General features: G+C 44.0%; 2 protein-coding genes across 5 annotated transcripts; one reads left to right on the forward strand and one right to left on the reverse strand.

Annotated features, from left to right (window-relative positions):
• Nucleotides 1-28850: 28850 nt before the first annotated feature.
• RREB1 (ras responsive element binding protein 1) lies at nt 28851-94438 on the forward strand. Of its 2 annotated transcripts, none has more exons than XM_074146164.1 (10): nt 28851-28962; nt 30308-30510; nt 35094-35183; nt 36527-36690; nt 55086-55230; nt 56412-56551; nt 70590-70779; nt 72210-74952; nt 89710-90456; nt 93460-94438. In XM_074146164.1, exons 2-10 carry the CDS (start codon nt 30397-30399, stop codon nt 93978-93980), a joined length of 4854 nt encoding a protein of 1617 aa, XP_074002265.1. In that variant the 5' UTR covers nt 28851-28962; nt 30308-30396; the 3' UTR covers nt 93981-94438. The 2 variants fall into 2 exon arrangements, with proteins under 2 accessions (XP_074002265.1, XP_074002266.1); XM_074146165.1 differs by lacking the exon at nt 28851-28962 and having other exon boundaries at nt 30346-30510; nt 93460-93788; nt 93843-93980.
• Nucleotides 94439-96440: 2002 nt separating this feature from the next.
• On the reverse strand, nt 96441-121420 carry SSR1 (signal sequence receptor subunit 1). Of its 3 annotated transcripts, XM_074146166.1 has the most exons (9): nt 121219-121412; nt 119138-119256; nt 117324-117411; nt 116885-117147; nt 115993-116069; nt 114304-114382; nt 113196-113289; nt 111235-111298; nt 96441-98059 (listed from the first exon to the last, which is right to left on the reverse strand). In XM_074146166.1, exons 1-9 carry the CDS (start codon nt 121301-121303, stop codon nt 98035-98037), a joined length of 894 nt encoding a protein of 297 aa, XP_074002267.1. In that variant the 5' UTR covers nt 121304-121412; the 3' UTR covers nt 96441-98034. The 3 variants fall into 3 exon arrangements, with proteins under 3 accessions (XP_074002267.1, XP_074002268.1, XP_074002269.1); XM_074146167.1 differs by lacking the exon at nt 96441-98059 and having other exon boundaries at nt 106898-111298; nt 121219-121420; XM_074146168.1 differs by lacking the exon at nt 96441-98059 and having other exon boundaries at nt 106904-111298; nt 116885-116941; nt 117313-117411; nt 121219-121303.
• Between the last annotated feature and the right edge of the window lie 7742 nt (nt 121421-129162).

Consider the following 129162-nt stretch of genomic DNA (forward strand, 5'->3'; position numbering starts at 1 on the left):
AGATGAACCATCCAGGTGGGCTACACGTGGGCTGGTGGCTGTGATCCAAGCATCCCTGGTGCAAGGTGGCAGGAGGCCTGGAGAGGTGGCCTAGCGCTTGCCGAAGTCACTGCTCTCCCCGGTTTAAAAGCCTGGATTGTTTCACTCCTCTTGTAGGGTCTTACATTCAAAGCACTAATGACTTCCTCGTTGGGACCCAGACTCTTTAAATTTTTATTAAAGGGATTGTCTGTGCTGACATTTAGCTAGCACCAGATGTTGGCTTTTAGTTACCAGTGTGGAGGTGGCATAGCTAATAAAGGCAAGGGTAAGAAACTTGTGAGAAACTGCCTGTCAGATGCGGCTTTGTGTACTGCAGCCTGCGTGATGTCTGTCTCTTCTTCATGGGCCAGTGTTCTACAAGAAAGCTTTTTTCTCTCCTCCTTCTTCTTTTTCTTCTATACTCTTGACTGGCCAAGTGTTTTCCAGGCGCATGTCTTTTTCAGGTGGCCTCGCTCTTTTGTTAGAGGCTAACTAACGCAGGGAGAGTGCACATGTAACTCAGTGGCGGATTTGGGGGGGTTTTCCATTATATTTTGGTATTTCTTCTGTACATAACTTCTCTGTAGATCGTACTTCTCCCCCTCAACCTCTTTTCGCCATACCCTCCCTCAGAAAATGTCAGCGAGCGATTGTTTCCTTTGCAGAGCTGCGAGCCCCTAGACAGAGGCTTTCCCAGTTTTATGAATGCACCATTTGTTGCTGAGGGCACAACTGTTCGATGTAACTGGCTGCATCCCACTCTGCTTGGGACCAGCATGCACTACAGCCGGGCTGTGCATAAACCAGATTTTTGTATTAAATGGCACCATTTTGTCCGCAGCAGCAGTCTGTCTGTCTGTCTTTTGTGTGTGCGCGTGTGAGACTTGCAGTTTTCAGATGCAAAATGTATAAAGAACAGCAGTTTTGCAGAAATCCATGTTATTCAGTGAGCGTACCGTGCTATTTTAAGGTTTATTTTTCTTAGGGAGTTCCTGATGAGTGATATTTCTTCATTATTTTGTGTAGGCGGACTGAGGCAAAAGCGCATTTTAAAATATTTTATGAAATGGATGCATGGTATAACATTACAAATGTAGTCGTTTTATTGGGGACATACTCAATTATAACTTCACTGAAAATACACGTAGCACTTTGGAAGTGTACGTGCTCGTTTATGTTTTATTGTATGTCATCAACCCTCTGTATTTCCCCCCCATCTCCCCTTGTTGAGTGCTGCAGGGCTGCAGACTGTATAGATATAACCACTTAAAGATGCTCTGAGCTTTACATTCTTAACTACGTCTAGGAAACGTCATCTGATGTTGAACCTAGCGCTCACCGCCTGCCCAGTTTAACCCCCCCTTCCTAAGGTCAGGGCAATTCACTGGTTTTGGCTGAAATGGAGCATGCGGCTCCTCTCCTAGTTGAGATGCAGTCTTTAATATTTCCCAGCGTGGGTTTCTACAGCGCACGCACACATCTGTGATGCTTGGTTTACACTTAAAATAATGCAAGACGGGCCTTCTGGCGGCCTGGGGGGGTGCGTGAGAAGGGGGTGGAGGCGCAGCTGGGGGTTCGTGGGTACCACGCTGTTCGCATGCCGTTTCTCTGTCGTTTCCCCCTCTCGGCCCTGAAAAGCGGCTTTTGGGAAGCGCCGTCCCCGCGCTCAGTTAGGCCAGCGCAGGCTGTAGAAGAGGGAGTTGCATGGGGCTCTGGTCCCAGCAGCTGAATCACAGCTTAGGCTTTTAGTCCACGCTGCCTGTCTCATTTGTCTCAACGCCAGGAGTTTCTCCTCGGAAGCACAGTGGGCTCTTTTCCCTCTCTCTCCTCTCTCATACCTGTTGAGTCCACCCCTGCTCCCAGCAAATAAGAACACCTCTAAAGCAACCTCACCAGCTTAGAAATAGCCCACTCATGCTTCAGTAAAAATACTTTCCATGCTCCATCATCATTGTGTTTAAGAAATGGGGAAAACTGGAAACGCCTCTAATTTTCCCTTCTTAAAGAAGGTGGTACTGAGTGGAGAAGATGAGGATTCCCCACCTCACCCTTCTTTGGGTACCCAAACGAGTCTAAGCATCGGATAGGCCTGCCTGAAACGTAATAATCCATCCATCAAAAAGAAATAATAAAAAAAAATGCAACTTTGCAGTCTTTCTGTGGAGGTTTCCACCCCCCCACCACTCCCCCCTTCCCCCCGCCATGTTCCTTCATATATTCACTGCCCACATAATGTTACCCGCGGGATGAGGGTGGGAAGGGGAAGCTTGTTCTCTTTCATGTGACTGCAGCACAGTTAATAATTGTACCAGACTTCAGGCACTCGCGTGACCAAAGGGATTGATCGGATTCATAGCCGGACAGACAGAAGTTTTTCAGGCACATCTTCGTGCCTCGGCATCCCAGCAGATTCGGAGAAGGAGCCAGATCTGCTTTCTCTGTGATTGCTCATTTGTTATGAGCTGGCTAGCGTATAGCACACAGAGACAAAGGCTGCCCTGGCCTGAAAAGCCCCTAAAGAAAAGCTGTATTGTAAACACATCTGTAAAACGGTGTTCAAGTTACAGACTGCATGCATCTCATGTGCTCTCGCTCGCTTGCTCCATCTCCCCCCCCACCCTTGCTGCCTTAAGAAAGGGATGGCAAAATAGTTGATAAAATGCATCAAGTGCTAAACTGTTGATGTGATTTTTAAAAAAAGAGTCTTCGCTCAAGCATATGTTTCCAACACTTTAATCTTTTATGGACTGCATACTTGCTGTGGGAGTGGAAGGGGATGTTGCAGGCTTACTTTCAGTGTACTTAGAAATCTTTCCCACAGCATGAAAACTTCCCCAGAAAACATGTGAAACAACGGCCTGGAAACCAGGAAGTTTCTGATGCCTAGCACTTACTGCTCTGAGGGATTTGCTGTGCTCTGGAGGTCATGTAATAATCTTTCTTCTTTGTTGGCTTCTCTAAGTCTATTTTACATACGACTGAGGGGTGCATGTGTGTTGCTGAGCTTTTAGGGGTCCCTGTTTCTGTACCACGTTTTTGCTCCTGGTTCTTTTGTTACTGCACTCCCATGATTAATATATCTGCTACTTAAAATGGCTACTGAACCACCACCAAGTTACCAACTGCTTAACCCCTGTCAGAAACCACTGAGCACAGCTTTGAGTTGATGCTTTTGTTGCTTAGCAGGTATATTTCTGATCTTCGGGCTGTCCATTAACCCTGTGAATACCGTACACAATGAAGACATAAATCTGCTGTGGTAATGAAGGTATGTCCTGATGCTGTGATCACTGCTGCTGCCCCTGCACTGCACTCTGGTTAGATTTGTGTGGTGTGCAGTCTTCTGGGTGTGTGGTTTTGGGGGGGGGGGTATTTACTTTGTTTCCCCACCCCTTTACCGCCTTGCATAGTTTTGGGGGTTTTTTGAGAAGCTGCAGAAGTTGCTAACATAGAAAAGCGGTGACAAAGGTGGGAAGTGTGGCACTTGAGGGCTGGTGGTCCTGGCAAGTCGATAAGGAAGATCCAGTTCCCTGCAGTAAAGAAACTGCACGTCCAGTTTCAGTCTGTAATGGACTCGGCATTTTGTTTTCTGGCGTCTCCGTGTGCCTGTGTTTGTGCTGGAGTGCGGTGGAGCTTGACAGGAGTTGGAGGAAAGAAGGGGCTGCAGCTTGGGTCTGGTTGCCAAAAACAGCCCACACCATCCCTCCTCCCGCCCCCCCTCAAAAAAAAACTCAACCAAAAGGAGGGTTAACCAGAACATACCACAAAACAGGTTAGACAGGACGCTGAAGCCAGATACGAACCTTCTCCCGTGCTTTAAGGCATCTTCAGTACACCCTCCTCCCTCAACCCTTCAGGATTTCCCCCCCCCCCTCCACCCCTCTCCTCCCCGTTATGAAATAGTCCTGTGCCGACTGGGTTTGAACGCGGGGCGGGCGGATGGGTTGCAGCGCCCGCTCGCCTGCTGCCAGCTGTTTCTTAAGAAATCAGAGGGTGCACTTGTCCGTGCCCGTCATCCCGTGGCAGAGGCAGCGCTCTGCCCGGCATGCAGCTGCCTGCGTGTGTGCCTTCCTGCCCTCCACCACCGCGTTGCCTTGCGAACAGTCCCGGCCGAAAAAGTAGCCGGGGAGGAAGAGCAGCGAGGAGACAGGGAACGCTGGCGGGTGGAGCTTGGAGGGCTGATCCTCCACGCAGTTAATCATTACTTGCAGCATAACCTGTTCCTGTTTTCTAGAGGTTTCACTGGCACCCGCAGCCAGAAGCACATGAGGAGTATGTGACAAACCCCATTCCCAGCAAAGATGGTTTGCTTTGCAGCGGCGACCCCAGCGTCTAATAGAAGACATCATTTCTTCTGTAACATGTTTATGGCTAATCGTTCAGTAAACATACCATATATAGTCCGGTTCGTGCTCGCTATAACACCCTGCTGCAAGGCGACTTTGCTAGTACCACACAGATTCCTTAGCTCCTGGTAACCGGCTGACAAATAGGAAGTTGCCGTATGTAACATAAATATTCCACACAACTGAGGTTTTTTACACTCCTGCTCATAGTGCATAAAGCACGTGTTTCTGATCATGACAGTCTTAAGTCTAGCACTTTGGAAAATGAAGAAGATTATACAAAACAAGGTGTCTTACCAAAGGGTGGACCGGGTCCCACATGTGCATTTTTGTTGCAGATGAAAGATGCCAGTCTTTCCATAAACATCAGATGAAGCTCATATTTATGAATCAGTGTTTCAGGGACTTTTTTAATTTCTTTTTTCTCCTCTCTCCACTTAAAAAGCCTATTGCCTCCTAGGTGATGGGTCCTAAGCTAGATCTATGACTCACTGAGAACTTTCTCTTCACTCTAGCATCTCCCCTTCCTCTTTCAATGTGCCCTCTTTTTGTCCCCTGTGCTAGCAGTGTACTGAGCACAGCAGAGGACATGAAGGGCAGCACTGTGGCTGGATTCACAGCTTTCTTAATCAGCTGTTACATATGGTTTGCCATGAGCTTTTTTTTTTCCTTTTTTTTTTTTTTTAACATTGTGGAATTACTTCAGCAACATTCTGACTCTGTCTAGCAGAAGTGGTTCAGGAAAAAGGAGATGAAGCCTGCCTACCTAGACTCCGGTGGGGTATTTTATTATTGCCTTTTTGCCTTCTACTTCTTGCCTCGTTCCATGATGTGTGAGAAGACGGCACAGTGCTGCAGACCCCAGATAACCTTGCACAGAGCTTTCTGTCTGCTTGGTGGTGGCTGTTACCGCCTGGGTCCAGCAGTTTAGCGACTGGTGATGTCTCCTGTACGACTGAGGTGGTTGCCTAATCAGAGAGGGTGCTGCTTAGATGCAGATCCATACAGGTAGATTTTCCTCTAGTGACTTTCTCCTTATTTAGGCAACACCTCCAGAAGGGTAGACTTTGCAGGGAGGAACGTTTGGGTGTTACATAAATGGACGACGGGGCATGCATTTCTCTGACTTGAGTCTCATTGGCCTCGTCGGAGTGAATTATGTCTGACTGCTTGGCAGTTAATTGGACCATCCTTCCCATTTCCTAAGCTGATAAGCCCCTCACTGTCTGCCTCAATCAGGCTGCTTTGTTTGAGAAGTTACTAATGCTGCAGAAGAGCAGAAGAACTACTTTCCTATGTACCGTGACCAAGTGAGGTGTTCTGGTCGATCAGTCTATGAAGATTTCACCATATTTCTTCAGCAAAATCCTTTCACAAGACTTACTTGTAACATCAGTAGCAGTTGACAGGCACTGAAAAGTAGGTAAAGCCAGTGTATTTATTACATACCTTGTCCCTTTTAGAAAGAATTGCATTCGTGTTTAGGTTATCCTGTGAGCAGCTTTATTCTGGCAGATCCCAGTAGCCGTGCGGAGTACCACGGGTGTCTGTAGTTGTCTGTCCATCAGGATTGGGTCTCAGAAATGGTTCCCTTTTACCACAAAGCCTTCAGACTGGGACTGTCTTTCCTGATGTGTCTGGACGGTGCCAAGCTTAAGGTGGGTGTTGCCAGAAGGTGAGTAACAAATGATGATTAATCGTCTCTGCGCTATGGATGAGTTCATATGAAAAAGCACTTGGCTAAAGGCTGTGCTTCAACAAGCTCATCAAAATTAACCATGCAGGAGACAGTAGCTTAGCATCCCAAAGGCCTGATTCTTCTGTCTCTTGGTTGGTTTTGTTTCGACTTCTGTGAATTTGCTACATCTGATTGATGGAGAAACATGGGTCCGTTTGCCTCCAATGTTAAATGACATCAGTATTACAGATTGCAAATGGGCTGCGTGATACAGAACCATACGCTCTAAAAGTAAACACCCTTTTGTTACATTGCTCAGTAATCTTTTTAAATGCAAAGGTGTGGTTATGAACCTTGCAGGTGTGCATCCTCATGTTTGTACCATTAAGTCTATGGTACGAATGCATAGGAAAGGTGCAAAGATACCAATTCCTGTGTTAATTGTATCTTGAAGTTGAAAAGTAGTTTTATTCTGTTGGAGAATGCTTGTCCTTTGCTGTCAAAACTGTAAATAAATAGAAGTAGAAAACCTAATGCCATAGTGATTTTTAGAATAGTTTCCATTCTGAGTTTACATATTGATTTGAGCAACTCATTGTCTCTGATCATACATTTATTTCTAAAACCTTTTGAAAAGTAGGATTCGTCACAGAAATCTTCCTTCTCCCCCCATTCTTCAACTATTTCTGGGAGCTTTCAGGGCCCTAAGCACACAAAACAAGTACTGGGGGATTCGCTCCTTGCACAAAAATTGGAAGGACTGGGCTTTTTTGTTCTTAAAAAGCTTTCCAAAATGGGTTTTCCCATTTTGAGCTAGGCACAGAGGATGTAAAGTACACAAATAAAACAGATGCGCATTGCATTGTGGGCCTGCATTTGTAGGTATACTCCGACCTCAGGAAGTGACCAGCGGTTTATTTTTCGTTGTACCTCCAAGTTGGTGGTGTTGAGCCCTAGGATGTCCGTGGCATCGCCAGGGGATGAGGAGGGGACGTAGACACTGTTGGGTCCAAGCAGCCGTTAGTGGTGTTCAGCCGTTATTTGTTCGTTATGTTTGAGAGACGCAGGAACTCGGGTGAGCTGAACACGAGGCCCGGTCAGTAGGGCAGGATCTGGTGGAGAGACTAAGGGAGGCAACCACCAACAGTGGCTGGATCGCCATCCCTTCCTCCCAAGGACTTGTCGGCAGTCATCAGACCCCAGCCAGACAGCCGATGACCTCCCGTACTGTCACTTCTTTTATTAGCATTTTTGTTGCTTGACATTCAAGGTGATGGGTGGAGAATTTGCATTTGGATTTTAAAGTTTCTGGAAGCGTGTTCATGCTCTGTATCTTGTCTGAACCTTACCCAAGCCAATTCAAGACCAGCCAGCAGCCATTGATTCAAAGGCCTTGCCATCTACCATGGGATCTCTGAGTTTCAGCCTTCCTGAGTGGAGGCGATGAGGAAGGAGGGGGAGGAGGCATCCGTGTCTTAAAAAAGAGTTGAAAAGGAAAAACTGGAAAATAAGCAACTACTCACTATGAAGTTCTTGGAAAGAAAGATGCTGCGTATGTAGTAATTAATGTGAATCGCAGTCTGCGTGCGTGGTAGCACACTTATGTGGCTTATGGGAGAGCAACTTGGTAGGCTGCAGTGGAGTCTTAGCAGCCGTGAATGGAGAGAAAGCAGGAGGCAGCCTGGCTTCCCTGGAAGAGCTAGGGGAACATCAGGGATGGAGAAGTTTAGGAAGTGCAGTTCGGGCAACTTGAAAATGAATTAAGTGCTGGGCCTGTAGTGATCTGTGCATTCATGTATGTATAGGACCTTAAGCACAGAAGGTTTGGGGTGAGTCTGGAAAGGGTCCATGTTTAAGGAATGTAGTTCTTCTGGCTTCTGAGATAGCTTTTTGTGTAGACAGCATGGAAAATGATTACAAAAACAAGTATTGCAAGACACTTAATGAGATGGGAAACTGGCAGTGCAAGGCTGTGGCTCTTGGACTCGAGTGATTGTGAGAGAATTGCAGTTTTTTTCTGCTTTCTTTTTCCAGGCAAAAATTTTCTGACTCGTGAACAATCACGAGTGGAGTTTATCCTATGGGCTTAAAGTCAGCAACCCCAAAATCCATTTAAAATCTCTCTTGACTTTTGGGATGAGGGGCTGTGACAGCAACTGGACTTGAGGAAAAAAAGATAACTTTTAGTGTTTGCTGGCAATTCCACCAGTGTAGTCTGAGACTTCATCTGCTGAGGTGTCAAACCATCTGCTTTCACCGTTTTGGAGTGGGGGTGATTGGGACTGACCAGACCAGTTTTTAGGGAGCTTAGTCAGCTTTGTAATTTCCAGGTATACTGAGAGAGTCATCAGGGACAGGAATGGAGAAAGGATGTCAGGAAGTTCCTCTGCATGAAAGAAGCTGGGCTGCCAGGAGGATTTTCAATTGGAGATCACCAGGCAGCTTTATTACAGGCCCCATCTTATCTTGCATGCGGCTCTACCAAGCTTTAACCATTTGTGCTACGTCAGGTGTTTAGCTTTAGGACACGTTTGTTTTGGTTGAAAGAAAAATAAGTAATAAAAAATATTCTTCAGCCATTTTTAAGAATGCAGCTAAGGGAAAAGTAACTTTAGGTTTTGAATTCTCTTTCATATCCACTGTTTTATTATTGGAAAGAAGAAAAAAATGCAACAAACCTAGAATCTCGAAAAAAGGCGGAAGAAAGTCTGACCTGTTCTTCTAGTCCTCAAAGCTGTAATGCAGGGGCATTGAGATTGGGAAGGGCGAAGCCGGTGGGAGGTTGCAGTTACAGCTATTGATTGAATAAGCTGGCTATTGATTATCATAGCTGATTATCATGGGCAGTGGTGATTTCCCCAGAGTGTTCTGTTCTTATTGTCTGTTGCAATCCGGATGGTAAAAAGGACTGTGCAGGACCCAGTGAAAGCCAAGCATCCTCGTGTCTGTCTGGTCTCCAGACCAGCGTAAGTCAGTTCAGCTCTGTGAATATTGAAGTTGGCAACCTAGTCCCACATCTTGAGTTAGCAATTTAGCGTTCTTGTATACCTATGTATTTGTCTGCTCTTTCACATGCAAAAAACACGTGGGGAATGTGTGACCATTTCTCTTGCAGTGTGATGAAGACATATAGGTATCGACTTTCTGGTTTAGGGGTTTGTTGGTGCAAGATGAAAACATTGTTCTCGTGATCGTGCTTTACTTTGTAGGCACTTCTGTTCCATATGGAGTAAGGGTAGCTTGAAAGTTGTCTGACAAGATTTGCACACCTTGCCAAACATCACTGGTCTCCTAAATAAAAACAGAGGCCCAGAAGTTGGAAATACCTGTGCATGTGATGTAAACAAACTTCCTGATGCAGGGGCCACGCAGCCCTTCCTTGCGAACCACAGCTGTCACTGGGACCTTTGTAGCTTCTGTTGAAGCTAATGGGTCTCTTGTATAGAATGGGCCTATTAGTATCAATTCATTAGCAGGACTGAGGCCTTGATTTGTAATGAGCCCTTAAGTGTAATTTGCAATACCCTGCTGACTATATCTTACTAAACTGCTGTGGCTGCAGGAGGGAAGCAGATTGAGGTTGGAGTAATATTTACCTTCACTTCCAGTCAGGAGGAGTATCTAGAGCAAAAAGGAATGTGCCACACCTAGGATCTCCGGAGTTGGCTTTTCTGGGAACTTCGGCCACAGAGAATGAGATATCCCCAATGCTGTATATGCAGGGGGAAGGCGGCTGCTATCTTTAAAAATATGCATATGAAAACGGAAGTGGAAGTTATTGCAAAGATGCATTTGCAGGTATCATAGCAAGGAAATTTTAGAAAACAGACCTGAAAGGTTTTACAACAGTGAGTATCTCAGGATACTCCCTGACATTTCTCATTTGTTTTGCTGAAGTGTTAACCCCTGGTTTCTGTAGTTATGGCTAGCAATTAATAAATTACTGTAGGACTGATTATATACAGTGTGTATGCATAATATGTATTTTAATGTGCATTTAAAATATCCTTTTTTGCTTGATTATGGAAGGGGAGACCATGGAAAGAGTATTTTAATTTTTTTGACAAGACACTTGATTGAAGTAATTTATTCACGTTAAGCACCCTGGAGCAATATTGAGTAGCTCTGACCTCCTCTGTTTTGAGAAACTCCTCAGAATGAAAGAAGAATCCCCTTTTTTGTTTGTTTTCCAAGAAAGAAAAAACTGAATTTCAAAATGGGTTAAGCAGTTTAGTGATACGTATTCCATTTCTTGCAAACTTCCCCCTCCCCTCTGGGCCCAACCACTCTTCCCCTCTGCTCTTGCCCACAGGATTACCATGCAACTAATTTTAGAGGTGGGTTTACAAGTTTGTTTTTTAAAATGCTGCGGTCTCCATCTCTGGTAATCCACCAGGTGGAAGCAGATGTGTAGAATATCTGTCCTTGTGTTTGTGAATCTGAGTTTGAGCAGAGGGGTTTCTAGGAGGGCGGTGTACATGGTGCAAAGGCAAGGGAACCCTCGGCAGTGTAATACCGTCAGTAAAGCAAAAATTTGCAGTTAACCACTAGCTGGATTCGTTGGTGGTTTTTGTTCATGTGGTGGGCCGGGTGACATTGTATTAGCCAATTCTCCTGATGGATGGTTAGAGATCAGTTGCCTGGCTGTTCTGAATTACCGTAGGGAGAAGGGGATGGGGAGAATAAGATAGGAAGTGGTTTCTTAGAGATGGGTGCTCTTCTTGTGCTAACAGAAGTTTTGGTCTATTTGCCTGGAGTGTGCTTTTCTGACCTACAGGAGCTCGTTCGTAGCTTACTGGTGTCTTCTTCCCCTCCGCCTGCCATCCTAGTAACCACCTGGAATCCCTGTACCACTCTGCTGCTGCAAAAAACGACGTCCTTGAAGCGTGTGGGGATGTCCTTTTGTATTCAGCCCTTAGAAAGATTTTGCTTTTGGTGCATCTTTGTCTGGAAATACGCTAAAAGTCCTAAAATGTTTATTTTGTTTGTTTGGGGGATGGGTGGGAGGGCAGGGGGAGTCCACATGGTGTCAAACAGGAAGCTTGAGGTAGCTCTGAGTGATCTCCTGAGAGCATCCCTCCGGTTCTGCGAACGCTCATGGGCTCCTAAAGGCAGTCATTTGGAAAGGGGCTGTGCTATCCGGATTTGTACTGCCTGCTACTTTTTGTGTAACAGAAACGCTTTGGCTGTGTACTGCTGCAGGGTTTTGTGCTGTCCTACAATTATTCTTGTTGCTTCTCGCTGACCTGTTGCACTAAAATTCATGTCGCTGCTTGACAAACTGTGCTTCTAATAACTGAAGTTTCACTTGTAGGGCAAAGCCCGGACAGTAAGATGTGTTGAATGCATATTGATTTAAATAGTTTCCTTACTGACTTGTTCTCTTTGAGCTTTGCTTAGTTCTTCAGCGTGTTACAGAAGCAATCAAATTGCCTAGAAGTGAAGTGTTCCTTCCCAGCTGTACCAGTGAAGATACTTGCATTTTAAGTCCCGAGTTGCAAAACCTAGTCCTCTACTTGTGCTCAGTGCGTGTTAGGACAAAAATAAAATGGAGGAAGAGCTGAAAGAAACCGTTTGCATCACTTGGGGCCCACTGGGAGCTGAGGGTCAGGATCGCTGAGAATTAATCAGTTCACTAGAGAATATGATAATACAAGGAAATGATGGTATTGCAATAAGGTTTTCATTTATTTTTTTTTTATTAGTAGCAGAAACTTTAAAAATAAAAAGAGACCGAGAGAAAGCCTGGGAGCAGAAGTGGCTTGAAAGGGAAATGACCAAGACCAGCTTAGAAGTGCAGAGAATGATGGTTCAGGAGTGCTGCTTCACTGAATCTTTGTGTGAAACTCCTTTCTGTCTTGCGGAGGTGGGGGAGAGAGAAAGAGATCACAGCCCTGTGAAATCTGACTTCCTAATACTGTTTTGAATAAAGTGAAATGGTTCTGGGCCTTCTGCTTTCCTTGCGGATTGAGGATTTTAAGCAGGGAGCGCCAGGCCTGCGGAAAAGCGACTGTAATCGCAGATCTGAAATCGGCATGCGGCCTTTTGTGCCATTTTTAACAAACCAAAACGTCGCAGAAATCTGCCCAGGCAAACTTTTGGTCCTGCTGTGCCCCAGTGCAATAATTATAATGCAGAAACAGCTGATGGGTCACGTCTCCAGCCCTGCGCAGTGTTGTGACTTGCTACCTACATTCCATGTTTAGCTTTGAGCGATCAGATGGTGCAAGCAACGTGAGCTAGCAGCGCCGGAGGACATGCAGCCAGGCAACACGTCCTTTCCCTCCCTCTGCAGCTTTGGTTTCTTTTCTCCACTTCTGTCCCATCCCATCCCCTTAAGGTGATGCATTTTACAATACCTACCGCTCTCTGGAGGGGGTCAGCTGCCAGTGCGGGGGCATGTGTGCCATTCCCACTGTGCTGTATTTCAAGTCCAAAGGCCCAAGGTTTGTAAATATTGTTTCTAAAGTACCTGAGGACTCCAGGTGAGCTGCTTGCCCTACTTACTGGGGACTGTGGAGTTGTGGCTGGAATATGTGGTGGCGCATGGTGGCAGACAGTTTCAGCATTGTTACTGATGTGACTTAATGAAGCATGAGTTGTATCGGAGAGGGTAAATTTTGTCTTTGTGTGTGGGGAAAGGGTAATTTACAAATGTTTACAAACAAACAAAAAAGTTGAAAATTATGCTTAATTTGGCTGCATAAAGACTGAGGGAGGTGGGGAGTGAGGCGGGTATTTTGGACTTGTGTTTGTTTTGTGCTTAGCACTGTGCAAAAGGTACACTCGGTCCTTGATCTAGGAAGAACTGGATAGGTAAGCAGAAAACTACTAACTCATTGCTTGCGACTGCTCTTGCCCTCTTGCTTCCCTCTTCCAGGGATGCCATGGGAGAGGTGCGGTGCAGACAGTTTAATTGTGGTCGTTTATTCTATTGTGAACTTACTTTCACTGGATTTAATTGGAGATCTGAACTTCAGGCAGACTTTTAAATGATAGGAGGTTTCTTTATGCCAGAGGGATTGCAAGCGAACTCTGAGCTGGAGAAGAGGGAGCGAGAGGTGGGAGTCTGGAGATGGAGTGGGCTGTGGGTTTGTTCCACTACATCTTTTCATCTTTTCCCGGTACTGCAGCACCGCGGGAGTAGAGTTACCGACAACATTCTTGCTCAGGTCTCTCATCCCTCACTCAAATAGAGGGTGTAATTTGACGATGCCTCAGCTCCCCTGTGTGAGTGCTGTTGATGAAGCTATATGTGCATACATTTTTAAGTGAAAACCAAAAAAAAGCCCCAAACACAAATCCCAAACCAGATCAACTCCACGATCCCAGATCACCGTGTGGTTGTTCAAACTGGCACGAGGCCAGAGGGAGAACGTGTGGCTGGAGCTGTGGGGTGAAGTGAGGACTGGCAGTCTGTCCTTCTGAATGACAGCCATGGCTTACATCAGGTTAAATCAGTCTGTACGCTGCAGGCTGACGCGAAGCAGAATGGATTAAAAACAGGTTTTCACTTCCAGCCTTGAGTTTCCTCACAACTGCATTTCTCCATCAGCCTGTGGGGGGTACATATATTCCTGCATCTTAGCTGCCGTGGAATACGAGAGACATCTTTTTACAGGACAGTTCTCACAAACTTTAGTATTCACTAAAGTTTTCTGGATTTGAACTGCTGTGTCCACAACTTTCACAAATAGATTTTGAATCTGGATTTTTGTCTCCTTCTCCTCCTTCTCCGTCTGTATCAGCTGTTATCGGCTGCAAACAGGTTAACAGTGGGGCCTGCTGGGCTGCTTAATGGGTGGCCGCCTGGCGCTGCCTTTGGGCTGATGCAGATCATTCCTATTGGCCAAGGTTATCTCCCTGCTGACCTTGTAGCCAGAACTCAGCCTCTCAGTGGCATGGTAATTGTGAAAAGGAGGGCTTCTGAAAGAATTCATACATGCTGGAGTATTCTTTCTGGTTTTGTAAAAGCCGTGTTTTATTTTCATCGCTGCTCTGAATAAGGAAAGGAAGTGTCTTAAGTTTGCGAATTCGAGCAGGCTGTGTTTGAAGATTCTTTTCTTCTAAAATCCACTGTGGAGACTCCCCAAATTTAGCATGACAAGAGGCTGCTGTACCACAGCTCGTCTTAAAAGCCCACTTTTGCTACTGTATTTTCTCGGTTGTTTGCTCACTGAGCATTGATAGCTTTCTGTATGTGATACAGGGCATCTCATTTCTTCCTAGCTGTAGCCTTTCATCCCAAAATGTCTTTTCCCTTGGCTGTAATTGGTTCGGTTTACTGGACTAAATATGTTTGCATGCTTTGGGGATGAAGAGGGACTTCTGTTAGCTGTGTAACGGAATGAGGCACGGGGATTAATGGGGGGACTGGGGAGAGAGGGAGGAGTCGGGTGGGTTTTCTTTTTTTTTTCCTAGAGGCATCAGGCTCCTCCTGTAGCGAGGGAGAGCATAGTACATCGAACCTAAAGACCTTTAAAGCACATGCTGAAATGGATGCTGGGAAGATACAGTACAGTGCTTGGGCACAACTCCAAGGCTCCCAAGGCAAGTAATATTTAAACAAGCTGAACAGCCCCTTTAGGCAAGCAGCAGGAAATCCAGCACTGAGCTTTGTGTTGTTGCATGGTCAGCAGAAGATAAAAGCTCAGGCTATGCAGCTGGGGTTCCCTCATATCACTGGATGGCAAACTGTTAAGAAAAGATAAAAGGACAGAAAAGAACAGGGGGTCGTCTTATTGAAAAGCATTCCTTCATATTTTAAGCCGTCAAAGTACTTTGAAATACATTGGGCCTGATGTAAGTCAGGAACGGCGTCATCGGCAGCTCTGGTGTGTGTTGGAGCTTTTACATCAGTTGGCAGGCAAAAGGTGAATTTGTCCCTCTGCTTCGCCAGAGATAAATGTTTAAGATGGGTAGGATTGTGGTACTGATAGGTGCCTCACTGCAAGCCTCACAGCGGGCAGGAGCTTCCCAGAACTTTTTTTAGGAGCAGGACTTGTAATGGTGGGGCTGCTGCTGACTGGGGGCGTCATTCTGAAATGCAGCCAGCCTTCCCAGGTCCCGCTTTCTGCAGCTGATACTTGGTTGGGGACTATTTTAACAATGAGGAAGAGAATTTAAATGAATGAGATTGCTATTTCAAGTCGTCTAATCATTATTTACTGTATTCCTCCCCTCTGTCCCTCCTCCTTTGTTCCTGCATCACAGCACTGGTGTCTTGGGAAAGAAAATGCTTCAGAGCATTTGTTACCAATTTAGCAGCAAGTACGTGCTCAAATTTGGGATTTCTGAGATCTGTGTGTGCCATATGTAGGCAAAATGTAATATTTGCTAGTTCCAGTAGAAGGGAACAAACACAAATTTGCTGTTCTTCAGACAGTGTTTCTTTAATCCAGTGAGACTTACATTTGTGCAGCCTTTTTGTTTTGGTAAGATGGTTAAGTGTCCTCCCCAGGGTGCCTAATTGCTTATCATGAACTAATCAGTCCCCTGGGTACATGAAGGGATGAAACACTGCCAAGATAGAGCCTGTGACTTCCCCCAGAGGTGTGATAACCCTCCCAATTGCCCCACCCATCGGGGAGCTTGCTTACTGCTATTTTAAAGACCTCGTTACTTCAGAAATTATCCATGTTTAGAGATTTTAGGAAGTTTTAGAGGAGTATATTTGCTGAGGAACCTTTGAACTTGTCAGCTTTCATATTTTTCATGTCAAATCTGTATTGAATAACGTTTCAAATTTGGTGTGAAATAGTGCTGAACATGTTGCTACTGCCACTTCTGTTTATGAAAGTGCCTACCTCCATAGCCTCCTTGGCATGCCAGACCCTAGCAGATGAGGAAAGGGTCAGTTTCTGTCTTCAGCTGTCAGTAAGAAGGGATGGCGAAATCTTCTAGCTTCAGAAACCCTGTTTGAAGTTTAGATGAGGGAAGAAGTGAAACAAATCTGGTGGTGACTCTCTTCTAATTTTTGGTAGAATGATAGTTGCACGTTAGCATGTGTGAAATGAGTGGGCAGATTAAGAAAAGTCTTTCACCTTACAGTGAAGAGTAATTTATTTAGCTGGTGGTTTTGCTTGCTTTCTCCTTTTAGTTTCTTGTTTTAACTCATTCAAATACACGTTTGTCTGCTCTACAGGTGAGATGGCTACCGGTTTCTTGAATTCTTCTCTGTATCTCTTTATATTGAACAGTTGAGCTCCATAAAACATGTAAAACTTACTACAGAACAATAATGCCTGAACTGGAAGTGGAAAATAGCTCCTGTTATTTAGTATCTGAGTGAAAGTATGAGTTCTGGTGTTGAGGTTTTCTTTGTCCTTTACTTTTGCTCTGAATGAAGATCATTTCCAGATGAAGTTTGGAGGATGGCATCTGTCAGTTGGGTAGAAATAGAGTTTGTTCCTTTAAAGAGTTGTAACCTAATCAAAGAACAATATCAGATTATTTTTTTCTTTTGTGACTCTTTTAAAACGCCTTAGGTCTTGTTCACCTCTGGTCGTAGAGTAGATTCTAAGTGACCTCAGCAAGAGTAATGTTTTATATAATATATATTGCCAAAGTATGTACTGGCTTAAAATTGTAAAGCAAGATGATTTCATTTTTAGAATTAAAAGAAAGTGACTGTGTGGGCGTGTATGTATATGCGACTGCGAAAATGTTCATGTGGGAATGTCACTCCTGAAAAGAAGTATGAATTTCAGTATCACAGGGCTAATAATGATATTTCAGTGTTGCTTTGCTATGTGTGCATATATGAAAGTGATTAGTCAAGGTTCCACTGGCAAACTCTTGCTGTCGTACTGCAGAAATTGGGGGTGGGTTGGGGCGTGCACAGGCCACTCGGTCGATTTTTTTTGTTGTTGTCATTCGTTTTTCTCTATGGTGAACACTTGCAACTACTACTTTATCCAGAATTGGGTTGAACCTATCCATAATTCATACTAGTTTGCTTCAGACTGACGTTGTGGTATATTATATGTCAATGGGAGTCAGCAGAAGGAAATGAGTTTCCCTTTTCATACGTGAATTGTGGGAAGAATTGTCTGTATCATCTGTTTGATGGCAATGTGTGAAGCACTAGCAGTGGAATTGGTTTTTTGGAAGAGGAGGGTGGTTTTGGACTAGCAGCAGACGTTTTTGGCTGGAGGAATAGCAACTTGAAACTTCACTTACTGAAGAAACCTGTTCACAATTTTGTCTGTTTTTTTTTTTTTTTTTTCCCCAGCGTTCCTGAAATAAACTTCCTGCAATTCTTTGCAGTGTGCAGGTGTCCAGACTACCCTTTACTCATGGTCGCCTGTGCAGCCCGTCAGGCGACTGAAGGCTGTACCTAAAATTCTGCCAGCAGTGCAGCGCACTGCAGTGATCTTGATACCGTTACGGTGGACACCTTGTACAGCTACAGGCTGTAGCATCCCCTCCTAGTCCGAACAACTGAGTGTTGCGTTCCAGGAGTCTACACGTGTGGAGGACTGCCTGGAATAGAAAAAGGAAAGCTGCAGAGATTGTGAGCTGCTGCTTGATCCGTGTGGCTGTTGTGCCGAGGAGCATCAAAACTTTGCTGGATGGATCCGTCAGCTCGTTGCAGAGTAGAGGGTCAGTCTCACTGGTTATTTGCGGTTATTAACCTTAGTGGATTTTATGGTTTTTTGTTTGCTTTATTTTGATATTTTTCTCTCTGTGCATAAGAGGATTGTGGCCTTGCCAGCAGAATGCTCATGTTCAGGAAACTTAAGGCTGTTCCTACTGAAGGGCTTTGAAGATCAGCAGGCATTTCCTTCAGGGTTTACAGCATTGTTGGAGGAGCCAGTCACTGCAGAAGTCTTCAGGCCTATCCACCCAACTTTGGTCATTCCTTACCTCACCAGCACGTGGATTATGCTGTTTGCAGACTGTCTAAGCTCCATGATGACCTCCGTGGATTCCTCATGAGCTTTTACAAGGCCGGGCCTGTGTACTTTGTAAAATCCTCTAGAAATGCCTGCTAGGCTTTTAAAGTCCCAGAGCAAAAGCTATACTACAAGGAACTTGAAAGGTCAGCAGCTGGATGTGCTTGTGGATGAAGGGGGATGTGTGTGTGTGTGTGTGTATGCAGTTCATGTTTTGAAAATACACCTTTTTCAAGTCAGATAGAGATACGTCCATTCTGAGGAGTCTTCTTGTACTCATCTGATGAAGCTGAGGCACTTTTGAATTCCATAAGAAATTGTTGAACTGATTCCCTGTGCCCTTTTTTTGTGCACGTGTTGCAGTCTATGAAAATTAACAGATGCTGTTTCATTTTGTCAGTGTGCAGGAAGCACCTCCCACAGGTTAGTTTCACTGTGTGTAGTTCAAAATAGAAAGAAAACTCATACTGAAGAATACCATTGGCAAGTAGCACTGCTGTTTAAAGTTTTCCTGGTGGCTTTCCTGTGAGGATCTCAACTCGGAGAGGCTTGCCAGCACCATCTACTGCTGTAATTAATTTACCTAACCAAAACATGAAAGAAAAGTTGTATTGCAGAATTTAGAGCTCTGCGAACAACCCTGACGGCTACCTGCCCAGCTGGTATAGGGCAAGCCAGTGGATGTGCTCACAAGACTCCGGCAACTTGTTCCTCAGTGATGGGAGAGAGATGTTTTTCTCATGGCTGGATTCTCCCTTCACCTGGGGGAAGCAATAAACCTCAGTTTGAGTGATTGTGGTACTCTGGCATCTATGGCAAATAAATATCTAGAATAACCCCAGGTAAAATTAAACAGCTCGCTTGCATCTCTTATCTCTGGTTCAGAATAACAGGAGAATGGCAACCGATGGTCATCTATGCTTAATATCACACGGAGATGATGTAGATGGTGTATATCTGTTCCCAGCCTTAGGAGATTATATGAGGTGGTTGACTTGAGACCTGTTCGTGCCTCATACAGTGCAGGGCAGGAGTGTGGTTTTGGCTACTGGGTCTGCTCAGGATCTGCCTGCTATGGAGGTATGAGCTAGGAAGGTTGTCTTGCTCATGGTTGCGCTACAGGTTATCTTGCTCATGAGAAAGCTGTGTAGCCACTTTGGGTATTGCAGTTGGAGGCTGACATTACACATGCCTCCTAGGGAGGATGGGAGAGCAAGGGTTGTACAGCACACTTCTGAATCCCTTTGCTCTAGCACATCACTCTTTCCTCTCTGTGGCATGTGGTTTCCCCTCTTAAAATTTCAAGCTACAGCTCTCTAATTAAAAAATCTATTTTGGGGGGCATGGCTGTTTTTGAACGTTTTAAATTGTTTTGATTATAGATTTTTTGTTGTTGTTGTTTGGAGAGCGTGATGGGGGGAATATTTCCTGTGCTGACCAGAAACAGAAGACAGGAAGATAATGATGTTAACAAGGTGGGGGAGAAAAGGAGGTGTTTGTTTAGAGAAAGCCTAGTCACTAAAGCCTGTGGAGCAGAGGAACCCTGCTGATAACACAGATGAAATAGTCTGCCTCTTTCCTAACTTTAGAGGAGTGGAGCTTTGTAATAAATGGCTGCCATGTGGCAGCTGTCTCCCAGCTTCGTGAGCCTGGCAGTAGTTAATCCTGTCAGCAAGTCATGCTCCCTGGAAAGGAGCAGCGAGAAGAGCTGCAAACTCTTGAATCATTCTCTCTGCAAAATATTTGCATGTTGAATCTCTTTCTGCTTAAAACGAGTTTGGTAATTTAGTGGAGGTTCTCATCTTTAAGTAGCATTAGAGTGCAGCTGTGTTGGCTTTTAAATGAAATGTTAGAAACGTGCTGAGATGTTGCAATTCTTTTCCCTCTTTAAAAAAGAAAAAAGCCATTTTAGTTTTGGAAGGTATATGTTCCAGGGTACAAAACGTGCTGTGTGAAGAAGGGATGCTCTGTGTTGCTATCCCTGTATGTTAAGAAATTACAGGTTGAGCATCTGAGATCATGATTGTCCTTGAAAGCTTGAGGCTTTAAAATCAATCTGTTCACTTTAATTTGCTTTTTGTATTTTACTGAGTATGTAATGTTTCTGTCCTTTCTCCACAACATGGAAAACTAGAACGTTGACATAAAAAAAAAAAAGTTATGATATTTTTCTGCAGTAATGTAACACCATCAGATTTTTACAGGGCTCATGATAAAATCATGATGATTGACAACACTACCACCAGGAAATGATTTTTATTCCTTGTAATTTCTACTATTTTCTCATGTAGTGCATCATTTTACTGTGTTGTCTTGCAAGGCATAAAGTGCTTTGGTGTGCTACCTGGTACGGTGCTCCAAGCAGAGAGTGCGCTGGCATCTCCTGCAAAGACAGCGCGGCTGGGCTGCACAGGATCTGTTGGGGGTTCTGCGGTAAGCAAACCAATGCTCTTCCCCCTTGGGCTTGCCTGTGCAAGGAAACTTGGTAGCATGTGGATGCAGTTACAGCGGTGGCCATGTGGGACATAGCTACTCCAAAAGGAAAGAGTCTTTTCCTGGTTTAGCTTAACGTATTTCCAGAACGCTTTTTGTAAAATTGCTTGTGCGTTAAGGCCCTCTGTGAAGCTCTCTAAATCTGGCCTGGAGGAAGAGGATCGCAACCAGGGTGCTGCATAAGAAACAGGGCACTAGTACAGGAGATTTTCTGTATCTTCCTCGGCGTGATTCGTCTTGCCCCTCTCTAATCCCTGCCAAACCCATCCTGCTGCGCACACACAACTCTGGCTATGTGTGAAGAGCAAGCATGAGGGGGTGAAACGTTTGCTTGTTTCTCTCTCCAGAGATTTGCTTTAAACCTTTTCTTCGAGTCCCAGGTCTGAAGCTGCCCTTGGCTGAGCTGTTGGCTGTCAGGACGAGGGATGGGGACGGGGACAGGCCCTCCCTCCCTTCCTTCCCCCGCCGACAGCTGCAGGCGCCAATTGCCAGCGAGCAGCCCAGCCGCATGGTTTTGTGGCTTTTCTTCCCCTCGTTATTACTGTTCCTTCTTGTTTCCGTGATGCTGTGTGGAGGAACAACCGGACGGATTGTCTCCTCCTGGGATGGGTGCCTGGGCATCTGCATGGCCAGTTGGTACAGCACAGGAGCCCCTGTTTTTTCAGTGACACCAGGGGCTATTGATGGCAGGCTGGGGCTGTGCTGCTGCTGCACAGATGCTTGCTCTTGGCCCACCTTAAAAGGACAAGATATCCCATGGTTTAGACTGGCCATATATTGTCGGGGATGTCAGCATCTCCGTCACAGCTACCCAGCCAAGCCCAGTGTCCCACTTCGCCCGCCCCACGTCCCTGCAGTCTCTCCTCAGTTGGAGCCGAAGGGTGCTGTAATTTGGGCTGTGTGGAGGGGAGGCTGCTTTTCTTGTCCATTACTCAGAAATACTTTCCATCTGGCTCTCCCAAATGCAATCCATCGTGCTCACCCCTCGGGCTCTTGGACAGGTATCCTGTTCCCTCAGCACAGTGCTTGCTTAGCAATGTAGGTGATACGACATCAACCTGTAGCTTCCCCCTCTCGCCCTCAGGGTTTTAAGATAACTAGGTTTGGCAGGGCAAAGCAAAAATGAAAAAAAAAAACCAAACCCCAAACCTACAGAGCTACATTTTAGATTGTTTCCTCATTTTGCATCCCTCATCCCCTCTCACTTGTCTGAGGCGGCATCAGCAGCAGACGAGGTTTTGTGTCCTAGGGCCGTGCGTCCCCCGGGGTCGCTGGGGGCTCCCCTCACCTCCCCTTCCTCGGGAGGCAGGCGCAATGGAGGTGCCCGCTGGACCTCACTCTGGCTTCCCCCTGCCGCCCTGCTCTCTTGCCTTGCCCTCGGCTCCTTCGGGGCCATGTAGGCAGCAGCAGTTTTGGCAGGCAGTGTGACCCGTTCCCGCCTTCGCGAGACACCTCCATCCCGCCTGCCGAGGGAAGAGCCTTCAGGGCCTGCTCCCTCCGGTCCCTGGCTCTGCTCCGGGCTCCCACCCTCTCCCGCGCCACATCCCAAGGCCGTCCCCTTGCCCAGTGGGACGTGAGCCAGCCCTGTCCCCAAGGAGACATGTGGCTGCTGGACTGGGGAAGGCTGATCGGTGTGGGGAAAGACCCCAGGCCGTGTCCCAAGGAGCGCCGCCTCGCTGCGGCCAGTGCCAGCCCGGGGCAGGGGGACTCGAAGGGACTTTCTCGGGTCGCCACTTCATCTAAGGCAAATAAATTGGAGTCAAAGCCAAGAAACACATCGACTTCCTGGAACTCTGCAAGCAGTCCGCACAGCTGTCCCCGCTCCCCCAACACATGCAAAGCAGAGCTTATAAGGACAGACAGTATTGCTTTTGTGTCCCTCCTCAGCCAGCGGGGAGGGCGCAGGGGAGGGGATGTGACGGGTAAGGCCCAAGGCCCGTCTTGTCCCGTGTTCCCCCAGCGTCGCCGTGGTTCCTGGTGACCGGAGGAAGCCGGGCCCCCTCCTCACCCGCCTCCTGACTGAGGATGAGGATGGAGGGGTGTTTGCAAGGAAGAAGTGGAGGGATGTCTGCTTACAGCCACTTGTTTTACTCTGCTGTTGCCCTGACGTTGTATTTTTTCCGTGTCTAAAAGTGGCGCTTGCGGCCCCGGGTTTGTTAAGCTGTCTTCAAATCTCAGTATCCTTTTTGCTTGAACAAGCCCTCAAGGCTGACTGCAGTTCAGTGACAAAGGCTTCCTGGAGGGCCAGGTGCTCACCCACAAGCCGATACGAACGGCGAGGATGAGGAACAGCTCATAGATACTTCTTTGGTCGGGAGGGGGAACAAAGGGGACTAAGGCGTTATAAAATCTCAAAATTCATCAGCAGCTGTTGAGCCGAAATGCGGCCGCAGGTTATTGCAGCTCTTGTGGTGCTGTGTGTTTTGTGCGGTGCTGCCGTCCCCAAAACTGGCAGTGCAGGTCGGGAGCTCGGTGCAGGCTTGGCTCAGACCCTCTGAGGTGGCTACTGAGGGTGCGGGTGGAGATCTGGGCTTTCCTGTCGGGATCCTGGGGCCGTTGGGTTTTGCTTTCGCTCTCGGTGCTGGAGTGAGCAGCGTGTGCCTTGGTTCTCCTTTCTAGCCTAGCAAGACCACAGGCTCCTCTGTGAGGGCTGTTCCCACAGCACACGCTTGCAAAAGAAGAAAACATGGGTGCCCTGTTCAAGTTAGCAAATGGAGTGCAGGGCCAAGAAGATAGTTATGAATGCATTTTATATTAAGGCTGCCTGGTGTCTCCGTGCATTGCCGTAAACCAGTTGGACCATATAGGTGAATTTCATCCAGGAAACCCCTGCTTTGCCAGTAAGGCATCTGAATCTGACTGTTACATTAGTGTAGCTTCCTTGTTTTCGGCGTATTACATCAATGTAATACCAGAGTATCACGGTGATTCAGAGTTGTCGTTTGCTTGAGGCATTAACTAAGTTCAAATTCTGGTATGCTTTACAGAGAGATGCTTTTGGTCATCTGAGCCAAAGTCCTGAGGACCATTAGTGGTCCATAAGTCATCAGAAGGTGACTTTTAAAACCTACATAAAAACTAAACACATATGCTTATCCCATCATGCACTCAAGGAAATAAAACACGAGAAGTAAATATGTCTGAATATTTAAAATTTAGCCTAACTGTTAGGTGTTGTAGCAACTGTATACAAAATAATCTGGAAATACGGGGATCATCTTGTTTTTGTTTGGTGCTTCTTTCCTTGCTCCGCCCCCATAAGAGAAGGTGGTCCCTAGCTCAGTTTTAAGGCCATGAGCATGTGCTTCACTTGTTTATTCTGTGTCTGAGTTCATCTGTCTGTGTACATGTTAGGTAAGAAAAGGCATATGGGTGTTGTGGATTTGTAGGGTTATTTTCGGAAGCAAAGTATTACGCCTGCTCTAACCCAGGTAAAACAATTGTATCGCTAATAGCTCAGAGAGCTCATAGCAGGGGGAGCAGTCTGTCATTTGGTGCTCAGAGAGTACCTTTCAAGAGATGTTGCTCCTTTTGGTTTTTGCCTTTTAGGGTTTGTTTTGATTTTGTTTTTCCTTAGCGGAAAACAGCAGTTACAGGTACAAGTTCAAAACCTTCAGGCTAACATTCTTAGTTTTTACCGAATGCTAACTGAAAGAACGAGCACCAGATACTCCCATGCCACTGTCTTTCTTTTTGTGCTTGTCTTCCTTTCCCTGAAGCCTGCTCTGTACTGGTGCTCCAGCAGTGGTGGCAGTGAGGTGACGCTATAATTCTGTACCGCTGGGGTGCCGAGTCAGCACCAACACTTCAGTAGCAAGGGCAGAGTCGGTATTAAAAAGGTCAGTCGGGAAAACTTTTTTTGTTTGGTTTTCCTTTGCCTTGAGGCAGCGCTTTGAATAGCATTAACCCTTTTTTCTTCCCACACGATGCCTTTTCACCTGCTTTCCTTCCTGCCAGCTCGGATGCAAAACTGCATTCAAAATGTAGTGCGGGTGATTGTACGCATCTCCTGGGGTGGGGGCAACCGTTTGTGCAGAGCAGTGTCACCATGTGCTCTGGCAGAAATAGCTGCTCCTCTGTGTAGAAGCTTAGTAGGAGACCACTGCATCAGAATCTGTTTGGAGCGCGGCGTAGCAATTCTTAGGTATTATAATCTCAAGGGTAAACGGTAAACTTTTGTTTATTCAAACATGATATCCCTCTTTGAAGTTCTGTTCTTGTCTAAATTTGTATACTAGAAGGTCTGGCCTTCATTTAAATGATCCTTGTGGTTTTTTCTACCACTTAGAAAAAAAGCAGTGGGAAAACCTTGAATAAGATAATAGCGTTGCTAAGTTGGAAATGATGAAGAAGGCTCAGGATTCCTGTTTGGGCCTCATGGGAAAAAGTGGTTTGAAATGCATGTGTGTGGGGGTGCACATTCCTAAAACTGTCATTTGTTTCCCCTGTTTCTCCTCCCTGCCGTGTTCTGCACTACGTACCACAGCATGTTTAATGAAACCAATAAAAGTATTTGGCTGAGAGTGTTAATCTTTCCCTGGCCCAATTAGTGCATGGCTTCTACTTTAACGTTAATGTGGATTTTTTTCGGAAGGCAGAACAATGAACAGCTTTGTGCTACACACCAGGTTTTTCCCCTGCTTGCCTGTATTGTGTGTTTCTTCCTATCTATTCCAAAGGGAGAGCTCATGTGCAAAGACAGCAGAGCAGTCTGGAGCAGAGACTTATACCAGCTCCCAGGGGCGACGTGCTGGTCAAGTGACTGTGACTCTAAAGACTCATCATTTCTTCTCCTTTCTTCTTCCTTCCCCTGTGGCCTCTGTTCTTCTTTTTGCTTCATCTGTGATGCTCTTCACCAGAAGGAGAAGCAGCTGTAACTGTTGAGAGTGGTCTTAAAACAAGAAAATTAAATACAAATACATACACATAAGCAAAGGGGGGAAGTAACTGTTGATGGGCACAGCTTTAACATACAGTGGAATCACACTTTATCCCAGAGGAGGAAATAGGTCTAGCAAGTGTCTTCCTGTACAGACTGAATGGGAAGCAACAAGCCTTTTTACTTTTTTTTTTTCAAGCTCTCTGCTTTCTCAGTGACTCTCCCATTAGCTGGTTATGTGGGGCATCAGGGGTGGGCCTCTGTCAGAAGCAGGAGCTAAAGGGCCCTCGGGTTTCTCTGTTGGATCAAAGTTGCCCCAGTTCCATGGTTTCAGCAGCATCATCAAGTGAAGGGGACACATTCCCACAGAAGAGCCAAGTCTCTTGGTGTGGTGGAGCAAAGAGAGCTGCTGCGTTGTCTTGTTTGGTTCCCCCCCGAACATATATGTGTGTTAGCGCTCTCACTCCGTCTCTTGCTCTCTGCTTTTCCTCCTTTTCACAGAGGATAACTGTGACACTGGGGGGTTTCTTCAAAGTAGAAGATGACTTGAATGCTTGTGACCACTTCCCTGTTTCCTAGAGGCTTTGGTCTGATATTGAATGCAACCTGAGGCTGCACTGTTTGCCAGCTTATTTCCTGTTTGTCCTCTTTCCTGGAGGTCTTTGTTTTCTTTTGGGGAGAGGGAGGAAGGAGCCTCCATCAGCACGACCTCCAAGCAGGGGCATTTGGTGTGAGCTGAGGCTTGCAGTCCTGAAGGCAGCATGGCATAGGGCATCCGTGCTGGTTGCCGTCTGTCTGATTCCCTGAGTTTCATAGGTGCTGTGGAAAAAACCCCACTTTCCCATCCTCAGTGATGCATTTATTTAAAGACAAAAAAAAAAAAAGGCAAAAAAAAAGCTGCAAGAGAAATCTCTCGATATGTTCCTGCCTAAAGGCGCTCTGCCATGGGTTTTCCCACAGGAAGGAGTGATTTGGCCCAGTATTCTTATTGTTTCTATATCCTATTGCAAAAAGAAAGTTATGCTTCTGAAATTGGTGTGTGCTGCTCATGCAGTTGTCTTTGTTTCAGTGGTGCATTTTTGCTTCATGCAAGAGAGTGGAAAATACATAGGTAAATAAAAGCATGCAACAATGATACCTATTTTTACAGAAATTAAGTTGTGATCTTTCAACTGCTTTCAAAATAGGAATTTTTTAATGTATGGAAAACGGCTTTAAAAACGGTATATGTGACTATACATCGTTGTTTGCGTTAGCAGGAAGATATTTAGATTCAGAAATAAAGTCACTGTTGGTTCATAGAAATTAGGGAAGGCTGTAATAGCACAATACATAGTTTTCCTCCTGAAAGAAGAACCGAGAGCAAGCTGGCGGGTTTTCTAAACCAGGAGATAGGTTTGTTAATGTATGTACGTATGCCTGCCTCTTCTCTTTGTGATGAACATTTCTCATTTTCTGAAGTTCCTAAAGGCAGGAAATCTCACTCTAGTTCTCTGGGAAGTTCCTCAGCTATCTTAAAGTTACCTTGGCCAACACGGGAGTCTTCAGAGTTACACAATAGATTGACTTTTTCCCAGATGAATCAGTGGTGACATTAATGTCCTAGGTATTGACTGAAAGAGGAATGAATGAATAGGCCTACTTTGGAAGGAAGAGTTGTTTTGTTTGCTTGGGTTTTTTTAAGGACTAAAGCACTTATTTGCATTGTTTTAACAGAAATCCCTCCAAATAATTTAAACTGGTCCTTATTTTTGGTGGTACTAAGCAGATACAGCAAGCAACTTAGAAGATTTAGGCTAGTCTCAAAAATAACTCTAGTGCTTATTCAAAATTAAGTCAGCTACCACATAAGTGGTTAAAAAAAGAAAGGGGAGGGGGGGAGGAAACAAAAAAGAAAAAAAAAAGATTGTTTTGCTTTTGAGACAGACCTTTTTTAAAAACAAACAAAATAACTGCAAAGTTGTAACAGTTAAGGACAAACAAAATAAACAAATAAACAACTCCCATAATCACTGGGGAAAATATGGAAGGATGGGTGCTTGGCCTCACCTGTGTCGCAGGGACCACTAGTGTTTTCTTAGCAGAAAAGTACAAAAATTACTAGGGAAGAGTTACCTTGAGTTGTTCAGGGTAGCATAAAAATAGTCTTTTAATCTGTTTTTGAAGATGCAAATTGAAAACAGTATTTGTTAAGAAGTTGTTATCCAGAGCCTTAGACACGGGATTTCGTCGGGTCCTAGGTTTTGTCTCTAGACTGCGCTGTCTCTCTATGTCACATCATCTGTGTGCTGCTCCTAAGAGGGTTGATGGATAAATGTAGGAAGCTTGAGTCTGCTGCGTTGTCTGGCACTGAGCGAAATGAGGAACTGCTTGACACGAGCTGGGCCCTTTTCTCATTGTCTGCCTTTTCTTGTGCGCTCTAAAACGTCAGTAGTTGGGATAACGTAGTCATTTATTGTTTGCAAATGCTGTTCAAACAGCATTTGAAGATGTGTTACGTGACTGATTTGCATGTCATCCTTGAGAATATTGGTTTTTTTAGAAGGAAGAAAACCTGTTGAGTTAACCACAGTTTGAGGCCCATGGTTTCTGCTTTCTGAAAAAAGGAAAACCTGTGTGAAGTTTGCTGGGTGCGATTTGTAAATCCGAGATGATGAAATGTCCACAGTGTTTGTTTCCATAATGAAATAAATATTTTGCTTGTAAGGTTAGAAAGGTGTATTTCTCTATTAAAAATGTGTTGGTAGTTTTCCGTGTTATAAATAACCTTTTCCAGACGGTATTGCCATGGGTGCCGCAGGCAGAGAACTCCTTTCTTTCTCATGCATCAGTCATTGCCTGTCACCTCTAAAAATGGTGTTTAACTGCCCTGTCATTCTCCAGCCAGAACAGGCATCCTTCCTGAAACCCCAACGATAGCAATGATAAGTTTGTGGTTTCAGAAAGGGGTGTGGAGAAGTTCTGTCGGTACATATGATGGTTGCTCATGTCTTCAACTCCTCTGGAAACCTTGGGCAGTGGGTGTGTGGAATGTGCCAAATGGTCCCAGAAACCTCAGCAGTCATTTCACTATTGCTAGAAGGAAGAAAAAGGTCATGTATTGGAGTAAATGCTAATCCTCCAAGAAGAGAAGGGGGGAGGAGTGTGTGTATGAAACTGAATCACTTAAATTCTCTAGCTGCAGAATATTCTTCCAGCTTCTTAGCCAAATGTCACAACTGTCAGTGATAGGCTAGCTTGCTCTCTCCTTCTCTCCCTCCTCCATTTTTTCTGGCTGAATACCGGGGACCAAACCAGTAAGGGTTTCCTCTCTTTGTTTGCCTGGCGGAGGCAACAGCATCTCCCAGCCCGGTGCCCAGCCACTCGTGGGAGCGGGTGCTTGGCTGTACTGGCAGTTTACATGCTTCTGTCATCAGACCCATGTACCAGTCAGCAGAACCCTCAAACTAAAGGGCTGTAGTTTTATTTTGCTCAAATGGCTTCCAGAAAAACTTAACTCCCTTTCTTTTTCCCTTCTCCCTCACGTAGTGCTAGAGGGTGCTGCTGAAGAAGAGGCCGAAGAGCCAGACGCTACTATACATACTACACTAAGTGAGGAGACCAGCAATCAAGACGAGAGCCACAGTCAATCAGGGGATAAAAATGAAGGTAACTGGTTTGACTAGCTCGGTGTGACTCTGTAAATCAGGACATTGATTAAGGCCTGTAGAAACATTTCTTACCCATCCATACCCATTATCTGTGTGAAGAGTGTAAGATACATTGAGCAGAAGCACTGGTGCATACATTTCTTTCCCCATCCCTAACCTTTATCTGTCTGTACAGTGTAAAATAGGTTGAGCACAAGCATGGGCACATAAATACTCAACTACCACTGCAGGTTTCCAAACTAAGATTTTCTTGGCTCCCAGTAACTTGGCACCACATTACTTAGTCTCAAAAAAACACCTGTTTATAATGCTCAAACTTATCTTCCAAAGACTTTATTATGCAGAGATCAAATGTTCACAGGGAAACATGTTCCTCCTTGTTCACGCTCACATCCTCTTGTGTTACAGTGACTTTCTCCAAATGCATATTAAGATTCTGTGCTCCCCACCAGAGGTGACAGAGCAATAGACTTGCAGTGTGTTCCTGTTTGTTTGGGAGACTTCTTTTTGGGGAGTGTTTAATTTGAAAGCATTTTCCTTTTCAAAGTTGTAAAGAGGAAGGTGGAAGGCCTTACCTGTGATTTTTGACATGTCTGTGTGTTGAGAAACCAGAGGTAGGATTTAAGGTGTTTTTGGAATTTGGTATCTGAGACAGGAGCATCCCTGCTACATACAGAATGTGATGGAGAAGTATGAATCTTAACATCTTTAGCTGTGGCATTAGTCATTGATGTAACACATATGCTCCATGGAATAATGTGGCTTGGTAGACCAAAAAGAAAAAAAACTACATAGATGCCAGCTGTGGCAGTAAAGAGGCATTTGGGGTTGGATTTTTGGTTGGATTTTTGCTAATTTAGCTTATTCCATATACAGAGCTGGCTTAAGCTATGCTAGAAAGAGAAGCCAGTACCCTACACTGTGTTACTAATGCCTTAATTGTGCGGTTCTGCTCAAAACACGTGCTTGCTTGAATGATTGTGCTTGCCAGAGCGTGCATTCATCAGTACTGCTCTACTAGTTCATGGTGATCACAAGGTACCATGAATAATACCATTTTACAGCAGGAGAGTTTAAGGTAAATCACCCTATAAGCCCAATACTGAATTAAGGTTGAAAATGAAGATAAATGTGAATGTCCTATGAGAAGAAATGTACACCTTGTCCACTGCATTCCAATATGAGAAACTTTTCCTGTTACAAGAGCTCCAGTTATTATGGGCTGTTGCCTGTGCTCCATGATGATCCAGCTGAGTGTGATGCAAGTGTGATGAAAATACTGTGGCATTTTATTGTTTAGATGGCCTAGCAACTCCTATATGTGTTTTTGTTTTCAATTCCAGAGAAGCAGCTGGAAAGTTTAAACAGCTACAAGGTATCACCAAGTTCACCAAACAGTTTGGACGGAGCGGACTTGTCCTCCATTGACGCCATGATGTCAGCAGTGATGAATGTGGGGAAGATTGCTGAAAATGGCGGGAACTCTCAAAATGTCAAATCCCCCTCAAAGTCTCCTGCACCAAATCGGATTGGCAGGAGGAACCAGGTGTGTAAACCCAGATGCAGGGAGGGTGAAAGGGAGATAAGCAGCTGCGTGGGAAGTGATAAGACATAATTATGTTTCTTTGATAGTTTGGCTTTTTTTCCCTCAGCGGGTATTTCTTGCTTCTGCCATTGCTTTTCCGTGTATGTTTTCTGGTGGCCCTCCAGAACATAATTTTAGAAAACTGGGAGTTGAAGGGGTCCTCTTGCTTGTAAAATGTAAAACATTTGAGCATGAGCTCTGATGTTATGCAATGGTGAGCTGCTCTCGCAGATGCCATTACCAGTGGCAAAGCCACCAAGAATTGCCACTTCTTCCCTACTGCATCCTTTCTGCAGGCTCTTGAGTTTGCATAATCTGTTGGGGCACAAGTTAATTTCATGAAACTTGGCGAAAAGAAAGATCTTAGAGAGGAGCAAGAGCAGTGTGGCAGAGGGCTTGGCTCGGCCATCATGTAGGACCCCTCATGGGGTGTGCAGCTGTCCCGGGGAAAGATTCAGGTAATTTAAGGTTACAGGTGGTGCTAGAATGAAGCATCCATGAGGATGCTCAGTTCACAGGTGTGTAGTGTAAGGTCCCCTTATTTCATTGTTAATAAAACTATGGAGAGCTATTTTTTTTTTTACAAATCTTGCAGAGCAAATTCATACAGCTTTTATGAGTTTTTTTCCATTTACCAGTTGATGGCACCGCTTGATAGAAATATCGACCTAAACAAGTGAAAAGAGAGAGTCCTGTCAGTTAAAGCTGCGAATATTTGTATCCGTGTTTTTCTCCTGCTGGGCCAAGGCCTACCAATGAAGGTGCTGCAGAACAGCAAGAAATCCCCCAAATCCCTGTGTCCATTTGACTTTAGAGCTTGTAGTGAAGCATGGAGAATTTGTAAGTGAATCAGGATGTAACAGGGACCAGAAAGGTTGAGAGGCATGTCTCATGTGATGTTCCTATAGTTGTTTATTAATAGCTTGCCGACTAGCTGCCCAGTTGACAGACTTATGACTTGTCTTGGATTTTTTTTCTTGAAAGGAGTTAGAAGCCATTAACTGTAAATGAACATTCTTAAATGAAGAGTCTGGACACTATACTGGCAACAGTGTTTGTGGGATCGTATCATGTAGCACCTGGCTTTAAGGTTTATTTGCAGTATTCCCACTTAGGGGCTGCCCTGGTTCCTTGATTTCATCATGTGAAGTAAGGGACTGGAGTTCAGACTAGTCTCAGTGGCAGTGCTATTACACAGCTGTCCGGCGGTACACCATGTGGTTTGGCTTCAGGGAAGTTTATTAGCGTTAGTGACCTTTATTCCACCTGATATTTCGATGGGCATCGAATCAAAGGAAGCTCGAGAGTAAATGTGACAGGATTAAGAAGGATTCTTACAGCATAAAAATAAACAAATACATTGAAAACATAGTAAATAGCCTGTTTGTTTTTAGGCTGAAAGATCGTTATCGCCAGAGGAGCAAATGGCTACATTAGTGAGAAAATAGAAGTGAGATGTGAAATATTAAGTGGCTATCAATCTAGTTAGCAGCCTCTAATACAGCAAATTTCCACTTCCAGCATAGCAGAATGAAAGCATGGAATTGTTTCAGTGTGTAGCAGCGCACAGATCTCAGATTCTGGTCAGAATGTGCCCGTTATTATAATTTCAAGGATAATAACAGTTAGCTAGTTTTCTGGGTCTGACTGTTGTTTCCCATGAGTTGGCAGCAAAACCTTTTGCCATGGACCTTTGTCCCAAAGTCTATGGTTCTCTTCATAATGCTGACTTTATCTTGGCTCTAGTCTACCCATAGTCTAATAAACATGTTCTCACATCAAGCAGCATCCATTTTAACTTCTCAGTTGCTTTGCTCTTGGAGAAAATAAAAAAGTGTGACAAAGGTGTTTCTTGAGCTGGAGGAAAACAAATAGACCTAATGCACAACTCGAAGAGCATTTGCCATCAGTTGAATGCAGAGCAGTGGTGCCAGGTTGACTTACTAAAGGGAGAGTAGCTAACAAATTAGCTGCTGCTTTTATCTTTCAGTTCAGGAAGTGTGTTTTCACCGACCTGGCTCCAGCGGGGTAGCTGAGTGCTATGTTTTAAATTTGTGAGTGGGAGTGCTTTGGTAGTAGGGATGCTAATGTTTTTTGGTCTGGATTGGGTCAGTCAACAGCATTCCTGTTGTAGCTACCCTGGATTTGCTTGAGCTGTGTTATGGTATTTGGCATGTACCGTGTGTGACCACTGGAGAAAGTTTGGGTTTTAGTTAATAATAAACCCCAGATTCAATACTAATCAGCTCTGTCTGAGCTATAGTGTGTTTCTGATCTTTGCTTCAAGGTGAACCAGTAATTACTCTGTCTTCTGTTCAGTTTACTGATTCAAAGAGCAGGCAGTCTAGAAAGCAGGCTTTGAAACAATCAAGTGCATCATGTAGAGCTGCAGCACTCTTGGGGGGGGGGGACACAAAAAAAAAAAGTAGTAGGTTGATAATTTCACAGAAATACCCTGGGGATTAAACACCATCTAAGTTGTCAGCACAGCTGCAGGGATTTTCCTCATGGCCCACTGTGTTTGTTCTCTGTCCTGAGCCAACTTTAACAGGGTTGCAGTATAATTGGAGCTGAACATTACTCCACAGACAGGTTGCATATAGTAAAATTAAAGTTGTATAAGCAGGATGGAATGCGTGTATATGATTGTATGTTTGTTTATAGAAAGAGGAGGCGCTGGGATAGCTCGTTTTTATTTTCTTGGGGTATTCAGACTTCAAATGGCAGCCTTTCTTGCTTGCTTTCTAGTGTTTTGTGAGTAACAGTACGTTAGGCCTTGGCCCGTGTGCATGGCCTACAGTGACTGGCTTTAGGATAGACAGCCCTGAAATACAGTTAGAAAAAGATGTACAAGACAAACAGTAGGGAGGAGTGGAAGAACCTAATCCTTGTAGTCCTGATACTTTTAGAAGTGAGGTCGCAAGCTTTGTTTACTTCAGGCAAAATAGGAAAGTAGCTTTTCATTCAAATCCACAGGTTTCTGAAGTTAATAGAAAATTATCATGGCCCTATTTTTGAAAAGACAATATTCAATTTTTAGTAGGGGGCTCTCCGGAATGGTTCCCCAAATCATGTGGGAGGGGATATTGCTTTTCTGAGACTTTAAAAAAAACTTCTTTCAACACTGTGTCAGCACCTTTCCTCCTAACATGCCAGGTGATTTGTCACAGAGGCTTGGGTTAGTCATTCTCGGTGTTCTACACAAATGTTTTTATTTGACAATCTGGAAATGTTTGCTTCCAAGTTGATGACTTTCGGGACAGCGATGGGGCAGAAGAGCTGTGTGGGGAGAGGAAATGCAGAGATACACTCATCAGCTCCCTCCCAACTAAAGACCTACTGAGGGTGGGCTTTCTTTTTTGCTTGTTTTCATGATTTTACTCATGATACTTAAAATAGCCAGCAAAGAAGTTCAGTAGAACATGTCCTTTTGGCATAAATATTATACTTTCCCATCAGTCATGCAGAGATGGTTTTTGTACTCTCTTGTCTTCAGAAGTGTGGGTAACAGGCGGTGGATCAATCTAGCTGGTAAAGATTTGCATCATTCTACAGAAAAATGAGGTTTAATTTTCAGTGCCAGACCGTCTTCCTTTTAATATACAGGTGTTGGTGCAGAAGCCACACCTGGGCTTCTTAGTGAGGTGGTGTGAAAATACTGTTTATGTCATGCAGCAGCCATCCTTGCGGACAATTCAGGCAAACGCCTTTGGTTTCTGTGAGAGTGGCATTTCATCCTTGGCCGAAAGAGTGGCGGCTTTGCTTGGTTTCTCAAGGGCATACTTAAATCAGGCTGAGCTCTCTGGTTGGCCTCATTATTTGTACTCATGGTTTGACCATGGTTACTCCTGATTCTCACCTGGGTGGAGAATAACTGGGTTCATAATGTGTTCTTTTTGAGTCACGTACACTCTTGCATTGTCACCTCTTTCTCGCTATGATCTCATCAGATCTTTCAGGCTTCAGAAGGGTTGGGCATAGCCGGTGTGCCTGGATGAGATGCTTCCAGGAGAAACACAGGATGCTAAGGGAAATGGTGTTGGTGATTCAGTAAATGCTGCTCTTCCTTCTGAGTCAGCCATGGAGCAGAACATACAGCCACTAGAAAAGGGCACCGAGCTAGTGCCTTTCCATAGAGATGGGGTGGAAAACCTGAAGTCCTGATGACTTGTGATTATTAAAGATCTTTTGGGAAGATAGTGGCGTTTGTCCACATATTCTGGCGGTTTTCCAATAATTACTTTCTGCTCACCTAAATTTCTTTTGGCAGTTTGAGCTAGTCACAGTAATTGCCTTCACTTCCTGTCCTAAACTGCTGCTGCTGAGTATCCGTGTGCTGTTAAAACAGCTGCTGTGCTTGGGTAGTTGAAATGGCTCCTCTTTATAAGTTCAGAAGTTTCTGAAACTTCCCTGAGGTATCTCTCAGGGTGATAAATTTTGTACTTAGGATGGATTATATTTTTTCCATCGCCAGCAGAAACAGCTTTCAAGTTCTTTTATACTGGTATTCCTTCTGATTTTGTTTTGTTTTGTTTTGTTCACAGGAAACAAAAGAAGAGAAGTCTTCCTATACCTGTCCTCTGTGTGAAAAGATTTGCACTACACAACACCAGCTAACTATGCACATTCGTCAGGTAGGCAGAGTACCTGCTCTTGATGAGTCTCTGGTTTGCCTGTGTCTGGTTTGCGATGGTGAAAAACATTTCCATGTGCAAACCAGAAATGCTTCATTATAACTTTACTCAATTGTTTTGCTTTTATTTTAGCCTTCCCCTTGTATATTCTTTTTAAAAAGAAACCCACAAACCCAACCCTGAGGTGGGTAATTTTCCTCCCTTCCTTCCCCAACACTCCCCCTGTCCCCCTCCCTGCAGTGGCTCAAACAAGGATGTATGTCCTGTTCTGCATAGCTTAAGGTATCCCCAGGATCCAGAAAACCACTTCCATCATGAGGCATAAGTCCTGTTTTCTTATCCTGTTTGAGTACAGATCCCTTTACCAGTCATGCAAATTAAGAAGCAGGAAGACACAATTTTTAAACCCTCTCAGTGTAGAAAAGCCTCTCAGTCCTTCACAGGATATAGTAGTTTTGGGAGGCAGAATTAAAAATACACTTTTTTAATGGATGGTGCATTTTTTTTTTTGTCAGCTGCAGGCCTCTTCTTGCTCCTCTTGAAATACATGCATACTTTATAAGGAGGTTTATTCTTTTCTATGTCAGAAGGTTCAGCTTTGGATGCTAAGGTTGTGGTTCACCACTGTGAGTCCACTGGATACTTACTACTTCAGTTTTCCCTCCTGTATTGTAACTGGAACTTTTTTTTTTTTCTTAATCTCCTGGGTTGTTTGGGGGTTTTTTTTGGTGTGTGAAGAAATCTTCAAGTCTCTGAATGCAAGTAAGAAAGAGTGGTACATATAGCACAGTAGATAGTGGCCACATTTTGGCCCTGTTATGCCTTCTTATGGCCATAGAAGTCTTCCTGTATACTCAGAAGCAGTTTACTTCTGTTTTCTTACTATGCAGTCAGTTTGAAATGAAAGTCTTTAAAGAATATTTGTTTTTCTTCTGCCATAAAGTTTGTAATTACGTACTTTTTCTGTTTTCCCCCTTAACCACTCACCCAACCCCAAACCACTGCACAGCTTAAGGTATCTCAGGGTGCCCTTTGTCTGATGGATTGTTGCTGGATCCCTTTCTGTCCCTTTCTGCTGCACACCCAGCAGAAATACTGTGTGTGACAGACTTTGCAGGCTGTATGAAACTTGTGCTGGTGCATTAAGGAGTTAAAAATGAAGGGTGGGGGTGGAGTTGGGGGGGAGGGCTAGGGAGGAGAGGTATACACGGGGCACACCTTAATATAAGGTGGTGTGCCGAGTGCTCTTTAAAGCTGCTTTTAAGATGTTTATAGTTCTCACTAATATTTTACTGGCACTTCAGAAGGGTCACTCAATGAAAAAAAATCATTGCTTTCTCTAGCATAACACTGACACTGGAGGGACAGACCATTCCTGCAGCATCTGTGGAAAGTCTCTGAGCTCAGCGAGCTCCCTTGATCGCCACATGCTGGTGCACTCAGGTGAAAGGCCTTATAAATGTTCAGTATGTGGACAGTCCTTCACCACCAATGGAAACATGCACAGGTGAGTGCTGATCGTGACCCAGGAGTTTGGAGAGGATTACAGGATAGGGGGCTGTTTTGTTTCCTTGGAAGGACTTGCAGGCTGACTAAAGACACTGACTTGGGCAGAAAATGTGGACTGTGATATACAAGAATTGCATGACACACTACAACCACTAAGATGCTTAAGTTGTGGAAGTCAGAATTCAGAAGGGTCTTCTAGCTCTCTTCACATATTATCAAGAGTTGTTAGGGATATCCAGAAGTATTGGGTTTTTGTTGTTGTTGTTATTTATTTATTTGTTACTATTATCATTATTATTATTTTGACAAATGGGATGCATTTTTCTCAGAGGACAAAAATACATAGCCAAGTTGTATAGGAGCTTTTAATTTGTAGCTTCAGAGTCGTGGATACGTATGGTTGTATTGGAACATCTGTGGTCGTGTTGTGTGTTACGTAGTTAGGTATCCAAGTGCCATCATGAAGATGCCTCTTCAGAATAATTGATCTTGTTTTTAAATATATACATCAGTACTTGCTTGTACTGTAGGCAACTTACTGCACTATAGATCTGGGAAATTCTCTGTAATCCAAGTAGCCAAATGTATTTTATGTAGTTTCCTTTGTAGGAATGTAGCAGTATGTACAGTTGTCAAACGGGGAAACAAAATGTTAAATCACATGGATGTTCCTTCCCCTCTCTCATGCCCCGATTCAGTATTCATTTATTTGCATGGGTGGAACACCTCAGAGCTGATTAAGACTTTGTGAATTCCCACATAGCTTTAGTCCCCATATCAAAGAGTTTACAACCTACAAAGAAACTGCAAGACAGGTGGGGGAAAGGAATATAGCTTATAAGCAAAACGACAAGATGTTGGTTACAGACTGGTTCTGTGTGGGAGGGAAGAACTCTTGTTTCCTTGATTCTTACCAGTCATTTTCCAAGCAGTGTGCTATAGGTGGAATGAAAGGGGTGATTTCAGTGACAATAGGAAAGATAACGAAATGCCGCACAAAGGAAGCAATAGCTGCTTGCAGCTTTGCCTTTTCTGTATCATAGTGTCCGGGTTAAACAGTTATGCGCAGGCAGAGGAGAAACAGGAGGGAATGCAGTTTTGCAATTGCATATTTATTTAACCTATACTTGATGGGAACTGGGGAGAGTTGGAGAGAGAGACATAAAATGAGAAGGGAAAGACACAAAGACGTCCAGAGGAGATACTGGCCTTGGGCATTGAATAAATCACACGTCTGACTCATCTGAACAGAGGTGTTGCAAGCCACATGTTTGCCAGACTGGGTCATTACTCTGTCTGCTGTGAGGAAAGCAGGGCAGCTGCTGAGTTGCAGCTGATGCCACTCTCAGCATCCAAGGGTGAATTCCAATGCTGGGACTCTGGGGTGGTCAGACACTTGTGTCCGGGTCCTCAGCTCAGGCTGCTTGCTGAAGGACTGCTTGCAGGGTTGGTTTGTCCTTTTGCTCACTCTGCATCACCTTGTCCTCTCTCAGAAGCAGGAAAGGGAGACTTCCCCTGAGACTTGACTCCAGGCCTATCAGATGTTGATGTAGTCACCTTTGCTTATGCGGGTTTCCTGTATAGCAACTCTTACTGCACTTTAGTAGCAAGTTTTTTAGAACTGCCAGGTTCAGTGACTTACCCAAAAGAAATAAGTACAGATCAGAACCTTCTGATGAGAAGATTGTTTGGCTTTAAATTTTTCTCTTAATGATGTTGCTTGAAGTTATCAGGCTGGAGTGCTGTATTTACTGACTGCACTAAGAAGGACCTAAGTTCATGCAAGGAAAATCTTCCTTTTGAAAGTTCTTTCCATCTGACAGGTTCCTGTCTGCTCTGTAGAACTCCTTCTTGTGTAGGCCCGCAGCACCGCAGCTTGGTGAGACACTGCAGAAACCTGTTACTGAGCTCAGTGGCACTGCAACAAGTGACCCCAGACCCATGAAAGGCAAGATCCTGAGCACACTGAAACAGGCTAGTTTTGCGAAAGGAGGGTTGTGGTTGGCAGGCCTGTGCTACTGAATTTTTGCAGTGAATAACCTTTCTTGTTGCTATAACAGACTATATTAGTGAATCCTGTTGCTGAAGTGGAAAGCATGAATGTGCAAGTAGGCAGATGAGGATAAATGCAAAGTGAAATGAAATTTGTTATCTGGTGCTATGACACGCTCACAAGACTTTCAATTTGCCCACTGGGTATCTCCTTCAGAAACAGGTATTTCTAGTCTAAGTTGGCGTGAAGTAAATTCTTTCATAGGCATCTCAAACTTAGCTGTAGCATCATGGCCAATGGCCTGCCAGTGCTGTGGCTGAATGCCTCTCACATCGCATTCAGAACTGCATCTGCTTCAGCACCCTGGAGCAAGGACCTGCTTGCCAGGTCCTGCCTTGTGTGTACCTCCTGCAGGCCTTGCTTGTGGTGGTGCCGTGTCTGTTCTTCGCGCCAGCTGGATGATCATACAAGTCCAGCTTTCTCTGCTTTTGCACACAGTTCCTTTATTGTTTGCTATTTTTGTGCCATGGTATCTAAGTACTGACAGATACATGCCCAAAACAGCAAAGAATTAAGATTTCTAACCTGATCCTGGTATAGTGGTGTCCCTGGAGCATTGCACAGTGTGGGACCAGAGAGAGAAGTTGTAGGCTTAGCAGAAATTGTGAATATGCTACTGAAGAATCAACATAGCTCGTGAAGGTCCTGCAGGAGCCTCCCCAAATATTACTGTACTTACACCAAATAAGCTCAGAGCGGGGGAGAGGAGTGAAGAAGTTAGTCTGCCAGTATCTGAACAGGGCGGGGGAAATGTGTAGGCACATACTACATAAATTATCTCTTCTGTTTCTTGCCCTCTGCCTTGTTCTGGCTCTTATTTAACTGACTGAACTATTTTTTAAATCCAGACTTTTAAAAGACCTTTTAGGGGAAAAAGTCCAATGAAGTGGTTTGGTCAAGGGAAATATTGTGCCATAAGAGTGCTTATTACTGTTCCAGCAGAGGATGAAATTTCTTATCCATTTTTCCACCTCATAGCAGCCAGGTCGTTAGACATTCAGCTGAGCAGAGGAGGGAAGGACTTTTGGTTGCATTTTTGAGTTAGAAAATATCAGTGTTGTTATGCTCTCAAGTGCCTGTCCTCTCCATAGAAAGTAATTTTTCTCATTATTTTTACTTCATTAAAGGAAGGGAGGAAAAAACCCTCCAGAGCTCTTATTTGTTGTTCTTTTGCATGTGGGCAAAACTTTTTTGCAATAGCCAGACCTTTTGTGAAGTAGGAACACTCTTTTCTGCTCATCTCTTCTCTGGGTAAGTCTGTCTGTATTGGGCTGTTGTGGTGTTGTCTTTACCTGTTAAATTGATGCTGCCCTTCCTGGCTCCCACAATACGTGCAACACTTCATTTGTAAATGAGTCATAGCCTCTCACATAAAGTCCAGTTTCTTTTTGTTGTGCTCCTTGGCTCCCTGTCAACAAGTCAAGTTGAATGGGCACAGCAGACAGGGGTGGAGGGGGAAGGTTCTCTTGGGCAGCACCATTCAGAAAAAGAGGTTAAAACCTGCTTCCTTTTCTGACCGGGGTGACTCTTGGCCAGAATTTTCAACAGAGAATTGTGAGCCCAGGGCATCTCACAGAACTCTCTTACAGCTGCCAGCCTGCTCAGGAATGGCCTGAGCCTCCTGTGGAAACAGTCACCATTGGAGAGAGCAAAGGTTTTTGGAGAGTGCTCAATGTCCAGTGAGAAAACCCGGTTTTCTCATTCATCTGAATGTGCTGCAAGCTAACTGCCTCCATATCTCTGCTGCTGCCACTGCTTAGGGAGGGTTGTTGCAATCTGGTATGATAACCGGGAGATCTACCAGTGTCTGGTATCAGGAACAGGAATTGCTCTGAAGGAGGAGAGCTGGAGACGATGCTCTCGCTCTGGAGTGTTTTAAAAAAATGGAGTGTTTTACAGAGATTTCTTTTTGACCAGTACTGGAAAGAGCAAGTCTTCTTGGAAATAGCAAGTCTTCTAGTATCAGGAACTGATTTGGAGGCTTGGGGGTTTGTTTTCTTGGGGCTTCATAGGAATTTGGAGGAAGGAGTTAGATCATAGTAATTTTGAGTTCAAAATTCATGTAACCGGAATGGCACTGCAATTATCAGTACATAAGTAAATCTGCAATTCAGGGTATGCTAATCCTCACACTTTCGTGCTAGAGGCACTGACACTATGGCCTTCTCTCAGTCACAGCAAATTAAAGTTGAATGTTCTCAGATCTCCAGCAGGAGCATAAACTAAATGGAAGGAGTGTGTGTATGTATAAAGAGTTTTCTGTAGCTCTGAAAGAGCTGGGGATTTCCAAAGCAGTGTCTCAAATCAATAGATTACAATCAGTAAAGGCTTTCTGAAGGCTTTCCATCTGCACTGTCATGGTAGCTCTCTAGGGAGTTTATCTACGAATAGTGCCTACTCTGAGGAGCCCTTTGGGGTCTAGACTCTGCCACCAAATACGAGGCTGCAAGCCTCTTATTCCATCTCCACCACTGCATCTCCCCGAAATGCAGACAGAGAAGTTGGGCTGCTGCTGCGGGCTTTAGTGGTGGTAGTGGTTTGTAAGCTTTAGCGAGGGACCTTGAGGTAGAGAGAAGACCTTGCTTGACTTACTGTGTTGCATTCCAGCAGAACATGGATCAGGCTTCAGGGGGAAGGGCGATGCCTCCACTTGCTCCAAAAGGGTTTCCTTTGGGGGTAGGAGACTTTGCCAACTACTTCTTTTCCGTTTCTATGACTGAGGATGGTCTGTGCCTATCACTTTAAAATCACATTTTCCTCCCTGCCAAAGACATGCTCTCCATGCAACTTGAAAATCTTAATAGGATATGAATGCCAGAAGGGAGGTGAGAAATTACCTTCCTACCAGTTTCCAGTGGGTAGCTATTAAAGGCTCTGTGGCAAGTCTGAAAAGAGTAAAGGGATAATATATGTATTTCGGCCACAACTTCCCCGGTTTGGTAAGCAGAGCCGCAGTGTCCATGGCTGATGTTCATCAGGCTGTCCATGTAAGTGTGGCAATGCAAACTCACTTGAAGTGTTTCATATGAAACCAAAACATCACAGGTATCTACCTTCTTCCTCTGCTTCCACTCCTTACTCCATACCTAGCAAAATTCTTCATAATGTTTTTATCTACATCCTACTTAGGTACTCATAGGCTGTTTATGCACCATCTCAGGAACAGGTCTCAAAGTTTAGGGATTTTTTTTTTGGCACATGCGAAACACCACATGCAACAACCACATGCAGAAGTCTTTGAAACTCAAATTGGAAGATCTGGATCGCAGAAGATATGCTTTGAAGCATGCTTACAAAGGGTCCTATCAAAGAAGGTATTTCTTCTTTTAATTAAGAAGGCACTTTCATTCTCAATCTTATTTTCAGTGCTAGATAATTTTCCCAAACTTCTCTTTTTAATGCGCTCTGGAGAGACAAACAGCTGCTTTTGCTATCAGGGTATGGTAGTATTCTGACGTTCAAATTACGTCTTTGGAAAACAACACTTTACGTGTATGTATATGTTGCTGAATGAGTTTTTTGAGAAAGATAGAAAACACACACGCTGGAGAATAACCTATGAATTTTGATGTTTTAGCTGGCCACCTTCACTGGCAAATGAAGAGCATACGCGTGGTGAAGATTGTAACATACTGGTTGGAAGATGAATGTTGGATCCTTATAAAGGCCAGAGATGCATATGCTTTAATGATTTCCCCACTCTCTTTAACATGGATCTGTGTTTCTTGGGCAGGCATGCGTACAGGACGCCTGTGACTTTGCAAATATCCAATAGGCAGAGTGTGTCCTCAAGATCTGGCTGAATCCATCCTCTCCTTGCATTCCACCTGTGAATTGCTCCTATGTTATTTATGGCATTGGCCCACTTCCCGTACGTGGTGTGTGCTTTGTAGGGTGCAGTGCAATAACAATGCCCAGCCCCTAAGTACAAATAGGATCTCTGCAGTCTAGCACATGCAGTCTGGCATTTGCTTAAGATGGCAGCTTTTGGAGGCAGAGCACAGCCAAATGTGATGATGAGCTTTTCTTACATTTTTTTTCCAGAAGAGGAGAGGAACTGCCTAATTACAACACGGTTTGGTTTCCGGTGGTTTGCAAAGATGACCAAGGTGAAATCTGGTGTTAAACGTTGGGTAGCTTTGAAAAACTGAACATACAAGATCTGGAAGCTAAAAACAAATAGCCAAGGAACTCACCATGCTGAAAATGATTGACACTTCACGCATGTGAAAAGGCCTTCTCTTATTGTCTTGCACAATAGAAATGTCTCTTTGGTCATCTCCTAAGGAGCTTTTATTTCAATGTAGTAATTGGTAGGCAGTGTTCTTAAATATGAAGAAGCAGGGTGCATTAGAGGCTTTCAAATCCATTCCTTATACTTGGGGGATGATTTAACCACTGTCAGCATGCTAGTGAAAGATGAGCTTCGGCAAATGCAAGTGCCCTAATTCTTGAGCAGGGATAACAAACACACTAATTTCTGCTTCTAGTGATTGATGACTGTAGTTGTAGGAGACAGGTGAGATGTGATAGCTGGTTTTGTTTTCTCTGCAATTAAAAAATGTTTCTTACATTTTCGCTAATACATTTTGTAAATAAGGATGGGGAAACAGGTGGAGAGAAGGTTTTTTTGTTCTCTCGCCTGTCAGCAGTTATATCCAGAGTAAATGTTTGGTATTCTGCTGGGATCCCTATGTTTTGAAGAAGATTAAAAAAGAAAGAAGGAAGGAAAAGGTCAGGGTTTTAAACAACAGTATCGCAATAAGAGTCTGGTTTTCTGTGTCTTCGATGAGAATTAGAAGACGACACTAAGTATTTTTAATGGTCCCAGGCAGAAACTTCCGTCTCTCTCACTGTTGCTGAGTAGATTGGTCATCTTTTGTAAAGACTTTATATAAACTTTCGTTTAATTCACGTGAGGCATAAACAGGGTACTCCAAAAAACCCTTCCTTGGATATCTTCAGCGGTAAGAGACTTTGAAGGAGCTCTTGTGCCACAGTACCTCTGTGAGCTGTTAGAGCCAAAAGGAGATGCCATGATTTCAGTCATGTTACACGCTGCTTGTAGCCTTGGACAGTATCCCCCTTCAGTTATCATTAAAGAACAGCAAAGGAAGTTAACACAAAAACACGAATGCCGAGTTCTGATTAGAATCAAGCGAAGCAAGGAAGTGCAGAGTTAAGATTTATACGCTGACCTTAATTAGCTCCATTGTTCTTGAGAACCGAAGCGTACACAATGAGGAACGTTGTACTTGCATCTCCAGAGCTCTTCAGTACCTAAACATAAGAAAGATTTCAGTGTGCTTATCAGTCCTAGATTTTCCGTGTTGCCTTTAAGTAATAGCTAAGTCTGATCTTGTGCTTTGTAAGGTTGTGGATTTTTGTGTTGTGGATTTTTATGTTTTGTTTTTCTGCAGGCAAACAAAGGGAACACGCTGCTCTCAGTAAGTTTAGGTTTCTGGTGTGGCTTGTGCCGAGGGGAAGGTGGTCTGACGTAGCAGAGAAATACCACCCGCCTCACGGGCAGTAACATAAATCTCCGTATAACAGAGTGTATTGAGCGTAGCTTAGTGCTGCTTTGTTACCCCTGTCACAGTTCAAATGAGCACAAGCCACTTGACAGATTAGACTCCAGTCGCAGAGCACATGGTAGCACAAGACCTTGATCTTTCCGCCTAAGTACCCTTTCAGGAACATCACCTCCTCTGAAGGTTTGGTGTTCTCAGGGATGTTACCTCCCCTTCTCACCTTGAAGAGCTACAAAATAAATACAAGCCTTAACTTAGGAAGCACTAGAAAATCCAGGTGATCTGTGTGGGGAGTTGAGGTGCTGTTAGTCCTTTGCCATAAGCCTGACATTAAGGTGATTCTTGCAGAGATGTTAGCTCTCAAGGTTAACAAGTAACATGTTGTTTTGTTGGCATTTTGGTTGGTGGTTCGTCTTCTAGCTTGTACTTGTACTTTGGTTGGATGATTCTGGGTAGAAAATGCTAGTGGTGAGAAAGTTTGCTGGGAGAGTTTGTATGTTAAGGTAATCTTTGCTCAGCCTGTTGTGTGTGCACGTCAGAAATACTTGCGTCGCTTCTCTAATGAGTGTGTGTTCACTCTCTTCCTCTTGTTGTCTGAAAAGACTTCTGGGCCAACTACCGATGAGAATGAGGAAAAAATCTATCTCAAACTGCATTTGTGGTTGCTGTCGTTCCACCTTTAATGTATGTCTTCCAGCTTTACCTTTTCTCTCCCCAGTATCTAACCTGCTCAACCTGTTCTAGTTCAGCATGCTGGAACCAGTAAACTGCAGGAGGTACCCCCTCTCAGGGTCAGCACGGTTTTTCCTCTTTCTTTTCTCCCCTTTTTTAAACATAGGCTACTTGATAGCAGCTGATTGTCAGCATTTGGGGAAACTAATCAAGCTGTAAAAAACAGTGAGGGGAATCTTGGTGTTTGTGTTTAGCCAGGGCCTTTCACTCATTTTTTTTGAGCCATGATGCTCACCTGCATGATGCACACAGCTTAGGCAAAGACACAGTCTTTAAAGTAGTAGTGCCATTATACAACTGGTAAATAGCACATAATATGCAAATGCTGCTTTCTTTTTCTTGAGGGCATCCATAGATATGCGGAGTTCTTCAGGCTGCTCTCTTAGCTGAAGTTTTCTAAACACTCTCAGGGTTTTTTAGGTAAATTCTCAGAGTCAGCTCTCCAGTGCTTCATGTGGAAAGATGTCTTGAAACAGAGGAGGCGTACAGCTTCTGTGTGGCTCATTTTTGACATCAAACCACCTCAATGTGTTGGTTTTCTTGACCGTTTCAAACTGAGGGTAAGGAGTATAAGGCAATCCGTATTGCTCATGGACTGCACCAAAATTAATTTCACTTGAGGGCAAAAGTTCCCAAACTCCTGTAAAATAGTACAAGTCATGCGGGGAATTCTGTTTCCAGCTACTGCACTTGAATAAACAGGCATGCAACAAGACATGAAACCTTTTCCTAGTGCTTCTCTGCTCGGCAGGGGAAAGCTGTGAGATCACTGCTGGTGAGGAAGGAGGACCACATGTTCAGGAACAGGAGAGGAAATGGGCTGAGCACGTGAAACCTCTTTTGCTAGGATGCGGTCTGCAGCGCTGGGAAAAGTTTGCACAACTTGTGTGTGCGCAGTGATAACCCCTTACTTCCTTGCCCCTCGAGTTACTTGGTGACTGCTGATACTGGGGTGATGTGGAGACCCTGGTTTAATGAAGATGTGCTTCTCTTATCTAGTGCAGCTTCCTTGCTTGCATGCATGTGTGTGTGTTTGTGCCAGGGGGAGGTATTCGGCTCCATCTGCGCAGTGTCCCCAGCATTGCTGTGACCATCTATTTTTTCCTCCTTGAGCTGTGTGACGCAGCAAGTTGTTCTGCACTGTGTGCCATCAGGATTGCTCAACAGTGGCGTGTGAGAGGGAGGCAACTGCATGAGGGCTTTGCTTGGTTCTAAGAAGTAGCTGGGGCTTATGTTTGCTTGGTTGGTAAAGGGGAGCAGTTTTTGGGAGGGGAGGGGGCAGGATGTACCTGGGACTTTTTCAATCATGGTTGCTCTTAAAGATAAAACTTTTCACCTTCTGTCCTTTCTCTAATTTTTTCTCTCTCTTTCTCTTCTTCTTTTTTCTGATGCTAAAATTTAAAACTGCTTTAATTGTTCTTACCATCTAATAATACTTCTTTAAACATGAAGTTTCCTAAAAAATCAACAATGAAGCCATTGACTAAAGTTATATGCTATGATAACTAGAGAACTTTCCTGAAAACCTCTAATTTCCAAAAAGATGGGAGAAAACAGTAGTTCAGAATGTCCCAGGCCAGGTTTTTGGAACATTTTAAAAAAATCTTATTCCTACTTAATTTTATTGTTGTTACTCCAAGCTTGAAGAACCACACAGGCCTCAGAGGGATCTTGTTTAATACTGTCCCTTATGAAAGAGTTTCTTACATCTTGGAAATCTTCTTGCAGTATTTGGCATTGTTCATTTAGGTCTGCTCTGAATTTAATGCAGACCGCGGGCAGGCAGTTTGGTGAAGTGATACTGGGAAGCTCACACTGCATTTTCTGCCTCTTCTGCCCTCCCTTACGCAAGGATTGATGCAAACTGCAAGTGAATGCTGTCTTTTGCTGTCCTTTGGGAAGCTTTGCTTAGGAAGCATGGTTTGAATCACTTCGTTGTCGCAGCATCATCAGGCAAATATTTGTCTCCTTTTTTTCCTTTGAGGTGTTCTGACAATGCTGCTGGTAGGGAACAGGAGTAACTTTGAGCCAAGCTTCTGAATGCAGTTGTATCAATCTCGGCCTGTTTGAACTTGCCGATTCTGTGTAGCAAGTAGTTGCTTAAATATCTGTGAATACAGCATAATTATTCAGAAATGGTATACCCCCCGCCCCTTTGGATTTGTAGATCAGTATCTTTCCTCGCACTCATGCTCACAACTTGCCTTTATTCACAGCAAAGCAAAATTTTGTTCTAGGTTAAAAATACAAAATCCTTTGTGTGCATGTGTGTGTATCGTATATCCTTAGGTATCATGTATTGGCAGCTGCATGGCACTGGTTAACTTTGCAGGCTGTCCTGGTAGCACTGAAAAGGGCTTTCTGATCTGTCCTTTGAACATAATCACAGGTGGTTTTGCAGCCTTAGCGCACCCAAGCTAGTCTTGGTGGATCTAAATAATAATGCTCATGTCATCCTGATGATGCTGTCTGCCGCCCTGCTGTAAGGCTATTTTTGCTTTGCCGGGAGAACCTCATTGTGCAGGGAGATAGACAGCACGGCAGCCCCCACTGAACTTGAGGGGATGCTTACGGCACGTCTGTGTGGCAAAGTGGGCTACAGCAATTCCCGGGGGGATGCCCAAGGGGGACTGCTACACCCACATGCCGCCACATGCTGCTGTGTGGGGGGGCTCGCCGGGACCGTGTTAGCCCTGATAGACAGAGCTAATAAGTGCTGGGGCCTCCATGAGGATAATGAGCCACTCCAGCAAGATTGCAGCGCCAGGGTGCCGTGGGGAGTGCTAGCTGGGGGATCTCCTGCTGCGCCTGGTTGCAGACATGTGGCTAAAATGAGTCAGTGCTTCCCAATCTGATCCTTCCCGGGACCCGTTCGCCCCACCCTGCTCTTTCATTGCATGCATTGCAATGGCTTTCTTACCAGCATAGCCATGGGATTCCTTGCTGTTCAGCTTTGTTTTGTTTATCCTATGCTAGTGTTCAACACTGGTTACCACTAGAATATTTGGTGGTACTTGAAATTTGTTTTGAGATTGCTCCGCAGTTGTAAGAGGACATTTACCAAATGGTTGGGTTTTAGGTATTTGAATGTCTCTTGACTTGTTGTGAAGTGTGCATGCGTGGCTGGGGGCTTTTTGGGTCATTTTGGGGTTTTTTTCAGGATACAAATACCAAACAACCCAAAAAGAGAAGACAAACAGAAACTGGTCCAAGTACAGATTGTGTCTGATTTGCAAAAATTACCTGCACCTTTCTGGTTCCTGTGATTACAACTGGCAAGGATTGAGTGGATTGCTCTCTTAAGTGGGTGATGTTGGTAATTAGCACTGGAAATACATTGTCAATACAGATTCTCTACATGTTTTAACAAACAAACAACTGACTAAACTCTTTAACCCAAGGGTATAATGTTACTGCACTTTTGACTTAAGTTCCAGTCATATTCACGAGACTTTTAAGGAGGAGGTTAGCAGCAGTATATTAAGTGACTGCTCCTAAAAATGCTGCTGCTTCACTTTCTGTTTGTTTAGGATATACTTCCCATGCATGTCAAATGGCAGAAGCTTTGAAGAGGAGTTCCCTGTGTTTTCCTACATTTCTAGACAATATACTTCCCATGCATGTCAAATGGCAGAAGCTTTGAAGAGGAGTTCCCTGTGTTTTCCTACATTTCTAGACAATTTGGGCTGAAGTTATTTGAAGGTAGCAATGTAAGTGAAAGATCTCAGGGAAGAAAACAGTGGAAGAAAATTGTACTTAGGGCATCTGACCAGCTCAGTCCTTCCCAGACTAGCTTGGTGGACTTGAGTAACTCTTTATGTTGGAGGGAAAAAAAACCTGTATTTTAAATACACTTGGTGAAGGTTGGAAACCACTGATTTTTATTCTTAGTCTCTGAATGGTTGAATGTGTGGCGCTCTTGTCTTTAGACAAGCATCAGCAGTATGAGGATCGTACCCTTGGTTTTGATACCAAACTGCTCAGAAATCATGAGGGAGATGAGAAACAGCCATGTGTAATACAGTAGAGTATAGGGTACATCTAGTGGTAAAGTGGAGAAACTTAGAATAATATGTGGGATATGAAGCCAGAACCTGAACTTGATACTGTCAGATGATCTCTCTGGACTGATAATGCCCGGATTCATTGGCCTCCTCACTGCGCTTCCACAGGCGTGAAGACGTGAGGGAGGAGGAGGGTGTTTATACATGCACTGGATCCTGCACTCAAGAATTAATCTTGATTTAAATGCTGGGACTTTCCCAACCAGGCCTCAGTGAAATTGCTTGCTGCTCCCCCTCTGGACATGCTGCTCCTTCTAATCAGACGTACCTGGCATAAACCTCTCTTGACTGAAAGCCAGCAATGCTTGTGCTACTATAGGGAGAGGCTTAACTCTGGACCCTGCTCAGAGGCTGCAGATACACCCTTTTGTTCCACACCTTCCTTTTGCCCAGGTGTCTGAGGCAGGCAAGCCCTTTCTCTTAGGGATGTGGAGCACATGAGCAGTCATGGAAACCCAGTGTGCAGCTACAGTGTGGTTTTACTCCCTAGAGTTAGAGGTGAAGAATTCCCACGCATGCTGAGGGATGCTTCCTTTCCAAGAGCCGAAGTGGCGCTGATCAGGTTATCTGCATGCAAAGCAGGAGCTCCTGGTTTTGTTCATAATCCAGTGGGACCCGGAGCTGGGAGCAGCTGCGTCTTGCAGTTGCCTCTTTCAGGATGCTTTGACTCCTCGTTCTAGCCTTGAGCCAGCCAGTCAAAACCTGCCCACGTTCTGGTTTTGGCATTGAAGCTGTAGGCTGCCCTGTTTCAAGACCTCCAGAAAGCTTATATGATAAACACGCAAATCCTCTCAGCATTAAGAAAATACAGCAGCCCTTTTTGGAGATGCGGTAAAGACAGGGATGTGACCAGCAGGATCTGCATGTCACTTCAGTAGGACACATGCTTTTTTTTTTATTTTTTTTTTTTCCCCCCCATCCTATGAGTCACCTCCCTTAGGCACTGATCCAGCACCATCCACGGGGAGAAAAAAGGAGTAAGGCACTTGAATTCTGCATTTGTCTGCATTTGTTTGTTTTTACAGAAGTCTCTTCTTCGATGAAAAGTAGCAAAGTATTCACTTGCTGCTGTTCCGGTGGAATATTCACCCTTCTGAAATCACACTCTGCATTACAGTGTGGGGCTGAAAACTTTTTCTGCCCATTTTTTTCAAAAAAAGAAAGAGGAAAGAACCTGGGGGAATTCTTGTGCAGTATCATTTTAGTCATCCTGTTCACGTGACTGTTAGAGGGGAGAGGAAACTTGTGGCAGAAGAGGGGAAGCGGAAGGTGATTCTCACGGGGAGGATGGAATGAAAGGCAGTCAAGCACTTGAAAAATGTGATTTTGTTGAGAGGGCTGACTGGCACACAGTCGGAGCACAGTTGGATCCTCTTGGCTCACCTGTGGAATTCCTTGCGCATGGGGGAGGGAAGAGATTACGAGGAGAGTTTTTTCACATACAGCTGTGCTGCGAAAAGCATAGTGTGTAGCAAGTTATCTGCGTTTTTGCGTAGCAGTTCTTAAACGTTAAGAGTTTAGTTCAGAGGTGCATCAGACCTTGTTTGGAAAAGTCCTAATTTCCTCTATCCATTTTGGGATTATTATTTGCAAATTCTTCTGGCTCTCTCTCTGGTCTCATTTTAAATAGAGTTCCACCACTTTCTCTGAGAGAGGAGAGGTTAATCAAGGCTAGCTAGCACTTGGTGCAAGGGAGTCCTCCCTAGTATTAAGCTCAAATTTTTGTCTCCTTCCTTTCATCCTGTGTGTCGTGGTTGCATTTTTGTGTTCCACCCTCAGTACTGTCCAAGTGTATGTGTGTTTGCAGGCATGCTGTGGAGACTAATAACCACCATATGAAGTGCAGGTTTCAGGGCTCTGTACCTTCCCAAGCTTGTCTGCTGTTCTTGGGTTGCTTGGTAGGATGGCTCAGAGCCACAATTCGTTGATTTAAATTAGAACAAAAAAGTCAAGTTTCATCCTCTGTGGCTCTGGCTCTCTTCTAAGCTGCAATAGTGGCCACTTCAGAGCTGCTGGCACATGTCACTGTAACCTGTATTTGTGGCTGAATATGAGCATTTCTGTGCATGTCCTTATTTTGCCCTTCTTTTTGGTGTGGGTTTTTTTTTTTCCTTTTTTTTTTTTTGCACTACATTCTCACTTGAAGTGTTGAATGTTTATCTTTATTTTTTGGAACTGATGAATGTCATATCATTTTTCTTTATCATTGTAAGATGCTGAAAGCCAGGCTGACTTATGAGCCTGGCTTTCGTATTCAAAGTATGCCAGTGTTGTCAGGCCAAAATATGTTGTTATAGTCACAATGGGAAAATAACTTCTAAGCACAGCTTTGTTCCTGTTCTCCTTGTATCTTGGCAGGCTAAACAGTGAGGTTGAGCATTTTCAGCGTTACATGTAAGATCTAATCAAGGCATACTCTTCTAGAGGAGAAGGCAACACAAATACTCTCTCCCCCCACACACTCCCCCTTAATTATAGTTAGGAAACTCTCTAAGTGAAAGCAGCCTTGGTGAAGGGAGTGTTTAACTTTGAAAGAAAGGTTGTGAATGTGGATGTGACTTGGCATCTGCTGAAGTTCAATCCAAGTTGGGTGATAAATGCTTTCTCGAGGCAGAATGACATCCATGTTGCAAAGTAAAAGAGAGAGATGAAGATTGTGTCTATCCTTTGTACTGCTCAGCTTTATCTTCCCGCTTATCTTGGGCTGTAGCTCTAGTAATCTTTTTCCTCTCCACCCTTGATGTAGTGAAACTTGCTTAACCTGCCAAAGGAACAGATCTCTTGGCTGTAATGCAGACAGGTTGCGACTCTCCTTGAGAACTCTGGAACCGGCTGCTTCGGTTTCAGATTTTTCTTTTTCCTTTAATGATCACATGCAGAGAGCTATCACAGCGGCTGTGATATTTGACCTACACGGTAAAAGTCAAAGGTGCAGTCAGGGTGTCTTCCTGTTTATAGCTCAATAGCTTGGGCTGCTTCCTTTCAAATATGCAAAACTAAAACATGAAGGGATTACTACATTCCTTACTGTGGGTACGGATTCTGCTCTCGCTTTTAGGGCATGGCAAAAGCACGCAAGTTGCAGGAAGGAGAACTGCAAGCTGGGGGCAGCCAATGACTTCATTAGCAAGCCCTGCGTTCCTAGCATACGTTATACTGCAAACACAGCTAGTCTCCTTTTGGGACGTGCAGGAACCAGTATGTTTGCATGCATTAGGTCATGCCAGGCAAGAGGTGCCAGGTTGGACTGGCACTAAACCTGGAGGTCTCAACGGTTTCTCATGTTGGTACGCCGTGGATGTGCCATCACACCCTTCTCAAGTAGGAGCAGCTCCATCGAAACAGGCAGAGTTCAACAGGTGGACAAATGGCAGGAGGAAAAAACTCAGGCCCGAGGAAGCTGTTTTGCATGGGTAGCTACTAAACAGGAGTTCTGCATACTTTTTACTGGCAGAAAGGAGACTTTAAAAGAAAATAGGAACAAAAGGTCCCACACCTTATGCATAGCATTTTTTTGTGTCGTTTGTTTGTTTTCTGGGTGAATGTGACTTAGCTTGGCTGCTTTTGCTCTCTAAAAAGTAACTGGCCAAGTAATACTAGCTATGCATCAGCCAAGCTGCCAGAAGGTTAAGCATGCAGGCCATGTGTGTGTGTCTGGGGTGGGGGGACAGACAGGCACATGCAAAAGCCTCTGTCTCACTTTCAAGACCTCATCGAAAGTGGAAAACAGCCTTTACCAAAAAGAAAAAAAAACCAAACCACCTTCCAGGTTTTTGCCTGTGCAGTTGAATACTACGCTTTGTTGTTCCAAGATGCTTTTCGAGTTTTATCTTCAACCACTGTGGACAGAAACCTTTTGAACAAATAATTGGTTTCTTCTCCCTTATTCTTGCATGAATACAGGCAACTGCTCCTCTTACCACCTGTAGGAAGCCCTGGGATTGACTTAGCTACATGAGAAGTTAGATCAGTGTCATAAGGGGGGGAAGAAATAAAAGACCAAACAAAGAACGAAGGCAATGAGGCAGTACAGTACCTGTAGATGCCTTCTCTGCAGATTTTGTGAAACAAGGTAGCGCTGGATTCATGCCGATAAATGTTAGCTTTGGTGCCTGTGGTGGCAGGGCTACAAAGGGCTGAAGCAGGGGAGTGCACTGCACTCCAGAGGATGTGTTAGTGCTCCAACTTCTCCCAGGGTCCTGTCGAACCTGGAGAGAGCCAAACCCTTGGAGCATCAACCTTCCTTCTGCTCCCAGTTGGGCAATTGGCAGGGAAAGAGGTCGGACAAATTTAGCGTTTCCATGATGCTGTCCCCAACCTGCTGGGCACATTTATACATGGATGCTCTCTCCTTCTTGAACCTGTCACAGTATAGCTGATGGGTATCACCAGTGTCTGTCCGCTGTTTGTGTGACCAGTGAGGGTTGCTTACTGGGGAGGCCACATTTTTCCTCATGTGGACCTGGTCCTCTGAGCAGTCCCAACCTTGCCAGGTGTGGAAAGCAGGCAGTAGCTGAACAGCCATTTTAATCTTGCATTGTTTCTGGTACGTGTGGTGCTTTTGGCTTAAGGCTGTTCCCGCATAACACCCTCAGAAGCCTGGCTGTAGTTTGAGATTTTTATTTTTTTTTTAAAGGTTCAGAGATTGTGAAAGGAAATGTTAAAAGTGTTGTGTGAGGAGACAGGTCCTCCCTGCAGCTCCAATGGAGTCTGCCCATGGGTCAGTTTGGTCCAGTGTGTTATCTTGAACCGTCATGCCCTTGGCATCCAAAACTAAAACGGATTTTATGTCATAACACCCAAGCAGTTATGAGGACATACGAGACTCGTCTGGGTTACAACATTCTCTCATGTTTGAACATGATAGCGTGCAGTCAAGTTAAATGGCACAGTCCTGAGCCGAGTTGGGGGTGTGATTTCTGAAGGATGTGCCCAGATGCCAGTAACATTGTCTCCCCTCTGCTGCCTTGAAGTCAGTCACATAGACAAAGGGTAGCTCTCTCCTGTGCTCCCATTTCTTTCTTTTAGAAGCAAAAATTCCCAGTGCATGTAAGAGCCCAAGTTTGATTTTTTTCAAAAGCAAGCAAACAAACAAAAAACCCAAAACAAACAAACAAACAAATTTAAAATTTGAGCTTTTAGTACTCAGAAAAAGAAGCATGGGAGCATTACCCCAGAACTAGACCACATTGTCTTCCTCAAGTTGCAGATACAGAAAACCAAAAGGCAAGCGGGTCAGATATACAGATATTCATGAGATTGCTTCCTGGGCCATTTTGTCCCTCTCCACTTTCCAGTGTCTTTGTGACAAGAAATAGTTGTTTTCCTGGGGAAGCAGGTTTGTGAACACACTTTGGCAATACGGAGTTTTGCAAGCCAAACCGGCTGCCACTTAGCGGTGTGACCAGATACATCTTGACTTCAAAGTTGCAGTTGAAACTCGATATTGGGGTGTTGAGGAAAAGTTAAGGATGAGAAAGAAACAAATGTATTTAAGAAGTGTTGCTCAGACCTTGGCATATACTGATTGGTTTGGGTTACTGTCTGAAACTAGAAAAGGAGAGCCAGCTGAAGACGGGACGCTTTTGTTGCCCTGAGGGAAGAGGATGCTCAGCTGCAGGCTTTTACTTACTAGGCTGCCACAAGACTGGGAGGCTGGGCTTGTAGATTACTGTGCAGTAGCAGGCAGGAGCAGGGCCTGTTGGATGATGGGGGACGGGCACGATGCCCATGGGGCCAGGCGGCAGTGGGGCAGGTGCTGTGCTGTGGGCTGGGGCATGGGGGAGAGCTGCTGGGCTCCCTGCTGCTGGCCCCGCATGGTCCTGGGTGCTGCAGAGGGCCTGTGCTGGATCGTGCGTGACCCAGCTGTCTTCCAGAAGTGCAGTCGGGTTTATGGGATCTCTGCTGGTATCCTTTAAAGGCAAACCTTAGACGTGGTGTTGGCATTAAAATTTACGTGGACTTTCAGCCCCGATTTGCGTGTTGACAGTGTCTTTTTTCTCCTCCTGCTCAGGCACATGAAGATTCACGAGAAGGATCCGAACAGCACAGCAAGCACAACTCCCCCATCGCCACTGAAGCGCAGGCGATTATCTTCGAAACGGAAGTTTAGTCATGATGCTGAGATGGACAGAGAGGAGAGGACACCTGCAAAAAAGGTTCTTTGTGGGGCATGAAGCAAAAGACTTTTCTAGCTATGTCCTAAACTGTCAGCTGTTGTGTTCATGCAGTCAGCACAGAAGTATTAAAAATGTGGTCTTGTTACATCCCTGTATATATTTTAAGATGCCATGCTTTTCCTGTGTAGCCAAAATTGTCTGAGATAGAAAATTAATTTCTAATTTCAGAGATTGAAAGAGTTCAATTTTTTTTTATTCTTTATTGTTTAATTTTCTGGGTTTGCTTATGATTTATATTAGATAATTGATGTTGAATGTCAAGTGGATAAACTATTCTTTTGCTACTGCAGCTTTTCCCCTAGGTTTTTTTTTTCTCCCATTTACTTCGTAGTAGTCTTGCAGGGTAGTGATTTGAACATCTAAAAAGACAGTGTTTACTTCAAAAGCTGCAACAGTTTAAGTCTTCTTTTGTCTTGATCTGGAGAAAAAAAATCTGTAGTACATTTCCCTTTCACAGTAGCATAATCCTGCATTATTGGAGTTGCAAGAGCAACCAGAAAATATTTATATGAAGGCTAGACATTTCCATTAGGGTTTTGTTTATGAAATAATTTAGTGCATTTCAGTTATTTATACAAAATGTATGGTGGTTGCCAAACTTAACTCAACCCTTTCCACTTACTATCTCTAAATGGCAAGCTAGTAGCAGTTCCATTTAGCTCAATATTGCTTGTTTCTGTGCATGCTTTCCTCCCTGTAATCAGAAGAGGGCTATAGAAAACATGCAGAAGTTCATTGCTTTTCCCTGGACCACTTGAGTTAGGAGTTGGCAGTATCTCAATGGCATAAATAATCAAGGCTGACAGCTCGCCTGGTTTTTTGAAGGGGGAGGAATGCTAGTTCAGTGGTATATAAACATACGGGTTTATAAGTTGTTCACATTGCAGTTTCTCATTAGAAGTGATGTATCCATGACTTAGTTGCACACTTTAGCTCCTACTAAGCCTCCTTTTCCGTCGTGCACGTTCTCACACGCGCGCGGAAGCTCTGTCTCTCACCCTCTCTCTATTGCCGAAATGAGTCATTTCTGGTTGCCTGCAGCAAAGCTATGGATGAAGCCCACTGCTTTATTTTTAAGAGAAGAATTTCAAATGGATTGCATGCTTGGTTTGTTGCTTAAAATTTGGTCTAGTGAGGTTTTTTTTTCCTTCTCTCTGAAGGTTGTCGAGGATGGTCACTCTTGTGAAGGGGATAAGAAGGCTGAGGAGGAAGTTTATCATTGTCCAGTGTGTTTCAAAGATTTTTTTTGCAAGTATGGGCTGGAGTCCCACATGGAGACACATCCAGATAATTCTCTGAGGTAAGAAATAATCCCGAGAGTGTTTCTGGTCACCAGATGGCCTGAGGGAGCCCGCTGGGGAGGGGCAGGAGCCATTGGGCCCCCTGCTCTGTTAACTGCCCCACTTTGTGATTTTGAACAGGTTTTTAAATGTTTCTGCCTCATCTTAGGTCACCAGGGTGCTGTAGGGCTTAATTTTATTATTTTTTGCAAATACAGGAAATCTGGCCAGTTAATAGCTGGGAATGTTTTTAGGAGAAATTAAAGCATCCTTTCCTCCCCTTCAAACCCATCACTGTTGTTACATAAAACTGTAAAATGCCGACATTGCAAAATTATAACAAGTTAAACTAAAGATCTTTAAAATATGAAGCAAAACTTGATTAAAGTATTCAGGTACTAACCTATGAGATGATTCTGCTTGGGGAGAAGGCGGCTGGATGTAAAGGTTTTGTTGTCTGTCGTGGGAGTGAGTGAAGATAGATGAAAGTCTGGAACCAGAAACTCAATAAAATGTGTTATGCTTTTCTGCCTGTTGGGGTTAGGGAATTATTTGGATTTTGGCTTAAATCAGCTTCTCTTAACAAGGAAAAATTACTTATTAATTGTTTGGGAAGGTGCTTGGGTGTTGTGTTTTGGTTCAAGTAGTTGCCCCTGGGACTCCTGATACTTTTTTTATTTCCTGTTTTTTACCACAGAAAAATGTAGAGCCAGATACATGAAGATATAAAAAAGATATTCCCGGTCTAGTTTAAACATGTAGAGAGGCTGCTATTTTTGAAAAGGAGACTGTCCATTTGCAGAAGCTTGTCAGTGTTTTAAGCTTATTTTGGGACATTGGACTCCAGTGATCTTTTTGGAAGGGTGCAAAATTCAGCATCTTGAAGTGTCAACATTCTCTCGTGAACACAGTTTCTTAATAGAATGGCATGGAGCAGAGCCATCCCATTCTATTAAATGAGATTAATTCAGTTAAAATTTCCTTTTTTTTAGTGAGAAAACCTTGGTAAATACATGTAAAACCCTTTTTAAAGGCATTGTTAAGTGCTGTAATTATTGGGGAAAGGAGTTCTTAAACTCGGTCCAGCAAATAGTAGTTAATGGAGTTTGCTGTTTCTGAAGTAAATGAAGTAAATGGTAATTAGAGAGCAAAACTGAAACAGTTGTTCTCTGGTAAGAGCTCTGCAACCCCTCCCCTCCCCCAAAATGGAGCCCGAGATAATTTTGCCATATACTTTACGCTTTAGAGAAAGCGGCTGTCATATTAGGCTTATCCTGGCATTAGCCTAATTTAGAAGCTTCTATGAAGATATGACCTCTTTGCAAAGTTATATGCTGTGGACCTGAGTGGAGAGGTGCATTCTCTTGCTTTGAATGATGGATGAAAGATAAGAGAATAGATACCCTTCTAGCTTGGCAACTTTGCAGTTTGCTGCAACAATGCAGAAAGACACACTGGCTGTGCAAACATGCTGATCCTCTTCATGCAACTCTTTCTGTAGCATTAGGAGACTTGCTTATGATTAATATTCTTCTGAAATGGATTTTACTGCTCTTGATTCTGTTGAGTGACAAAGACTAAAATGTGTCCCTAAATGAAAGCCACGATTATCAAGCTCTGTGGGCATGAGTTAAGGATAGTGCTGGGATGCCGGTCTTTATGGACTTGTCTAGACGATGGTAAGGGGGTTTTTGTCAAATATTTGCTTTAGCAATTTAAGACATGTCAGTGGAGATAGGGCAGGACAAGGAAGCTGTGGTTCTCCCTGGTCAGCTAACATACTCAAATGCAACTTGCCCTGCCTATCTGGTTTAAAACACACCTTTTGTCCTAGTCTAGACAAGTCAAATGGCGCTGTCTGCTTGGCCCAACCTAGCAGAAAATCCTCTGGTAAGCAGAGCAGTCTGGGCTGCTGTTAAGGTGACTCTTTCATCCCAAAGGAAATGGGTTAAAATCCTTGGCAGGCAGGGGCTGTAATCCTCTGGGTCCCAGGGTTCTGCAAGACTGTTTGTAGGATTTAACAAGATGTGCTGAATGTGGCACGCCATTCTCACTCCTGAGTTCATGAGACTGAAGTGATTCCTCTTGGTGAAGTTTAGGGGTGGTTTTTTGAGTGAAAGAGATGAAGAGAAGAATATTTTGCTAGAGTATTGGAGCAGGAGCCATGTGTGTATGGGTGCGCTCATGGCGGGAGAGCAAACTGCAGAACGTTGGAAGGTGTTCATCAAATCTGGTGTTTCCCTATTACAGAAGACAAGGAGGAAGAACTGCCCTTAAACAAAGTTCAAATAAAAAAACATAGCATCTGTGTTATGAGCAGGGAGCAGAACACTCTCAGTCTCTTTTTATTGCCAGTATTGTAAAAGTAGAGTCACTTGATCAGGAATTCTGTGAGGGAGGTATCAGATGCTGTGCATCCCAGAGCCAGATGCACAGTTGGTTTGCAGCTACTGCTTTAGGTAGCCCAGCCCAGACTGTTTTGTCATGACCAAAAATAAGTGATGCTCAACCTGCCTAGCTGTGCCTTTCTTTGTAAACCAGAGGGCAAAGATCTGATTCCTTTCTTGCTCCCCTAGTAGTTAGTGTAAAAACGATTGTGGACATCGGCTCTGGAGCAATGCACCAGCCTGCGTTGCCTTGACAGTGGTACCAACCCCTCTTCGGGGATGCATTCCCCAGCAGCAGCAAAGTGCCAGGCGTGCAGGAGCTTCTGCCTGGCTTCTTTGTGGTCCTTTAATCCTGCCATTGTAGTGCTGTTGTGTAAATATAGCCTCTCGCCCCCCAGAGCGTCTGTCTGTCCCGGCCCCCCTCTGCTAAGTAGCAAAAAAGGTAAGGCTGTCTGGCGGCCCCGGATCAGTATGTGAGCGGCTAATTTACAGGGTGGGCCGTTCCCCTTCCAGATACTGTTAAATGAACAACTTTAAATCACAGGGTTAGCTGTTCAAAGTCAGATGAAAAGACACCCCACATTGTCTTCCTCAGTACTGCTTTTTCATGTAAAGCCCCAAGCAGGGAGCACCTCATTGTTTACTTGGGGCAGAATAAACAATACTTAATCCACTGATTGTGTGAGAGGGGTTCCGGCTTGGGAGAGTATCTCTTGATTATGTAAAATCCTAAATCGTGCATCTTTGTCTCCTAATTATGGTAAGAACTGCCCTGCTCTTGCGAGCAATAATAGGGCCCTTTGTCCCGCTGACAATGGGCTGTGGCACTGCATCTCCTTCGTGGCATTACCCTCCCTGGTCAGTCTCTGTTCCTTTGAAGCCCTGGGATGTGCACCCTAATTAGTGACATGCGCTGGTCCTGGCAAGGTTGTCTGCAGTCCCCATTAGCAGTGGGAGGTGGCCCAGGGGTGCTTTCGGACCCCCTTCACCACCCTACCTGGATTATTTAAAGACGACGTCTGTTTCCCTGCAGCTGGGGCCTCAGGACACCGTCTATTTTGGTGAGTTTGTATCTGAGTGTTGATATAATTAGCAGAGCGCTGAAACGTTGTACAGCCAATAGGGAAAATGAGAAACCTTGCAGAGCAGGGTAGCTTCTCTGGAAACTTTTGTGGCGGAGGGCTGCTGTCAAACATGGTAATGTGCTTGTAAAGGTCGCCTGACAGACAGCTCTGAGCAACATCAGCAGTGCAAGCAAAGGAGACGTGAGGATTTCCTGGGGAGAAACCTCTTGAGGCGCTCTGTGAGGTTTCTCCTCTTTCCTTTGGCAAGTACAATGAAACAGGCTTAAAGTAAAACATGTGGCTTTTAAAAAAGTACATGCACTATAAAATTCCTCTGTTGGGTTTCAGTGTAACTAAGCATACCCTTTAAATTTCCTCTCCTTCTCCAGGAGGCTTCTTACAGTACTCTCAGTACCAGCAGCTAAATGTTTTTTTAATTTTTTCTTCCTCACAGCAGCAAGGAGATATTCATGCTGCCTCTCAAGCCCATGTATCTTCTTGAGGAGAGGAGGAGGGAAGTGGTGATAGCGTTGCAGTTAGCTCCTTTCATAGAGACATGTTTCAACATCAGTTCTCGGCAAGGATAGTTGTGCAGTTTGAACATGGTGAAAGCCTGGATCTCAGTGAGTGTTATGGGGACTTTCTTGGTTCAGTGGAATACTTGGTTCAGTGTGGCATTGGAGACAACAGATAAATAGACATTGCAGAGTGTGAAAGACGCTGCCTGCCTCAGTCACTGAGCTGACCTGGTGACCAGAACCAGTAGATGCCTGCTGCCATGAATGGATTCAGGGGAGATTAAGTTTTTTGACCTTTTACAGAGCGTGTCCAAACAATGATATAATATATTAAGCTTTCTAACCTGCCAAATCCCAGGCATATTTTCACAAGGACAGCAAAAGTAGTTCTCTTGCCCCAGGGTAATACGCTTCTGTAGAACTTCCAAACAAAGAAAACCAAAAGCCATTCACAGTCTACCTTGTTCTTCAAAATAGCCTACCCAAGTTTTGCTGAAACTTGTAAAGTCAAATTGGCTAGCGGTTGAATGCCACCACTGAAAGCTGTTGTTTTGAACAGTTGGATTGGTAGCAGGCATGGCAACAGAAGAGCTCAGGTCCTGGAATGGACAGTGTCAGGACACCCTGACCATTGGTGCCTGTTGTCATCTGCCTCCAGTTTTGCCAGGGTAACCACACTCTGAGGTCTTGTTTCTGAAAACACTCCCAGGTGGAAAATGCTGTCATTGTGTCATGGTGTTACCTGGCTTCACTCAGAAGGAGTGGACAACTGAAATGCCCTAGAAATGGTCTTCTGGACTCTGTTGGCAAATTGTTTCACAAGATGTCACATGCAGCTTGCGATTCAGTTGGGCTGGTCACCAGGTTTCCCCCTTTGCCAGCACATCCCCATTCTTCAGTGCGTGGTGTCAGATGACACTGCAGGGCACCTGGAGCTACATCCCAGTCTTAAATCATTTTAGCCAATGCACACAAGCAACCATGTTCAAGTCAAGTCAAAAGGAAGTGAGTTTTGAGTCAAAACAATTCCAGCTACTTGGAATGTTACATGTTTATTGCCCAGTTACTGTTCTTCAGGGCAGTTCTGCATATCAGCTTTGGGGAGACAAAATAGCCAAGAAAATAAATTAATGTGAATTGGAACTGTACGGAGATTATTTCAATCATTAGCACCAGTAGAAGACTAGTACAAAACAAAGTTGTTTACAGAGCAGCAACGTGAATGAGTAAAAGTACATTCTACAGGATGTAAAAGAAAAAAAAAACACCAGAAAAAGCCCCTTAAGTTTCATTCCTGTTTTTTCCAATGCCTACTTAAGCAACTTTAGGAATTCACTTTCTATCTTTTCTCTCCTTATATAGTAGGGAATAATCTTTCTTACTTAGTTTTTGTGAAGCTCGTTGCTTTCTACACGTGGTCAGCCTTTTGTGGGAAGAGGGTGTTAGTGACATTGCAAACTTACAAGAGTGAACATGTTTGAAAACTGAATGTTGTTTGCAATTTATGTTACTTGTGAGACAAAATGAGTTTGTGGTGGGGAGAGGAAGTTTTCTTCCTAGTAGTTGACACTACTGTTGCTAGAAGCAACTTGAAGCATGAATGACAAGTAGTCTTCATGCAGCATTGTGAAATTTCATCTTACTTTTCCATCTCTGTCACAACCGTTGGTGTCCACGTAGGTAAGCCTCGTTCCTTGTTAGCACTTCGAAATATGAATCGTTGTGCTCTTCTAATGCAGCTGGATAATTCTGAGGTGGTTATATCCTACACGATTGCTGAGTGTTAAGGGAGAGATGGAGGACGCTCCAGCATAGACATGCTTATGGACCTCCTTGACCTTTGGTTTTGGCACACTATGCTTTGGCCCCAATACTTCCCTTCTTAGTCATTGTTTGAGATTGTACCAGTAAGGATAGTTCAGGTAGGAACTGCTGCTAGAGTTACTAACAGAGTCAATGCTACCAGACTTGTTAAAGCCAAGGGTGGAGGTGCACAAGGGTCACTTGTGTGGCACTGCCGATTCGGCTGACTCTTCTGTTCTGCTCTGCAAGCTGCTTGCTTTGTGTCTTGCTGATAGGAACTAGGAACTGAATCCTGATCTCTGTTGGCAGCATTTTCAGTGCAGGAGCAATTCCATGAGCCAGCTGGTGACAGTGAAATCCAGCTCTGGTAAATGCTACGACCAAAAATGTGCTGTGGTACAATGCAGCTCTTAATGTTGATGTGGCAGAGGAGAGGGTATGCAAGCAAACTGGTGAATGCATCTTTTTACTGAGCAAATGGAGAAGTAAAATCAGTGGGCTGAGCATCTGTCTGTATGCTGAGTTGCAAAAGCAGACCAGAACTGCATTGTAAGTGCTTTCTGAAGTTAGTTCAGAAAAGAGAGATGGGAAACATCTGAAGAGCAGCGCGAGTCCAACACTGGCCTAGAAGTGGTCAGCTCACATCAGGGAGCTCATTGTGTGAGGAGACTGGGAATCCAGAGCAGCTGGGTAAAAATATCAGATATGAATGGACACAGGGAGTGACGCTCTCATGTGAAGCTGTGTGGTGTGTCACATGGTGTTGAATGTCTTAGCTCGGTTGCAAGAATAGAAAGTGGGTAAAATGCAAAGCTGACTGTAGAGGAAAGCTTCTTGTAAAAGGGAATACAGGAGGGAAAAAGGGCTGAGCCAAAATAGGTTATTAGCATGCTTGCCAGATCCTGATGACCAGGGTTTGTTTCTACACAGGCTCTCTCAAAGTGCTGGCTGCTGCTTATTGTGTTAGCCGAGGGGTCTGCCTGCTGAGCGAGGCTTACCTGCAAATGTAGGTAAGGGAGAGGGTGTTCAGTCCAGATTCAGCTGCACCTGTTTGTGAACCCTGTTGTCATCAGTGGATGGTTATAGGACGGACAAGCACCTGTAGATGTGTTTTATCTTACGTTAGGTGTGAGAAGTGGTGTTGCTTTTTTAACGTGGTAGACACATAATTTTTTTTTTTAACTCTTGCCACTAATTTTAAAACTACACAAGTACTTGGCTTCCTTATTTGAAAGATGTGTTAGAAGGCAGGAAGAACTTTCTTTTTCTTACCCTGAAAGAATACCAGAAGGTCCACTTGAGTTTCTCTGCACAAATAATGACTTTTATTCTGGATGTTGTGTAGCTTCAGGTTTTGGTAGCTGGAGAGGACTGTGGTGGTCATGCATTGTTTTTTTTTTCCCCAGGTATGCTTGCCCTAATTATTAAGCCCTTCATTGTTATTTATGTTGATCTTCAGCTCTTGCTCCTTGGTTCTGTCCAGACAATTTCTTGCCACTTCTGGTTTTTAAAACTTTGACCTTTATTAAGTAAAAAGGTCATTATGAGAAAATTAACTACTTTGTTTGTGCAAGTGTCTGCAGGCCATCTCCCATTTTCCCTTTATTTATTCTTAGTTGCATGTTAATTCTGTTGAAGTAAATGGTAGAGTAAGCTACCGTTCCACTGGGGCAGAGGTGTTTAAATCTGTCACTGCTGAAGTGTTGTTGGTACATGCCATTTGTTATAGTGTTGGGAAGAAGTGCACTTTTTTCCTGATTCTTTGCTTGCACATAAAGAAAGTTAAAAGATGGCACATGATGGCTCGTGCCTTTTTATTAAACCTTGTAGCAGTTAACTTCAGTTACTCTGACTGTGGGAGTCACGATAGGCCGGTACGGACACTGGCTCTGCAGCGTGCCAACAAGTGTCTGAAGCGTGACATCACCCAGGCTTATATCGGATCTGCCCTGGCTCCTACACGATACTTTTCTCGCCTGGACCACAGCGCAGCTGTAGGAATGCACATAGCATTGTGCATCCCTCTATTAATAGAAGGTGGTTTCAGCCTTTGCTGCACCCAAGGGTGGCTTCTCTGAGGGAGAGGATTAAAGGGAGCGACGGGACACATTGATAACAAAGTCGAACAGCCAGTGGGGAGGTGGGAGGGAGGAAAAGTTAAAAGGAAAGTCCTGCTTTCGCCGAAGAGGTGAAGCAGTGTGCACTGAACTTCTGGTGAGCTGTGTCCGTCCCCCTCCGCACTGGGAAAGGGGAGGGGAGGCTTTCCAGCTCGTTGTTCCTGGCAGGGAGTTGGCTCCCCGTGCTACTGTGCTGCTTGTGGTTTCGGCACAGACCCATAGCATTGGGCGAGGTGGAGATGGGAGAGCAACGGGTCCTTCAGGGTCAGACATGCTGTGATGCTGGGGGGGAAGGAACGGTCATCGCAGGACAGCGGGAGGACCCACAGGGATCCCCGTGAGGGAGGCAGGAGCGGCGTTCGCAGCACTGCTGCTTTTCCATCACTCATCTGCAGCAAGTGGGAGAGATTAGTGCAGCTGTTGGATGTTATTTCCCAGGGCCCTGGGTGTGGAGGCCAGGAAGGGTTTTTCATCCAAAAGGAGATGAGTATCTGGACCTGGGTGGGGTTGCACACAGGAGCAGAAACCAATTTGCTCTCTCTCTCATTTTCCTCCCTGTGCCTTGCCCCAAAAGAAGTGTGAGACAGAAGAAATCCTTTCCTGAAGGGGAGTATGTCTGTAACCTGCTAGTTTTTCTTCATTGGTGATGAGAGCTGTTATGTTTAAACCATGCTTTCTCCATCCCCTCCCTCCTTGTTGGCCTCCTCTGCAGCGAACATCACCGACGTGGAGGCTGGAAGCCTGCTCCTGTCCCTGGTGCAGACATGAGTCAATAGCAGGGAATCGCCCATCTTCCTCTTCTGCCCAGTTGTATTATTTTTAGGTCAGCATAGGATTTTCTTTGCTCATAAGGAGAGCTACATCAATTCTGCAAATAAAGTGAGACAGAAAGGAGAATAGCGACAGGGCTAGAAATTTATATTCAGTACGTATTAGAGATTTCAGTGGGAGGAGTTAGATGACTTAATAGTATAACTGTGTATTAATGACCTCTATCTCAGGATATGTTTCATTCTTGTTTTGTTTTCCCTGCTTCTGTTTGCAGCAGTTGCTAAACAGCCCAGGCAGGAAAGGAACAAAATGGTACCAAGCTTTTTATTTTAGATAAGGCCTAGACATTAACACTGGTTTTATTTGTTGACATCCACCACATGGGCAACACAGTGTTAGTGAGCTGCATGGGTGAAAACTTCAGGTTTTGGTCTACTCTTGGGTTGTTTCAGAAGTATATGTAGGAGAATTTCCTTTCTGACCAGCAGTCTCAGATGATGCAGAGCATTGTGTTTGTTTAATTTCTTGGTAACAGAATGATGGATATAAATATTTGGCATTTGCATCTTGACTACTGAAATAGAAAGTTTAGAAAGATTTGACTGAATTACCCTTAATAAAAATCAAGGCTGATTAACTTTTCTTAAAATTTGGCTCTGCATTTCCTTTCTAAAATGTCTTTCCTTTACTTAAAGAAAAAAGCTATTTCCATTGCTGACAAATTGGAGTTGGCTCAGAGGAGAGCGTAACGCAAAGCAACAGGCATCACTTATGTAAACTTCTCTTGCATAGGTGCTACTTGTCCTCAGTGTAGCAAATCCTGGCTTGCCTCTTGAACAAGCTGCACAAAGCATTGACTATTTCTTAAAGCCTGTTAAAATGCTTTTACATCCTAATTAGCATTACAGGTTTCAAGAATACTAACTTATTTTAGTAGAAAGCTTTTTAATGGTGTATTTTTACACATCATTTTACACACCAAATACACACAAGAGACATTGTATTCAAAAAAAAAAAAAACAACTAAAAAGGTGCACTGATGTAGTAATAATTAAACAGACTCGCCTGGTGTGATACGTGGCCTGAGCACCAAGGTCAGCCTGGTCATTGCACTGTCTTCCCACAGCTATATTTTGGTTCTGCTTTTGTGTTTCAGCAGCTCTGTTTTTCTCACCTCTGCCAGAGCGAGCCAGAGCCCTCCTATTACATTTGCATTGTGCAGGTATGAACGACTCCGAAACATAAAGGCAATTAAGAATGAAATTCATTTTAAAACAGTCTTAGCTGCTAAAAGCAGTTTTTTCCTTTTTATTTATAATTGAATCTCTGTGCTTGGAACTGAACAGCTTTCTTCTCTCTACTCTGTAGTAATATTTATAGAAAAATGGAAAACTGTGGCCAAGACTAGCAGTCACATGATAACACAGCACCTTTTATTTGCTACATCTGGAAACTTACCTTGCAAGTAGAGTGCTTTTATCTACAATCAGATGTTGAGCCATTGCTCTGCCTGTTCTGCTAACAGCCTCAGAACCTGTTCCCGTCTCTGTTCTCTGTAGCCATACCATCCGTGTTTGAGTTGGCACTACACATGGGCAGACTTGTGAAATTATAAGGAGAGGTGGGTTTTTTTTTGGTGTTTTGTTTTGTTTTTTAAAGTTAATCATGAGCAAAGTATTACCATATGTTTCAGATGCTTTATTTGATACACTGGACTTTTCAGATTTTCCACAAAAATGTTCATATCACCTGGGATTCCTTTCTCTTGTCCTTCTTAGACTGTTGTTTTAGATTTAAAAATACTGTAGGCATTGGCACTACCTAAAGATGGATAATAGTACTGATGACAAAACAGAGAAATTAATGGTTAGGCTTCCTTAAAAAAAATTAATGTTTCCAGTTAACGCATTGTTAGGCATAGCAGCTACTCCATTTTAAATTAACACAAGCCTTAGTCAATGCAGCATGATGCTTGTCTTAACTAGTTAGGTTTTGAAGCTCAGGACCTGAAAGTTTTTCTTGGAGGTGGTACACGTCCATGTCTGCATCTGCATTGCTAATTGTATTCAAAGATCAAGTCACGTAATTTGGGAGAAACTCGGACTCCCTTCCTACTTGAGACGAGGGGGAGGGAACTCAACAAAAACACACACACACGAAAAAAGGTTGTGCAAGCACGTGGGCAAACAGGACATGTATTTTAAATAGCTTGCATCCGTAGTGAAGACTGACAAACCCAAGTGAGGTCTGCAGAGCCTGCGAGACCTCCCCAGCCGGTGGCACGGTGGCACCCCTTGGCATCAGGAGAGGCTTTACAATGACCTCCCTTGTCCTTGGGGAGTGTCACAGGCACAAGGTGCCAGTGCGGGTGCTGGAGCCTGATGGGCTGCCTGTTCACCTGGGGACCCTGCCCCAGAGAACACTGCTCCAGATGTCTCCTGGGGAGGGCTTTTATTGGGGTGTTTTTATTCCACTTCTCCCAGCTGTGGCTGCCTCTAGAGAGGTGTGCCTGGACCATGGAGGAAGGGAGGGTGTCCTCGGGTCCCTCCCATGCTGCAGCTCCTGTGTGATCCTCTCAACTGTGACACGAGGGGAGGGTGCTGAGCCAGGGTGCGGTGCATTTATATGCCCTGAAGTGCCTGAATCTTGAGATGACAGGCATGATTCGTCTGGATGTTTTTTTTCAGCCAGGAGCTTCTTTTTGACCAAATGGAAAAAGAGCTTAATCCTTTTCCTGACTTCTCTTTTTCCTTGCTGCTTCTTCACTCACAGCAAGGAAAATAAAAGACTAAGGAGGAAAGGGAAAAATAGAGGGACGTTTTATTGTACACATTATACAAGAGAGAAAGTACATATTCCTTTTTCAAGATCTATTACTTTTGTTTTGGGAGAGGGGAGGCGGTTCCTTTTGCATGGAAAACACCATTTTTAAATTGCAAATTTTTACTGTCCTGAGGCGTAGTAGTTGATACAGGTGTACTGCGAAGGACTTTCACACGGGTCTCTGCTCTGAAAGATTTACTCTCAAGTGCAGCTTATGATGGGAGCCCTAAATAAACCGGTGCTTAAAATCAACATGTTGCACAGCCAACGGAGGTGAGGGAGTGTAAGATGGACGAGGTGCAGCTCCATGCTGGGGCAGGGGGAACCTGGCTGCTTGTCCGGGAGCGCTGGCTCCTGCTCAGCCCAAATCCTGGGGGTGCCGTGGCAGGCACCAGTTCTCCCTCTAGCTCTGTCTCCCATCGATGGTAGAGTGCCTGCCCCATCACGCATGAGGGGATACAGCTGCTTTATTGGGTTGCTGGTCCGGGGAAGGCCAGGCAGTGTGAGGGGACCCCAAAGCTGCTTCAAGACACCCCAAGATGAGGGTCTGCGCCCCTCTGCAGAACAGCTGGCTCCATAGACCACCGACGATGATCTCGGTTGTGCAGGAGCATTGCCTGCAAGCCCTTGTTGTCCATATGCTGACATACCAGAAGGAGTGTGCCAGAAGCACCACTTGCTTTCACACGAGGCGTTTTCATCACCTCTAAAAGAGAATTTATTTCAGTAGCCTGCAAATTCTTCAGGTGACTGCTCTAGCCCTTTAATGCCCTGCTTCCCCCAGCGGTTTTGGTGGTTGTGTTTTTGTTTTGACAAAGATGAAAGCTTTGCATCACGGAATAGGTGCTGCCAAGGGAGCTGGAAGAGAGCTGTAGATCCTGACACTGGAGGAGCGCTACGTGTTGGCATTCCTCGCCCCTCACCAAAGATTGTTGTCATATTTAGCAGACCTCTTTAAGTAAACTTTTGCTTTGTAAACAGCATTGGTTTGGTATTTAATGGAATGCAGGGACTATGCTAGCAATAATTATAAAGGTAGGATGCAAGTGAATTGACAGGGGAGATAAAACAGATTAAACCTCCAGCGCATAATATTTATGTCCCAGCCTTCTGGGTACCGTGATAACAAAGGCTGTGTTACATATACTTCACACTTGCTTCTTTCACCACTCAGAGACCATGAGTCCAATTGCTTTGTGGGTGACTTGGTTATCTCTTCATTTTCAGGGAATAAAAAAAGTCTGTGGAAGTTTATGTAGTGATAAAAAGAACAACAATGGGAGTTTGTTAGGGACAGGACAGGGAGGGAGTGGTTTCAGGAATTTCTCAGAAGTCATTTCTAATTGCAGGATGTTTTTTTAATGAGTAGGCACATGTCCTTTTCCTTGGTGTGGAGAGTGAAGACAGTGTGAGGAGAACTAAGGCAGGGGGAGACGTGAAAAACTCCTTGTGCTTATAATATCCTCACTGACAAAATCTGACTGCTTCACATTCACCGGTATTTGCTTCTGTGAAACTCATGCTTTGGTTGTGAGCTGGAGCTATAACCACAAGGAGTCATACTGAGTGAAACTGTGTGTCACTTGTTGAATGCAGAGTGGATGTGACCTGTCATGCTGCAGGGCTCAAATCCTAGATATTTGAAAGACTTGTTTGTTGACGTGTTGGCCAAATGTTGCTGCATAGTCCTTACTGCCGGCAGCATAGCTGTATTTCCAATACCTTTGACTGTTTAATGCAAGTTTACTTTATGTAAGAAACTTCTGTTTAGCTGAATTTGGGATTTGAGAACTTAAGAAAAACAAGAAATCATAGCAATAAGGTGTCAGTAGGAAAATACCTTGCTTCTGCATTCTTCTTTGGGGCACGCTTTGCTGCAAAGTGGATGTATTAGAGTCAGAAGAGTTGAACCTGTTTCAGGTCTTCCTCCTCTGAGCCTCTTCCTCTTCAAGGAGCGCTAGTTTTTCTTCTAAAACAGTATATTTCTCATAACAGCTTTGAGAAAAACAGTCAAAGTTTATGGAAAGGCAACATGGAGAAAATTCATACACAGGTACTTGGGTGGTGTGCAGGAGTACATTTTAAGCAGTAGTTTAAAAAGGTGGTATTAATATATTTGCAGCTGCTTGCTACCTAGGTCTGATTTAGCCTCTCCTTGTCACTGATTTTTTTAAACATCTTTTATTTTAATAGTACTTTTTAGTAAAAATGAAACGGTGTAAAGCCATTGAAATGTTTTATGTAGGGCTATGGGAAGGTTGTCAGAAGGCTGTGGTCTCAGCTGCAGCTTCGCCATCTGCCCACATGTGACACTCAGTTCTTTGAACGTCTTTGACGTCTCTATTCTTTGAACTTCCAGTGAACTTAATAGCCAGAAACTGGTAGAAAGTGACTGTGATTGCAGTGGCCTTTCTGTGGTGGTAGGGTTTTGACATGCTGTGGCTTCGTTTTGCATTTGGCAGGTCCTTAGTCTCATGGGGCGAGAGGAAGGCGGCTGGCCAAATGCAAGAAGAGTGTAGTTCTTAAGCTTGCAGCAGTCAATAAGTCATTTCTACTTTATTCTTTTCTCTTCCAGGTGTGACATCTGTTGTATTACCTTTCGTACTCATCGGGGCTTGCTGCGCCATAATGCAGTTATCCACAAGCAGCTTCCCAGAGATCCCATGGGAAAGCCTTTTATTCAGAACAACCCTTCAATTCCAGCAGGCTTCCATGACTTGGGATTCACGGACTTCTCCTGTAGGAAGTTCCCCCGCATTTCTCAGGTATGCTCTGTTCTTCATAACTTAAGGTACCAACTGATGAAGTGCATTCTGAATTCATTGAAAGACTCGTCATTGATGAGTCAGAGTTTGGGTGTAGAATATTTTGTGGAAAGCACGTTGCTGCTGTCTTTGTAGGCTTCAGACACTTCCTGCCTTTCCTTTTTTCTTTTTCATCTAAAGAATAATTGGTTGTGGGTTTGTTTGGGTTTTTTTTTCACCGTTTCAGTGGACAACTATTGGTGTAAAGATCTATAAAAATATTTCCAAGGCAAACTTGAGTGGTATTAGATCCTTGTCCCTTCCAGCCTGCCCATTAGTTCTCACCTTCCCCAAACCAGCCCACATCTAAAATCAATAGGGAGGACACATGGTAAGGAAGGCATTATTTATTTTAATTTACCTGTAACAAGGATGCAGTTGTGGTGTGAAAGATTTTATCATGAAAAACTGTGGAAAGTCACCTTACTAAATGGTGAAATCTTCAGCAACAACTTCACAAAACACTCCCAAATACCTTCCTACTATGTCCCTTATGTGAGTTCTGAAGATTTTGCACTTTTGAGGGTAACTGACTGGGGAAAGGCTGAGAGGTAATGTATAAATATCTTTCCGAGACCAATAAAGCTTTCTATTGGATGGTATTATTCCTCCCTCTGTCAAACCTTGCCTGCTTCACTGATTTCCAGCTTTTCTAGGTTTTGGTGTAAAAGTTACAAAATCAGAAGAGAGAACTTTTTGAGCAACCCAGCCCTCTATTTAATTTATCACTTTTGCTCTTCTTTGATGTGGAACCTTTGCAACATGTGAACTGTCTGGGTAGCATTTAAATATAGCATACGGATTCATGATCATTTTCAGGGACATTTGTACAGTTAGTATTTTTCTTGGGAGAATAAATGTAATCAGATTTCACTAACAAAAAGCCTTTCTACTTTGGGCTATGTGTTTCATTGATTTGCTTTTGGGGGTGATTATTTTGATTGGTTTATGCCTTCTTGGATGCCATTTTGGTTTTTCTCCTCTCCTCCTAGTTTCTTTGTGGTAATAAAGTTAAAGAAGGTAGTCTTACTGCCCAGCTTACTGAAGTTTGCTGTATAGTCTACTGAGGCTCCTGTCCTGTCAGTGAAGTGAGAGAGATTTCTGGAAGGGAAGTTCAGGATGGAAAAGTATTTGAGAGTCTGAATAGCCTTCTGAAGGAGTTTGCCTTTACAGAAGGGAACTTTCTGAGAATCAGCCCCTAATTTAGATACACCACTTACGTGACTAAAGGCTGTGGAGCAGGAATATCACCATGCCAGGTAGGTGGTGGCTTCTCTAAGCTCTTTAACTTGGGCAGTGGAAGAGAGAGTGAACTGTTTTTGTTTTGCAGCAGCATGTGATGCCTTTCTAATTTGAGATGTCTACTCTAAATATTTGTGCATGTCTTGCAGGTCTGGTGTGAAACGAATTTGCGAAGATGCATCAGTGACTTCCATCGATTTATTTGTGAGACGTGTAACAAGGCATTCCCCATGCTTTCGGCGCTCAAACTGCACAAAGAAACTCACGTGGTGGATCAGGGAAAAGACAAGCACAAGCCACAGTCCACGACCCCACCCAGTGAGAACCCAGACCAGAAAGCCTTCATGGCATCCTTGGGCCTACAGTACACCAAAGACATCAAGCCTGTCAAGCAGGAGGACGATATACAAGATGAGGTCCAAGAAATGCGGCTCAGAGCACTGAAGAGTAACCTACCTCAGGAACCTGGCAGCACCAGTCTGCTCAGCCTCTCTCCTCTGGAAGCTGCCTCTATGGGAGGGTCATTTTCAGTCCTTCCTCCTACAAAAGAGAACATAAAGCTCCTCTCGCTGCAGCCTTTCCAGAAGGGTTTTATCATCCAGCCTGACAGCAGTATTGTGGTAAAACCCATCTCCAATGAGTCTGCCATTGAGCTGGCAGACATTCAGCAGATCTTGAAGATGGCTTCTTCCGCTCCTCCTCAAATCAGTCTTCCTCCACTTTCTAAGGCACCTTCTGTCCCCGTGCAGTCCATTTTCAAGCATATGCCGCCACTGAAGCCAAAGCCTTTGGTAACGCCCCGAACAGTCGTCGCAACCTCTACACCTCCTCCTCTTATCAGTGCCCAGCAAGCCTCCCCTGGCTGCATCAGCCCAAGCCTCCCACCTCCCCCTCTGAGGCTGATCAAGAACTCGGTGGAGTCCTCCTCCAACTCTCACCTCCCCCAGCCAGGAGCCAAATCGAGTCCTTCCTCGCAGTTGCTCCTCCAACCCAAGGTAGAGCCTTTAACTCAGCACGAGATGAAGACACAACTGGAGCAGGACAGCATCATTGAAGCTCTCCTGCCTCTGAGCATGGAAGCCAAGATCAAGCAAGAGGTGACAGAAGGGGACCTCAAAGCCATCATTGCAGGGGCAGCGAACAAGAAAGCCCCAACCATGAGGAAAGTTTTGTACCCTTGCCGTTTCTGTGACCAGGTGTTTGCCTTCTCTGGTGTCCTGAGAGCTCACATCCGTTCTCACTTGGGTATTTCCCCATACCAATGCAACATCTGTGACTATATTGCAGCTGACAAGGCAGCGCTGATCCGGCACCTGCGGACACACAGCGGGGAGAGGCCTTACATCTGTAAAATCTGCCACTACCCATTCACAGTGAAAGCCAATTGCGAGAGGCACCTGCGAAAGAAGCACCTAAAAGTGACCAGGAAGGATATAGAGAAGAACATTGAATATGTCACCAGCAATGCCGCAGAGATGGTGGATGCTTTCTGCTCCCCAGACACTGTGTGCAAGCTGTGTGGCGAGGACCTGAAGCATTACCGGGCCCTCCGCATTCACATGAGGACGCACAGCGGCTGCCAGAAGAAGAAGCCGTTTGAGTGCAAGGAATGTGGCACAGCCTTTTCAGCCAAGAGAAATTGCATTCACCATATCCTCAAGCAGCACTTGCATGTGCAAGAAAGGGAGATTGAGAATTACATCTTAGCGGTGGACTGCAGTGCCCAGGAAAGCCAGACAGACCCTACTTTATTGGAAGACAGCACTTACATGGACCGGAAGTCCATGACGCCTTTCCTGGAGCCACAAAATGGCTTCTTGCTTGGGACATCATCTCATGTTCCCATCAAACTTGAACCTACAGGCAACTTCCCAATGGATTTTGATGAGCCGTTGGATTTCTCTCAGAAGAGCAAAAACCTGAGTGCTGTGCAAGTGAAGCAGGAGAACCTATTTGGCTCTTCTCCCCTGTCCCTCTATGACTGTTCCATGGAGCCCATTGACCTGTCCATCCCCAAAGCCCTGAAGAAGGATAAAGATGATGTCCCATGTGAAGCCAGGAATCAAGACTTGGCTGCTTCTGGGAACAGTGATAAAGCCTATAACTGTCTGCAGTGTCCTTTGGTTTTTAGTGCCAATGGGAACTCGGAGAAAAACAGGGCTGTCAGACATCCCCAGCCACTGAAAGGTTCATTGCATTTGACTGTCCCAATCATTTCCCCGGCTCTCCTTGGCAATTCTGCCTTGCTGAGACCCTTGAGGCCTAAACCACCACCACCACCTCTCTTGCCAAAGCCTCCAGTAACTAAAGAGCTGCCACCGTTAGCTTCCATCGCACAGATCATTTCATCTGTGTCTTCTGCTCCTGCTTTGCTGAAAACGGAGGCTGCAGATGCCAGTCCCAAGGCACTGAGCAGCTCCACTGGGTGTGACAAATCAGGGAACGCCAAAGCAAAAGTGACAATCGTGACTGCCGTTCAGAGAGACCCCAGCCTGCCCAGTGACCTGACTCAGGCATGTGATCCAGAGCAGTCTCCCATTGCTGATGCTGGGTTGACTAAGAAAAGAGGTAGAAAGAAAGGAACGAAAAATAAGCCTAAACTTAGCAGTGGTGTGGATCTGGAATCAAGTGGGGAGTTTGCCAGCATAGAGAAGATGCTGGCTACCACAGACACTAATAAATTTAGCCCGTTTCTGCAGTCCACTGACAATTTCAAGGAAGAAAGCGGCAGAAATGGAACAAGTGAGGATGAGAAGGAAACTGCTGAAGATAAGCTGCTGAGAGGCAAGAGGAACGCTTACTCAGACTGCCTGCAAAATATCCCCTGTCCTTACTGTCCTCGAGTCTTTCCATGGGCAAATTCCCTGCAGCGGCACATGCTCACTCACACAGGTAAGAGCGCCTTGTGCTCACAGTGGATTGTAGCCCCTGAGGATGTTCCTCATGAAGGGGCCTCTCTGTGGAGGAATCCTCCTTTCTTGTCCTTTCTCTGATGTGTGAATGATGTTCTTTGTTGTTTTGCAAATCCCTAGCTGTTGCTGTTGTATAGTAGTGGTGGTGGTAAATTTTTCAGTAATGGAATAATCTCTGTGCCTTTGAGTATCAAGGGGGCAAATTAAACTGCTAAAACCCATTTGACTCCAGTGGCATAACAGTGTACCTGGGAAAAGACTCTGGTTTCAGGTGTTCTGTTATTATTGCCTTCTCTTGAAGGTGAATGTGTGTGTTGAATATTTCATTGTACGTTACGTGGTTTGTTTGGCTGCTTCCAGTGGCCGTTTGTCTACATCAGTAATGATAAAAAGATCATAAAAATGAGAGCAAGTAAGTACAGAATTGTGACAGGGAAATAAAATAATATAGTGTTTAGCATTTTTTTTTTGTTGCGGTGGATTGTATTTGACAGATGAAAGAAAGAGGATGCGAGAAACATCATCCTGAGCATTACGTATTAGCTTGCCTCTAGGAAATGTTTCTTCTCAGAGCTAGACAACTAAAGGTGGGCTTACGCCCAAAGGCGTGGAGATGTGTATGGAGTCTTTAATATTGTGCCACTATGTAAGTAACCTCAAACGTGGTGTAAACAAAAGGAGGAATTGAGGAGTGAGATTTATTCTAGGTTTGGGGTTATTTTTCATTCTTTGCTATAAAGGAAATACTGCATTGAATGCTTTGCTGATTTGAAGTTAACTCTTTTTTCCACCCACACAGTAATAAAGTAATTAGTAGATTCTCATCCTGCTCAGAGAGAGAGAGGACAAAGCTCTGCTTGCTGTTGCTCCCTTTTAAGTCAGGTCACAGTTGTTGATATTTTTTTCTTCATTATACAACCTCAACTCCTGGTGTTAAAGAGTGAAAGTTAAGGATATTTCTAAGAAACTTCAGGGAATTGAGTACAGCCTCATGAGAGATAAGATAGCTTCACATTTTTTGATGGAATTGAGGCTTCATGAAGCAACCAATTCATGTCTGTGCTAAAAAGGGAAACCTGAAGAGGTAGAAGAGGTTAGCTAAGAGGTTTAAAGGGAATCTGAGCTGTGGAGCAGTCCCTATTACAGTTTGCTTTGGGTGACGTGAGGACATAACTTGCAAGGTATCAGTGCAACAGTGAGGCTATTGTTTTCTGGCCCACAGAGACCAAATTATTTCATCTTATTAAGCATACAGTTTACTTTCAATGGTGAAGGAGAGCTCTTTATTCGTATCAATTGTTTTCTAACACCCTGCTCTCCAAAAAAAATATATAGTTACTGAAGAACTGTTCATGAGACAGAAGACAATAGAGAGGCTTTTCCCAGACTGAAGGGTTTGACCTGCTTATTGATGGCAGACTTCCAAGGTAGCAGCACTGGTGTAAACCCTTAATGAAGACAGGAAAATGCACTCGGCCATGAGTTGTACTGGTAAAACTTGTCTCTCCTACCACCACCAGGCTTGGAAGAAGGCACCATCCTTTCAGAAAGCCTATACCTCCCCTACAGGGAAGGCAAGCAACTGGTTGTACCAGGGCTGGATCCCCAGAGCAGATACAAGATTTTTGGTGATTGTACAGCAGTGGCAATGATCAGATTCAGGTTGGTGCGCTCTGGCAATGATAATCCTGAGCTCTCTTCTAATCATCATCAGAGCAATGTTGAGGGAGACTTGTTGCTGGAGGACCACCCCACAGCAAGCTTTGACTGGCCTTGGGGCATCTCCTTTCAGGTGACACTAGCGCTCTGTTTCTAAACTGAGGGTTCGCAGCAGCTCCCCTGTGGCAGGAGTGTAGATGAAGTTTACTGGAGGAGAGAGGGAAAGGTAAGCTAGGAAGGTAGAGGAGATTTTAGGCCAGGGAGGTGGTGCCAAAGCAAGCACTAAGATGCATTCGGATGGAGGGAGCCCTGTGTTTTTGTGGTGAGTGTCAGGTGCTGGTGGCATGGGAGGAGTTTGGCAGCTGCATGATAGATAAAGCAGTTTGTTGGGTTTGTGTTCTGGGTGGGCGAGTTGGATTTCTGATGGAGACATCTACAGTGCTGTAGTGCAATGCACCGTTTCTGTCCCCACCTATTGCACAGGCAGTGACTTGTTAGATAGCTCTGGTTTTTAAAAGGAGTTAAGAAAAAAAATCTATCCACTAATCTTACTGTAAAGGGAAAAGGGGGAACTATTGTCTGGGCTTGATGGCTGCTCCCTGACCTGGAGAGAGAAGGGAGCAAAAGCCTGATGTGAACGGGATAGATGAGAGTCCTGGTCATCTGCTTCCAAACTGCATGTGTTAGGTGTCTGCTCCATAGGGAATCACTGCAGGCAAGCTGGTCCAAGCTCCTAGATTTCTGTAGTGTGCTGCTATCAAAAAACCAAGGCAGCCATTTGAGCTAAAAAGTGGCAACTAGATCTTCTCCACCCAATTGTAGAGAAGTTGTTATTGGACTGATTTGTGTAAGTGGTCTAAGCTAATAATGAGTGAGCATGGTTGAGGAAAAGGTAAATAATTTTGAGCATTTAAGTAGTATCTATATGTTACCAGTTTTAAACTACTGTGTTTATACAGACATGAAAAGATTTTTGCAAGTGTGTCTTCCATGTTGAATAAAATTTCAACATGGAGGACTCCATCCATGCAGTGTTAAATCATATTTACCTTTTGTCAAAGTGGAAAAATGCACATGCTACTAGTAACCTTCATCCCTCGCACAATCAAAAGTGTCTCTCGTGAAAGCTTTCACCCTGCTTATTCTTGCTTCAACACCACAGTGTGTTTTTTAGTTCAAAAGCATTTCCCTGAAGAAGCATACACCTTCCTCGCCAGTTTTTATTTTAATGCAAGGCTCACCAGTGGGGCACTGGGAATTTGGCATAGCTTGGTTTTGTACAGTGTTTAACACAGTACCTGTGTTTTGTTTGAACATGCTCGAACACTTGCTTTTAATACTTTCTTTCTCTTGATGTCTTTATTGTTTAATTTACTCTTCTACGTTCAACTCAGTTTGCCTTTCTGTTTTGCTCTTATCTCCTGCTCTTGACGTTTTTTCATTCTCAAAGCAGCAAGTAAGATGTGCCCTGCTGGTGGTGCAGTTAATTTTGCTCCTTTTATGGCATGTGCATCAGACTATGTTCAATACAAAATTAAAATAATGATCTTTTTTGGCCATTAGTTTGTTATAGATAACCTAAATCTTTTTGCAGAGAATCACTTGAGGATATTTTCAGAGTGATACTGCCAGATCTTATCTGGCCCAGCATTATTTTTTGTAGAAGGTGAGATGTAATGGCAGAGGATGGATTTTTTGTTTTGGTTTTGCTTTGCTGTTAACACAGGGATGAACTGGACAAGAAAATAAAGTTATAAATAAATAGAATACAGTTACACCTAGCCCATGAACCTGAATGTTTCATGTTGATTGGAGGATACAAGTCACAAAAAAAAAGGACTGGAGACATTTTTATTCTTTGCTTTTATGACTTAAGTCTTTACTTTGCAACATTTTCCTTACCATGGCAATAATGTGTTTCTACAAGGAAACAGTGGAGGAGGGGAGGAGTTATCTTAATTAAGGAATGATCTTCTTACATGCTGTGATTATTTAGATGACCCATATATTGAAAAAGACTCCCTTCAAATGATGGTCTTCCATGAAATGTCCAGCCTAGACTAGTACTGGTTGTGCTGGTAACCAAATTTTACAGTCAGTTCTGAGTCAATATGTAGGCACAGATGTATTGTAATCCAGGCCATGACCATTCTTACGGAAAAGTTAATGAAAAAATCAAATCACATTACACTTAAACTGACTGTTCAGGTTACCCTCCAGTGAGTAAGTATATTTTATCAGAAGAGCGGTTGGTTTCAAGGGACAATACAGGAAGCAGAGAATCCTGCTTTTTTGAATGATCTTTTTTGTGCCTTTAAAGGTGACATTTTTGGAAAGCAGTCTGGTTTCCATTTGGGAATAGGACTGTAACTTGAGGTTGGGAGTATTGGAGTTTGCACAGTAAGCACAATTTTTGTTTGGATTTTGAGACCTCCAGCTAGGACGTTTGTGTGGAAAGAAGAATATCTTATCTGTTGTAAGTATTGGTCTTTATGACAAATATTTGGTTGATAGGAAAGTTTTAAAGGCTGAAAATATGAGAAAATTGTGACCTGAGATGCAGGTTGAGTTTCAAGTAATTAATCCCCAGCTAATCCTGTCATTGCATGCTTGAAAAGAAATGTGGAAAGGAATTGGGCTATCATGAAGCAAAAGGATTTCTGCTCAGCTTTGAAGTTCTGTTTTGTATTTGCATTGTGAACGAAGCCAAATAAAAGTGCAGAAAGTGGTGGTATTCATAACCATAAATTTATGGTTGACTTAGCAGGCATCTAAAAAGAGTGACTTAAAAGCCTACAAAAAGCAGTGCCTTGATGCTTCTAAAGAATTATGTTGACACTGGGAGAAAATTAAGAGAAAGAAACAGTGCCCGAGACGTCTGTGAGATGTGGGGAATCCCTCGTACAGGTTGAGATGTTAATTAGAACAGAACCAACTTGCGGAAGATTAAAGTGAGAAACTTACCCACAATGTTGTATCAAAGAGGCTGCTGGCTGGGGAAGGGGGAAAGGGGTGTGTGTTCAGAGGTTTTGGCTGTGAGGTGGAAGATGTGACAAGAGCTGATCTCCTTTTACAAGTAGCTATCCTCACAATCTCTTTCTTCATCACAAAGATGTCTTTCAGGACCGCTTTCCTCATTGCACTGCATGATTCTGCCTTTTCTTTCAACTCTTCCTGTGCTCAGGCCCTTCTCTTATTCTAGTCATTTAAATGAATTACAGACATGAAAAACATTCTCCTGTGGGGAAGTAACTGATTGCTTATTCAATGTATGGGGCTTGATTCCACTGAAGGCAATGGAAAGATGCCCTGTGGCTTTGATGGAAGTTGTGTCAAATTCACACGAGTGATAGACATCTCAGGAAAGAGCCTGCTGTTGAGGAGCTTGCAGTCAGGATGTTGTAGATGGTCACCAAGCAGTAAATGGGGAAAAGGAAAAAAAAAAAAAAACCAAAAGAAATTTCTCATTGCACATTAGAAGGACAGATAGACATACTTTTTTCTTATGCCAGGCCAGAGGCTCTTCCCCTGTCAAAAATGTGTTGTTGTCTTTTTTACCAAATCTAACAGAATTTGTACAAACCTGGAGTTGCCAGCTGCCACCTGAGGAGGAATGTGCTTATCCCCCGGTCTAAGGAAGAGGATGCTGGATCTCACAGTGGCACATGCAGATTTTCTTGCTGTTCAGAATAGCAAGCCCAGGTTGTTTTAGGTCAGACTGAGTGCTGCAGATGAGCAAAGCGTAAGGGTATGAGGACTTCCCTGCCATGTTAGAGCAGTGGTACATGCAGCAAGTGCTTGTGTCTCTGATGGTAGTGGTAGGATGTGCTATTTAGGGTGAGCACGTGGGCCCAGCCGCTTCCTGCGGTCTGTTCCCCTTAATGCTCTATCAGCGTCCACAACTGCTGCATTAGGGTTGCGTGTTAGAGGGAACATCCCTGCCTGCTCCCTTTACTACCTGTTTATGGATCTGCTGTCTGCAAGTCTCTCCTCTTGCTCTCTGAACCCGCTCATGCTGTCTACCTCCAGCCTCATCTGGCATCAAGCTCCAGAAGTTCACTGCCTGCTGTGTAAGGAACTGGTTTTTAATCTGTTTTCAGCTGATCCCCTGCTAGTTTCAGAGAATTGCAGTTCTGTGTGTGCCCTCTCAGCTGCCTTCACAATTTGTAAACATCAATCATAACACCCTCTTCTCCTTCAAAATGGAAAGCCTGAGCCTTTCTGGTGTGTCCGTGCAGGGCAGCTGCCCCATCGCTTGGATCAGGTTTGCTGTGTGCCATCTGCAACACGACCATCTCCTTCCCGCAGTGTGGAGACCAGAAGTGCACACACTCCATGAAACAAGGGCACACCAGGGTTTTACGCAGCAGCAAAGGGACACCCTTGGTCTTGCTTTCAGTACCCTTGCTCATGGTGCCCAGTGTTCCTTGGCTTTAGTTTGGCTGCTGCTGCAGACCAAGCCGGTGATCCTGGAGAGCTGTCAGCGATGGCTGCGAGACCTCCTGCCTGAGTGTACTGCCAGTACCATATATGCATGTTTTAGAGTCTTTTTCCAGAGGTGCTTTACCTTACGTTCATCTGCATCGAAGCTCACCTGCCATCGTATTGTCCCCTCTGTTTCAAGAGTTCAGCGGCGAAGGAGGTTGTCAGATCACACAAGGCTTTGTTGTAGGCAGGCAAGTGGCACGTAGGCAGAAAGGACAAGCTGATGAGAAGCCAAGGGTGAGCACAGTCACTCAGGATTTTTGTGTGCTGACCAAATGGGATAGGTGCAAGAAAGAAGCTCAGCAGATGGTGGTACATGTGCCTTGCCTGGAAAGTGATTGCACACCGGAGCTGTTGCTTTAAGGCATTCACACCTCCAGGAGAGACAGGGTCACTTTTGTGTCACTTTGAGCTGGTTTCACAGGAGAGTTGTTGAAGTAACAAACCTAAAGGCAGCAAGAAGTTGGCTGTGTGTGTCAGGGTAGTTAAAATTACGAATCAGTTGTTACTCTCAACCTTAGGGTAGCTGCTGATCAGGTTGTGCAAAAGCGTGCACAGGGTTTTCCTCTTAACATTTCAAACTCTAGTCTGTTTGGGAAAATCTGTCGTCTTCCCAGGCTCTCATCCTTTCTTCTTCTTTAAATACGGCACGTTGCCTTGCAATGATTCAAATGTAGTAATACAGGTCGCAGTACTAGTTTGGCATTAAAATCTGCCATGCTGGAGACATGTTACGACGTGATTTGATCTTGCCTATCATGAAGAGACTAAGTTGTCTTGTTACCATGTTAACAGCCTGTAACTTCACAGGGCTGTAGCACGGTATCCGGGGTGTCACGTGGGCTCATCCTGCCTATGCAGACAACAGATGGCTACGGCGTGAGAGAGGAAGACTCATGTTATAACATGATCCCCTCGCAGAACAGAAGTCTTCAGAAAGGGCTCTGAAAGTGCTCACCTCCGAGGATCTTCATGGCAGAGCAAAACTAAAATGTCCTACTTGGGTCTGTTAAAAACTTTCTTTGTAGTCAGAGGGGTCCTAAGCAGCTCAGCCGGTCGACAGGGTGAGGAGGCAAGCATTTCTAAAGCTACTCGGGTGAGTGCTGGCGCAGCATGTAGGATGGGTAGGACTTTGGTGGAAGGTAGATGTTGTTCTGAGCACTCAGGCAGCTGGCGCTGGGCTGGTCAGAGTGGTTCGACCTGCCCCTGGCAGACAGAGCCTTGGGCCACGGTTGGATAACACAAAGCACTTCTTGGCTGTACTGGCTCAACCTGTTCCCAACTGTTCATCCCCACAGCTGTAGCTGACCCAGCTGCCCAAAAAAATGGAAAGGGCAAGGGGAGGGACCAGCAGTCGTGAGATCAGTTCCCGGATCTGGCTGGCTGTATGGCCCTAAAAGAGCACATTGATGCAGCTGAGGTGTGGAATTGGCAGCATCTCCTGGGAGGCGCTGGGGATAGATGCTGTTGAAATTGGCTTTGCTGTCTAATGTTTTGTGTATTCAAACAGCAGCTTGAGACAGCAAAGAAGGAGCCCAGATCCTATACTGTTATAGTTACCACATGCACTTTATAGCACAGCTTAGTGTTTATAACTGGCTTCTCTGAGTGGTGTTTAATCACGGTCCAAAATCATTCAACAGCTTTGGACTTGTGGTCTCCCTCCATTGTCCAAGAAAAATGGATTTCAAAATCAGTGGAAGTAAATTAACAATTTGAAACTGTGGCTCAGTCTAAAATGGGGTCATTTCTCTTTTTGTGCTGGTTTTAAAAGGTGGGTGAGTAGCATGCGTGAGGCACCCATGCAGAGCCCGTGTGAGGGCTGTACTTTGAAGCAGAGAGTCATCCAGGTTTCACTGTACGCTGAAAGGAAAGGGAATGAAGGGAGATGCTTGGATGGTGTTTGGTCAGCCATAAACGAAGGAAAGCTTTAAGATGAGGTGTAAGGCAGGAAGTGCAATTCAATAGAGTGTCACTGGGAACAAGTTTATAGAGGGTTTCTTTTGGTCTTGTTTTAAACCAAAACAAAAAACAGGATGGTGGTTTTGAATAGGATTCAGAGATGAGGAAGCGGTGTGAGTGATGGGGCTTGTGCGTGTCCTTGCTGCGTGGAGAGGAAGGGAATGGTCTGACTAAAGCACCTGAAGCAAACTGAGGACATCTCGCCTGGCTCACAGCAATCAGGCCATGGGAGACCGGTACCGACAGAGGCGTACAATGAAATTGTGAAGCAACTTAATGAATCGCCCACTTTCATCATGTTAAAGCAGCCCTGCCTTTGTCTCCCTAGGGCTTTCTGAATGCTCCCTTCTTGCAACAAAATGCAGTTGATGGAGGAGAGATGTGGGATGGGAGTGGGGTAAGGGATTATCTCTCACATAATAGAGAAAGAGACTTTGCTAAGGAAAGATACCTTTCTTAAAGAGGGTTGGCCCTAATGTGAAAGGGTCAAAAACAATTGGTCTCTGCTAACTAGGTAAATATTTACAAAGTAAGTATACTCAGCAGTGAATTTTCCGATTGGTGTTTAGCAGAATTCATCTTTGCTCTACATATCTGCAACTCTGTGATCGCTCCAGAAATCATGTGAGCCCTGGGTATAGAGGGGGACTTTTTGTTTTCCCAAACTTTCTAGCTGACTGTACCTCTGAACTACATTTGTGGGTATTTCTTAGAGGACAAAGGGCTTGAAACTGCGTTTTCAGTGTCAGGCAAAGTTTAACAGCTGCTCCAGAGCCGCAGCTCAGGGTAAAGCAAGAGTTGCTTGCCACTGGGGTGCCTGGCAAACGGAAGAGCCATAAGGTCGGCCTGAGTGCCAGAACTGTTGTTTGGAAGATACTGAGATGATGGTGTGTAACTTGCTGATTGTACTGCTGGCTCGACATCAAACTGCCTTTCTGCTAAACGGTGGAATTAAGTGTAAGCTGAAAGTCTGGGTTCCCCCCACCTCCCCCTCCCCCTTCAGTGAACATTTCCACTCAGTGGGTACAGTCAGAAATAGCTTTTTTTTTCCAGAGTTGGTTTTCTCCTTTGCGCTCAGATATATTCAGTTCCATTTACTTTAAATAGTCCTTTTCTATCTCAAATGTTTTCATTTCAAAAGGCCTGCAGATATGGAAGCTCCCTCACCTGTGGGCTAATTAAATATTTAACTTGTGTGTGTCAATGTGGCGTAATGAAGGTGGCTCAATTTTAGTGTTTAGATTATTTACAATAAAAATGGACAAAGATAACTCTCAAAATTTTTCAAGTTGACTCTGCAGGTTGGAAAGATGTTCTCCAGTTAATGGGTGGAAGTAGGAAGCAGCCTTGTGAGTAGGTCCAAAACCCCCCAAATTTACTAGACTGCTACCACCTAGTGGTGGCTCCGTCTATACTATAAGACTAGCTGGGGTTATTTCAGTTAACGTAGGGAAAATAGTAAATCGTCGGTTCATCTGACTGATAATGCCAACTGCTTGTACAACATCCATTTCCAGTGCTCACTCTGCTCCGGTTTTGAGCATTATTTATGTGGTGGGTTTTCTAACACTTCTCTTGGGATGTCAGGAATGTTTGGCAATAAACAGTTGCTTTAAAGTCACAAAACTGTTTCCCTTACAACACCCAGTTTTATCCAATAACTCCGTAGCATCTCAAGCTCTACTCTCTATTCCAACGTAGTTCCAGGAAAAAAGAAAACCACGGGAAAACAGAATCAAACCAGCAACCTCCCCACCTTGATCTGTATCTGTTCTTTTATCTGAAACTTTCCACATTTGGAGTCTCTCTTGGTAATTTTGTTTGTGTATACAGGAAAGGAGTTTACTTCTCTTTCTCTTTCTTTCTTGCCACCTATAAAAGATTAAGCAAACTCTTATGACTGAGCTGACTGAAAACTGCGACTTGAATTGTAAATAGACTTCAGCAAAACAGTCTTTTCTTTCCACAGTTTGAAGGAAAAATTATTTTGGCTACAACTATATAGTGGTTTCTTTCATGCAAGCGGAAAAGTTTTTGGATTCTCAGATGGAGTCCTTGAGGTTTTGCTTATGAATATATCTCCTGAGAAGTTCGTTTTTTCCCAGGAGCTGATGAGGCAGCAGCTGAGCTACCAGTGGTTGCTTCGTGTTGCCTTCCTTCATACATCCTTACCTCCCAGCTCATCTCCTCTCTTTCCCGTACCTTGCCCATGTTCTTTGACTCTGGTGTCAGAATTGACATCATTAAATAGTGTCACCTTCTTGACCTCGCTTCAGAGGAGTGATGCTGGTTGTCCATGACAAGATAATGTATTCTGCTCCCACGGTTACTGAAGAAGTAGCATTGGGTGGGAGCCTTGGCAGGTGGACCTCTCCGCTCTTGTCCTCTTGACTTGCCGAGTGTAAATATCTGTGGGATAACAAATGGACCGGAAAGCATTTTACAACCTTAGTAAGTGAAAGATGGGAAAGGGGTGAAAGAAAAGGCAGGCCTTTCCCATGCACCTTGCCTTCCTCACCACCTGGATGCGAGCGGCTGCTCTGCACCATAAATCTGCAAAGTTCTGGAAACAGGAATTACCCGTCTGAGAGGAGCTTGCCCTCGTTGGAGGGATATTTGCCCAGACCTGGATGCTTCGTCAAAATCCTCCTCCTTGTGTAAGATACAAGCCTGCTGGAGTTGTATGGTCAGGAAGGTTTTCTGTTGCTGCAGGTAGGCACGTAAGCAGGGAAAAACCAGTAGTGTAGGCCAAGCCTAACCTCTGCGGGAGCGGCCAGAGCGGCCGCCAATGCAAGACTACCCTTGCAGCTATCCCTTGTGCTATGGGAAAAATACTGCACTGGACCCAGCATGCCTCTTGTCACAATTGCCATGTTTCCCACACACCTTCCTGGCTCCCCTGCTGCTCTTCCAGTTCAGCTGTGGCGGAGCTGGGCTCACTCTCACCCATCCCCAAACAGCCAGGGTTTGTGCAAAGCAGCTCGCTTTTTCACCAGCTGCAAAACCAACCACGCAGGTTGGGGTAACCACAGAGCAGCTCGACTAGTCGGGAGCTGCTGCTTTACGATATGCATGAAGTTTCATCAGGGGCCCATGAAACTCCTTCTTGACAAAGAAGATGTCAGGTCTGGTTTGTGCAGGTGAGAAGGAAGAGCACTCACCCAGGCACGTACGCGTGTCAGCATGTTCCTGGCTGCATCCCTACCAGAGTTTTGAATGTGTTCATTCAGGGGCGGTGGGATGGCTTTGGGAAGAAAGCCTGTGCGCATCCATGCATCTGGCATCTGAAGTGGTCTTTGCCCTTCATGGAGGCATGTTGTTTAAACTTTGCATTTGTTTTTCTTGATGTTGACCCCATCTGTTTGCCTGTGCTAGTAAGACAACGTCACTTAGCACGGTGAGGACCACCTATCCCTTGGAGCATCTCTGTCATGCACAGGAAAATATAATGGCGAGCCAGCCACGCAAGAACAGAGTAACACCTGGGAAGGGGCCTGGGGCACACAGAAGAGGTAAAAAGGACATAGAGTTCAGATACAATTCATTGAAGGATGGGATGGGTATACTATAAGAAAAATAGTATGTTTTTTTTAAATACTGGAAGCAGAAGAAGAAAAAGTTAGGGAAAATTGGAAAATCAGGCATGATATATGACGTGTTGAATGTAAAAGTTGGGACTTTTTGAGAGTTTTAAGACATTCTGGTTTCGGCTTGCGCTTACTTGAGTGCTACCAGTGTACATTCCCCTCGTTCACTTTGCTCCTGATATTTCCTGTTGAAAAAACAACTTACTCTGCATCCTCTGTCTTCTCTTCGGTCAGGAAGGAGTTACAAAACATCTCTCTGGGTACGATAAAAAAGGAGCTCTCTCCATCTCAGTCTCCTTGTGCACTTCACTCCTCCATCGCAACAGAACGCACGTGGCTTCCTGCCCTGCTCCCTAATGAAGCCCCTCCATGCTGTGCTTGCAGTCTTTCTTAGGCCTAATGCATGTCCCCTTGGAGGAGCATTTCCCAACCCTGCTGGGGATGGGACAGGGTGGCCCATGCCCTCCGGGAGGTGCCCCCTACTTTGCTGAGGATGAGTACCGATGGCAGCGGTAGAGCAGCCCTTTTAGGTGCTTTCTGTTGGTGTCACTTCAAGATCTTTGCTCCTAAGATCCACTTTGCCACTCCGGTTTCATCTCTTCGTCCATCATCCACAGATAGCTCTTTTTGATGGTAGGAACCAAAGGCAGCTGGGGTTGCTACTTCTTACCATCTCCTCTTCCCTGTTGTTTCCCTTCCCTCCTGCCCTTAGCCTAAAGGGAGCAGTGATTCGGGGGTCACTTCAGGCCAGCATAAACCCATGCTCTGGTGAAAAAGGCCCTGGTCACACTGCAGCCATGTGAATGTTAGGGCTGTGCAAGGGCTGGGGTGGGAGTGGGTGGCCAGGGAAGGATGAGGACCCTTTCAGCAGCAGTAGGGAGTCCCATCAGTTGCTATTTATCCTTTTTTTCATCCCCACTATCAGGCCAAGGTGAGACTCTGCCAGTGAGAGCCAGATGTCCTTGTCCTGTCCTGAAACACAGCGTGTGGAAGAAGGCAGCAGGCAGGAACCCATAACCGTGATTCCTTTTTAAACATGTCCCCTGGGTAGATACAGTCCAGGTTTGGCTTCTGGGCTCACTCTCTCGCCTGCACCGATGGCTGCGAGGCTCAGATACGTTCTTTGCATCCAGGAGCACCATGCGTGGGCCCGGCTTCTCATACGTGCCTGGCTCCCATTTCTCTGGGTTGGGGAGCAGTGCTTCCCCTTAATTATTATGCCTCGACAGTTTCATTTTTAAAAACTACCTCTTTTTGTTTATAGTAGCTTTCTTTGGGTTTTTTTGTGCTTGAATATAGCCAAGAAATAAGCAATGAGTCAAAACACAGAATTCAAATGCAAATTCATAGAGCACTTGTAGGTGACCTCTGTTTTCAGATGCCCACATCCTCAAATTCTCTAGCATTATACACAGATTATGGGTCGGTTGCGTGTTTTAATGGGCAGATAATTAGATAAGCAATGAACTTTGCGGAAAGCTTTTGTGTAATCCACTGTCTATGTAAATGGATCTGTTTTGATTAAAAGGTGAGATTACTTTTTTTTGACAGGTCACTTCTCCCCCTTCCATCCCCTCCAAGAAAAAGCAAATCAAGGATTATGCTCTATTAAGTGATTGTTCACGATTACTGGAAATGCTGCTTAGCTTTGGCATTTGTTTAATGGACATTTATTATAATTTGTGCAAGGAGCTGGGGTTAATGCAAGTTATGTTGCATTCGAACTAAGTGCCTGAGAACTTACCTTCTTATCTTCTGTCACTACTCCGTGCTTATGAAGAAAGACTGCAATAGGAAATCTAGGCAATTCGGAGACAAGTACATGTTGTACTATGTCAAATGGAGAACGTAAACTGCTCTACTAGAGTTTCTAAATCCCTGTAGTTACTCGGCAGCTATCAGGCTTGCACATGAATGCTGAAACGCCTGGTAAGTTGTGTGCTCCCTTGGCTGCATGCTGTTAACAAGAAGGGAGTGAGGGGGAGGACTTACAGCAAGGCAAGTTTCAGCTTTCAGAAAGCACAACTTGCTAAGTTAGTGTCCTGGAACAGTTGCTGGGAAGTGGCACTGGGGATGCATCATCATCAGCTTTGGCCTCCAGATCCGGTCAAGCTTATTTCCTATTTACACGTATACTATTTGTGTAGAGCTTGGAAGGGGTACAGCTCCAGCCCTTTGTTCTCCTTAAACACCTTATCTGTTTTATTTTTTTTCGACACGTTATGTCTTCAGCAATGTTAATGCTTCAAACTGATAAGCAGAGGAGGTCATTAAGGTGGATGTCTTAGGTGGGTTTTGCCTTCTAATTATGGGAACTGTGAAACAACGAAGGATGATGCCTTCGTGGATGTTAGTACTGGATGTTACTACATCTTAACTTTTATTGTTTTGGTTCCAGGTGGTATCAATGTGATAAAGAGCTTATGTCAAAGACCCACACGTGGACAAACTTTTGCTTATATGATGTATACCCAACTTTTTAAACTGACCTGTGTTATTGTCGGCGCTAACCTTTAACATTTAATTGTACCAGTTGGTTGCATGAGGCCTTTGCATTCCCTCTGAAAAGTGTTTCCCACTACTTACAGTTTCTAAGTTAGTTTGATTAATATGTGGTTGTATATTGCTTCCAACTATATCCAAATTTCATACATGAAATATTCTAAATAATACATCCACGTGTTTCTGGTACAGTGTATTTGTAATAGTAGTGATCTTAACTCTTCTTTGACATCTCAGCATTTCGCGTTCTCTGGTGAAAGTGATTATATTAAAAGTGACCTGAAGAAACTGCCAAGAAAGTGAGTGCATTTTGGAAAAGAAAGCATTTTGTTAGAGATTTTTAATCATCTTGTTAATTGGGTTCTTTGTTGTTTTGATCTCTTTCCAGCTGTAAGATACTGGCCTGGGTGGCAGATAAGAGAAACAGATGTTGGGACACTTGATCAGGAGCAATGCTGGTGGGACTGCATGCAGCCTCATCGCTGGTGGCTGTGGATTAGCAGAGAGCATCCCACTGAAAGTTTCTCTCTGTTTGCTTGCAGACAGCCAGTCTGACGCGGAGACACTAGCTACAGGAAACGAAGTCTTGGACCTGACCTCCTGCGAGAAGGAACAGCCAGAGGAAATAACAGAGCTACCAGAGAGTGAGTGCGGCCCCAAGGAGGAGCAAAAGGCTGACTCCCCTCCGGCAGAAGAGGATGCCGAAGAAAAAGCAGATGGATATGAAGAGGGCCCTGAGGAAGATTCTGTAAGTAACAAAAGTCTTGACCTCAATTTTGCCAGCAAATTAATGGACTTCAAGCTGGCAGAGAGTGACCAGAGTGCAGGCAGCAGTTCTCAGACTGAAAGGAAACATGCCTGTGACATTTGTGGCAAAACCTTCAAGTTTGCTGGCACTCTTAGCCGTCACAAAAAGGCCCACACTCGTGAGGACAGAAAGGATGAAAGGAGCAGTGAGGATGAAAGCAAAAGCATTCAGGATGATGCAGGAGCTCCCTCGATGCAGGACTCTGGTCTTGAGCAGGAAGAGTCTCCGATGGACTTGAAGGTAGTGGAGTCTCCTGTGGACTGTGAGGCAACAGGAAAGGAGAATGAAGAGAGCGAAAGCATCTCTGAGGGGGAAGGCACAGAGAGAAAGTCCACTGAGAAGAGCAGTGATGACAAAAAACCAAAGACTGATGGGGCTAAGAGTACTGCAAAAGCAGACAAAAGAAAGAAAGTCTGTACTGTGTGCAACAAGCGTTTCTGGTCTCTGCAAGATTTGACGCGACATATGCGGTCTCATACAGGTAAGAGGAGGCTTGAGGGCAGAACAGATTACGAGCAGGTCTGCCACCAGACTGAGGCATCTGCTCTGTAGGTGCACAATTGCTGCTAGCACTTGAGGTCGGAGACACTGCTTTTAGTCCTGTGGGTATTTGTCAGGTGTCTTCTCTTCCCCAACCTCCCATGCTGCAAAGCGTGTCAAGGGAGCAGGAATTGTCAGCACTCCCTTATCTCCAGTTCCTGCACTGTGTTCCCCCATGTAGAGAGTTTTAGAGCTTGCAGAGTTTTAGGGGTGAGGGCAAGTATGGAGATCCCTGTGCAGTTGTTCTGTCCAGCTTCTTCTGACTCCCTTGTTGTCACATGCGTGTGGCTCTACCTCTTCCCGGTATTTTGATGAGCAGTGGAGAAACCTGGCAGTGTATGATAAGACTTCATCTCAGAGTGAAAGTTTAGAGAGGGAGAGTCTGGTTTTGTCTGATTATCTAAGCCGGGTACGGGTAATGGGCTGGTGATCCTGACCTGCTGCTTAAGTGACAGGCAGAGCTACAGTGGGGGCCTTGCTCTTCATTCAGGCTTGGGCAGGGGGACACGGGTGGAACACAGTAGTAAAATGCTCTGTGATGATTTGACTCGGCAGTGAAAACATGTGGGATCACTTTTTGCAATACACAGTTTGCAGCAGTGTTGTGCAGAGATAGAGTCATGAGCCAGCTGAAAGGTGAATTAATCATTCATCCTTGTTAATGCTTTGTTATTAATGATGCATTTTACCTGTCAGCTGCTCTGATGGAGGAAAACTGGTGCCATTTAACTTTTTGTGTCTTTTGAAGATGCTCTCTGCTGAAGACAAGAATTTGGCGATTAAAAAAATATTTGTGGTGTAATTGATGGTGATGTTTAGTAAACTGCACCAAAGACTAGTGCCTTAACCAAATGTATTACCCTTCTGAATCATGAATATTGACCCCTCAAGTGAAAAACTGGCCCGTTTTCTTCTGGCACTGAGGACTCAAATTGTGAGTTGAGCCACAAGTGAAACAGGGGCCGAATCCCATTCTTGTGCTTATTTTCATAATTATTCAGAAGCCTTGGGGAGATTCTAGTATCTAAAGTACTGAGCTTCACTCCGAAACGGTACACTGGTGTGTGCCCATGGAGATTCCCATACCGTGTGCTTTAAATGTTTGCATTGCATACTGAGATATGCAAGGCTTGTCAGTATGGTTTTTCTTCCATTCTTTTATATATTTATATATTTGCTGTATTGCAAAGATACCGTCAGGTTGTAACATTGCTTATACTTGGGTTTTAATGTATGGGGTTTTTTAAAGATAACTGCAAGGCTTTGGAATTTCTTTACTCAGGAGAGAAACATTTGGGACATGCTGAAATGTGCAAGAAACCTCTGCCTGCCTACTGAATGGCAGTTGGGCTGGAAAAGTTTTGTTCTCCCAGTGCAGGCTGCTTCCCAGTAAATTGTTGTGGGGTGGTCTGGTGCCGACTACCCAAGTGCAGGGTGGGCTATGGCACTGCACCAGCCACAGCCAAGTGCTGGGTGGGCAAAGGCTGTGGGCTGAAAATGCTCCTGGGGAGCCGTGCCCTCCCTTGATAGCAGATGCCCAAGCAGGGCACTGGAGAGAAACGTTTCTAAGAAGGGGCATGCTTCCCGGGGACAGCAGGACCTGCTTGCACATTTCAGCCACCCACCTCAAGTTTGTAACCGGTTTTCTTTTAATGATCCCAAGCATTATTACAAGTGAGAAATGAGCCAGAAGTGCCTTGTTCTGTATGCTCAGTGGCACAAGGTGGTGTCTTGATGGAATTGCAGCATTGAAAAGCCTTTAGTAGGTGCAATCGGAAACAGAGAATGAAGCGGTCAGGGTGGGACCTTCGATTCTGCAGGGCAGAGGGCACCTTGGGGCACTGTGCTGGGTTGGGACTTTGGGGGAATTTTGTCTGTGAGGCTGTGGTTACGTTGTTTTCTGATGAGCTCTTGCTTAGGAAAGTATTCAAGCATTTCAGGTGCAAAAAGCAACTCTGAGAGCAGAGCAGACTACCTGTTGATTACAGGTAGTAATCAACTGTAAGTAAGCTGCTCTGCGGCTTAAGGTTGCAAAATAAGAGGAAGAATTCTGTCCTCCGAGAAGCATTTCTGGAATGGGCATGAAGAGGTTTTTCAGGGACTTTCACATGTCACTCCTGTCCTAAAGCACCAGTGGGCTGAGGAACACCAGCAGCTCTGTAAATAACATCCTGAGGCAGGCATTTTTCACTCGGTCAGTAAATTTTGGTCACCTCTAACAGACACCTCCCATGTCCCACGCATGCCTGACCACTCTAGGTCTTTCTGCTGCTCCGGGTCCGTTTGGAAATGTGGCGATACTGTCTTCTGCTTCACAGAAAGAGGAGGGGCTGTTGTGGCAAGGTATTTCCTGACAGCTTCCCTTTGATTTTGGTGATTAACTTGCTTGCCCATCCGAGAGCATCTAAGAGAGAGGGAGATGTTTTCTTGTGCTGTTTTGTTCACTTCTTAAGTGCTGTTGACCATACCTGGGCAGTATCCTCATCCTTCCATCTCAAGTCCTCTCTCTCCACGTGTATCAGGGGCTGACCTGCAGCAGGGAGAGCCCCCATGGTGGGCTGGTTTCACAAAGGCTTTTGAGCTCCAGAGGACGATTGCAAACTTCTTCCAGAAAAGTTGCTGACTAAATTAGACGGGATGCTAATGAGCACTTGGGGTTTATGGTCTTCCTCCCTTCTTAGTGCTGGGCCATACCAAGCTTGTAGAAATCCCAAGACACTTAGTTTTGGTCTTTCATTTGTGCCCCAAGGGATTTATCTGTATTCTTGCTTCCATGCCATCAGCTAGTTTGCTAGTACAGAAGCAGAAAATCTGCGTAAGTCCAACATCCATGTTTGATAGAGATACTGAATTTCCAAAGCGTAGAGCATCTTACGCTGCTTGAAACAAGAGGGAGGTGCGTTTGTGACCTTACGGCTGACTTTGTATTTTAATTCTTTTCTAGGTGAGAGACCGTACAAGTGTCAAACCTGTGAACGGACCTTCACTCTGAAACACAGCCTTGTTCGTCACCAGCGCATACACCAGAAAGTCAAGAATGCCCGAAACCATGGGAAGGAGAGCGACAAGGAGGAGACCCAGTCGAGGTGTGGAGAAGACAGTGAAAATGAGTCTAGCCACAGTGGCACCAACCCCATCTCTGAAAACGAGTGCGACTCTGCAGGGGGCATCGGTAGCCATCCATCCCTCGTGGGAAGCCGAAAAGAGCCCTTGGCCAGCACAGCCAAGGAATCCCCCTGCAGAGAGGAGAGGCCGAGCGGGCGAGGAGCCGGCGCCTGCCTCCTGGAGCCCACCAAGAGTGCACAGAAACAGACAGCAATAGACCAGGAACCTCGGGGTAGCTCTGAGCACGAGAGGCCCTCAGGTTTCATTCAAGACTTGCTGGAGATGCACAACAAAAAGTCTCCCATGAATCACATCCTTGCCTCTGCAGACAGCGCGCCTCAGCTCTTGGGGGTTGAGTGACTCGCTAGGAGGTTGGACCCGTCCCAGCACGCAAACTGAAGCCAGCAGAGCAAGGTTTCTGGGGTCTTTGTTTTTCGGAAGAGCGACCTACAGCTATGGGGAGAGTATGGCAGACTGGACGCGGTGCCATATGCCTTTCAGTATAATAATGCAAGAGACTACAATATATACTGATTTGAGTGCCTTACTACTTTATTAGATCTTTTGGTATCATAGATTTTTTTTCAAAAATGATTTTTTTTAATATTTTAATGAATTATTTGGAGAGGACCTTTTTCATTTAAGCATTAATGTTACCTTTTGTATTGGTGTGCGTGAGCTTGTTCTTGTATATCTGTGATAGTCGCTGTGTTTGTTCTCTGAGCTGGAAATGGGGGCAGTGGGGTGGGAGGCCCTTGGATACCACAGCCAATAACTGGAAGAAAAATTATGTGAATTTCATATGAAATAGTCAGAGGAAATGCAGATGAGATGTTGATTTATTGTTTTTTCTCAGTAGATGTTCTTGCATTTGCCACATGGTGGAGCATTAAGCCTGTTCCAGGCCCGAACAACGTGGCAGTTGAAGGTGTTCAAAGTGGTTCAAGCCAAAAGCAGGAAACACAAGGAATTTCGACCTCACGCTTGTTTCCACTTTTCAGCATTAGAAATGGTCTTCTAAATCCTAGGGTTTTTTTTTCTGGCCATCGTGGACTGAGCATGTACGCAGAGAAGAGTTACATAGCAACGTAACCTATGGAAATTATGCACCCGCTGTTATATATGTTTGATTTGCTTCAGTATATTATTATTATTATTTTATTATTATTTTATAAATCCATCAGTTCGCTTGTCTCTGCAGTCAGCAGAAACCAATGGGCAATATTTGCCCACGCAGACGTATCACGCAGCTTGGATCCCCTCTCAAAACGTTTGTTGGTTGTTTTTGGGGTTTTTTTTGACTTAACGCTTTCACCAGCTCCTCTTCTTATGTTGCAGCTCTTCTACTGTACTTTAAATGAAACCCTTCCCTCTCACCGGAGAGTCACGTGGAGGCCAGCGAGGTATCGTCACGCCTGTACAGGGGAACATCTCACCCGCGGTGGGGTGCGAGTTGCGTGCGTGTGGGTGCGAGTGCGTGAGTGTGTGCGTGTGCGTCGGGGGGGGGGGGGAGGGAGAAGCGTGCGAGAAGGGGGCCGTGGAGAGCCCCTCCCAGGTGGATGAGAAAGGCGCTGCGAGTACTAGGTTAGTCTTGTCGCAATCACATCGGTGACAGCGTGTGTTACTTCTTCTAAAAGAGCAAAGTTCTTCCGTCTTCCAGTTGAAAGCAGGCAGGAGAGAAATGCGAGCCTTACCGTCATCTTCCTACTGTCATGTTCTAGAGCAAGAAAATACTACTGGTAATAAAACTACAGATATAAGACATGTTAAAAATAAATAAAATAAATTAAAAAAATAAAATCTTCCTGAGATTTTGGGGTTGATGCTTGAAGACTTGAGGTGTGTGTCTAAATTTCATATCAATAATTTAACCCCTTTAATGCTGGCAGCCGGAATTTCTCCCTGTGGCTCCTGTTGCCGGCAACAGGTGACACTCCAGCCACCAATATTGAAGGGGTTAAGCGAAATGTATCCTACTGTAGCTGCGCATTTTTAGGAGTGCCCAGCGTTTTTTTGTTGTCCTTGTTGTTGTTGTCGTTATTGTTGTTTGTTAATTGTCCTTCAGTCATGACCTCTGGGACAGACAGAGCCATAATAGCATTGCCGGAGCCTCACTGTGCTATTCCACCACTGCAGCCCCCCAGCCCAGCCCAGCCCGCACTGTGACCCCCCCGCCCCTTCCCTCCTTTCCTCCCTCCTTCCCCACTTGCAAAATCGCTTTTCCTGCTCTCACCAGACATGGAGGAAGTGGGCCTCGGACCCTGTTTATATTATATAATATATATATCTATATATATCTATATCTATATTAAAAATTCTCCCAAAATTTCTGGAGACTGAAATCTCACTGTCCAGAATTCAAAGGAAGAGAAACGTTCTCGAGTAATATTCTTGCAAATAGAATAAGTAAAAATGGTTGAGGTATATGTGATTTCTATTTTTTGTTGTGGTTTTTTTTTTTTTTTTTAAATAGGGATGTTTGAACCAGTTCAGAAACGAAGCTAACGCCAGATATAGATAAATCAATCACAACCAATGATTCATTTGAAACTCTACCCAGGTGCATTCTACTTAATTAAAACCAGTTCACGCATCCCTTAAATTGTTATTACTATTATAATTATAATAATAATAATTATTATTATTTTGGGTATTTTTTGGTTTTTGTCGTTTTGTTGGTTTTTTTTGTTTTGGTTTTGGTTTTTTTTTTTGCAACTCTCCACACTAAACGGCGCAATACTGTGGGGGAGAAGCCATTACTAAACTATATGCTGCAGAACAATGTAGCAAGTAATTAATTCCCAGCAGCCTGCCGGGACATCTGCTAGCAATAATCACTATTGATTTAAAGCTTTATTTAGCCTTTATCTATATCCTAGTAGAGTATAAGATCTTGCCACATTTTATTGACATTTTTATTAGTTGAGTTTGACTGAGAACCGTTGCTGTTGTTGGGTTTTTTTGTTTCCCCTCCTCCCCCAATATTAAACTGTGAAATTTATAATGTGTTTAAACTATGGGTGAATCTTAGGCTTTAGTTTGCATGTTCAGCTAATTTGTCTCTATACGATTTTTTGTTTGAATCTTTTTATTTTTTTTTTTTCCTCTCTCAGGGCTTTTACAAAAAACAAAAAAGAAACAAAAAAAAAAGGATCTTCTGAAATTCTTTTGCCTGAGTTGCAATGGACTTAACATTGAGATAATTCAATCACTACATTAAGCACTTGACTGTGAAAGCGCAAAAAAAAAAATAAACAAAAGAAAAAGAAAAAAAAAAGAGAGAACCTTCTTTGAGGCTGTTGTGAAATAACTCTTGGGGGCTATGAGACAGTCTGATTCCATTTTCAGAATGATTCATCATCTTCTCTCTTCTCTCTGTGTGTCTCCTTTCTTTTCTCTCTCTCCACGAAGGAAGTTTAATCCTAGTGATTTCATCCCATGCAGGAAACAGTAATAAATGTGTAGAATTCATATTTTTCTAAAGGGAACTTAAACTGCTGCTACGAATTGTGTACAAGACTGGTTTATGCCACATGAACAGAGAATCACACATTTGTTTTGGTACTTTTATTCCTCTTTTTATTCAGTTGTACAGTACTTCCAAATTCAAAATAAAAAGTAAAAGTTGTTCTGTATCAAACCATCTAAGCAATAAAATGTTATATTTAAAAATTATAGGTTACAAAACGGACGTGGCTTTTCTTGGGGGTTTCTTGTAACTTGCTTTCAGCCTGCTCCGCGAGAGGACGACGCACGAGCTGGAGCTTATCCGCCTAAATAACATCACTCTTTCTCTTCCTTCAGCTGGACTGAGTTTGAACTGGAGACGATCGTGGCACTTTGAAAATTCACGTTCATTCTGACCACCGTTTTCTGGTAGTCGAACCATTGACTACGGTCAGACCAATGACTCTGCCATTTTCTGGTAGTCAAGCCCCTTTGAAGTGGTGCTTTTCTCTCGGTGCAGTTCCTTAACGTAGCGACCGAAGACAGCGGGAAAGTGCTTTGGTGCTGCCTGTCCTGCACAGGCCTTGGGTCAGGGTTCTCTCTCCTCTTTTTTTTTTTATGAACTGTAGCTCCGTGATCAGGTCTTTCTGGCACCTTGTGGTGATTAACACTCTATCAGTCGATTTCTGTATAAACGAAGTAGGTTTCTGCCACCATAGTTTTATTTTTACGTAACCGTGTATGGCTGTGAAATCTTCAGGATGCGTTTGAAAGCCACGTGCATGTGTCGAGAAAAAAAGAGAGAAATCCTTTGTTTTGGCTTGTTGGAGCCACCTTCGCTGCATTTTATATGCTTTTCTACAAATAAAACACATTTCACGGGACAGTGAGCCAAAGACCCATCGGAGTTGCGTATCCAGTTCCGGAGGCCGGGGAACTGCAGTGAAGCTGAAGCATCCGCGTCTTCCTAAGTCCTGGTGGGATGGTTCTTTCTGGCAGAGAAGTGAATGAGATCCAGAATGAGAGAGACGTAACCCAGGGGTAAAGTTCTGCTGCTTTCCTCCCTCTACCCTCCTGTACCTTTGTCACGGAGGTTAAAATTCCCTACATCCCTCTCTCTGGTGAGGACCTGATCCCTCACAGCCAGACAGGGAGAGGTTGATGTCGTGGTTTCAGCCGAATTTACCAAAACCAGACTGACAGGTGCCCCACCCTACCCCCCAAAAAAAAAAAAGGAGAGGAAGAGATAAGGAGAAAAAACCCAGTCCGTCAGCCAGCTCTGCCCCCAGCCAAGGATCTCTGATGAAGCACCCACCTGGGTGGCCTGAAGGGGTGGAAACAAGATTTCTGAGGGAGGAAACCTGCAGGAAATGGCAGTCTTCCCTCTCCTGCCCACTGGCCTGAGAAATCTCCCCTCCTCTTGAGAGACAGATGGGAAAACTCACATCCAAAGGGTGTGGGGACCTGGCACGAGGTGTAAGATCAAATGGGATGAGTTTATGCGGCTGGGAAGTGATTGTGACTAATTATTTACAAAATGGACGACTTAGAAAGCACTTGGTTCTTGGCCATGGAAGGGTGTAATTTGTGTCCCCAGCCCTTTTCTCCTTCTGTCTGCCTTTGTGGCCATCCCTGAGCTGGGAATCTCCCTGCTCCTCTTGCCTTGGACAGGGTAACCTCCTGCAGCCACCTGAGCTTTGCTCCTCGTTGGCGTTTCCCTTTCCCTCCTACTGCCTCCGCTCCTCCCCGCACTAACTCCGGCGAGGATGGCTGGAGCTGGCCCAAAACGTTGGGTTGACAGAGGGGTGGGGAGGTGGTGGTGTCTCCATGTGCCTCCTCCAACTTGCTGCTTCCTCGCCTCATTCCCTAAAGCTTTTTCTTCTACCATTTTAAAGGTGAAGCCGCAGGTTAATTCTTGACGTGGGCATAGATGTGTGTTGCGGCTCAATCTCACAGCAGTGCCTCAGGTGTGGAGTCCACGTGCTCGCCCCGGAGTGTTAAGGTTCGGGGAAGACCTAAGTCCTCTGCCACCATGGGGGTGCCTTGGCAGCGAGGGGCACCAGGAGGGTGGTTTTTTTGGAAGTGTGGAATATGGATCTGTGGGCTGTGGACCACGGGGATGGGCCAGAGGGGCTGGTCTGAGACAGCAGGCTTGGGTGAAACCTGGCTGTCCCAAAGGAGGATATGGAGCCTGGTTGGAGCATCCTTTGTGTATTGAGTGATACTGAAATGCAAAGTGGTAAAGGAAAAGGAATAAAGTCTTTGTTTTCCAGTATCCAGCTGTCACAAAGTACCCAGCATTTGGGGGACGGGAGGGCTGTATACCTGCACTTAGGTCTTCAGAAAGGGAATACAATGAGAAACAATTTGCTGTTGATAGTATTAACAGTGTTTTGCCCAGTTCTGTTGAAAAAAAAAAAGTCTTTCTCAAACAAAATTAGATTAGTCACAATTCGACTGTCAAGGAAGGTGAGGGGCAAAAGTTCACTTAAAACCTTTCCTTGTTCACAAGCCTCCGGTTTGGGGAATTGCACATGGCTTTTTCTTTAGGCATTTCTGTAGAGACTGGGAGTTAAGACAGGATTGACGTCACTTCTGGAAACCCTGAGGGTTGGACTGTCTGCAAAAAGGAGAAGCAGGACCCCAGACGGAGTAACTGGTACTTTCTGTATGTCAGTCTAGGAGGCTCTATCTTTCATCACCCACTCTGGTAACACAGGAAAAGGAAAGGATGGAGAAACGTACTGATTGGATTGTTCAGTCGGGACATCTCTAACTGCTGGACTGTGGAAAAATGGGCCGCACTGGCATTTCCCAGGACTTGGGGACCTGAGCAGCCAACATCAGGGAAGCAAGTGAGTAAAACCTCTGCAGTGCACCAGTACCTTCTGGTGAGGTGGGTCACTTGAGCTCTCCAGCCTGGGAGCTGTGCAAAGTGCTTTTCCTCTCTAGTCCCTGTCCTCGGCGGTAACTGCCACCACCTGCGCAGGGGAGAGACTCCCTGCAAGCGTGTGGCAACAGCGGAACAGGCAATAAGGAAGATGCTGGGGTTTTTCTCTGCAATCCGTTTAAACAAGGGAAGTGGAAGAGCCACATTTTGGCATGGGGGATTTTGAAAACCACCGTCATGTCAGAGAAGAGCCAAATGTTTCACAAAAAAAAAAAAAAAAAAGGTCCAAGGTTTGGAGAAGAAAGTGTGTGTGGGGAAGGTGGGTACCTAAATGGCTGTTATTTGACAAGCTGTCTCCATAGTCAGACTGTGCCTGTGCTGTGGCTGCCAGGGGGAGATGATGGGTTGCCTGGCTGTGTATGTATGGCAGGTCACTAGCACCATGGCACTGTGGTCACCCCTGGACTTTGGGTGCTCTGGTTCCAGGGTTTGGCCTTGGAGCCTTGAGCCCCAGCCCAGAGCTGCTCTCCTTGCTCCGTGCCCTCACCTGCACACGCAGGGGACAGGGGACACAGATGTCCAGGAGCATGTTATTGTCACTGTCTGGAAACAGGTGACTGCTGATACCAGTGGATCTGCTGGCAGATGACAGGATTTCTCCAGTCTCAGGCAATTAGCGCTGTGCTGGCTCTCAGGTTTATAGACAGTGGAAATAGCCCAAGGTGACAGGAGGTTCAGCACAGCTGGGATTCCCGAGCTGATGGCTCTGCTGGGGCTGCGTATGGTCGCAGGCTGATTCACTGGGTTTGAAGTAAGACCATTAGCAGGAAAAGTGTTCTGTTAATGCAGCCCCCTCCAGAGCCCACAGCGTGTCCTGCAGGTGCCTTACACTCAGCAAGTCTGAAGCTCTTGGTCCTTCTCAACATGGCCCCACTGGTGTCTTTCCTGGTCACCTCAGCTGAGGATTGTGTTATCGGGAATGCGGTTTTAGGCAATTTAACCCCTTCTCACCAGTCCTGAAAGCACAATTTATACCCAGCAAGCACAAGGTGTGGAGTGGGTGTCAGGCACTGGTGGCGTGTGCCTTTGGACCTATGAAAAGTTACAGACTCGTTTGTCCTGTGGCGTGCACGTGTTTGCTTGGGACTTATTAGAGGGCTGGAGGGGGGACACAGCACAGAGGGGAGTGCTCTGCCACAGAATTTCTTGGTGTTTTAGGATCTCACCAGCTGCAGAGCATCCCTGTGTGCTGCCTGTGCTCATCAGTGGCTTCACCTGGGGCAGTGATTTAAAGCAAGGGGGGGGTGGTGGACAAGGGGAGCACTGTTGTGGTTGTGTGCTGCTAAAGCAGCTCTGTGTTATTAAAAAAAAAAATATATATTTTACCAGTAAGTTTTTTTTTTCCCAAAGAAATTAACTGGATCAACACCTGGGAGGATAGTGGAGAGGCGGAGGGAAATTGGTCTGCTCACGGACAGTGGTGAAGACACAGACTGGGGAGAGGTTACTGCATGGAACAGGATGCCCAAGAGCTATAGGAACATCTACCTCACTGTTGCCAGCTGTGCGTGTCACCTCAGGTAAGTGACACATAATCTGCACGTGTGTCACAATGTTAATGGGGTGCCTGACAGAAAAAACTAATCGAATTCTCTAGGAAAACAAAAACCTTCAGAGAGCTACCCTAGGTATGGGGCCAAGATGCCTTCACCATGCATCTGAAGTAACCCCATAGAGCCGAAACTGAGTAAAGGTGGTGTTGAGAAACACGGCTGAGGCTTTCCAAAGATTCTAGTATTGCCTCCTACTCTCAGTGCCCTCTTGGCCTTAAAAAAATACACATTCAAAGACAGTAGGAGTTTTTCATATGTTAAATAGTAGTAAGTGGGTGGACTTCTCTGGCTCACCCGCCCTCACTGTGTAATGCAGTGAAAAATCCTCCGGGAAGCAGGAACTGCAAATAGCTTTCTCCTTTGCTGTGCTTGTTGTTTATTTCTCCGGTGCCAGATTTGCCTCTCGTTTGGCAGGGAAAAGGGCCAGGAGTGTTTGGGGGAAGTCTGGGCGATGGGCGTTTGGAATATGCAGTTGTGAAAGTGTCTGAGCTTCTCTAGGGCCTTTTGGCAAAGGGTTGTGAAGCAGTTTGCGACCATCAGTTAATTGGAGGCTGTAAGTAAGAGAAGTTTGCTGGAGAAAAGGCTTTCCATTGTGAAAGGCCTGATCTATTTTCATAATCTGAGAGGCAGAGGTTAATGGGTAAAGGCTGGCTCTGCTGTGGGCTGACATTCCGTCGGGAATTTTCAGCCTGTAGCGGCACAGGGAGCACGGCTGTACTCCTGGAAACGTGTGAAGGTGAGGACGAAATGTCAGCCAGGGAGGTCGGTGGCTCTGCTGTAACGTGTGGTCCAAGGAACAGCAAAAGGTGCCCTTCTGTGGTGAGCAGGCAAAGAAATGGTCGTGTGTGTGTGCGTGTGTGTAGCCCCTGCCCTCGGACAGGGAGCGGGCGCAGGAAGGGGTCCAGTTCCATCGGGGTAACTACAGCAAACCCCGTGCCAGCCTCTCTTCCCACCTCCTGGCATCTGATTGCGCAGAGAATGGCCACAGCTTTGGTCTGCAATAAGGGCTGCTGTTTTAAATGAGTGGTGTCTGACTTTTAATGAATATGCACCTGAAAGAAGTATTTGCATCTTATTTTAGGGCCACGATTATTTTAGTGCTAGTTGTGAGATGTGGGCTTGCTTTGACCAGTAACTATTTCTCCCGAGTGTTTGGAACTCTAGCTTTACCGCGTGACCTGTGCTTGGGAATGGAAAAGTGACTGGGTAAAACCTGGCTGTGAACAAAAAATGTGACCTTTTTCACTGCTGTTTTCCCCTGTTTCTACTGAAGTGTAGCCCTACTTGACGCACAGGGGTCCCAGGGGGCAGCTGAGGAGGAGGAGGCAGTGTGTCTCCCCCCATGTTCCGTACGTCATGCGCTGTTGCTGAGTGGGAAGCAACACTCGTACGTTTGCTCACTTTAGCAGCAAATCCCTTTTTGCTGGCAGGATACTTAACACCACTTCATCCGCTGCCTTCAATACGCCCATACGCCTAAAGCTTTATAGGCTTCGAGGTTACATTCATCCGGTCCATTACGCTCCACAGCTGGAGAAAATCAAAGTCTCGAGCTGCCGGCGCGCACACAGCAATCCGGGAACAAATCTGTACCACAACACAGCGAGTTTCGCTTTTGATCTCCCGTCTAGATCCTTATCTGCCAGTATCTTTTTGGCGTTGAAACCACGGAGGCCCTTCTAACGCAGCCACCCGAAAGCCAGCGTCGGCGCTGAGCTGGCTGGAGAAGGGCAGGAAGTGAGGGAAAGGAAAGGCTCTGGAGAAGTGAGGAACCCACACGCCTCGTGGCAACAGGTTTTGGCGCAGGATGCGGAGCCACGGGCCGCTTTTAGCACATTTGGTTATTACTTTTTGGTGAATGCACCTCTCATAAATAGGCTTTTTTTTTTTTTTTTTCTGAACCAAAATATTCTCTTTAGCAGCTGTAAAACACCTGCTTAAAAATGAAGGTACTTAATTTGAACAACACTTAATGAAAAGTGCCAGCGCCCTCCTCCCAGGGCTCCTGGTGGCAGTGTTCCACCGCGCTCGGCTGTGGGATGTTCTGCAGTTTGTCAGCAGATCCTCGGTGGCCTGTAGTCACCACCGCTGCAGGGAATCAGGGACATCTGTTTTGGTGCAATTCTACAAATTCAGCAAAATAGCAATGATGGGGTGATGGCCCTTGGGGACTGTCACTGAAGGAAAACGGGAGTAACCACAAGGAGTGCGGCACCGAGCTAAAGGACCAGTAAATGACACTCGGTGAGATGCTCTTAATGGAGTCAGGGGGAGCTCGGTCTCAACGGGACCTTGAGGAAACACCTTGCCCTGTGTGAGCACGGACCAATGCTCCTGAGTGAAGTCAGCGACTGTCCCTGCTGTACAACTGTGGTGATGCCTCACACTTCACCCTCGTCACACCTTTTGGGTGGGGGTGGTGGTGACAGGACACCACAGTACCACAACCTGGTATGATCAGGGGGTTGGAGCACCTCTGCTACGAGGACAGGCTGAGGGAGCTGGGGTTGTTCAGCCTGGAGAAGAGGAGGCTCTGGGGAGACCTAATAAGCAACCTTCCAGTACCTGAGGGGGGCCTACAGGAAGGCTGGAGACAGTCTGTTTACAAAGGCCGGCAATGACAGAGCAAGGGGTAATGGCTTTAAACTGGAAAAAAGCAGATTTAGATTAGACATTAGGAATAAATTCTTTACCATGAGGGTGGTGGAGCACTGGAATAGGTTGCCAAGGGAGGTGGTTGAGGCCCCTTCCCTGGAGACATTCAAGGTGAAGCTCGACGAGGCCCTGGGCAACCTGGTCTAGTTGGGGCTGTCCCCGCTGACTGCAGGGGGGGGGTCGGACTAGATGACCTTTGAAGGTCCCTTCCAGCCCAGATGATTCTATGATTCTAACCTGTCAGACTACACTGGAAAGGAGATGGTCTCTGTGTAGCCTGGCTTTAAAAATACAAGCTAAGTCCTCTTTCCTTTGTTTTTTTCTTTCTGAAAGAGCTGCCTTTCCCGCAGTGCTGAACAGCAAGATGTGCTTCCTGGGTCTCGGGTTGCTTACAGCAGCCACCAGTCAGGATTAGTTGGGCAAAATGGCCTTTGCAGCTGTGAGAAATACTTCCCGCTCTCCATGAAAGAACCACTATTACCACCCACCAAGCATTAACTAACTCTTAAATACCGTCTCTAAGAAAAAAACATAACACACTCAATAATCATCAAGTTTGTCAGGGTATTTACACTTGCTTCTAATTATAGCCCGTTATTTTGGTGACAATGTTTGCCAAACCGTACGTGACGGTTCATCACATGCTACTTAAATTCTAGCTTTTCCTTTCCAATGGAAACCTGCAATAGGATATTTTAAGACTTTCCTTCTTTCTGTTAGACTCCTGCTAAAGGAAACAGCTTGTTCTTTCCTTCTTGCTGTCTCTCTTGGAAACTCACTGGTGGACTTGCCAGCTGAGGCTGGGCTCAGGCTGGCCTGCTTTCAGGGCAAGGTCCTGTCCACTGCTGGCTTCCGTCCTGCTCTGGATCCACATGGATCATGCAAGGAGGTGTCCTTCCATGTTCTGGGTGGACTGGACTCTTTGATTCGGCTTTCATGGAAAAAACGCTCCAGCTGAAGACAGAATGTGGACCTATTTGTGTCTGAAGGTGGCTGAGGTGCACATGGAGTTGAAGAGCCCAATTTAATTTAACTTCAATGGCAGGAAACCTTCCTAAGGAGGCCAGGACCAGGAAAGCAGGTGACAAAGAGGTAGTGTGTATGCAGCATCACTGTATCCCTGCCTCTGCAGTGCCTCAGGCTGACCCCGGTGGTGGCTACAGCCCTGACTTTTTTGGAAGCAAGTGGAAGACACTAGTATTTACAGCTTTTCAGAGCTTAAGTTTCACATATTCAATTACTTTCTTAAAAGCAGAGAAAGGTGCAGTGCTCAGACTGACTTCAGTGATCAAAGAAGGCTTAAGAAAAGCCCCGTGTGGCTGCTGTAGCCCATCCATTTAGGTGCTGCTCTTGGAGAAGACTAAAGCTCCTGTGTCTGTTACGAAAAGCAGCTGTCACTGGCTTGGGTGACCCCCCAGGTGGCAGCTTCTGGTATTGCTGGCTGTAATAATTTCCACCTAGTGAACCTAGCGGTGTATTTTATCTTCAGGGCAAATGCTTTAATCGCACATAGTCCACCAATGCAGCTTCATCTGAATGAAAGCTGTGCTGTCGAGCTCCATCCAGGCCCTCTCTGTATCTGTTTTAATAGAATATACACCTGAAAATGTCTCTTGCTCAGACGCGTGTGCAGCTACGTACATTAACTCCCAAGTACTCCCTTCTCTATGTGAAAGAGCCAGCTCTTCCGTTTGGGTGTCACTGAGTGAATTTAAGTGGCACAGGGAAAACTCAAATAAGGCAGGACAAGCTGTGCTTTTCCACATAACCCAAACAAACCAACAGTGACAAGGAAAGAGAGGTTAAGTTTCAGTTTCCCCTCACCAGTTAAGGGACTGGCATGTTGTAATAGTGAAGTTTTACTGCATCTTTGTTAATGTAAATGTATTATCAAGACTATTAACGTGAGGGGACAGAAATTAAGAAATTAAGACTGCAATGACTGGCCTAGAAATGATAGAGACCACTGTGAAGTCTCAAAAATCTACCTTGATCCTTTCAGGTAAGGATGAGGCAGACTTCAAATTTGAGAGTTATTTTTATGTTTTCTGGGAGTTAAAAATACATCTTAACACACATGCTTTTAAATTTTCCCTTATTTATCAACAGATGTAGTTCAAATACAGAAATTTCAGCATCCTTTAAGCCATTTTTGCTTTGCTTTTGTTAACTTTTTTTCCCCAGCAAGTCTTACCACCTTCTGTTTGGATGCAGCACACCTGCTTGAACTGCTACTTTCTGTATTTACTGCCTGGAATATTTGTGTTTGCTTGGTCAGGCAACAGCATGCACTTCAAAGCTATAGGGGTTTGGCCTTGTTATAACCTTGTGCTGCAGCAGCCTTTAAGCGTCTTAACAGATCCTTTTCATGCTGCCTACTGTTTAACAATAGGTTATTCTTTCTGGAAATGTAAGGGACACTGGCTCAGTTTTAACAGATCAGGATTGAAGAATTTACTTAATGTTTTCCCAGAACCCTCCTCTAGTCTTACAAAGAATTTTAATATTAGTCCACTGTCCAAAACATCACAGAATACTTCCTCGCTATTATTCCCATTCCAAATACACTTGTAGGAAAGCAGCTTTTTAAGAACAGCATGTTTTCACCCTTTACATATTGGCTACTACAGGTTGCTTATCAAGGAAAAGAGCACCAGCAGAGCACTCTTTTTGCTGCCATATTCATGCTTTATTTGGGGAAAAAAAAAAAGCTACACAATGCTAAGAAAAAAAAAAATCAAGTTTACTTTACAAAACACCTGCAGCCATTTTCAAGAGATCTGATCTCATTTATAGATGAAAGTCAGCAGGTAAGAATAAATGTTAATTTAACATTTCAGTTGCAGTACATCATCTGAACTTAATCATCCAAAACAACTAGTCCAGAAACTGACTGTTGATTGTATCTACACAAACAATTATCTATAACACTTGATTAAAAAAATCCCTGGGAAAATTTAGAAATAAATGGAAAAATGTCAGAAGAAGGTTATTTAGCCCACCTATAAACTCTTGCAGAAACTGAAATATCTTTCTGGCTTTGCTCTCCTCTGTAAGGTCACTGCAATTCCTCTGTGTATTTACTAAGCAAAGTCTTACCAAAAGCTACAAAATTCTGTTCAGTGAGGGGATTAAACAGCAATCTGTGGAGCTGCCATTAAGTTACATTAGTGCTATGTCTTCTTACTGTCTCCATGAAGTATATTGTGCAAGTATCAAGTAACTTCAAAACACTCCTGAAACAGCCCTTGTGTCACTCCTATGAGGTAGGTACTGTCCTTCCTTTGACAAAGAAAAAGAGAACAGACTCTGAACTGCTGCTCAGTACATCAGGCACACTGAAAAACAGGACAACCAGTCTATGTCAGTATTTCACTTTCCTGCTGCTTCTCTGAATTCAGAGCTTTCAACTGCAACATCTTATTTAGCACCACACACTCCAGGAATAAACAGTGAATGATGCTTTTGACTATCCATTCCAAGGTAAGGAAGATGTTCAGCATAACTGTTTTGAAACAAGCAGAAGCACTGCCATCACTAGTCTGCTCCATTCACCTCTACAGCCTACAATTTAATTATTTCTTACATGAAGACCAGAGATGATACTTCATCCTTTAGCCTGACACCAGCCACTCTTCTTTCTCAGATTAAATGATACTGGGAAAAAAAATGAACATCTGTCACAAAGCAGACACAGAGGGCCACAAGTACCAAATGCAGTTCAAGTGTAGCAAAGTTAATGCTCCGCTACTACTGTGGACATGAACTCCAACGCAGTTTTTATTACCTCAAGTCCAGACTGATCAGGTCTTCACAATTTTTTGAACTAGTTAAGAAGCTGAGAGAAAGGAATTAATAGTGGTCCTTCACACTAAGGCCATAATTTATTTGTGGTCTAAAACCATTTTGGCATCTCTTACTAATATAAGGAAGAAACCCAAGTTCACATCTTCTTTCAGTCCTTGCTCCTGATAACCTCACTTGAACAGCATATGGTAGTGCAGTAAGCTTGCTGAAAATTGAGTTGGTAAGAATGCTGGATTATACAAATGCTTGTGCTACCACATGGAAAGGGATGGCATAGAGACAGGCAGAATTGCTGCCTGTTCCATCTTAAAGTCAATGGAACTATACCCTACTCGGCCAATAATAATGATATCCAGTAACGTACCTGTGACACTAAGCTATCTATTTGTTTAAAAATTGAGTAGAAAATTCAAGTACCAAAAAAAGTAGTTCTTAAACAACAGGATAAAGCAACAACTGTGTTTTCCTATTTGAAGAAATCTGAGTGTAGTAGACTGGCTTATTCACTAGAAATACCGTAAGATGTGCCAAATTTCAATTACCACTACACACCAGAATGTTATTGCTAAGTTTCAACTACAGCAAACCAACGAGACACAAGGAATTCAGAACTGTTACTTCATTTATCATGTGCAGTAGTGGACTGCTGGCCACTGCTCTTATGTACTGCTTGTGACTGAGAAAATTCCTATGAACCATCTACAGTGAATGCCAAGTTGTACAATCAGAAAGACAGTCTGGTACAACCAGACTTTCCCATTGCTAGTTCCTATGCAGGCTGCTGAAAGTCTCCTCTCTTCTTTCATGCTTAGAACTTAAGCAACTGGATGGCAACCACTGCGTGTGGGGAATAAAGTGGAAGCCTTTGTATACTTATTTCTTACTTGTACAGTGCTTCAGTCCTTCAGCTTCTCTTAAGTCCTGGTCAGTGTAAGATTTCTAAAGGCCAAACTTGCTCCAAAACTCAACCAGTAAGGGCTAAGCTTACTGGTTAAGCATCTGAGCAAATGAAATTAGGATATTACAAATTAATATCCTCTGTTCTGATCCTTTGTCTTTTTTCCTGGAGTATCACTATATCTAGAGGTCTCATAACAGGTCTCATAACACCCCCCCCAAAGAGTGCCTTCCTATCTTGGGAAGAACTAGAGCATGCAGTTTAAGATTGCCCATTACGAGAAGGTAAAAAAAAAAAAAAACCACACACAAACACAACTTTCTTGATTTCAGGTTAGAAACATAACCCAAGAGAGGGAACTTAAAAGTTCAGTATTTCAGGTGCTGCAATAGCTATAGGGCTTTAGTATACAAAGCATTTAATACATAAACACTTTGTTGAATCAATGCAAGTTTGAATATAAGCCCATAAACCTAACCCAGAACCAGTTAGGTAGCATCAGTAAAGTCAAACAAAGTTTTTCCCCACAATTTGAGTGGAGATACCTCCTTATGGAGGTAGCATTCAACTGTTTGCCAAGTGATCTGTATGATGATTCAGCAACCTTAACTACTAAAAATATTCTGCCTGGGCTAGCTGTATTATCAGAAAGTTAAACAAAGCATTTTGGAGGTTGCTTTCCTAGAGGAGTCAAGAACATCTTCACAGTTCATTCTGGCAAAGCATACAGCAGAATAGTGCCAGTACAGGTAGTTTCAGAGCTTAGATGCTTCAAACATGCTATGACATGATTTCTAAGTATTGCTCGGTGTTCATTGGCTCAGAAGCTCAGTCCCTGCAGAGCAAGTATAGATTTAAAAGAGCACTTTCACATGTGGGGATCAGGAAGGGGAGGAAAAAAATTACAACAGAGGTCTCCAATCAATGCCTCTTCCTGAACTCAGCAAGCTTCCAGATAACCTCAGACACAGGAAGGGATGCAGCTGAGATACAAACAGCTCACGCCTTGTCCAAGTACTCAAATGGCAGTAAACTGACACACTGCATTATCTGCTCTTTTTTACTGTCAGTTAAATTCCTGAATGCAATGGATGTGAATCAGTACCTGGTAACCATGTGCCTGCTGCAAAAGAAAATCCCATTTTGACTGCATATAGCTTTTCTGCTTTAGTATTGAACTAACATGTATCTAATAATGGATATGCATATGTGTTACTAGTAGGAAAGACAAGGTGATAAAAACCCCCAAACCCTCAGATCAATGTACTGACCAGTAAAAAGAAGTCTGAGATTTAAAAACCGTAAAGGGTGACTTGTTTGCCATTTAAAAGGATTATTTGAAGCCAACAGTTTTTCAAATTCGGTTTCAAGAGTGTACAGTAAATGCAAAGTCCCTACCCCATGTAAAGCTTTAAGAAAAGACCACATTTTGATACATATGACATTGTAGTTTTTGTGAGACAACCAAGAACTTACTGAAAAGTTGTTCTGACTCATTCAATTTCTTGAGTAAACATTGCAGAGCTGCCACTATAATCAGAATACTTAAGCTGCTGGCATGACTCAATAACTAACCATTTAACAAGTTGGGTATAAAAAAAATTTATGTAGTAATACCAATTCAGCACACAAATTCCATGCTTCACAAGTTCTGCTGCTGTGTAAGAGTCTTCCTAACATCTATGCAGATAAGTTCAGATTTTTAGGTCACTGCATGCCCAGATCAAACCAGCAGCAAAATATCTACCACTACAAGCAGCTATACCCAATTGTGCCTTTAGAATGTAAACTATGCAAAAATCTAGATGATCAGTGCCTTGCCACTGATATAGGACCACACACACACACTCTTCAGTGTGTGCACACTGTAGAGAATAAAGTTACTTACTGAAGAAAAATACATACAGATTCTGATACAGACATGATACAATCAAGACAGATTAAGTCACTAGACATTCAGATTAGGGAGAGGAGAAAAATCCTTCAAGGACAGTGTACAGATGACAAGCCAGCATTACACAGAACTCTAAAGGCACATTTTGGGTAACATGTTCTGTTAAGACCAACCGCTTACACACGCAGGCACAAATCTTAATGGCTACCTCTCCCCCCACCCCCCCAACAATTAACAAAAAAGAGAAGTGCATTTTCAGTAATATTAACACCATTCAGTTAATCTGTTCAGTCCAAATGTTTAGCGGTATTTTCCTTATGGTGATATGGATTCTCTGCACTACTCCAATCCAAAAAACCCAAACAGGCAGGATTAGTAAAGGTTCAACTGCTGTACTAGTAAACATTTACTCATCAGAGCCTGCTGATCTCTTCTGTGCCCTCTTGTAGGGCAACCTCCTTGGTGAAGCTTTATCTAGATTAAAAAAAAAGAAAAAAGATAGTTGCAATAATTGCCACAGCTACTTCAGATTAGATGTTGTATGACCATGTATTTTTCTCTCTCCCAAACACGAGCCAAACTGCCCTTTTAGTACAATGCATCACCACAGAGAAGCGAGTTCAATCAACTTAAGGCTTTTTAACTACTAAAGGTAACAAAAAAAAGAATATTCTTAATCTGTAACGTGCAACTCCAGGGTGAAGGTTGTTCAATTTGCAACCTACTAAAATGCAGAAAAAACCCCACCCAAAACACCAAACCCAACACCATTTTCATGCATGCTCTGCTGTTTAGAAAATTTTCATGGTCAGTAATTACACTTCTGGAAAGTTATATAATTATTTTGATCATTACTGGTTTGAGTTTACCTGCCTGAAGAAATACGTGATTGACCCTCCATTAGTCTACTTGTCTTGCACAAAATATTCCCACATTCATACAGATTAACAGCAGAATATAAGTGTTTTGGTTGTGAACAACACATTTTTCCAGGAAGCACCCACATTTGACTATGAAGATGTCACTTTGTAATCAAATATCCCATACGGGGAAGCCACCCAGCTCTAGCTGTGTGATCGCTGGATGCCAGAAGCATCATCCTACATTTAAGACCTTGACAGGGCTGTAATTGTCCTTTACATAAGCAGAATTCCACAGCCTTACATAGGTAGAATTTCAATCCTTGTAATATTGTAGAGAAGCTATAATACTTTCTATTAAGTACCTAAAGTGATTGCAAAGGTTATCTGTTGACTTAAAAATGCACATTTTCTTAAGCAGAACCATCTCCAAAAACTTGGTTGATATGTGCAAACAAAAGGAGCAGCCATCATGCCATTACAAGTCAATCAGTACAGGATGAAGTGTCTTTCAACAATAAAGTAGTCAAGTAGTAGTGAAACAAGATGTGCTCAGCCATCACAAGATGGGTGAGCCTCCACTGAGAGGATCTGTCCTCCACCTCCCTCATGTAACATCAGCTTGATACTACATCAAGGTAGCAGGGAAGGCAAGATACACATCTACATTTTACATAAAGGGTTCTGGGAGCTGTTAGAGGAGACAACGGTACTTCAGCAATAATTTACTGAAACTATGTTACAACAATATAGCCAGAAATAATATATATACAAATGCTTATCATATACCAAAACATCAATTTATATGCAACGCATATAAAATGTGATTGTGTGGTTGTGTGCATCTGTTCCTGTAATCTTTTAGGGCTCATGCTACATCACCAATCACTGCATGCAGGAAGCTGTACTTCTATCCGTGCCTAATTATCACACGGACACACTCTTTAGGATCAACAGAATTTGCCTCACCTCTTCTACTCTGCACTGAAGCCATTGGAAAGCAAAACAGAAGAAACAGCAAGAGAAGTTAGAAATATCCACAAACACACAAATGGTCTACAGGAAACAGGTATGCGGTTTACTGCTGGCATTTCAGATATCAATTAGAACTTAGTCATTTTTGGACTCATGAAGGACATTAATACCAAATCTTAACATGGCAAACTGCCAAACAACTTACAGAAACTTTAAGACAGATATTTTGTCCTACTTAAACCTCCTTTGTGATCCAGGTTTTGAGTAGAGATTTTATACTGTTGAAAAAGAGTCTACAGAACAAACTGTAAAAGTCACCGACAGTAATTACTGTACCAACCAGGGAACTTTGTTCTGTTCAAAAATAGGCTGCTAATGTAATAGTCTAATCATTAAACACAGTGCTTTAGACACGTTTTTTATTCCCTAGAAGAGATGTATGCTGTTCTGAGAACTTGATCTCAGCTACTTATTCAGTTACAACTAATTGATTAAGTAATTGTTACTCTCTAGTTTGCGGACGGCAGACTACTTACTTATTTGATTTAAAGTTTCTTGGGGAATCCAGCTCATATCAACATCATTCTGATTTGATGTTCCCATCTCTACTTTCTGTACTGGTCTTTTCCTCTGCAAATTCAAGAAGGAAGAAAGATTTTTCTTTCCACAGAGTTTTGATAGCACAAGTATTAGAAGTAACGAATAATGCTATATTTAATGAATTGCAATTATTTCACTAATTCACAAGTTTAAGGCTAGTCAATGCATGAAGCTGTCTCTGTAGCTTAAACTATCTTTACCATTAGCAATTTATTTACCTAAGTATTACCACTTCTAATGCCTTGCAATACTTATTCCACACGAAGATACTAAGATTTCACATGCCTGAGCAAGTTCATTATACCTGTTACAAATTAATCAAACTTTGCAGTGACGAGTTTCATTATACTTTCTCAGATCAGCGCAATATTCTCGTATGTCACCTTGCAAAATAGATTTCACAGCACAATAATCATGCCATACTTCTTCCCAAAGGAAGATACTTCAGCAGTATACACCAGACTGCACAAAGACATAGCCTGTGCATTGCATGCAGATGAGACTTCAGCTTTCAACAGCTTTTACTTGCCCGACCACTTATACGGACAAACCCTTAGCTGTTATATATAATATGCTATATAATGCTATAATATAGGGCTAAAAGGCCCTAGTTAACATCACAGCAAAGAATCGGTAAGAACTAAGTAAAGAACTAGGCAGCTGTTTTCCCCAAAGTTTGACCTAGATAAAAGTAATAGATCACAATAAAGAACATGGGGAAAGTCTACCCAGTAAGTATTGAATCAGTATCTGCATGCATCCAGCGACTGGAAGGCATCAAAGCTTCCAAATCGACCACTTCAGTGTGGTGCCAAAGAGCAGACCCAAAGAGCATTAGGTAAGCAGTCTAAATGTCTCCAATTATGAACATTTTCAAAAAACATGCCTGGTTTTCCCAGTAATCTCTAAGGTCTTAAGTCTAGAAGTAAGTCTTCTAAAGTTCTACCTGTACCAATGTATGCCAGAAGCAACTACTGAATTTCTTTTTTTTTGTATCAGTAAGGTCTTGTATTAACAAGTACATAGAGAAAACACACTACCCACCTTCCTAGATTCTAGTAACTGATGTAGGCCAACAATGACAAGTAGACCAAGTCCAGCGAGGAACATGTACATGAAGATCCTTTAAAAAACAGTTTAAGAAACCATTAACTAAAAATCTTAAGTGTTTAAGAGTTTACAAAGATGCACAGAAACTTCTGCAGGTGGGTGGGGGAAAAAACCCAATGAATCTGAAACTGAAGTGCTAACAAATATTATTCTGACTTTGATTTCAGAAACTGTAATCCTAAATTTAATTCTCAACAACAGAACATTTGAAAAACGTAGTATAAACTGGGAAATTATTTATAATTACTGAAATTTAGTAACTGCAAGACCTCTTTTGCAGTATCATGTTTCAAGACATTGGGTCACAGTTTATATTTATGTTTGTGACAGCTTTAACCACTTACAAAACCCTTAAAAAAAATCTCTTGTATGCTTTTAGTATGCTACTGCAAAGCAAGTACTGCTATGATACTAATTTATTGCCAACAGAGCTTTGAAAGGCTTTGCTTATCTTGCTCTGTGTTCCACAGTTGGAATTCTACCAATGCAAAGAATCTTTTTTTTTTATATCAGTGCATTTTGGTTTGTTTTGAAGAATTCTACCCGAAATACCTGTTGATAATTAGAAAGAGGTGAACATAAATTATATCTAAAATTAATTTGGGAAGCAAGCAGGAGTTTACTGGTAAAGAATCTATTCCAAGTTGAACATCTTAGCTCAGATTTATAACAAAGGAAATTATGGAGTTAAACTACAGGACAGACTTAACCAAACATCCTTGTTTTAGAGTAATTATCTATTCACATTAACTCAAATTGGTTCTAGTAATTTCAATTCTTTTGAGAGTTCCTTTATCAGACTGTCACATTTTTATGTGACAAATTTTTCTATCATTGATGCTATTGTATCTGAGAAATACAAATTAATGGAAATTTCTACCTGTGGCAGAAGAATTCCAATATCCAGTATCGTCTACAACTATTTCTGAAGGTTTTTTTTCCTTTAAACTCACAGGTTCTCTTAAAATTCCACTCCAGTGTTAGAATATTTACAAGCATATAAGCACAGCATATGCTTGCAACATGTAAGATGTCAGATGTACTTAGTCTTTAAGACAAACAAAAAACACTCCTGAACTGTACCTGCTACAGATAGGGGTTAAAGTAACAAAGAAAGAGTGCAAGTTTTCTCTATTTTATACTCCAAATGCATCGTTCAGTTTATATAATCTTAGATTATAGTGGAGTGCTCCAGAAGCAAGTTATTCCAGTCTTCCCAGTAGGACCCACAGCCCAGTACTATGCACCCTCTGCATCTTTAACTCTTAGGAAAAAGTGCAGTAGCATAACAAAAGCCTGACAGCTTTGAATTGCTATGTAGCTGTATAACATCAGCTCCTATTCCAGGCTTAAGCCCTTGGAGCTAAAGTAGATGTGTAAACTGCTCATTGACACAGTACCAATTCTGAAGCTACATAATATTAATACAGATCTTAATTTGGGGCAAAAGTTCGTATTTTCAGTCTATCAACAATACACAAGTCAAATGCCTGCTACATCATCAGCAAAACAAAGCAGACTTAATATTCAATAAAACAAGGATTTAAGAACTGTTGTTACTGGCCCCATCAATAACCTGTTGTACCAGTACACCAACTAAACTTGAATCTCCAGCCTCCTTACGTTTCTCCATCCAGCCCATCTTCTTTTTCAATAATTGTAACAGTTTGATTGAAGACAGCATCTTGAAACACATTGCCCTGGAACAAAGTTTCCACAAAACATTTAGAAGTCAGTTCTTGAACACATACGCAAATGTCTTTTTCCATGTTCTTGGAAAAAGACAAGAAAGGAGGCAGTATCTCCTGCACGTGACTTGATTAAGTTTGTAAGCAGCACAAGTTTGACTCAAGATATAAAAGCAACCTTTTTGATGCAAGTACAAAGAACAGTCTTGATATTCTCATGAAAGTCATATCTGGCCTTGAAGATGTTATTTCCTATAGCACAAGATACTACATATGAAGGTTTCTTATCAGAACAATCAAAACACAAAGGTACAGAAGCCTGTTAAACTTTGACTTACACTAAAAGAGAAAATAATACCCTATTTAAATCCCCACTTATGCTTTTGGATAGTCTTCCCCAAGACTGCTACTGCTAGTGATTTATTTGCTCCAAGTCAGGTTTGCAGATGGGATTTAGGCTGATAGTTAAGTTTGTCAGCAACGCCCAATCTGAAAAGGAAAATGAAATTTAGGCTATCCTAAAGAAACATTTAGTTTGGGTGTTTTGTTTTTTTTTTTTAAGTTAGTACAGCTCACTACTACACAGCTTAAGGCATTCTAGTTTCCACTGCTGACATAACTTCAAGTCCAACATATTCAGAAGTAAGTGTACGTTAGGGCTATTGTGAAACATGTAGACAGTCACTTACTGTACTTATTATCTCCTGATTTGCTTAAAAACCACAAAGACATTCACTGTCCAGAGGGAGTAATTTGACTAAGCAGTTCCTTCCTGACATTTCCACAACAGCGAGAAAGATTAAAACGCATTACAACACGAGGCTTACATTTACATCTCTGTAGTTGAGATTGATAACTAGGCCGAAAGGACGACCACCCATAGGCTCAGCAGGGATGAAAGAGTACTCAAACGTGGCTTGTCTCTGGGGTGGAACCACTGTATTCAGAGGGAGAGCCGTGAAGTTCTGGATATAAAACTGGTAATCTTGAGGATACCGGAAAGAAGCATCGAGAGACTCGACAATGAAATCCTCTGTACCCTTATTGGTGAAGCCCACCAGGAATTTTACAATGTTGTTCGCTGGAAAGTCTAAAACAAAAGATATTCAACCATTAAAAGCTCCACACACCACACCTAGGCCGTTTCTAAATGGAGAGTGTCTAGAACAGATTCTGGCTTTTTAGAGCTTTGCTATTTTATGCACACATTAATATAATTAGTCTAAGCAACGTAAAGAAGATGGTAGATTAGCACAGGACTCTTACCTTCACCTTTCACAAACAAGATTGTTGTATCAGCACTAGGTGAGGCTTTAGGTTCTCCTGACAAGTCCTCTTCTTCTTTTTCTTCTGTCTAAGACAAGAGACTTTTTTGAAAAATCCTATAACAAACAGTGAAGCAAAGACCATGCTCATTTCATGAGAATCCCAGGTGTCAAAGTGTGCCACAGTGGCAAGCATTAGTACCAATTCCTGCTGTTGCAGAATTAGCACAGTCTGTTCTCCCTGTAAATTTGATTCACATCATTTCCCGCATTTATCCTTCTACTTGTTGCATTTGATAGATTGACTAATCTCAGCTGCATTTAGCTGTATTGAAAGGTTTCTGATCAGAAATCAACAGGAAAGTCTGTTTGGGGGTGGAAGGAAAAGAATTTAAAAGCTTAGATGCGGACACTTAAGAATTTCTATTTCAAAAGCAAGCATTTGCAAAGTTATAGACAACCATAAGGCAAATCAGTTACTTTCACTACTGAGCATGTGTTTATAGAAGCTTCCTATTCAGTTTTAATTAGTTAAGTATTAAGTATGGAAACGGTTAGACTGTTGGAACTAAGTAAGTTCGTGGATTCACTTGTTCAAGCTCACCTTTGTGATGATTCACTTTTTAATCTGGAAAATGCAAGCATTAAGAGCTTATTTTCCACATGGGGATCACAGGAACACCACCTCTTCCACCAAGTAAAAACAAGGCTGATCCCATTTTGAACTGCCTGAACTAATTGCTTGTGAGTTAATTAGATCATCTGATTTCACTGCTTAAACAACTACCTGGAACAGTGGATAGCCTACTGGATCAGTCATACATGTACCATGATCTAGGGAAGTCAAGAACCAGAACCAAGCACCTAGCATCTTGATTTCAAGATGCCATGCAAAACTGTATCTTCTATTTCAGTGACAAATAAGAGCAATGCTTAAAAAGTGCAATATTTTGTACCTGAGTCACAGACTACTTATTAAAAGCAAATTCTATGCAAAAGGTTATTAAATAACATTCTGTCAGTACTGAATAGCTAGCATACCTTCTAAGACTTAGGAAAACTGGTTGACCATTAAGCTCATCAACATCAGTAAAAATCTAATAGAATCAAAGAACAGTTTACCAGGTCTGCATTTTCATGCATGTGTTCTAATAAAGTCCCAAACTTCCTAATTTTACACCAGAAATGCAAGAAATTTTTGTACCAATTCAAGTACACCAACTGTCTAGCAAGCCTAATACTACTCTACTGCTACAAGCAGACCACAAAACTACATAAAATATTTCACTTTGTCAAGCTGAAAACAAATGACCCCAAACAGCAAGATGGCCACTGGTATAACTGGCATACCCTGCAACAAGCATCAGAGACTAGGAATGTAGTAAGTGAAAACAGGCTGCAAAACCAACCTTTTCAGAATACTGAGCTTAACTACGAACTAAGGTTCTGTTTCCCCTTGAAAATCAATACCAAAGAAGCCCAAATGTTCTCAGTTTACCGAGATGCAGCTTATGCTGGAAAAGAACTGCATGGGGCTCCTACGAGAATCTGATTCTCTCACTTGGTGTTCTTTTTTGTGAACTTCAGGTTTAGTAGTCAGAAATCGGGCTGTCCCCATGTGATTTTTCAGCTGGTAATTCAGGAAAAGACGACAAATCCTTCTAAAACTTCAAACAGAACATAAGTTTAATGGGAGACTTTGAGACAGCTATTTGGAAATAGCAATGCTATTAAACTCAATTATTTCTAAACTATCTAACTTCAAGTCCTTTTGGTCTAATTCATACTTATGAAGTAACATTCATGTACTATTACCAAGTCTGTTGGCTCATCTTCTTCAACTTCAGCTTCATCATCTTCATCTTCAACTACGGTATCTTCCACAGCCTCCTCATCTTCTGTAGCATCTTGAGCTGCAACTAATAAACCCGATCCTACCAAAATAAAATGCAAATACAAGAAAAACTTTTCAATGTCTAGTTAATCAACAGGAAACTGCCATTGTAGTACCATTTTCTAACTAACATTTGAAGAATTTCTTAAAAATCTGTCAAATACAGTTTTGAAGCCTCAGTTGCAAAAAACCTCACATTCAAATGATAGACTGAAAGATCAACACAGACATTCTCCTTCTCTAATAACTTTCTGAACCACTCATTCATGTGCCAGTAAGTTCAAACCCAAAAAGTTTACAGCTGGATAACAAGTAGTTCAGCATTCACACAGCAATGCTTAAACTCACAAACGGCAACCAACTTGCCTTAAAAGCTATTGTTTAATTTTTCAACATGTCAACGTATTACAATAGTTTAATTTTGTTTTGTCATTACAAATATGAGAATTAAAAGACACTGCTATTGGCAGGAAAATTAATTTAGCGAGTACTATTTCTTCTAAGACTAATAAGTTTAATAAATGATTAGCATGTCCTTTTCATCCGCTGGTATCAGAAGACTACACTTTCATAGGTAGTGAAAAAGTTATTTTTGCACTTCTTTCCATTCAAGTTTCAAAACATAGTCCTTTTTAATACGACCTCCTCAACACCACATACTGCTATATCCATATGTTCAACAGAACCAGAACACTAGTCAGTAAAGAAATCTGATCTAGAGCAAGGCTCCAAGACAAGTGCAGTCAGACAGTTCACTGCCTCTTTGCTTTTATGGAACCGAGTCTCACACATTCAAACACTGGGCACATATGATTAATAGAAATAGTGCCAACAGGACAGAGTTCTGTCTGCTTGCAGTTTAGAGCATGTGCAGGTTAGACTAAGAACTGTTTTTAAAATATACACAAAACTACACTGTGTTTTGTTTTTTTTTTTAATAAAGCTAACGTTTTCCAAAAATGAAAGAGTATAAATGAATGGATGATTGATTTCCAGGCTTGGGTTAAAAAAAAAAAAGTCTAATTGCTACGATTACACATTTTAAACAAGTATTTTAAAACTTTGTCAGGGAATCAGAATCCTTACGCAGTTTATCGAAGGACTTCAGAATTGTCAGAGCTAGAAAAAGCAGATATCACCCCACCCTTTAAATGCCTTTAGAAGGTACACTCAAAGACTTTAGCTCAACCACGTGCAACACTTAACCTAAGACTAACTACACTGATTTTAGTTGCTGAAGATTTTAAACTTCTAAGTCTAGAAATAAAGATTTTTTTTTTTTTTTAATTAAAACCTTTGTATCTGAACAGGCTACGGCTAGGGCATAGGCATTCTTCACCAGCAACTGCGCTGGCACGTTTTCTTAGACCTCTAATTTACAGTCCTTCCGAGGGATGTCGGAGGGGCTGATGATGTGGCAATAGCGGGAAGGGAGAGCTGCCCGCGAAGGGACGGAGGGAGCCGACACACACTGCGTGTGCCGCAGCCCACGGGAAGAGCCGGGCGAGATGGCTGCCCGCCTGCCTGCCTTTGCCAGGCTTCGGAGCGGGGCGGCAATTTCCAGATCGCCAATCAGATAACGCTACAGCGCAAACACAGATTAGCGCCGGGCGACCTGAAGGACACTTGGAGGGGTGGAAGGAGGGAGGCGAGGCCCAGAGGAGCCCGCACCCCGCGGCGGCCACAGCCGGGACGCCCTACAGCAGCGGAACCAGGCACCGGAACCCCATCCCGGGCCGAAGAGGGCGGTCCGGGCCCCGGTCCCGGCCCACGTGCGCAGGGCGGCCGGGAGGGCCTCACCCGCCGGCGATGAATGAGCAGCGCCCACCGCCACCGCCTCTCCCCCGGCGAGAGGGCGGCGCTGGGCTCCCTAGGCACAGCAGAGGCAGCTTCCGCTCCCCGGGTCGCTGAGGGGAGTGCGCTGCCTGCTCCCCTCAGCCATAACCATTACCATCACCACTCCCCCCACTACTCCCCCCCCCAGGCGGCCAAGGCCTCTCACCTGGGCCGCCGCGGGCGCCACCGAGCAGCAGAGCAGCGGGGAAGACGAGCAGGGCAAGCAGCAGCAGCCGCGACAGGTACCTCATGGCGACAACCGTAGCAACGACTACCCAACACACACACACAACTCCCTGCCGCTGCGGGCTGTGTCTAAATGGCGGCGGCCGCCTCCATCCGGGGCTGGGGCCGCTCCCCCCCCCCCCGGCCACGCCCCCGCGCGCCGCCGCCGCGGACGTGGCTCCGCCGGGGAGGAGGCAGGGCGGTCACGTGAGCTTAGCACACGTCTCCCCTCCGCCCGTCCCGGGCCGCCCACTCCACTGCGCATGCGCCGCCCTTCCCTCTCCAGCCGCACCTCTGGCCGCCCAGCGCGCGTGCGCGGGGCTTCCCGCCGGCCGGCTGCTGGCGGAGGGCGCCGTGCCTGAGGTGACTGTCAGCGCCCAGCTCGGAGCGGTTCCTGGCGGAGGGGCGGTGCGTCCTCTCTCAGCGGCGGGAACGCGCGTCACGCCGCCCGCGCGTAAGGCGGCGGGGGCACTTGGATCTCCCTGTGGGAAGCGGTGCCCGTGCCTGCGTGGGGTGGCTGTCGGTCCGTCCTGGCCCCGGCGGGTGGACGGGGTAGGTGTGGGAAGGCAGGGCCGCTTCCCGGCCAGCGTGCGGTCGGCAGGGTGAGAGGCTATGCCTTCGGCTGCTGGTAGTGCCGGGAATGGCAGTCGCGTTCGTCCTTGTTAGTGTGCTGTGAGGGGAGGCGTAAAATCTAGTGGGCAAGGATGTATTCTGTGAAGTAGACTTAACATACATACATCTCAAAAAAGCCAGGGAAAGTGCTTTACTGAAACGCTATAAAAAAAAACCCTCACAATTCTCGTTGCTCTAGAATAGCTGGGTTTGAGGCATGAATTTGATGGCTTAATTGAAAAAGTTTTCCAAAGCGTGATAGGCAATGTATATGAAAGTGATATATTACCTTTATCTCAGTAGCTCTTCTGGTCTAGAGGAGAAACCTTAGGAAAAATCCCTTCCCAGAAAGGGTTATCAAGCATTGGAACAGGCTGCTCAGGGAAGTGGTGGAGTATCTCTGGAGGTGTTTAAAACACGGGTAGATGTGGTGCTGAGGGACATGGTTTAGTGGTGGACTTGGCAGTGTTATGTTAATGGTTGGACTCGATGATCTTAAAGGTCCCTTCCAACCTAGGTGATCCTTTGATAAATGAAAAGTTAGGCATATTAAGATGGAGAGCCTTCCCAAATCCCACAATCAAAGCACTCAGTGAAAATATGAAGGCAAAGACCAGCCCGCAAGCTTTTTTTTCTCCCACTGTTAATTCAGCAATTTGCATGCAAGGTACAATAAAACATGAGTAATGTTAAGTCACATTCCGTATTTTGTCGTAGCTTTGTCATTTGTACGTATGCAGCTTGCTGTGATGCCAATGGTAAATGGAGTCTTGAATCTTTCGTTTTCCATATTATTTTCATTCCTTTGATTTTGAACGTGCCAATTACAGAAAAAAATCAAAAGTTGTCTTTTGAGCTAAGTTAATCGTATTTTTAATGTGCTGAAAATGCTACTGAAGTGCTGTTAAGTATTGACTGGAGATGAAGCGTGATTATGAAAACTGAAGAACACCCATTGCTACTGATAAAAGTAATTCCTGCCAGATAATATCCACCAGTATAACATTACTTTTTCTGCAAAGGTCTTTAAATTTGTTTAGCATAATAATCTTTGGCCAAACTTGTTTAACTTAACCTAGCCATGGTTTGTTTGTTTTGGAAAAGCAGCTAAATATTTTTCCGTGGGGGAAATAAAAGAGAATATTAGCATGCTGTAGGAGGTTTTCTGTTTAGCACTGCAGAATCTGAAACATTCTGTGTCTTCCAAGCAGTGACTACATACTTTATATGCTGCTTTTTTCCATCTGAGTTAACTAATCCTGATGTTACTAATTAATTAACTGACCTGTGTGGTGCTCTTACTGAGTTTGCGTGTGGTGGGGACACCTGAAAGGTGTTAATTGAAAGTGTGTGTGAAAATAGTTGAGATACTTTGACTGGCCTTAGCAAAACACTGACCCCAGACTGACTGCAATATTACAGCTGTGCCTGAGAGCCTATTAGGCTGCAGTTCTTTTGTGCTAAGTACTCTACCCATATTAAACAATTTATAATCTGAAAGACACTATGAATAACTGAAGCAAGCTGCAGAGATATTTTTTTTCTTGCACAGACTGCTCTCTGTGTGTATTGAAAATAACTTTTGAAAATAATTGCCATTATTGTAGCTTTTAGATTTGATCTCTCATATGTGATGCTAATTCTGAGAAGACTGGAGTTCATCAGGAGTTCGTGTTGCCCACGGGAATTCTGCATGTGGTCATAGTTATGCACAAGCATTGTATCCTTGCATTTTAAAAAGCTTTTGAATTAGAAATTACAGGTAAAACTGTTACGAGGAAAAAATGCCTTCAGCTTCGTAAGATGTATTACAAAAAGAGTGAGTGTTAATATCTGTGGACTATAAATAAAGTTTACTTCACGTTTCCAGGTTCTCCCAGATGTGTGTTTGTTTTTCTAAGATAACAGCAAAAGACAAATAGTTGTTTATGTACATATAGAGAGACTTCTTATTGGACTTCCTCAGCAGCATTTACTCAGTGGCCTCTATGAGAGAGGGATTCAGCAAAGTACTGTTGGAAGCAGCGTCATGCATAGAATCCTAACCTGTTGTCTGCTTCCTGTTTCACAGTTTTGGATGGCGTACTGGGATGTCTCAGGAAAAAGACAGCTGAAATGTAATCTGACTAGGACAGGGATCTTGCTTGTCATGTAGAAGGAAATTTTCCTAGTAAAATCAGGAGGTTCACTTTATCACTTAAGTTGTGAGTTTTCCTGGAATTTTGCATGCTAGAAAAAAATTTTTTTTTTTTCTCAGTTGTTTTTCTCTAAACTTTGCTATAGCTTTCTGTACCTTGCAATGCCAGCACATGCCAAGAACTGCACTGCTTCATGATTTTCTTTATATTCCAGTCAATGGAATGGTTTTGATGAGTTACCCCCCTAATCCCAGTGCACAATGAAAAGGTGGCTCATTGTTTTTGCTGGGACTTCTCATGAGCTCACAGATAAGACCAATTTTTCTGCTTTTCAGAAAGTGTGAAAAGTTATAAAATGTTCTTTTAATAGTTGACGATTTTTTACCCTTCTATATTTTGTAGTGCCTGCTGAAATCCAAAGAGTTAATCCTATGCTTCAAGAGAATTGTATCAAGTATTATCTCTTCATTACTGTACGTGGTTTAGAGAAGTAAATCTTTCGATATGGAATTTGAGGATTTTTCCTATTAATTTCCAGGCTGGATGGATATTAATCCCAGGTTGGATGGCGCTTTGAGCAACCTGGTCTAGTGGGAGGTGATCCTGCCCATTATCCAACCCAGGGGGGGTTGGAACTAGATGATCTTTAAGGTCCTTTCCAACCTAAACCATTCTGTGATTCTATGATTCTATGATTCTTTACCTATAAGAATCAAGTATTTTCTTTATTACCCGTTCAGTTTTGCAACTAAACGCAACCATGTTGCGTTTCATTCTGGTTTTTATTTTGTTGTGACTATTTTTCATACAATTTATATAAAAATTTAGCAATATCAAATCAATAAGTGATCTAATAAATAAGTGGTAAAATAATGTGTCTAATCTTTGTCAGATGCACCAGGAGTGTTATCAAACATTGTGAAACAATACACAGATCATGAGCTGGAGGAGGTGCTGACTTTTCAGAGGCTGAGATCTTTCAGAGTCAGCGGGACTCTTGGCAGAACCTGTTGCTATCACCACGTCACCCAGGTACTGTGGTTCTGTGTCATGGCTGGCGGGACACTGCCTGTGCTGGGGTCACCCTCAGCTTCTAGCCCATTTTCCCTTGTGGATTAGCCCCATTGCTGCTGCGTGCTCCCTGACAGCTTGGGCTTTCTTGAGCCCTGAACTGAGTACTGTGGGACCTTGTCCCCAGGGTTCCCTGATAGTTCCTAGTAAATCTCCAGATCGTTGCTGAAGACTGAAGCCAGGCTACAGAAGTAGATCACAGCCTTCCATGTAAAGCAGATTACGGGCTTCTGCATCAGAAGTGACCCCTGCCTCCAGGTCCCTGAACTCTTTAATGGGGAATTGGTGAGGGTATGAGGGTTTATAAATCAGATGTGGCTAACCTGCATCATCTAGCCAACAGTCATCAGCTCAGCAGTAATCTGCTGGCTCTCGGGAGCCTCATATTCTACCTGGATGTCAGCAACAAGGTGAATAGTGCAGAGGTCTGTCACAGGACCTGTCCAATTTAATATTTTTATCCATGATTTGGAGGGGGTAAAAGTGGTTATAAGGTTTGCAGCTGGTGCCAAATCAGGTGGTGGTGGAGGCCTAACAGATATGCTTGAGCATGGGGCTGCCACCCAGAGGGACCTAGCCAAGCTGCAGGAATGAGCCAACAGGAACCTTCTGAAATTCAACAGAGTCCCACGCCAGGAAAAGAAGAGAAAAAGAAAAGTCAACAGAACAGATTGGAGACTGGCCAGGGAGAAGCTTCTGCTGAGAAGAACCTAGGAGGTCCTTCTAGATGCTAAGCTGCCATGACCAGCAGCATGAAAGGCCAAGAGCATCCTGGGTTATATCAAGAGGAGCACAGCCGGCAGATCAAGGTGAGTGACTGTTGCTTTTCTAATCAGAATACTGTGTCCAGTCTTGAACCTCCCCAGCCCAGGGAAGATACAGACAAAACTGTATCTAGAAGCTTCTGCAAACTTGGAGAAAGATAGGTGTCAAACTTTGCAACATTTACATTCCAATCTTTTAATTCCTTTTCTCCTTGAAGAAGTGAAAAAAGGTCATAAATTTTTACTCCCTTGTTTATTTGGGATAACAAATTTGCAAAGCATTTGATCACTACTTGAAATTAGATGATTGCATAAATATCTGTGTAAGACAAAGTTCTGCACTGGGACCCAAGCCCAGTAAAGGACTTAAGGAGTGCTATCTTAAGGTGAAAGTTCTTGAAGAGAAACACAAGTTTATATACTTTCCTGATTCTCACATTCTTGGTCAAAGCCCTCAGCTTAAGTCCGTGGAAGTTTGTCCTGAGAAGGGAAGGGGGACTGCTGCATGCGTCAACTAGGAACTCTATCCTTTATAGATACTGATGATGCTTACAGTGTTGTATCAGTCTAAATTATACCTTAGCTGTCTGAGATTCTCTGACTTTATCATATCTCTTTTTCCATCTGGCAGTTTCAAGCTGCAGGAAGCGGTTTTGTTGTTGGTCTTTCACCCTGTCTTGCTGCAGCTTTTGGTTCTCTCTTCTGAACTCACAAATCTGCTGTTGAATTTTCTTCGCTTTCAGATCCTGTTTGCAGGATTCAAAGCTGGGCAACCAGCTTATTATATTCTCATCACAGCTGTTGACTTTCTGCCAACCTGCCATCCTTTTCTCCCTGGAATTTTGTTTGCAAGGATAGGAGCCTTTTCCTCCCTTAGCACATGCAGGGCTGAAGTTACAGTCTTGGCCTCATGTTTCTGCTTTTTTCTGAGGTGCTGCAGTTACCATATCTTTCTTTCTTGTGTGTGTTATGATCCATCTCCAAGCACTGTCTCCTAAACCTGGTCTTCAGAGTTCTGCCTCATACTTTATTTGAAGGAGATAACACCCAGATTTAAGTTCTTCACATGCTTCAGAAAGGCTTTTTTTTTTTTTTTTTCAGTCCTAGCATCCTCAAGACATTTGATAGCACTGAATAAAGTTTCCTGCATAACGATCGGTCAGCTTCTAGCCTCATTCTTCTCCTTTGTGAATTTACCTTTTGTTTAACTTTGATCTTCAATACTCTTCTTTAACTTATTTACAGTTTTTCCCAAATGCTGCTGCTGAACGGTTTTTGTTTTTAACTCTTCAAAATTGCTCTTCAGAGAAATGGTTTCATAGTAAGAATCAATAAGCTGTGTTGGCTCTTTCTTGTGATGCTACTTCATCCTCCTGGTCACATCATCTGGACCTGAATTCCCTTCATTAAGCAGTAGTTTTCCCCTGTCTTTAACCTTCTCCAAAACCGTATCATCCCACTAAAAATCCGTGATTTGGGTTTGTTCTTGCTGAGCTGCTGTAGCTCCTTGGTGACCCCACTGAAGTTTACAACTGTCTCCCAAAATGATAATTTTTCCAAATGGTAATTGGAATATTTTGTTCCACACATATCTGAAAATGTTTCATAAAGATTCACAGGGGTCTGTGAGTGGAGAGAATACCTTTATTGCTTGTATCTTCTTTCTTTTAATCTTCCTTGGGAGCAAGTGATATCCCAGAATGCTGGACTAAAAAGTCCTTACAGCTTTCGGCATTTCTTACAGGGATAACCATATTCTGTGATTGACTAATTAGAAAAATGACAGGTCACATGGCTTGACAGTAATCTATTCAGAGAAGGTGAAAAGGCAACTGAGTGTAGATTTGAGTAAGCTTCACCCATGCTGTTACAATACTTGGTAGAGTTGTGCCATTCTATTGCAAAACAGGAGGTGACACACTCCGTTCAATTTATGCAAACTATTTTTTCACTAACTTTAGTGGAATTTTTCCATCTGTGAAAATAAGTCATTGTTGGCCAGCATGATAAAATGATGAAAATGAAGAAGCCCACCCTTCTACAGTGCCTACAGTTCTTGCACCTGCATCAAGCTCCAGAGGAGTGAAAAGTCTCAAGAATGTCACTGTCACATTTTGGCTTAACTTAGAGCAATCTTTTACTCTAAAGCAAGAATTTAAAAAAAGACCAAGAGATCAAAATTAAACTATTGGCCAATGTACTTGACTCTAGAAAATTGAGAAAAAGCAGTATTTACATTAAAGCAGTAAGAAATACAAGTCTTACAATGCTCAATGCATTGCTCTTCGGAATTTTGAGAAGGCTGATAAAAGGGAGATTTTACTCATTGAAGAAAAAGGTAGAAGGCAAAAAAATATTTTAAATACTACTGAATTAGTCTGTTGAAAAGAGTAGGACAGTCAGAATATTCTACAATACTTTATGTAATAGGCCATACAATTTTTTTTCTGAATTTCCTAGATACTAGAATAAAATTAATAATAAACAGGAGTAGGGTTTGATCCACCATTTAATTTTATTTTTTAATTTTTTTTCTTACACTACCTCTAACTGAAAAAGACAGAAAACTATAAATAAGAAAACGCATCTCAGATTCTGGTGGAAACTCTATCAGTACTTCCTCTTTTGTTGTACTGTACACACTGTTCTTTATACCTCTTTTCTCTGTTTGACTGTATCAGACCTGGTATATACACTGGGACCTGGGGGTGTTGCTGGACAGCTGGCTTAACGTGAGCCAGCAGTGTGCCCAGGTGGCCAAGAAGGCAAACGGCATCCTGTCCTGTATCAGGAATAGCGTGGCCAGCAGGAGTAGGGAAGTGATCATGCCTCTGTACTCGGCACTGGTGAGGCCTCACTTCGAGTGCTGTGTCCAGTTCTGGGTCCCTCACTCACTACAGGAAGGACACTGAGCTGTTGGAGCATGTCCAGAGGAGAGACACCAAGCTGGTGAGGGGTCTAGAGAACAAGTCATAGGAGGAGAGGCTGAGGGAACTGGGCATGTTTAGTTTGGAGAAGAGGAGGCCGAGGGGGGACCTCATTGCCCTCTACAACTACCTGAAAGGAGGTTGTAGAGAGGTGGGTGTTGGCCTCTTCTCCTAAATGAATAATGACGGGACCAGAGGAAATGGTCTGAAGTTGTGGCAGGGGAGGATTAGATTAGATATTAGGAAGAATTACTTTACTGAGAGGGTGGTCAGGCACTGGAACAGCCTGCCCAGGGAGGTGGCGGAGTTGCCATCCCTGGAGGTATTTAAGAAACGTGTAGACAGGGCACTTCAGGGCATGCTCTAGTGCCCG

This window comes from Numenius arquata, chromosome 4 (assembly GCF_964106895.1).
Source record: "Numenius arquata chromosome 4, bNumArq3.hap1.1, whole genome shotgun sequence".
NCBI lineage: Eukaryota > Metazoa > Chordata > Aves > Charadriiformes > Scolopacidae > Numenius > Numenius arquata.

What these genes read in the sequence shown, in the direction of transcription:
- SSR1 (XM_074146166.1), bottom strand. Translation starts at nt 121,303, where the DNA reads ATGAGGTACCTGTCGCGGCTGCTGCTGCTTGCCCTGCTCGTCTTCCCC. An exon ending in AGTTACTAGAATCTAGGAAG is followed by an intron (nt 113,290 to 114,303) that starts GTGGGTAGTGTG and finishes TTGAATTTGCAG; the next exon opens with AGGAAAAGACCAGTACAGAA. An exon ending in AGAAACTTTAAATCAAATAA is followed by an intron (nt 111,299 to 113,195) that starts GTAAGTAGTCTG and finishes TTTTTAATCTAG; the next exon opens with ATAAAGCTTCACCAAGGAGG.
- RREB1 (XM_074146164.1), top strand. Translation starts at nt 30,397, where the DNA reads ATGATGTCAGCAGTGATGAATGTGGGGAAGATTGCTGAAAATGGCGGG. An exon ending in AGAGGACACCTGCAAAAAAG is followed by an intron (nt 55,231 to 56,411) that starts GTTCTTTGTGGG and finishes TTCTCTCTGAAG; the next exon opens with GTTGTCGAGGATGGTCACTC. An exon ending in GCACATGCTCACTCACACAG is followed by an intron (nt 74,953 to 89,709) that starts GTAAGAGCGCCT and finishes GTTTGCTTGCAG; the next exon opens with ACAGCCAGTCTGACGCGGAG.